This window comes from Orcinus orca, chromosome 12 (assembly GCF_937001465.1).
Source record: "Orcinus orca chromosome 12, mOrcOrc1.1, whole genome shotgun sequence".
Lineage (NCBI taxonomy): Eukaryota > Metazoa > Chordata > Mammalia > Artiodactyla > Delphinidae > Orcinus > Orcinus orca.
The window spans coordinates 69,523-211,875 of NC_064570.1; the positions used below are offsets into that span (position 1 = coordinate 69,523).

General features: G+C 50.9%; 2 protein-coding genes and 1 long non-coding RNA gene across 14 annotated transcripts; 1 reads left to right on the forward strand and 2 right to left on the reverse strand.

Annotated features, from left to right (window-relative positions):
* Positions 1 to 18,202: 18,202 nt before the first annotated feature.
* FAM120B (family with sequence similarity 120B) lies at positions 18,203 to 107,536 on the reverse strand. Of its 12 annotated transcripts, none has more exons than XM_049695120.1 (11): positions 106,903 to 107,215; positions 94,991 to 96,424; positions 89,795 to 89,975; positions 77,567 to 77,668; positions 70,770 to 70,942; positions 67,241 to 67,333; positions 55,263 to 55,469; positions 53,722 to 53,830; positions 50,990 to 51,082; positions 45,276 to 45,327; positions 18,203 to 23,926 (listed from the first exon to the last, which is right to left on the reverse strand). In XM_049695120.1, the coding sequence occupies exons 2-10, from the start codon at positions 96,401 to 96,403 to the stop codon at positions 45,287 to 45,289; spliced, it is 2,412 nt and encodes an 803-aa protein (XP_049551077.1). In that variant the 5' UTR covers positions 96,404 to 96,424; positions 106,903 to 107,215; the 3' UTR covers positions 18,203 to 23,926; positions 45,276 to 45,286. The 12 variants fall into 12 exon arrangements, with proteins under 12 accessions (XP_049551077.1, XP_049551075.1, XP_033259833.1 ...); XM_049695118.1 differs by lacking the exons at positions 18,203 to 23,926; positions 106,903 to 107,215 and adding exons at positions 36,502 to 37,291; positions 107,445 to 107,536; XM_033403942.2 differs by lacking the exon at positions 18,203 to 23,926 and adding an exon at positions 36,502 to 37,612.
* An 11,123-nt stretch (positions 107,537 to 118,659) lies between these two features.
* DLL1 (delta like canonical Notch ligand 1) lies at positions 118,660 to 128,337 on the forward strand. The gene is made up of 12 exons (XM_049695128.1): positions 118,660 to 119,440; positions 120,060 to 120,472; positions 120,661 to 120,957; positions 121,684 to 121,744; positions 121,976 to 122,233; positions 124,029 to 124,089; positions 124,606 to 124,736; positions 124,858 to 125,027; positions 125,143 to 125,359; positions 126,483 to 127,278; positions 127,468 to 127,585; positions 127,683 to 128,337. The coding sequence occupies exons 2-12, from the start codon at positions 120,419 to 120,421 to the stop codon at positions 127,686 to 127,688; spliced, it is 2,169 nt and encodes a 722-aa protein (XP_049551085.1). The 5' UTR covers positions 118,660 to 119,440; positions 120,060 to 120,418; the 3' UTR covers positions 127,689 to 128,337.
* LOC125960601 (uncharacterized) lies at positions 121,412 to 123,578 on the reverse strand. Its single transcript, XR_007470399.1, has 2 exons — positions 123,128 to 123,578; positions 121,412 to 122,806 (listed from the first exon to the last, which is right to left on the reverse strand). It is a non-coding gene; the product is annotated as an uncharacterized LOC125960601 (long non-coding RNA).
* Positions 128,338 to 142,353: the final 14,016 nt, after the last annotated feature.

Below are 142,353 nucleotides of genomic sequence, written 5' to 3' on the forward strand. Positions count from 1 at the left end.
TCTGGGAGAGGGACTCAGGGAACCTACCAGCCAAGGGTCTGTTCCAGCTCAGCTCAGCTCCAGATGGCTCCTCTGGGCACCGGGGCAGAGGGTCTGTGTGACCGGTGCCTCTTCTGCGAGGCCCAGGCTGTCAGGCTCCCTTTTAGACACTTCAGAGTCAAGCTATTCGCAGGCATCCAGCTGCCCTGCCTGCTCCCTGCCTGCCGGGCTCAGATCCCTGATGGCCTTAAAAGGAGAGTCAGAGGGTGGGCTGCACAGGCGCAGCTTCTCTCTGAAAGCGCCCAGGGAACAGTTTGTGGGAGCGAGAGGGTGCCTCCCAGAGCTTGGCCTCAAAATAGCCCGGTCGTCTTGAGCTACCCTTAACAGCCGGCCACGAATCGATCACCCACAGTCTACGTAAAGCCTCTGTAAACCTATTTATATTTGATGTTTGTGCCACTCTGAACGAGCATTGAATCCAAACGATTATTCCTGAGCATATTCTTTCCTCTTTTCCTTAAACTAAAGCTATCTTTAAGTTTCAAAGGTGTCCTCTTGCCTCTATGACCTGGAATTGGGTGGCGTGTGACATGTCACATCCACTTGTGAATGTGCCGTGGCGAGGTCCAGCTGCGTCTATGATGCCAATTCATTGTCACTGTCACTTTCAGATGGAATACTGTTGCCCAAGTGACATCAGTTTCTGGGCGGAAACTAAGTGCCTTGCCTTTTGGAGTAGATTCCATCTCAAGGAATTGTCCGGAAAAGGAGACACTTATTTATCTCAGCTTCCTCCATGACTCCATTCCAAAATCAGCTTCTATAGGGACAGTATTCCTTGCAAGTGTGGCAGATGGTCAGGGCAAGATCACAGCTCTTCTCCTTCCTTTACAGCTGTGACAAGTGTATGTGACAGGAGGTTGAATTAAGGAAAGTTACAGATAGGAAGCAAACCTACGTGGATTCCACCCAGAAAGAGTCAGAGCTGGGCTCATTCAGCAGCCGAGACAGACGTGGATGCCAAGAGGAAGCCAGGGTGTGCCATGAGCCCCAGGGTGTTTACAAGATGCCAGCTTAGAGGGGGCATCCAGGGACAATATTTTGGAAAATCTAACATGAACTGGACATTAATGTGAAATAAGGCCCAAGAAGAGGCTCCGCTTTCTCTGTGTTTGCAGGGTGACTGTGCAGCGGTGCAGTGCATGGCTCTGTGCTCGCGTCTGCACTGCACTCTGCCCACTCCCCGCCGGCACTGGAGCAGCTCTGCAGACCAACGTGGCGCAGCCGAGCCGCACCAGCACCCTCAGGTCCTGGCCTGTCTTCCCACTGTCCCTTTCCAGTGACGACAAGCTGCTTGCTGTGGGCCAAACACACTTGCAGAGTCGGTGGCTGTCAGCCCTGGGGGCCAATTCCTTCACTTCCCAGCCATGCGGCCTCAGACATCCTCACCTGTGAAATGTGTGCAACGTTAGGAGGAGCGGATGAAGTGACGCGTGTGAGTGCTCAGCCCGGACCCCGACGCGCAGCAAGGCCTCAGTGAATTGCAGCTATTTTCTTTAAGCCTCAGGCTGTTCCCGTTCTCTGGAGGGTCCACAACCGAACGCCCTTCTATCTGCCTGGAAACTTTTTTTTTTTTCTTTTTGGCTGCTTTGGGTCTTCGTTGCTGTGCACGGGCTTTCTCTAGTACTCTTCGTTGCGGTGCGCGGGTTTCTCATTGCGGTGGCTTCTCTTGTTGTGGAGCTCGTGCTCTAGGCGCACGGGCTCAGTAGTTGTGGCTCGTGGGCTCAGTAGTCGTGGCGCACGGGCTTAGTTTCTCTGCGGCATGTGGGATCTTCCCGGACCAGGGCTCGAACCCATGTCCCCGGCATTGGCGGATTCTTAACCACTGCGCCACCAGGGAAGCCCTACTTGGAAACTCTTATTTGTCCTTCTTCTCCTTCAAGTCCCGGCTCAGGGGTGCCTCTGGGAAGCTGCCCCTGACCCACCTCTGCCTCCTCTTCCTTCCCTGCCTCGTCCCCGCTCCCCTCTCCTCCTGCACAGACGTCCTGAGGAGGGTAACTCCTCACTGCATGGTGACTTCTGACTCTTACCCTAGAGGGCTCGACATCCATGTCTACCATTACTGATGAATACATATTTGTTAAAATAATTAATTAAACAAACTCGGGGCTTTATTCAATAAAACTTTGGCTGGAAGCTATAAATATCTTTGATTCTTGAAGAATTCATTGTTACTAAATGCAATTTTGTAAGAGAAACCTTCCCGACACAGGGTGGGTCAATGGAGGCGGGGTGGGAAAGATAAAAAGAATTCTTGGTGGTAGGAAGTTTGAGAAACCGCTGCGCTAGCTTCTCCTCCCATCCCAGCGGGAGCCTGATCTCCGAATTAAGCCTTTGTTTCTGAGCTTAGGAGGCAGCAGCTGCCACTGAAGGTAGGATACAGGGCTTTGCCGCTGACTAGTGCCTTTCCTGGGTCACTTCCGCCTTCTGCCTGGCATGTGCCCCTGCTGGCCTTCTGTGGGCTGGCCTCCAGTCCCTGGCCACTCCCTAAGGTCCCTTGGGGTTAGTTTGATGCAAACAGTTGGATGGGACCAGCTCCTCTCACCTCCTGCCATTTTGCAGTTAAAACTCTATGCATGCAAAATTTTGTAAATGACCCAGCATGATACGGTGACTATATTTTCAGACCCCCAAACTGAGTTTGTTAACCAAAGATTGAGTTCAGACTTGTGAACTCTTTTATACGAGAAGTTTTATAAAGTTACAAATATTAAATCATATTTTATGATGTATTCTTTAATAAATTTATTTATTTATTTACTTTTGGCTGCATTGGGTCTTCGTTGCTGCGCGTGAGCTTGCTCTAGTTGCGGCGAGCGGGGCCTACTCTTCGTTGTGGTGCGCGGGCTTCTCATTGCGGTGGATTCTCTCGTCGCGGAGCACGGGCTCTAGGCACACGGGCTTCAGTAGTTGTGGCACGCGGGCTCTAGAGCACTGGCTCAGTAGTTGTGGCGCACGGGCTTAGCTGCTCCGCGGCATGTGGGATCTTCCCGGACCAGGACTCGAACCCGTGTCCCCTGCATTGGCAGGCAGATTCCTAACTACTGTGCCACCAGGGAAGCCCGTGATGTATTACACTATCATTGTACTTCCTCCCAAGTCTATACTCCTATATGCACCCTTCTCTCTTTATTCCATCCAGATACAACTGGAGAAGGTCTTTCCTCCTAACAAAGATCAGTTATTTCACAGGAGTTTCAGACCCCTTTCCCTCTCATTGTGTAGGTCTTCTTTCCTCCTATTACGCCCTCCTCCGTTGTGAATTACTGGTCTTTCTTTAGGACTTGGTCATCCTCACTGGCAAACTGATGTGCTTTAGGGCCTCCCACATAAAGAAACAAGAGAACCCCTCTGGCCTCCTCACCCCCCTCCAGCTACTGTTCCATTACTCTGATTCTCTTTATAGTCAAATTCCTCAAAACACTTTCTGTAAACACCACTCGCCACCCTTCCCTCCACGTGGCCTCCTGCACTCTGACACATCAAAGTGCGCTTGTCAAGGCGCCACGGAGGTACTCGGGCCAAATCTAAAGAGAAACCTCTTGCTTGGCCTCCCTCTGTCTGCCTCGGCTCTGTGGCAGCGCATCTCTGGGGCTTCCTCCTGCTCCATTAGCTGCGCCTCGGACCTCTGTAGCGTTCTCCCTCCTTACCCAAGTTCTGCTGGTGGGTGTTTCTTAGGGCTCTGGAGGCCACTCTTGAAGGAACTTGGATACGCTTGGCTTTTGTTATTTAAAGTTTTGTTAGTATATTATGCTACATGACTATACCTTTTCATTAAAAACCCACAATTACATAAAGAGTCAAAATCCCACTAACCACTCCCACCAGCCCCATTCTCGTCCACAGAACTAACCGCACCCCAGGCCTGGGGCTCTGGAGCCTCGCCAGCCACTTCGGGCCTCCAGGCCACCAGCCACCTCGCCTTCTCCCCTCCCCAGACAGACGTCTTCACGCCGTTAGGAAGGGCTTCCCTGGTGGCACAGTGGTTGAGAATCTGCCTGCTAATGCAGGGGACACGGGTTCGAGCCCTGGTCTGGGAAGATCCCACATGCTGCGGAGCAACTAGGCCCGTGAGCCATGGCTGCTGGGCCTGCGCGTCCGGAGCCTGTGCTTCGCAACAAGAGAGGCCACGACAGTGAGAGGCCCGCGTACCGCAATGAAGAGTGGCCCCTGCTCACTGCAACTAGAGAAAGCCCTCGCACAGAAACGAAGACCCAACACAGCCAAAAAATAAATAAAAATAAATAAATTAAAAGAAGGCTCAACATTAAAAAAAAAAAAAAAAAGAATAAAGCCTCTGCGAGCAGCAACTCTGTGTCTCTCAGCGTTTCAGTCCCAGTGCTTGGAGCAAACAGGGCACAGCAAAGTAGTACAATACACGGATGGCAACTTCAGTGCAGCCTATGTTTGGTGCCCATCTCACATGTACATACCCTGAGACTGCATGTATGTGTACATACGTATAGTCAATCCTCATTACCCATGGATTTCATACTTGTGAATTTGCCTACTTGCTAAAAATTTCCAAGGAAGGAGAAGATCGGAGATGCACAACCTCCCAGAAAGAAAGGCAAGTGAGCAACACAACACAACACAGCACAACAAACACCACACAACAGTCATCAACGTTCGAGACGTCGGAGCACGAGAGCCTTCCTCCCAGATATTAGCTGTGCTCTATTTCCCAGAGTCGAGATGTCGCCCCAAAGCCTTTTCCCAATGAAGAAACCTTCATTTCTTTTAGCCTCAACAGGCCATGTGTCCAGAGTTGTTTGTTGTCTTTCGTACTCTTTAATAGACTTACTTCGTTTAAAGGGGAAAAATTTGCCCAAGAACGTGGCTACTAGAGACCTGATCCAGTGCCCTGTTTCTCTGGCATCTAGATGTTCACAGATGTGGTAATGACAGTGAGGGAAGGCACAGAAAGGCTTGAGGATAAGAGGGGTTACTGCCCTCTCCCCTTCTGGGAGTCCCTGTGCCTGCCCACGGCCGTGGGGAGTGGTGCTGAAACCCGCGCAGCTCTGTCGCCCAGACGCTTCTGCAAGCTGGTACATTCCCGCCCTGTGGCATGGAGGTCAGAGGGCTGCTTCCAGATATTCTCTTTTCTGCAGAGCTTTCTGTCCAGAGCAGCTGCTGGTTTCCCAGCCCCTGCGCCCCATTCTGGGAGGAGCCGCACTCTTTCCCTGCTCTGTTGTAAACAGTAGGTGCTCAGAGAGCCTGGGCCCGAAAGGCAGGGCAGGAGGCCACACGTAAGCTGGCGGGGGAGCAGGGCCCCTGCGAGTGGGCGGGAAGCAGGCACCGCCCGCCCAGCCTGTGGGTCGCCCTGCGCGGGTGGCTTGCTCAGAAGATGGGGTTCCCTCGTCCCTTTCTGGAGCACCACGCCCTCCCCACCTCCGCCATTGTTTCCTGCTGCGGCCCCTTGCGCAGCGTCTGTCGGTTATAACCTTGTCCCCTATCGGCTGCAGCCAGGAGGGCAAAGCTTCACACGTCTTGCTCGCTTGGACGGGTGTCTGGCGCTCAGGGTGCACAGCACCTGGTTGTGGTGAACGGATCCAGCCCCTGCTCGGCTGGTGACCGTCTGTACTGCACAGCCTGTGACACGGGACAGACCACTTCAGGCCTCTGACCCTCCGCTCCTTCGAGAACACGGGTTTTGAGGGGACTCTGTGATTCTATGTCATGAGCGTGAAGCCACACTGGGAACCAGCAGACGCAAGCTGGGGAGTCGCCCTGAACAGAAATGGGTAGGCAGGAGGGCTTCCAGAACCATCAGAAAGCACTCTGTGGGGTAGAGGAAGGAGGGCGGCAACCGAGGGGACAAAGGAAAACTCCTGCCCAAGGGACAGTCCTCAGACTCCGCCCTCACCAGCCCCTCTCAGCCTGGAGGCTCGGCTCTGACCAGGAGGGCCGCGTCATCTGTAACAGAATTCATGCCATTTAAGCCTGACAGTAGGCCTACTTTGTCACACACATGAGGAACCTGGGACTCAGAGAGGTTAAATCCTTCCCCACGGTCACAGCAGCTGGAGAGGCGAGGAGATCGCATCTGACCCCAAAGCCTGAAATGTTACAGATCTCTTAGCTTCTGACAGTTCCCTGAAAACTGCAAAGGACAGCGGTTGTTAGGAGTTCAGGCTCTGAAGTGAGAACGCAGGGTGAGACTCCTGGTGCTGCCCTGTCTGTGCCTCAGTTTCCACATCTGTAAAATAATGGGGATGATGGTAGTATCTGTGCCACAGGGTTCAGTGGCTTAAACTGAAAACACAGCTGACAAGTAATACGTGACCAATAAGCATTAGCTGTTACTATGGTTATTATACTTAAAGAATTACTACAATGAGGAGAAAACCTGCTTTTCCAGGTTTCTCTCCGTTGCTTTTGAATCCCCTCCGACTCTGCTCTAGATGAGAAGCCCGTGAGGAGAAAGTGCTCAGACAGTCCATGCTGGTGGCCCAGACCTGTCTGAGGTCCCCACTTACCAGCCTTCTGGGCAGAGGAGAGGGAGAGCCATCCTCTAGGTGGCGTCCGCCTGGCTGCTTTCGATGGCGCCTCATTTCTTTCAGGTTCTGGGATTAGCTCGTCAAGCTATAGCTTGTGTGGCCACTTTGAAGGAGACGCGATCCTGGGAGAGCCAAGGGCTGGGGATGACAAGGGCTCAGGGTGCGGCCGGGCCCCTCGAAGGCCTGGCTGAAGACAAGACACACCCCCAGACACGGAAGGGCCGATGTGGCCGCGGCTCAGGCCGACCCTCCCACCTGGGCTGCAGGGGCTCATGCAGCCTTCGGATCAGGAGGGGTCAGGAGAGGGAAGGAAGATGGTCGGCCCAGGACACGCAGCCCCTCTTAGGTGGCCCCTGCGCCGACCCCGCTTCTCGTTACCTGCTCTCTGGGTGTCTTCTGGCTTTGGCTTCTGCTGCCTGTCTGTCTCAAGTGCCAGCTCCTGCAGAGAAGCTGGCCGTCCCCTCAGTTTCCCATCAGCCCCCTGGGCCTTCTGCCTCTTGGGCCAAGGGCAGATTCAGACGCTACCCTTGAACTAGGAGTGACTTAAGAAGGGCAGTGAGCACGGCAGGGGCTCCTATGTGCGTCTTCTGGACGCCCAGGGCTCAGCGTTGAGGCCAGGTAGCCAGGGCATGACCGTTAGGGGTGGAAGCAGAGACAGAGACAGAGAAAGACACAGGCAGAGAGAGAGACAGAGAGACAGGGGCAGAGACACACACAAAGAGGAAGGAGAGGCGTCCGGCACCTGCTGGAGGTGAGCACAGCTGCCTCTGGCTCAGCCACACCTCCTGGAAAGGACACCCCCATTTTATGGATGAGGAAATTGAGGCTCAGGGAGATTCAGGGGCACCTGGGTTTTGCTCAGCTTGTCTGAGCCTCCTTACTCCCGGGGAAGCTGTGGAGGAAATTTAAAAGGAAGAGATGGAGAGAGCAAAATTACTATGTTTGCATTGGGCCTGAGGGCAGTTTGCCAAAGGTGGAGGGAAGCCACACCTGTGCAGACCGGAGAGGCTGTGTGTCCCCAAGTCAACTAGAAGTTGCCGGGAAAGGCCACGATGGCAAGCACGACAGCTCCCCTTGGGGAGGAGGGAAGGCAGCTTAGCGTGGGGGGAAGATGGAGGCGTCTGTGTTTATTAAATCACACAGCGGGGTCTGGAGGGGGGCGGTGCCGCGGGACTCATTGGTGTGGAAGAGGTTCCCTGAGTGCATCTCACGGGGGCCTGGCTGGGAACGCAGCCGGCAGAGCTGAGCAAGGGAACAGACGCACAGGACTAGCTGTGGGGCGGCTGGGGAGGAGGGTGGAGATGGCGGCCCAGGAAGGCTTCGAGGGGCTTGCGGATGCCCCTCCGTCTGGGGCCACTGTCCTGGTGGTGCCCTGCCCCACCTGAGGTAGCAGAACCGCACCCGCAGGGTAGGGAGATGCCAGGGAGTTGCCTACAGAGCACAGCGTCTGTGATCAGACCCTTGCACGGTCCTGAGCTGGGTGGAGGGAAGAGAAGAACCGACCGGGGAGAAAGGAATTCCCAGCGAACAGCTGGATCTCAGACACCGGCAGAGACTGTCAGGCGACGGTGTCTCAACGATAGTGCGCGTGTGTGTGTGACACACGAAACCGTCTAATGTCTCGTTTTATTCTCAAAACCATGCTTGGGTGCAGTAACCAGCTATCGCTATGACAACCCTGTGCCCCAAGCCATCACCCCGGTGCTCAGTGGCATTGGGCAGTAGGCTCCCTTTCTCACTCAGCGTCTGTGGGCAGCGGGCCTGGCAGGCCCCCTCCCGGGACGAGGGGGCAGCTCTCCAGGCCTGGCTCTCCCATGAAGGGGTGGGAGGGCTGGAGGTGAGGACTCACTGAGCAATACCTCAGCCGACCGGCTTGTTTTCTAGCTAAGAAAGAACAGGCCCGAGGGTTCATTTGCTCGCCAGCACATTCTTCGCCTCCAGAAGGGGGCAAGCGTAGGCCCAGCTGGGGGCAGATGCAGGATCTGGGGGTCAGAGCATAGCTGCAGACACCTGCATCTATTTGAGCTGGTTCAAGCAGAGGAGGACATAACACAGGGAACAGGCACTTCCGGAGTCTGAAGCCGAGGGCGGGCTCTAGCTTGGACTTCCAGAAACAACCCCTGCCCCACCCTCTCAGGACTAGCCCGGTGAGAGGGCTGGCGCTCCTGCTTCCAGGATTAGAATTCAGGGCGGTCAGATGCCCTGCAGGCACGCAGACCTCAGGAGAGGGTGCTGGTAGCTCCGTGGGCTGCCAGGCCCCACCTGCCTTGTTCTTTAAACAGTAAAGAGTGATCTGTGGGGACTTAGGGCTTCTCTGCTAAACGGCACCGGCAGAGTCTGCAGATGGGACCAGAGACGGAGCTGCTCTTCCCGCAGTCCCAAGCCTGACCCTGGATGCTCTGTGGCCGCAGTGCCTGCGTGAAGGCCCTTGGGCCCGGGCAGCCTTCTGAGCTGCCCTCAGCAGCGTGTGCAGGTGTGTGCACACGTGTGCCTGCGCGTGCGCGTGCCTGCCTACTTGAGTACGGACCTGGGTTTGGATTCTGGTTTGGAACCCTGGGCCCACCACTTGTTAGCTGTATAATCTGGGGCAAAGGCACAGCTTCTCAGACCTCGGTTACTCACCCAGGAAGAGGGCTGCCAGCACCAGGCTGACTGCCCGGGAGCCTGGGAATTTCCCCAGGAGCCGGAGGGTGCTGCTGGGGTCTCCGAAAGGGCCCTGACAAGGCGCCCTCCTCCGCATCTGGGTCTCAAGCAAAATGAGACCCCCCCCGGTCCTGGGTCATCGTGCAGTTCCAGCCGGACCGGCGACTCCCTTCCGCGAGAAGACAAACCGCGTCTTGTCCAGACACCGTGACTGTGCTTTCCAGTCGCAGGCGGTGGCGCTCAGGGCCTCACTGATAAACATTCACTGCCCAGAGCTACTGCAGACAGCGAAGGACGTCATAAAGTCAAATGCCAAATGAACGTGGCTTGTTTAGGACTCACTGGCTTCCCTAGCAGGACTTGGGAGGGTCTTTCATGGGAAAGGAACTGACGGCGGCGCCACGCCAAGCAGGAGTGCAGACGGCCTGTCTCAAGACCACCTCCCTCCTCCACGCCCCACGGCTCGCTGTGGGCCAGGGCCACCTCTTCCAACCGCAGCCCCGGGGACAAACCCCGCCAGGTGGCCCCCGGCGGGGCTCTCGCTCATCCTTTCTTCGGACGCACCACTGACTGTGCTTCGGATCTCAGCTGAAGTTCGGGGCTGACCAGTGAGACCCTGCCTGACAGAAGGGTGGTAGGGGGTGAGTCTGCGATTCCTGACTTTCCTTTTTGGCTGTCTGGAGTCTCCCGGAAGCCCCGCCTTGTCTGGTCACCACACCAGCCTCCCTGAACCTTTCTCAGTGGGACGTGGGACCAGGGGAAACAGTCCCCTTCCCTTTTTGCTGTCCCAGGCAACTGGTCACCGATCAGCAGGATGGCTGCAGCCGGGGCGGGTCTGGCTGGCTGAGGAGGCATGAGAGGGACTGACACACCTCGGAACTGCCCAGATCATTCTGTTACTGAGGATACAGCCTTATTCAGGCGTGGTCACTTGAGAAAAGAAAAACAAAACAAGACAAAACCAATGAGCTAAAACAATTAAAAGGAAAAACACCAAAGTTAATTATCTACTTTTCTTTCTCTTAGGTTGTCAAATGACGCTCATCCCCCACCATGAACCGTAAAAAACCAGGACAGAGAGTTCCTTGAACCATGAGCATTCGTGGCAAGATCCACTTTTAATACGTGAAGTGCCCACGGAATCAGTCGCCACGGTGAGCGCGTCCTTGCAATAAATAACGTTCGCGTCACGTTTAGACTGCGCGAGGACTTTTACGTAACTTTCCACTGGATTCCATGGTAACGTTTGCAGTACAAGTTGTTGAAAGTGTCATTCAGCTTTTTAAAATGAGGAAACTGAGAGGATTCATGGTTTGTCGAGGCCTCTTTAAGGAACTTCAACACATCTGGGGAGACCATGAATTCTTAGTGACAGGGATGTGGTCGGGGGAGGGGAAGGCTGTGAGGAGCCGGTGGCAGCCGCTGCGCTCGCGGGTCTGCGCCCCTGTTCACCGCCCTGACAGGGAGGCACCACATCCCCGCCTTGGAAGAGGACCCCAAGGGTCAGAGAGGCTAAGGCGCTCGTCCAAGGTCACGCAGCTAGTGCCTGCTCGTGCCAAGCCCCAGTGCCTTCCTCCAGCCTCCCCGAACCCCGCCCCCCTGCCCCTGCCCACCTGCCCAGCGCCCCTGCACTGGGAAGGGCCAGAGTGTGAGTGGGCTCGTGAGCCCGGTAAGGTGGTAGAACTCTGGGGCCGAGGGCCTTAGGGGTCATTTAGCCCCTCATCTTAGTCCTTTTCTCCTGGCTGGTGGGCTGGGAAGCGGATCCCTGAACCCCTGTCCGCATCTTGGCCTGAACTGCCAACGTGAGCACTGATGTCCGGTCGGGCGGCTCAGGGCGCCCCCCACTGGCAGGAGGGGACTCAGCACCACGGGCTCTGCTCCTCTGCGTCTGGTCTGAGGTTCTCCTGCCCGGGAGGGAAGGACAGAGGACGCACCTTGAGATTCAAAGTTTCTATTCATAACAAAGTTCTCCCCAGAAGAAGGAAGGGGGAATTGGATAGCTCTGGGAACCAGTAACAGGATAGGGAGTTTTTAACCTGTACAGACCACCTGTTGGAATCTGGCTGGCCGGCCTGACAGCTGCTTGGTGAGGGCTGGTCTCATTTGGGGTGGAGGGGCAGCTGTGCCCGGTCACCACCTACCCTTAGCCAGTACCTCTGCTGACAGAAGCAGTCGAGGACCGGGGTCCAGGGCGGCCACCCTTACGCTCATTAATTCTGTTCCATTGTCACAGGAACAGTCAGTGAGCACCTAGGCGAGCAAAGCTCTGCTTCCTCAGGGGGCAGATGTGAGAGGGTACGGCCTGGGTTTGGGGCTCACCTGGGGCCTGTCCAGAGGGCGTCCCGTCCCCGGGGGTGCAGGCAGGGGTGCCCCGAGTTTGGTGTGTGTTTAGTGAACGGCCCAGATGGACAGCTGCTCCATCCACTGCTAAAGGGGGGCTTATTTAGAACTCTGTCGACTTGACTTTCAAACCACTAAGACCATCTTTGGTGAGCCAAGATCAAGGGTAAATTGTGTAGCCATGAGTCAGGCTTTAGAAAAACTGGCAGAAACAGACAATCTTGTGTAGGTATTTTTTAGGTTGGCAAGTTTTAAATAGAAACTTGTCTATTCTAGGAAGGATTTCTGTTGGCAACTATCTCACTAGTTTATGGTGTATGGCAGCCAAGGACACTTCTTGTAGACAAAAATTAAGTTCTTCCTGAAGTAGTGTTTTCGTAGGATTTGGGCCACAGGGCTCAGGTGAACTACGGTGGCCTGCAGTTTGATTGTTCTGGGAAAACTTCTTGGACAGCTGAAGCCTCCATGCACGTCCGAGCCACGGAGGCAAACCCAGATGCTCAGACAACACTGCTAAACAACAACTGAAATGAGCAGAAAGAACTAACATACATCACTTGAAGAGTTCCGGGCGAATTACTGTTCCGTGACAGAGGCTAACCCTCAGGAAGGTTATATCAAGCATCAAATCGTGTGTCCAACAAACATTCACTGAGCACCGAGGGTGTGCAAGCTACCCTACGAGAGCAGTCCCCCTGCAGGGACGCGCGCCCCCGGCCCCGTGCTCCGGGCACCATTTTAGAGACGTTTTGAGTGAACGTGCTCATGTCACCAGGGCTACAGTGACACACTCAAGTGGCCAGTCCTTGGTTTCCCAGCTGAATCGGGGAAGTTCAGGGAAATCGGTCGTGTTAACGAGTTCAGGTGTATCCACTCCGGCTACTAGATTAAGGTTTTATGCGTCCATTTGGCCGAGGTGTCCACCGCTGTCCCTCCCAATGTGTCCTGTCCTCGCTCTTTGTCCTTCGAGTTCTGGCTCCAAGTCACACCGGGCAGCCCACTGGACTCCAACACAGCTTGCAGCTCTGTGCCTGGCTGGCGAGGGGCACAGTTTGTGGAAAGCAGGACTAGAGGCCTCAAGCCAAGGACCTGTGAAGAGGGTCCGCTGCAATGCAGACCCCACAAAAGCATCTTCTGTGGTGTAGCAAGGTCACCCTTTCATCTTGTTGTCCCTGGAGGGGCTGCCGGAGGGCATCTTTTGAAAGTTCAAACTCATGCACCTTTGCAGGCGATGCCTCCTCACGGGGGGCCAGCCCCAGGCAGGTGTGAATTCCCGTCTGGGGGCCGTTGTGGGACAAGCCGCCTGGCTCCTTTGATCTCAGACACTCTTCAGAGTCATTTGTGCGCGGAGATGGTGCGGCCTCACTTCTCAGCCTACTGTTGATGGCTTAGTTCCCAGAGGCGTGCGGGCAGGCAGCAGCTCTAGGAGCTGCGAGCTGCAGGCCCTGGGGTCGGCTCTCGCAGGGAGAGGAGGGCGAAAGCCAAAGCTTCCATTTGCCTCTTTTATATTCACGGTTGCTTTATGCTTTTAACCTTTCACGGGCTCCAGTGAACAGACTTCAGGGGCTTGTGAGGGAAGGAACCTCAAAAGCTCATTTGATCCAGCCCTCTGCCTCAGGTGGGACCACACCCAGAAGCCCCACGGGGGGACAGATGGCGGCCGCCCACCCGCTGGAGGGGCAGCCCTGCTTGGCCTCCAGCCCCTGCTGGAGGGGGTGTGCTGGGTGGGGGCTCCAGGCTCCTGCTGGCCCCTGTGTGTGCAGACCTGTGCCGGTGACAAACAAGCCCAGACTAGCTGGGCCCTGGTGACAACTCTGGGCCTGTAAGCAAAACCACCAGACACATCTGCTTGCCTCTCACAGGTTTAAAAATAAATTATGCACTGTGGGAAAGGTCCCCTTTCCCTCCTGCCCTGCACCCTTGTCCCAGAGGCCGTGTCGAGCGCCCTCTGATACCACTGCCTGCCCTCATCGCCCCTCTGTGACCACGTTTCCTGCAAAGGCAACCCCCCGGCTGATTCTTTCTTTTTTTAAAATAGAAGTTTTAGCTGTAGAACAATATAATTTGACATCTGTACACACTACAGTGTGATCACGACCACAAGTGTAGTTTCCATCTGACACAATACAGCTGAGTATCTATGAGCTTGTTTTTGTTTTGTTTCTCAGATTCCACAGATGAGTAAAATTGCACAATCCATCTTTCTCCATCTGACTTATGTCACTTAGCAAAATACTTTCAAGGTCCATCCATGTCGCAAGTGGCAGGATTTCATTCTCTGTGATGGCTGAGTAGTATTCCATTGTATATATGTACCACATCTTCTTTATCCATTCGTCTGTCGATGGACGCTTGGGTTGCTTCCACGTCTGGGCTGTAAAGACACTTATAAATAGTGCTGCGATGAACATTGGGGTGCATATAAATTTTTGAATTACTCTTTTTGTTTTCTTCAGACAAAGGCCCAGAACCAGAATTGCTAGATCGTATGGTAGCTCTACTCTTAGTTTTTGAGGAACTTTCACTCTGTTGCCCACAGTGCTGGCACTGACTTATTGTACATCCCTGCCAACAACACACGAGGGTTCCTCTTCCTCCAACATCTGTTATTTCTTGCCTTCTTGATGGTAGCTCCCAGGCTGATTCGTAGCTTGATTCCACTTCTGTAACAACGTGGGGTGCAGGGGAAGTGTTGTTTGACTGACACCTGTGCCAGCCCCCTTTTCCCTGAGCCCTTCTCCCAGTTCGGCTGGGAGGTGGGGGGATGCCAATGCCTGCTCCCCTCCAGGCCACGCTGATCCACCAAGGCTGTCTGTCACTGGGAGCCGAGTTTCTCCTCCAAGCAGAGCAGACCCGTATGCACAAGTGCTGAGGTACCATCCCCATCAGGAGCCAGGGAAAAAGCCACTACGAGCCTAAGTAACATCTTGCAAAGCTGGTCTCCTCCTCCCAGGCCATTCCTTCTCAGCCCTCCTCTCACGATGCCCTGGCCGACAGTGCTGGGGGCCACCTCTGCCTACGGGCCAGATGCCCCGCTTCCTTCGCCGGGCCCTCATGTGATCGACCCCAACACTGCCGCCGGTCTAGGCAGTGGGGGCCTTGGGTTGGCGGTACACAGAGAGAAGGTTCTGCTACCAGGGGTGACCCTCGCACTCGGCGCTGCCTGCAGTGGTGGTGTGGGCCCTGAGCTTCATCCATTGCTGGCCCTTTGGGGGCACCTGTCTCTTTACCTCCCCTCCCCACCCGCCCCAACTCTGTGCACAACACCCGAGCTTGATGCTTAGGAGGTGCTCAACACTAATTCAAAAAGATACACACACCCCAGTGTTCAGTGCAGCACCATGTACGATAGCAAAGCCGTGGAAGCAACCTAAATGCCCGTCGACAGATGAATGGGTGAACATGTGGTGCACATATGCAATGGAATACTACTCAGCCACTAAAAAGGAGTGAAACATGGATGGACTTCTTAGAGATTATTATGCTAAGTGAAAGGAGTCAGACAGAGAAAGACAAAGACGGTATGATATTACTCATATGTGGAATTTAAAAAATACAGCAAACTAGTGAAGAAAACATGAAAGAAACAGACTCACGGATGTAGAACACGAACTAGCGGAGAGGGAAGGGGGGAGGGGCAAGCTAGGGGTTAGGAGGCTAAGAGAAACTGTTCTATATAAAATAAGCTACAGGGCTCATTGTACAGCACAGGGAATATAGCCAATATCTTATAATAACTATAATTGGAGTATAACCTTTAAAAACTGTGAATCACTATATTGTATACCTGAAACGTATAATATTGTACATCAGCTACACTTCAATTTTAAAAAAAAGTCTGCTAGTATTGCTAAACCTGTGAGCATTTTCTGTTTATGTTACTTATTTGACACATAAAACACAGGTCAGGAATATCAATACTTGTCTGCGTTACACAAGCTGTGTGGTGGTGAAAGCCTGGGGATGCCTGACAGGGGCCAGACGTGGAGCTTGCGGAAAAAAGCAGCTGAGGGCCTGAAGAGGGCTCCAGGGTGTCGGATCTCTATTTTATTTGGATTTCTATGTTATTAGGAGCATTTCACACACAGAGAGTGGATGTTGAATTTCATCCGATGTTTATCAGCATCTTTAAAGACAATATTTTTATCTTTTGCTCTACTAAATGGTGGTTTACATCAAAAGACCTAGTACTGACCCATTCCTACTTCACTGGAAAAAAACCACTTTGCCTGGAGAGGCCACGCTGCCCACCCTCTGACACGAGGATGGGGGGCCCTGACTCTGCACCCCCCAGGGGATGGGCTGTGCGCGGGCATGCACGAGCGCGTGTCTCGGGCTGGGGTGCGGGGGTTCTGCAGGGCCGTGACCAGCGTAGGGGTGGTTGGTGTCTTGCCACTTCCTCACCCATGGCGGCACCATTTGTGGCTTCTTGCAGATTTGCTAGTGACTGGCACACAGGTCATTTAAAGTTCCTTATGTTTGTGGGAGGTAGTTTCTTTGCTCATTTATATTTTCCTATGTCTGTATTTCAGTAAAAAGTGTGGTTAGCCTTCTGGGGTGCTGAGACGTACGGTAACAATAGGGTACAACTGGTCACTTTGGGACCGACACGGGGCAGGCGCTGGACAGACGTGAAACCCAGGCTGAACACGGGATGGGGAAGGCCACAGGCTCTGTGGCTTGGCGGCATTGCTGTGAATTTTGGATTTCTTTGATTACGCAATGATAAAAGTTACACCAAAATGCAAATGTTCCATCGCTCATCAAATCCTTCAACAAATATTTATTGCGTCCCTACTGTGTGCTAGGCATTTTGTATGTTATATTATGCATTGTTTTCCTTGGAAAATAATTTAGCATTTCTTAAGCCGCCCCTGGACCTGGCTGTTGAACCCGCAGGCAGGCCCGGATGTCTGCTTTAGATCATTTGGCCAGATCCCCAGAGACCCTCATCTCAGGGGCCTCTGATGTGCGGCCTCCTCCCATTTTGTGGTTACAGCAGCTGGGTGGCAGCCCCTCTGTCTGACAAAGTCACGCAAACTTCGTGGATTAGACTGTGCGGCAACACTGCCAGCTTCTCTTCATCGCCATTTGATGGGAGGGATTTGTAGTATTTAACAGTTTTACATATTTAATAGCTATTTGTCTAAGAAGCTTAACACAATAAACACTGCCAGCCACACGGGCCCCGTGTGCTCGGCGTGAGCAGAGGCTGCCGTTCCCCTTGGATTTACAAGTCCAGGCACCACCCGGGACCACAATCCTCCTCTGGCCTCCGGGTGCCCTCAGGAAGGGGTCGGGAGCCTGGGTCGGGAGCAGCTGGGACTCCTCAGTGCTTCCATGCTAACTCGCTCATTTTTGCGAAAGCAGGAAGAAAAAGAAACTAGCCTCAGCAGTAGACAGCACCAATTTGGATCCGGGCAAAGTGAACGCTTCTCTGGGGCCCTACATCCCATACACAGCAGGGACTGTAAAATGTGACTTTCCCGGGCTCCGGGCATGCCAAGTCCTTGCCACTCAGCTCAGGAAACAGGAGGGGTCTGTGGGAGAGCTTCTCTGTCTGTCTCAGCCTCCAGAGAACCTCACACTCAGGGCTGCTCTCCCTGTCTTCCCCCATCCTACCGTGGGCCAGCAGCCTGGAAAGCCCACCGCTGACGTGGGGACAGCGCCCAGCGCTGAGGCTCCCCCGCCCACCGTGGTCCCGAGCGCAGCAGAGCCTCGGCTCTGGTGGCCCCATGGCTCCCAGCACACAGCAGCCACGAGGGGCAGGCCCAGAAGAGGAGGGAAGGCACGGGACCCCCCCACTGACGGACAGCCCTCCTCAACACACTGGAAACATGGCACCGTGGCCAATCCCCGAGCCTCCAGGAAGGCGGCACGGAGCGGCGTCCTGAGCAGCCTACACAGGACCATCGTGTCTCCCCTGGGTTTCCCAGACGCCTGTGGCACTGTCTCCCTTCTCTTTGGACCACCGCTCACAGCAGCTGCTCTGTCCTGCAGGGTCTGTCTGAGAAAGCATGAGGCCCAGGCGCTAGCGACACCCATGGAGGGAGGCTGCCTCTGTCTCGCAGTGCTGCCCGGTGCACGGGCGTCACCAACCACAGGCAGCTCCACAGAGGGAGCGCCGTGTGCGGGGCACTGTCCCGAGTGCACAGCCGAAATACCCCTCATTCAGAGGACCAGGGCGCGTTCCTGGCATTGGATGTGTTTCTGGGAGCCATTCTGGCCTCGCTGATCTTGGCTGGGCTGGTGATACTCTACAGAGGACACGGGACGAGACGGGCTGGGCTCTGAGACAGCAGACGGCGTGGCCAGACTGTCACTTAGGTGGTCTTCAGATTGCCAGGAACAGGGAGTGGCCTGTCGGACAGGCCTCATGGAGTGACCCCCCCACTCCCCGTCTGGTTCTGAAGAGTTCAGCTACTCATGTGATGGGTCAAGGTCCATGTTCCACTTTTCTTACTTCAGGCAGAGTTCCGAAGTTCACCTCTTTCAGTCTCCGCTTTGCTGCCCGTGAAGCTGGCCTGGTGCGTCCGTCCCGCTGTTTCCTTCTCCTTGGATGGGTCCACATGCTTCTGCAGCTCTGCTGGTCACACACAGAGACTCTGGGTTCTCAGTGGCTGGGAAAAGCTGTCACTTTCCTGCCAAGATTCTTTCATGCTAACTCCCACTAGCTGGACGTTTTCTTTTTTCTTTCTTTCTTTCTTTTTTTTTTTAATAAAAGCGAAAACTACGATTTTGCTGCCCCTGTTATGGGACACCTTGCACACATTATGTTATTTGTTTATTAATTAGGTGGACGTTTTCTCACCCACTCCTTTCCCTCTGGCTTTGTGTAAGCATATCACACTTACGGCTGTGCAGCCACGTTGTGGCCATGAGGAGGCGCTCACCCAGCGGCCTGGTATCAGTGAGCACTGAAATAGCCCTGAGCTCCCCACCTCAAGACTCCCTGTTCTGTGAGAAAAACAGCTTGTTTGCTGAAGACACTGTTATTCCAGGAGTCTGCTACTTGTAGCTGAAAGCATTCCTTTTGACGCGGGGAGGATTTGGACAGACCACTGGGTAGAAAGGGGGCTCCAGGGATGTGCTGGGGGGTCGGCCAGTTGCTGGCCTGCTTCTGAGGACACAGAGGGTGGGCTTTTCTAGAACACTGCTCAGCCAGCCCTCGCAGGGCCAGAGTCACCAGGCAGCGTCAGGGCAGCGGGCGTGGACGTGAGGCCGGGAGCCCTGGCACTCACGGCTAGCGTGGCCCGGCCCATCCGAGGCGCCACGAGTGTGTCCCAGAGGGGTCGGCCCAGGCACGTCAGCCCAGGCTTTCTGATGGTGTGGCCTGGCCTGAGCCTGCCCCAACGCCTGCTCCCTCTGGCTTTACCCCAGGCTGGATGGAGGCTCAGACATGCGGCCCCGTTTGCCTGTCCAGCAGAAGCCACCTCCCTCCCTCTTGTGCCCCTGCCGCTTTCCCCAGGATTTACTGTGTGTCTGCTCCACACCTGTCCCACCGGCTCTCCCCACCCTCATCGAGACAAGGTTTGCTGCCCTGATTGGGGGACCCCGTTTCCCAGAAGTCTGACCGAAGCCTTGGCGCAGGCCTGAGCGTGGCCCGAATCCCACCCACTGCAGCGCTGGCTGCCCCTGGCCCCTCGGGCCCCCGTGCGTCCTCACTTCCGCTTCCTTCGACATGCACGTCTGCTGTTCTCAGTAGGTCATGGGGTGTGCAGGCACCCAGGGGTTGTGGCCGCTCCTGTCTCCTGAGGAGTCGGAGCCCAGGGGGCCTGTGGCTAGGTGCTGGCACAGGGCTTTCCTGGCTCGGATGTGGCCTTCGTCACCCCTGACAGGGAGGGGCTGCGGCGCCGTGGGACAGGAGCAGAGTGCTGGGCCCCCTGGGAGCCAGCAGAACTGGGTCGCGGTGACCTGGGTGGGTGCCTTGTCTCCCAGAGCCTCGATTCCCTGATCTGTCAAGTGGGTTAGAGGCACGCAGCTCCCCGGCCAGCGCCGGGGCCCACCACCCTCCCTCCTGGGCCCCGTGCCGCTGCCTCCGGCCTCCAGGCCGCGGGCTCCGGGTCCTGGGCCCTTCACTGTGGGAACGGAGCGTTTGGGGCCCCGCCTCAGAATCTTCTCAAAAGCAATATTCTGAGCACCCCTGGCGGCGAGGCAGGCCTGAGTGGAAAGCTTCCCTAAGTGACTTTTCTTCCACACCCAGCCTCACCCTGCAGCCAGGACCCTGGAGGGCTGCCCAGGGCCCGGGGCCATGACGGGCAGCAGGAAGCCTGGGGGACGTCGGTCCCCCTGCCAGCAGGTTCGGGCTGCACCCCTCCCTCAGCCTTAACCCCGTCAAGTCCTCGGGGGCCACACGGCTTCATTGCCTTAACTGGCTCAGTAAGCCCGTTGGCTTGTGATCCAAGGGCAAAGGCCGACGTAATCCTGGCTTTGGGGGTTCAGACCCCTCTGTGGAGTTGGAGACCCCGGAACTTGCTCCCCACCAGCTTCCCAGCAGCGGAAGTGTCTGTGCAGCAATTCCCACAGAGAACAACCCAAGCCCGCCCAGGTGGCACCTGGAACCCCAAGCCATTGCTGGGGTTAGGTCTGCGGCCTGGGGGGGCCCACAGCTGACCTTTCTCATCTGCCAGCTGCCCTGTGCTGCCACCCCGCCCCTCCTCTGGGTTATGCAGATCTGTGACTCCCTCGGAGGAGGCCCCGGGCAACCCTGCAACCGGCGGGAAGGTGTGATGCCCGCCAGGCTCCCACCCTCTGCTGGCCGAGGTGCAGGCGTGGCCACTTCAAAGCCCAGGGAGGGCGGTGTCCTGAGCGCCCCCTGCCGGCCCCTCGCAGGTGGGAAGTCCAAGTGTGAAGCGGTTCACGGCGGCACATTCCTCTGCGGCCGAGGCCGCGGTCAGGGGCGTCGCAGCTTGCAGCCCCGACTTCCGATCGCTTCGCTCAGATGGAGGCCCAGGCACGCTCCCCCTGCGCCCATGCCGTCGGCTGGAGGGGCGGGCGTGGTCGTCCAGCTCGTCCTGGAGTCTCCTCAGCTCAGAAACGCTGTGATTTGTGACACTGGTGTGGGGCCAGCACAAGGGCAGGAGGACACCGTCCGCCGGAGAGAGGGGCCTGGCGTGTCCGTGGCGGGTCGGTCGGTGGAAGGGTCGCCTGCCCCATATCCCCAGATAAGAGCCGGAGGTCGGCTCATTCTTCTTTATCACGTGTCACGTCTGCATGGGGGGCTGGGAGGGAAAACTTCAGAGGAGGAAGCCTGGGCCGGGAGAGCAGCGCGGGGGCAGCAGAGGGAACTCTTCTGCCCGAGGCTCTGCGGCGTGAGGGGCGTCGCCCTCGGGCGATTCAGCGGCTGGTCCGGGGCCGGGTGTTGGGTCCCGGCACCCAGGTGGGTAAGCCTGGAGCCTGGGTGGGGCACGACCCGCCGGCCCTCTAACCAGGTCCTCGCCAGCAGGTGACAGCCAGCAGGACAGAGATTTTAAGCCGCTTGGGGTTCCGGCCACCGGGTGGGGCAGGAGTTCCGAGTCCCCCGGAGCAGGCTCCCGTGGGTCAGGCAGAGGCCTCCGGTCGAGAAGGGGGACACATGGACCACAGAGCAGCCGCGGATGTCGGGGCCTGGTCCCCAGCACCGAGAAGCAAGGTGGCCCCTGCGATGTACTGTGCTGTCAACACTGATCACAAGGGGGACCAGGCCTCCTGAACCAGGATCCCCAGGAAATTTACACACAAATTCAGGTTTCAGCAGCATGATGTACCCCTTAACTGGGCCTTCCTGCCTCCTAGGGGCCCTGGGCGCCTCCCGCGAGCCCTGGAGTTGAAGCTGAATGTCAGCAGTGAGGCTGGGTCCCCAAGTCTGCTCCCCGGGCCAGGGGCACCAGCAGCTCCTCAGCAATGTTAGAAACGCAGGTTCCTGTGCCCGCCTGGTCCTGAACTCTGGGCGGTTCTGGCCACAAAGTCTGAGATCCACTCAGTCCGCTACAGGAGCCTGAGGAAATGTGGCCGAAGGGGCTGGGTCAGCGGTCGGCGAGCACCTGACCCAACGTCCGGGTCACACCTAACAGCCACTCCAAGAGCAGGTGCATGCCCGCTCTTGTTTAAAGAAAGCAGATTCCTGTGTCTGCGGGTCAGGGCCAGAGCCCCGCCCCCTCGGGGCTGAGGCAGACCTCTGTTCCGTTCCTCATTTACAAGAGAAGTGGAGGACCCACCCTGGTCCCCAGAGGACCCACGGATGGCCGTGCCGACACTGCCCCAGAGGACACCAGGGCTGGTGGGACGCGCCCCCGGTCGGAGGTGAGGAAGGTGTGCCTGGTCCTTCTCTGTCCTCTCGCACGAGCAGAGCTGGGTGGTGACGAACCAGCCCCACTGCCCTCTCTGCCTGACCCCCACCCAGGGTCGTACGGCTCCCTCTCAGAAGAGGGCAGGGACGCTGCCTCCCCCAAAGTCACGGGGACTCCTACGGCGGGGGGGTCACGGTGGCCCAGAGAGCTCCAACTCCGCCTGAGTTGAGCCGGGGAGGGGCGAGGTGGTGGCCGGCTGAGTAGTGACCCCCCCCCTGCCTGGCAAGCTGCAAGTGGACACTCCACAAACCCCTGCTGCGTCAGGTAAGGCCCCTTCCCCTGGGGGGAAGAGGAGAAAGAAGAGCTGGCTGGCCTTGCGTGGGCGGCAGCTGCCGAGAGATGTAACTCACACACGCGCGCGCGCGCACGCGCACACACACACACACACACTGTAGACCCAGGTGAGGCAACACGGCACCATTCTCGCCAGGAGGGCGAGGCCACTGCGGATCTGCCGGGACAGAGGATTTAGAGGTGCCTGTTGTCAAGGCGATCACCCAAGTATCCCATCCACATACTGTCAGGTTCTGCGATGAAACATGGGCTTTGGACACAAACACAGCAACGGCACTGCCGCCTGGGTCCCAGGCAGATGGGGCTGCACGTCTGTGGCCCCCTGGCCCCACCTCCTCCTGCCCTGCCCCCATCCCCACTGCTGAGGATCCCACGGGGCGGGCGCGGCACATCCGCTGAGAAGCAAGAACCATGGCTCAAGGGTGACTCCCAGTGACATCGAGCTTTGGGCCCACCCCTCGGGGGTCCCACCGGGGGGGGTGGGGGGGAAGGGAGGAAAGCGGCGACTGTTCAGACCTCCCGTGTGCTGGGCACTGCATGCTGGTCCTTACATGATACCCAGTGTTGTCCTGCTTTCCGAGCTGAGGGAACTGAGGCTCAGAGAGGGTAACTTGCTGAAAAGTCACACAGCCAGTCTCCCAACCACCTTGGCCACATGGCCCCGGCCCCTCATGCCGGCCACAGTTTCTTATGAAAGTCAGGGTCAGCTTGTGCCTTGCTGGGGCCCTGGGAGAAAACAGGACTGGCTCAGAGAACCATGTGTGGGGCCGGGGAGTGGGGTCCACCCCCCGTGAGCTGGACGTGCTGCAGGGAGTGTTTGTGATGGGAACCCCAGCCCCTCCCATCTTCTCCACCTCCTCTGCAGTCCACCCGACATGGGGCTGAGGGGGTCTCCTGGCCCCCGGCACAAAAAGCAGCCGACAGGATCACTGGGCGAGTGGCTAAGGCCACTTACAGTCACAGTGCAAGGTCTCTGTGTGCTCAGCAAAGGTGCTTACAGAGAAGCACCTGTCTCATTTAGCCCCGTCATCACTATCACACAGCCAAAACACAACAGCTACCTCTGTGGGCAAAACTAAAACTGAACTGGGCAATCAGACCTGGCTTTGCGGCCCGACTACATGTAGAGGCCGCGGCTGTAGCTTCTATAAGCCAGATGCTGTTCTCCCCACAAGAAACAGGGACAGAGGGGTGTCAACGAGGCTCATTTGGGAGATCGGTTTCCCACCTGTTACAGATACTCCAGAATGAAAAAGCCCCTTCGGCTGCTGTGCAAATCGTAGTTTCTTTTCAGATCCGTGGGAACAGCTGGAAACTGGAGCTGGGCTCCAGGGGGAGATGGTCAGCTCGGCGAGGAGGACAGCGTCTGGACAGTGGGCAGGTGCCGCAGAGCTACAGACCCCGGACAAGGGGACAGCCTCCTGCCAGCCCGGTCGAGCCCCCGAGGGGGGCCCACCTGGTGCCAGCCTGTATCTGGCACAGGACTCGCGTCCCCGGGAGAGGGGCAGGTTCACAGACTTGGAGACCTCAACCTTAAACCCAGGTCCCTAGTTCCACGGCTTTTCAATTCTTGAGTTTATTCCACAACATGCATATGTCCAGCTTCCTCGTCTCTTCCCGGTAAGTTCATCCCATGCGATCACTGCTTCGTCCGTGTGACATGGGTTGTGTTGGGAGAAGGGGTCCGTCCTCGGGGTGGAAAGGCAGGGCTCCCGCCCTCCGTGGGGTCAAAGTCGCTTGGCTCCACTGGCCTCCAGGAGCAAGGATCCTGCTCAGACAGCCCTATGAATTTGAGTAAGTGATCAGAAAAGGCAGTTCCAGCGTTCCTGTGCCTTTTCAATTTGTACATGTTTCTGAATTGCAGTATTTTCTCTGCAAATTAACCCACAGGGAGAAAAGCCTCGCCCAGACACATGCTGAGATGTACATGAGGAGATTTGAACACACCTCGTGGTTTCAGTGAACACCCAGCTGGTGGCTCCTCGGCCCCTGTGGATGGGCCCCCCCAAGCCCAGGCTGCTCCGGGCCCTGGTGAGGTCTCCCACAACAGTGCGGGTACAGGCGTGAGGGGCAGGGTCTCTGGAGGGACGAGGGCCCTCAGGATGGCCTGTGACCTGCAGGGACTTGGGCCCCATGACTCGGGGCTCACAAAGCCACCGAGGGCTCTGGGGGTCACACCTGTCCCAAGCCAGCCCTTCACATCGGGGTCCTAACGGGAAACAACGGTGTCCACGGGTCTGAGTCTCAGGTGAGGATTTTGGTGGCCACAACGCTGGGCTCCGAGCTCCGCTCTGCAGGGCCAGCGCTCAGCGGGCAGGTGACACGCAACAGCATCTGTGGATGAGGGTGGACCCACGGGCAACATGGCCACGAATAACCACACACGTGTCACTGCACACACGTGTGACTGTACCTGTGGAACACATTCATGGAAATAGAGTTCTGATGGACATGCCAAACCTTCTTCGTCCCTTGAGAAGGGAGGGATTTCGTATTGCCTGCTCAGCCTGACCCAAGTGGAACACGGTCGCTCGGGGAGTTTTATGAGAAAAGCTGGGCATCTTTTCGTTTAAGGGCGACTTCTCCTTCCTTCTCGTGAGCTGTGTGTCACGTCCTTTGCCTCCTTTTCCTCATTGACCTATTGGTCTCTTTATTATTGACTTAAATAACAAAGAAACTCCTCTCGGTTTCTGTTACAAACATCTTTTACAGCTTATCTTCATCTTCTGACTGGCTTACGGTGACGGTTTAGTTCCACGCAGAGTATTTTTATTCTTATGTCATCTTTTTGTTCATATCATTATGGCTTCTGGGTTTTGTGCTATATTTAGGCCTTCCATACAACATAAAAACCCTCCTGTGGTTTCTTTCAGTCAGTACACGTCTGTTTCTCTTCTTTAGCATTCAGATCATTGATCTGTCTGGAATTAACTTTGATGAAGTACAGGGCCAGCTTTATAGTTTTCCAAGATGTTTGTCTATGTAGCACCACTACATTCCCCCAACGATTTAAACACTTTTATCATAAATGACTTGTATTTTGGGTCTGTTTCTGGACTTCCTAATTATCCATTTGCCAGTAAAAGAGAGTTTAAAATATAACTTCAAAACGTGTTTTAATATCTGATAGAGCTAATTCCTCTATGATTTTTCTCTTAGATTTGCCCTATTTTTATTTTTTCACACAAATTTAGATTTAACCTGTCTAGTTAAAAAGAGTTAACATTTTAGTTGGGGTTGCACTATGTGTGCAGATTAACTGTGCAGAACAAATTCTTAGAAAGGGGACAAATTCTTAGAAAGGCACAACCTGCCAAGACTGAATCAGGAAGAAATAGAAAATATGAACAGACCAATCACAAGCACTGAAATTGAAACTGTGATTAAAAATCTTCCAACAAGCAAAAGCCCAGGACCAGATGGCTTCACAGGCGAATTCTATCAAACATTTAGAGAAGAGCTATCACCTATCCTTCTCAGACTCTTCCAAAATATAGCAGAGGGAGGAACACTCCCCAACTCATTCTACGAGGCCACCATCACCCTGATACCAAAACCAGACAAGGATGTCACAAAGAAAGAAAACTACAGGCCAATATCACTGATGAACATAGATGCAAAGATCCTCAACAAAATACTAGCAAACAGAATCCAACAGCACATTAAACGGATCATACACCATGATCAAGTGGGGTTTATTCCAGGAATGCAAGGATTCTTCAATATACGCAAATCAATCAACGTGATACACCATATTAACAAATTGAAGGAGAAAAACCATATGATCATCTCAATAGATGCAGAGAAAGCTTTTGACAAAATTCACCACCCATTTATGATAAAAACCCTGCAGAAAGTAGGCATAGAGGGAACTTTCCTCAACATAATAAAGGCCATATATGACAAACCCACAGCCAACATCGTCCTCAATGGTGAAAAACTGAAAGCATTTCCACTAAGATCAGGAACAAGACAAGGTTGCCCACTCTCACCACTCTTATTCAACATAGTTTTGGAAGTTTTAGCCACAGCAATCAGAGAAGAAAAGGAAATAAAAGGAATCCAAATCGGAAAAGAAGAAGTAAAGCTGTCACTGTTTGCAGATGACATGATACTATACATACAGAATCCTAAAGATGCTACCAGAAAACTACTAGAGCTAATCAATGAATTTGGTAAAGTTGCAGGATACAAAATGAACGCACAGAAATCTCTGGCATTCCTATACACTAATGATGAAAAATCTGAAAGTGAAATCAAGAAAACACTCCCATTTACCATTGCAACAAAAAGAATAAAATATCTAGGAATAAACCTACCTAAGGAGACAAAAGACCTGTATGCAGAAAATTATAAGACACTGATGAAAGAAATTAAAAATGATACAAATAGATGGAGAGATACACCATGTTCTTGGATTGGAAGAATCAACATTGTGAAAATGACTCTACTACCCAAAGCAATCTACAGATTCAATGCAATCCCTATGAAACTACCACTGGCATTTTTCACAGAACTAGAACAAAAAAATCTCACAATTTGTATGGAAACACAAAAGACCCCGAATAGCCAAAGCAATCTTGAGAACGAAAAATGGAGCTGGAGGAATCAGGCTTCCTGACTTCAGACTATACTACAAAGCTACAGTAATCAAGACAGTATGGTACTGGCACAAAAACAGAAATATAGCTCAATGGAACAGGATAGAAAGCCCAGAGATAAACCCACGCACATATGGTCACCTTATCTTTGACAAAGGAGGCAGAAATGTACAGTGGAGAAAGGACAGCCTATTCAATAAGTGGTGCTGGGAAAACTGGACAGCTACATGTAAAAGTATGAGATTAGATCACTCCCTAACACCATACACAAAAATAAGCTCAAAATGGATTAAAGACCTAAATGTAAGGCCAGAAACTATCAAACTCTTAGAGGAAAACATAGGCAGAACACTCTATGACATAAATCACAGCAAGATCCTTTTTGACCCACCTCCTAGAGAAATGGAAATAAAAACAAAAGTAAACAAATGGGACCTAATGAAACTTAAAAGCTTTTGCGCAGCAAAGGAAACCATAAAGAAGACCAAAAGACAACCCTCAGAATGGGAGAAAATATTTGCAAATGAAGCAACTGACAAAGGATTAATCTCCAAAATTTATAAGCAGCTCATGCAGCTTAATAACAAAAGAACAAACAACCCAATCCAAAAATGGGCAGAAGACCTAAATAGACATTTCTCCAAAGAAGATATACAGAGTGCCAACAAACACATGAAAGAATGCTCAACATCACTAATCATTAGAGAAATGCAAATCAAAACTACAATGAGATATCATCTCACACCAGTCAGAATGGCCATCATCAAAAAATCTAGAAACAATAAATGCTGGAGAGGGTGTGGAGAAAAGGGAACACTCTTGCACTGTTGGTGGGAATGTAAATTGATACAGCCACTGTGGAGAACAGTATGGAGGTTCCTTAAAAAGCTACAAATAGAACTACCATATGACCCAGCAATCCCACTACTGGGCATATACCCTGAGAAAACCATAACTCAAAGAGTCATGTACCAAAATGTTCATTGCAGCTCTATTTACAATAGCCCAGAGATGGAAACAACCTAAGTGTCCATCATCGGATGAATGGATAAAGAAGATGTGGCACATATATACAATGGAATATTACTCAGCCATAAAAAGAGACGAAATTGAGCTATTTGTAATGAGGTGGATAGACCTAGAGTCTGTCATACAGAGTGAAGTAAGTCAGAAAGAGAGAGACAAATACCGTATGCTAACACATATATATGGAATTTAAGAAAAAAAAATGTCATGAAAAACCTAGGGGTGAAACAGGAATAAAGACACAGACTTACTAGAGAATGGACTTGAGGCTATGGGGAGGGGGAAGGGTAAACGGTGACAAAGCAATAAAGAGGCATGGACATGTATACACTACCAAACGTAAGGTAGATAGCTAGTGGGAAGCAGCCGCATAGCACAGGGAGATCAGCTCGGTGCTTTGTGACCGCCTGGAGGGGTGGGATAGGGAGGGTGGGAGGGAGGGTGACGCAAGCAGGAAGAGATATGGGAACATATGTATATGTATAACTGATTCATTTTGTTGTGAAGCTGAAACTAACATACCATTGTAAAGCAATTATGCTCCAATAAAGATGTTTAAAAAAATAAAAATAAAATAAAAAAAAAAAAGTTAACATTTTAGTTGGGGTTGCACTATGTGTGCAGATTAACTGTGCAGAAACTGGCATCTTCAACCCAAGCGCACGCGTGCTGGTCCCTGTCCCGGTGTGCGTGTTCCCCAGAGGCGCTATACAGTTTTCTTGCTGTAGGACTTTCATATTTCTTCCCAACCACATTGTTATACAGCTTATCTTTTTTTTGATGCTGTGATAAGTGAAGCCTTTTCTTCTGTCGTATCTCCTACTGGTTCTTGTTTCCAGACAGGAAGCCTGCTGATTACTTTGCCAAATTCTCTTATATTTTTGTACATATTTTTCAGCTGCTTCTCTAGGGTTTTCCAGATATACAATGAAATAACCTGTAAGTAGTCATCACTTTATCTCATCCTTTCCCAGTTTTGTACTTTCTTTCTCCTGACTCAACTGCATGGGCCAGAACCACCAAAGCTGTGTGAAGGGGCTGTGGGATCGTGAGGGTCTGTCTTCTTCCCAGCGTCTCCAGGGTTCCCCAGGATGTGAGCTTTCAGGCTGAGACAGCACTGATAATATTAAAGACGTATTCATCAACTACTGTTTTATTAGGAGCATTTTAAAAGCTGAGAGCGGATGTTGAATTTCATCCAATGTTTGTCGGCATCTATAGAGACATTTTAATCTTTTGCTCTACTAGATGGTGGTTTATATCAAAAGACCTAGTATTGACCCATTCTTACTTCACTGGAAAAAACTACTTAGTCCCTTATTAGTGTATAATCTTTTTAACACACTGCTGGATTCTGTTTGCTAATTACTTACTTAGGATTTTCACACTTGCTTATACATTAGATTAGTTGATAGCTTTCGTTTTTGCTGATCTCTTTGGTGTCAATGTTATGTTCGCTTTCTTTCTACATTTGCGATGGCTTAAATAATGTTGGAACAGGCAGGGTAAATGGCACAGAGGGAAATCAGCACTTGCCACCCTTTACCCAAGTAACCTGGAAATGGGCCTTTTATGTGCATCTGTTGGAAATTAAAAGATACTTGAGATATTATGAAGAAATTCCTATTTTAAAAAGCCATCGAGATAAGAAGTCTAACGGGAGTTTTGCTTTCGGTAAAATTCCAAGTTTGACTTGCTCTTAAGGCCATTTGGTGCCCAGCAATGTGTGTTAATTTTATTGAAATATCACTATCTTATGCTCACAAGTGCAGTGGTGAAAGGCCAGGGAAGTGGAACTTAATGAGCAGCCAGGCACCTGCTTTCTCGCTTCCGGGAAGCGAGGACCTGCCTGCGGTCGAGCACCGGGCGGGTGACTGGAGATTGGAGGGAGCCTGGCAGGAGGTGGCCAGGGGCCCGGCTAGGGTGCGGACGCTTAACTAACTCCAGCGGGCAGTGCGGTGCGGAAGGCTGAGGGCCACTGCCGAGCTTGGGGGGCCGTGCTGATGAAGTGACCGTGGGGCACCAAGACCCTCGTGGTGACACCCAGCCCCTGGGTCTGAGGGAAGTCGCGTCCTAGAGCCACAAATGAACCTTTACAGCAGATTTTGTGAAATTCTGGGGGCGCTGCCACCACGGCAGCCGGGGGCTCTGTGCGGGGCGGGCATCTCAGGAGAGGCTTGGGTGGGTGAGTCTGGCCACGAGAGGCTGACTCCTCCCCAGAGGTGGCTTCCTATACCGCACGGAGTCGCTCGGGTCCCTGGCTTCCCACTGACTCCCTGGAGACCATAAGATGCCTCAGGTCTTGCCTGGGCATCCGCTCCTGCCCACGCCCAGGGTCTGGCTGAAAAAGCGCCGAGGGGGCCCCAGAAACCCTGGAGTAGGTCCCGTGCTGCCCTCCTGCCTGGTCCCAGCTCTGGGTGGTCCCATCAACTTGGAGAACACGGAGGGCGGCCTGGCGCCCTTGTTTCTGGGAGGAACTGCCATGCTCTGCCCTCTCCTGATAAACCTGGGCGTGGGCCCTGCATGTGCAGCTCAGCAGCCTGTGAGGCCTCCTCGTGCAGGTCTGTGTGGTGCCCGGTGGAAGTGCCCCGGACACACGCCGTCCTGATGGAGAGAAGCAGCCCAAGGTCACAGCCAGACCTGGGAGCTGGTCTCCCCAAGAACCAGCAGGAGAAACAGAATCTCTGTATCCCTAGGTTCTCAAAAAAGAAAGTAACTGTAAGCAAACAGGGTAGGGGGTCCCTGGAGAAAGAACCAGGCATGGCCTTCCTGACATAAGAAGCCATTTGGGGCCTAAGCCTTTTGTGATCTGAACGTGGACACAGCGCTTGCCCTTGAACAGGTCTCAGCAGTTAATGATCTTAATGGAGGCGGGAAACACAGGAACAAAGGAAGACCAGTCAAGAAGCAACGGAACAGCGATGCAACAGAGTCCCAGCTCCTCCCCAAGGGGCGCACACCACAGTCTGAGTTACTCTGCAGGAACTAAGTCCTCCCCAGGAGGCGAAGAGGGATGCTGACCGTCCCAACTTCAGTCAGCTAAAGCCTGGGCTGTGTCCACCTCTGCCCAATTCTATGTTGAATTCTCTTCTGCTCAAGCCCCCTCATGAAGATGCAGGTACCCTTGGCTTAAAACATCCCCTATTTTGCTGCTCTGGGAAATATCCCCGGTGCTCTCCTTACTTGCTGCAAGTAATCAATCCTTCCTTCTCCCGCACTGGGCTTGGTTGTGTCTTCTGGCTCGACGCTCACCAAGAGGGGAACTCAGTTTGGGGGTAACGTAGCAAAGGTCTGGCTTTGCCCTAGACCCCTCCTAGCCTCCCGCTGAGGGGCTCCAGTCTCACCACCTGACACCTCGGTGGAGAGGAGGCTGCAACCGGCCTGCTCCCTTCAGCAGCTCTCAACCCCAGCTGAAAACACGGACTCTCTAGGAGGCTCCGCAGCTGCGCCCCCTGCAAGGAGCCCCCTGGTGCTGCCGGGAGGGACGTGGATCCCACAACAGGGCCCACGAAACGGTCCTGCTAACAGCTGACGAAAGCCCACCCATCTGTCCCATTAAACCAGCTCCCCAAACTGCGTGGGTGGACAGATGTTCCCTGGCCAAGGGGCCGTGTCCCAGCCCGTTGGAGCTCTCCCGTGCGGGCAGACTCAGCCCGCAGACACCAGCCTGAAATTTGGGGAAGGGTCCATTCCGGAGTCAGGCGCCAGGCGAACAGAAATACATGGCCACCCAGCTCTCAGACTGGCCAGCTCTCCTTCCAACCGTACGTGCTCCGAACTGGGGGGAGAGGGCCAGGCCAGAGGCGGAGGGAGCGCTGAGGGAGGGGCAGCAGGGCCGGGAGGAAGGAAGACCAACCCCTCCCCAGCCCCATTCCAGAGCACAGATAAAAGTGAAACCTGACCGGGGAGTGTTTGTGTTGCCACGGTAACGGGGACACTTCAGCAACTCGGAGCAGATGGTCAGTGAGCAACAGGCAGCATATGCTCCCGTAAGCCCTGCCGTGGGCACAGATGGAGGGTGGGCAGGGCGCTCGCCCTGGTACCCTGACATTTCCTTCCCTGCCCTCCCCTTGGTGCTGCGTCACGGACATTAGCGCCTGTGTGTGCAGCTGGGCTTCAGTTAGCCGAGCGGGACGCTGACGACCAGGGGCCCAGAGCCCAGTGAGCAGCCCTGCCAGCCCTGGGCTGTGCCTGCGGCTTTTACAGAAGCAGCACACTTCCCTGTGGGAAGGAGGAGAATTAAACGTCTCCTTCAGCGTCTTCAGGGACAGGGTGGGGCAAAGACAGGTCCTCGTGGGGACTTCGGGGACTCAAGGGCGGGAAGCATGTGGTCACGCTGCCTGGCCACCAGCCAGGGTGTGACCCTGCGATTCTGCGTCTTGTGCCGTTTGTAAATCTTCACCGCATCTGGTCTGACCCCTTTCGTGGGAGGTTTAAGTATCAGCCTCCAGCCCAGCCGACGGGAGAAGACCCCTGCACACGCCACACCTTCCTCTGTCCCAGCTGCATCTGAACGTGTCCTGTGGCCCGTTAGGTCGGACACTCCCTCTTCCTCAGGCTGCCTGACTCAGAATGAGCCTTGTATGGACAGGACGAGAGTAAATTCCTATCCGGACCCTGGGGACAGAGTCTCCCACACAAATGTCCCGTCAGTACGTCTGCCCACAGAACGGCTGCGTCAACCTACGTGGCTTCTCCGCTGTCCCCAGGCTCCCACACCTCCATCCACGCCTCCTCCAGGCTGTCCTGCGTTAGCTTTTGGCCATTTTGTTTCTGATGCTTTTTTTAATGCATTAAATTCTAACCCGTATCTCTTCCCACTTTCCCTTTCCAGAGGTGCTGAAGTTGTCATTTCAGGGAAAACAACACAAAAAGTTTTGTTGCCAATGAGGAAATCTGAAATTTCAAGCAAAAATTAGAGTTGGGAGCCCTTGTGTGAGCCACAGCCGCTGGTGGGTGTCCTCAGGGAAGAGCTCTCAGACGGAGCTGCGGGTGACAGCAGCGAGTGTGGCTCTCGTATAAGGAAACATGCCAGCGTTTGGAAGACTGCAGAACTCAGAGAGCCAGTATTTTCCACATGACCAAGCAGGGTACACAACTGTGCGCCCAGAGTGCAGGGCAGACCAGTGCCTGTCACACACGCTGGGCCGGAGTTACTGAAGCGGTTTCAGATTCCACTGCAGTTGCCTTCAGAGAACTCCTGCCTGTGGAGTGTGGGATGGTTTCCAGGAAGCCTGTCCATCTCTGAAAAGGCACCAGAGGCCTCCTGCTCTCGAGCCACAGGCCTGGGGCCGGTCCTCCTTTTCTCTCAGACGAATGGCGCACTGCTGCAGACGGTCTGCTGTCTTTCCTAAAACCGGACACTAAGTGGATTTGCAAAAGTGCAAAAGAATGCTGCTCTTCTCACTCATTTTTTTGGAGGAAATATGTTATTTTTAAATGAATTAATAAATACACATTTAAGGTTTTTTACCCTTTTTAATTTTCAGTGCAGTAACCTAGAGTCCTCAATAGTTTCTAGGTATAAAAGGGGTCTAAGACCGGTAAGAACGAGAACTGTTCCTAAGAGGATGAAAAGCACATTTTCTACGACTCTGTGTACTTGCTAGGGGCCACCAAAGCCTGGGAGTCTACTGTAGTGATCTGCTGCTCCTCCGTGAAAGAGAAATCCTTCATATCCAACATAACAAGGCGATTTTCCTGACGTCTGTCCACACAAGCTCAGAAACATTCAGTTTGACAATCAGCTCATTATAATGTGCTGTGAACGTTTCTACGAGGGCCAGGGACTGAACCTCGCTACATACCATCCGGGATTAAAACGATTTTAATCCAGCTTTAAGACGTGGAAAGGTCCAACTGTTAGAAGGAAATATGCTGAAACCCAGAATATCAGAAAAGAGCAAAGGAAGAGGAGGATTTCTAAGGGGGGGAAGAAAAAAGAGCATGACTCTTTGGGAAAACCTTTTCAGAAAGAAAGAAAGTTCCGTAGCCTTAAATTGGCGACTCATGCTGAGTCATACGATCCCTTCAGCCACTGCGGTACTGTCTTCTCAGAACTGCATTGCTCCGAGACCAACGCCAAAGGGATTAGACAATTTCCTCCTTTCGAGCTGACTGCATCCCCCTCGCCCGGCACGGTGACCTGTCACTGCCCTGCTGCCTGGGACAGGAAGGCTGGGGTGACACCAGATGTGTATCAGTGGCTCAGACTATTTCGATATCTCTTCACACGTGACAGGCTTTTATCTTGGTCTGGATCCGAAGTTAAGGGCTGTGGCTTGAACATTTGATTCAATAGACAGGCTGGTGGCTTAATTTAATCGAATTATCTGCTTTTCCTGAATTTTAACAGCTACATGGATCAAGAAAAGGGAGAGTATATCTCACGCCATTTTACACAGACTTATGAGTTAGCTGCTAACGCAAAGGACTGACAGGCTGGAGAGGCCGAATCAAACCACAAGACAGATCTTGGAGTGCTTTACTCTTGGTGCCGGACCTGCCTCAAAAAAAATGGGTTTAGGAGACGACGAAACTGTAGAACAGCCGGCGAGAAACCTGCAGCCCGTGGAGCCTTCTGGAAGAGGCTTCCCCCGGCTGCTCAGCTTTACTAACATTCAGTGGCTCTAGTGCAGACAAGTGTCCAGGCGCGAAGCCGTGACCAGTGGGCCTCGCTCCCTCCTGCCCTCAAGTCACTGCCTGCCAGACCCCCTGCCCTCCAGCTCTGACCTCCGGGCAGAGGTGGGCGCTGACCTGGGTGCCCGCGGGGACCTAGTCGTCGGCACCAGCACACGTTTCCCCCGCAACTCCCTGCGTGTCCTGTGGGCGCTGACCTGGCTCCCCAGGAGAGAGGCTTTCTGGGAAAACCACAGAGACGCGAAGACCAGTCTGGTTTGGAGAGGCTGCTGCTTCTCCTTCTTTTTAGTTCAGACAACTTGCCGAACAGAGAAGGTTGAAGTCAACTTCAGTTTTTACCCAACCTCTAATAAAGCCGGCTTTCGCCATCCACCTCCTCATTCAGAACTATAACCGCCCCGCAGACCCGCACTGCTTCTGCAGAAGGCGGGTTCGGTTGGGCCGGGAACAGTGGGGGAGGCACGAGCCATGGCCTTGGGTGCCACCTGAGACCGTGAGGGAGCAGGTTTTCTAACCACACAGGACCTCGACGTGAGGGGACGTTTGCCAACTGTTGGTTGGCTCACCTCCGTGGATGGGGTCTCACGGTCAGTCTGCAGAGCCAGCTCCAGCCCTTCTTAACGCTTCACAAGGAGCTCCCAGAACATCTGGGAGACGGGAGCCACGGAAGAAGCCACGAGTCAGCTTCTGCTACACTAACAGGGAGGCAGCCGGCTCGGCCGTGGGTCACGTTGGCATCAAACAGGAGGAAGTTATGGGCATCAGGCCCTGCGGGGCCCCCCGAACGCAGCACCTGCAAGCAGCCCGGGTCCCCTCTCCCCACACGGAACTGCGGCTTCCCCAGAGCATGGCGTTCAGCGTCCCTCTTTCCACCAAGGGACGCAGTTCATGGTCCGACAACATCATGGTCCGCAAGCCTGCTCTTCCCCAAAGCCGGCAGGACAGTGGGGTGAGGAATTCACTGGGCACTAAGCCAGGCTGACACTGAAGACCGGTGAAGATGTCCAGTCACCTGTGTGTCACCAGCCGAAGCTTCAATACCACGTATAAAACACAGACCTGCCTCACACATGTGCTTCGTTTCCCTTTAGCAAATTTTTTTTTTCTTTTTTGTGAGTCAGGAAATAGTGGTGCCTGCTTATTTATTTTTCTTCCTAAATTGTGGCAGGTGCCTGAAAGAACTTGAAATTTTAAACAAGAAGCTCAAAGCACGGAAAAAAATGAACATAACCAAATTCTGGGTGTTGAAACCTGAAAAAAAATCAGATTTATAAAATCCAACTAATTAGTACTTTAAAAAAGGACACTTTATCTCAGACGAAAACAGCGTCCCGGCCGTGCTGTGTTCCTCCACGGGATCACACACACATTGCTGCTGCAGAAATTCCCACAGCACAGTTCAGGCAGGAGCCTTCCTGAAACCCAGTCCCCCAGAAGCTCTACCAGTTCAAGGGAGCAGCGAAGTGGGCGACTCCCGGCCTGGTACCAAGGGGCACGAGGCACAAGAAGGACCCACCGCACCACAGCTGCAGGGGTGGGTGGGCGCCCGGGGCAGGGTGCCCCAAGCCTCGTTCCCCCCAAGGCTCTGCTCCCCCTTGTGCCGCCACCGCAGGCCCTGCAAGAGGCTCAGCCGCCACTGTCCCGGCACAGCCCTCCTCCAGCACAGGCTACGGCAGCCCACGGAGAGCTACTGGGGTTGTGATGCTGACACTATTTGCTTCATAATTTAGCTTCCTTTCATCTACATAATGTCTTAGATTGAAAGCTGTATCAAGGAAGAGCTGTGAGCATAAGGAATCTAAGGTGTGTCTGCACGAATTTAAATCACATTAGAAGAACAACAAATCAGCACAGAAATCACTTTTTTCCTTTTAGGGAGTACGTGTGACTCGCATTTGAAGATGAGGACACCGGGGCCACAAAGCAGGAGGAGGCCAGGCAGAGTCAGGACCAGACCCTGCTGTCGCCACGGTAACCTCGTGGGAGTCGTCTGCTACCTAAGAGGCCTGGGTTAGAGCCCCAAGGCCTTTCCAGCTCTAGAACTTTAACTACAGGTCCACATGAAAAACAGAAGCAAAGAAGTCAGTCATGTTTTCTCATTAGTAACAGACTAATCATTTACATTTGGCATAAACCACACACTTGCATCACAGATCACCGTTACGACACGAAGAGAGATGGCAGACCCGACCAGACCATCTGTACAGCTGCAGGCTTCCCTGTGGACCTTGTGGAGAGTGCCGAGGAACAGAGCACGTGGAATGCGGCCCTGGTGCCTGGCTCCTGGACGGGTCACAGCTTTTCCCTGGTTCTTGCATGTGTCTCCTTTAATGATGAGGTCTGGCTAATTCCTAGGAGCAAAATGCTCACCACAAACCAGTCATTTCCACTCACCCGTAGAAAACTCTAACTCCTGACAAAATGGCCTTTCTGACAAATTTAAACAAGGAATCAAAACCTAAAAGCTGTACCATGGACACATCAATGCATTTTACAAGGATCCTTGTATGTCAGAGGCCTGGGCCCACCACTGTGAGAAAGTAACTTTCTGTGAAATCGTGTTTTTAACTCAAGGACAGCTGTATGAAGACACGAGTGTGCACTGGGCTGTGTGAAAATGAAGCAGGAGCTGTAACCACGCGCTCTGGACAGACAGCGAGGCCTCTGCCGTGCGGCCGACCAGAGGCCTCCTGCAGTGTGGCTGAGTTCTCCACTCCCTGTTCTCTCCCACGAGCGTCTCTGCATTTACATTCACTGTTAGGACGATACTTGTATTCGGGGTGAAGCTGCAGTGATGCTTCTGGGCGACACGTCGCAGGTGGTTTTCCGTGAGTGTCTTCAGTTCTGCCTTGTCTTCCTGGCTCCCTTCTCTACCCGCTGCCTGTGAAATGCACAAGGGGAACGGAGTTTAAAACACACACCACGTCCCATGTACGTCTTGGACTGGGTGCCAGTAACGTGTGAAACACAGTGTATTTTATGATGTGTCTTGACTGTAGGTAAGCCAGAGGCACTATGTTCAATGTCCAAGTTTTAAAACAATTCTCTCTCCAATGGTGACACGGTTCTGTCCCACCCAGCAGGCAGGCGTTGGCTGGACTGCCTGGAACACAAGTGGCTGCGTGAGTCTCCGTGGCAACCGCATCTTCTGAGCCAGCCCGCTCTTCCTGCCAGGACAGGACAGCTTCCTAAGCTGGAGGGCCTGGGGTGAGCAGGAAAGGAGGGGTGTGTCAGCTGCAGTTCCCTCCACAGGAAGCATCACACCTGAGGCCGTGTGTGTCTGCATGGGTGCTGTGCTGCCTGGATGTGGAGGAGGGTCTAGGAGAAGCTGAGGGACCCCCTGCCCCTGCGGTGCCCCCTCACTGAGTGTGGCCTTGGAGGCCCACAACGGGTCTCCTGATCTGACGCCACCAACCACGTGCTTCTTCCATGTGACCCCTGCTGTCCTCAGGGCTCAACATCATCCTTTCTTTGTGGGTCGCTCCTGCCTCGGAGATGCTGGAAGGTGCCAGCCCCTCTCCTCTGAGACGCTCCTCCCCGCGACCCAGGGCACCTGCACCCAACCCCTCCTGCACCCTCAGGCAGCTCTCCCTCAACCTCCCCTTCCTCCGTGGTCTGTGGGTGCTGGTGCCCCAGGGGCTATTCCTAGTTCTCTACAGATGTGCTCGCCGTGTGCGCCTGCATCCGTGTGCGTGTGCGGCGTCGGCGTCTCAAGGGCAACACACCCACAGGTTACTGCTGTTCTCCCCATGCTTCCAAGTCAACGCTACTGAGATCTGAACCCAACACAAGGCAGAAACCTGGAGGTTACTCCAAGGCCCCTCACCCTGTTTCCAAAGGTCACGCAGAGCTTCAGATGTTCTCAACTACGTCATCCCTTCTGTGCCTCCAGAAGAAACTGGAGGTCTCTGCTCTAAGGAAACTGACCAACCCGAGGCAACAGAGTGAAGGATTCCAGTGTCAGGGCTTCCACAGGGGTCCCATGACTGAGAAGATGGCGGTAGAAGGCCCGCCAGGCACAGACTTCCAATCCCCTTTCTAATGCCTGACTCTTCAACAAGAGCGGACTCAAGAATCACCTGGCATCTGAGGAAAAAAAAACTAAAGTAAAAACAGAGACCAAAACAAACATACAGAAAAAGAAACTTGGAAGGACAGTCTATGAAGGAAGAGAAACAAAATAAAACGAACTTACGGGTGTAATTAATCTCAGATGTGAGAGAAAACGTGCAGTCTTGACACAAAGAAGAAAATGTGATAAAAATTAAGTATGTTGAGCTCTCAGAATTTAAAAACAGCACAATTAAAAAATTAACAGAAAGGATGGAAAATAAAGTTTAGGAAATTTCCCACAAAGTAGAGTAAAAAGACAAAAAGATATTAGGAGGAAAATGTAAGATAATTATAGGACTCAGAATACAGTGTCTAACCTCTGAGACAAATAATTGAGAGCAGAGAAAATGAAAGGAGGAAATCATCACAGAATCACTTGAGAAAAGTTTCCGAACCTGGAAGATGTGAATTGGCTTCATGTCACCGTCCATTCGGCAGGTGGGCCACGCTGGAGATGGACTGGCTTCCCCCACCGCCCTGAGCAGGGGTTCCTTGGAAGCTCTTGCTGGTGGTCAGGTGTGTGCCAAGAAGCTGGACTGGGTGCTGGACCTCCCTGACTTGGGGCCCATCAGGATGGCCAGGCCTAAGGCCTTTCCTTAGAAGCTCACCCACACCGACCTCCTTAGAGAGTGAAGGACACACCTTCCTCACCACAGGCCAGAGACAGACCCAGTGTGTAGAGGTTGTTAATTAAACAAAGAGGCCATCAGACTGACTTGGCTCCAAGGCCTTAGCAGCCTAAGTAAGCAAACCCTCAAATGCCTTGAAATCAAGGAACCCAACCCTAAGGACAACCCATCACAAGCAGCCAGAGAGGCTACGAGCTTCAGCCGGCCAGCAGCCTCGGGCCTTGCTTCGCCTCCTCCCGGCTCTTACTGGTGACGCCTCCAAACAGATTCTGCTCTGGTGCGGCCCAATTTGAATTGACTTTTTTCCTCAAATAAACTCTTAAAAATTTAATATGCTTTACTTTGTCTTTTAACAAAGTGAAAGAGAGTTAAGTCAGCAAAGAAAAGACATGGAAAGTTGAAGCAAATGCGGCAAAATCTTGATAATGAAGAATCTGGAACGTCCATTCTGAAGCTGAAGCTTCCATTACTGCAGGACGATGGAAGGAACGGCACGTGCTCATCAGAGCATAAAGGTGGATTAGAAGAGGGAGGTGCAGAGGTGAGGGCAGGCTGCGGGCCACGGAGGGAAAGGAGGAGGACGCAACCGAGTCACTCACGAAGGAGGCAAACGCCTTCAGACCCAGCTTCCTTCCTCTGCAAACCTCGGAGATAGAAACAAAACCTCAACGACGTGAGTGGTACTTTAGAAGCTTGACAGCGGCCTCCACAACAAAGCTAAAGGTCAGAGATGAACGGATGCCGTCACACTGCTGTCTGCTGAGGCCAGTTTTAGCTGCCAGACACGTCTCCCTATTTCTTTGTATGCCTTGTGATTTTCTGCTGAAAACTGGACATTTAAAGCGTATACTGTGGTAATCCTGGAGATCTGATCCTCCTCGTCTCCTGGCGTTTGCTGTTTGTTGTTGCCGCCTCTGTGCTGGGGACCAGCCTGAGGGGGACACGTGAGGCCTGCTCATGTCTTTTCTGAGCCTGCACCCTTCCCTGGCCATGTGTGGTGGCTTTCTAAATTCCCCTGTATATATGCTTGCTTTCGAATGTCCTAACCCTTTAATGTCTGGCTTCCAGAAGAGCACAAAGGGAAAAAAGAGGAAACAAAAGCTCCACAGGGGTTGCTCCTCTAAATACTGTGGGGTTGAGACAGTGGCGGCCAGCGCCTGTCCCTCAGCAATCAAGAAGCCTGATGTGTGGCCCAGGACCTCACCGCCCATCCTGGCTCCAGCAAGCTGCACTAGGAACGAGGACACGGCTGTCTGCCGAGGGCTGGAGGATGGGCAGCCAAAGGGGATGGATGGAAATGAATCACAACTAACCAGCCACGCCTTCCCCTGGAAGCTGCAGGCCTTCAGACTCCAGAGTTCCACAACAGCTCCTTCACACAGTTTCTGCCAGTACAACTGCTGTCCAGGCAGATGGGTCCTGGAGCCTCCTACTGCAGCATCGTCCCTGACATCACTCTCCTGCCATGAATTTTTGAATGTAGTATTTTTATTATTATTTCTAAAAGTAATTTTGATTTTGATTTCCTCAGTAAAAGTTCAGAATAGTAGATTAATTTCCAAGTGGGAAGATTTCTGCTTTTTGTCCTTCTGTTGTTGATTTCTTAAGTTATTTTCTTGTGGACAGAAAATATGTCTTATGTGATTTCTGCTTTTCACTAAATTGGTTGAGATTTACTTTGGAACCTGTAATACCCAGTTAGACTTTTTAACTGTCCATTTATTTTTGAAAATAATATAAATAAAGAGGGCATATATTGTTCTGTATATTTCTATTACAGTAAACTTGTTAATGAAGTTATTCAAATGTATATCATACTTTTGTCTACCTGATCTGTATCTCTGAGACAGAGATGTATTAAATATACTCTTATTGGGTCTGTTTCTCCTTGTATGTTGCTTATAATTTTGATTTATGTCAGGTGCAGAAAGGGTATGACAGATTTTCCTCTATCATCTTTCTTCCCCCCTTTCTTTCTTTCCTCTAGAGTGTACCCCTACATTTTACAAACATACGCAAACTTACATTTTTCTAAAAACTGCTAGATTTATTCAAAACCTATTCTCTCTCTAAGCAAGATAAAAAATGTAGTCTGCCTTTACTTTTCACCTTTTTTGTAAAAAAATAAATAAATTTATTTACTTGTTTATTTATTTATTTTTGGCTGTGTTGGGTCTTCGTTGCTGGGCGTGGGCTTTCTCTAGCTGTGGCGAGCAGAGGCTACTCTTCATTGTGGAGCAGGGGCTACTCTTTGTTGCGGAGCGTGGGCTTCTCATTGTAGTGGCTTCTCTTGTTGCGGAGCACGGGCTCTAGGTGCATGGGCTTCAGTAGTTGTGACACACGGGCTCAGTAGTTGTGGCTCCCGGGCTCTAGCGTGTAGGCTCAGTAGTTGTGGCGCACGGGCTCAGCTGTTCCGCGGCATGTGGGAATCTTCCCAGACCAGGGCTTGAACCCATGTCCCCTGTGTTGGCAGGCTGATTCTTAACCACTGCACCACCAGGGAAGTCACTGCTTTTCATCTTATGCCCCAGAAACACTCATAACTTTCCTTATAATACTCTGATATTTTAGTCTCCAATTGTTTTTGCTTATTCATTTTTTACAGTTAATAATTATACAGCAATAACTATATATTTTGCTGATTTCTTTGTTCAACACCTTCCTACATCCCACGCATTCCTGTTAGCTGAAGTGCTCATTTTGCTAGAGCATACCCACTTTCTTCTGGAAAAGATCCGTTGGTCAAAATTTTACAATTCCTAAAAGTGTATTAATGTTTTGCTCTGATGTTACAATGCTAATTTGGCTGACTATAGGAGTCTGGGCTCAAAATTATTTTTCTCCAAAGGAAAGCAAAGAAATGATGTGATTGCTGGAGAGAAAGCAGATTACAAAGGGTTTTTGCAAAATGGGAGGAATAACCAGGGGATGTAGCTGATGCTTCAGGAGCCGGGCGGTGGGGGGAGGCTGTGGTGGAGCAATGCCACTGACCAGGTGATGGGGACTTGAGAGCACAGCTGAAGAGACTCATGGGTAGTTCATCCACAGGAGGAGACGAAAAAGTAGATATTCCCTCTGTTATTCTGGATTTGTCTATTTCTCCTGGCATTTGCTTATACAATTTAGATTTGATAATGCGTTGATGCTTGAAAGAGGGCAAATGTGGCTGTAGGAATGTACAGAAAGCAGCGTTGTCAGCTGGGACTGAGGTTGGGGAGAGTGCTGGAAAACTAAGCAGGGAGGAGAGGTGAAACGTGTGGACGGTGGAACAGAGTGGAGGCTGATTCCCTGAGGTCGGCGAGCTGAGTGCTAAGGTGGGGCTGGTAAGGGTGACTGGGGGTTGTTCTCTAGCCATAATACAAATGCAAAGGATTGGATTTAACCGAAGTTTGCAGCTTTACCACAAAACATAGTAAAATGAGAGAGGCAAAGCAGTCAAGAATAGATACAAGAAAGTCACTTTCATTACTGATCATGGAAGGTAAACAGGGAAGGGATACAGCAGCGAAGGAATGTGAGGACCAATGAAGGGGGCTGGACAAGTGGACTGGGGTCCTGATCTGACCAAAGGATCACCCAGATCTAGAGGCAGGAAGCTGTGTGGCTGGACAGTAGGTGTTTAAAACTGAAGTTATTTTTTTAGTGACCACAGAGGGGACCCAGAGCAGACTTCTCTCCTTCCCTTGAACTCTACGAGGCACTGGAACTTTGTACCACCAGAGGCCTCTTGTGCCTGTCTGCCTCCCCAGAGAGTCCAGATAAATTGGGGAGACTGGTTCAAGATGGCGGAATAGAAGGACGTGCCCTCACTCCCTCTTGCGAGAGCACCGAATCACAACTAACTGCTGAACAATCATCGACAGGAAGACACTGGAATTCACCAAAAAAGATACCCCACATCCAAAGACAAAGGAGAAGCTGCAATGAGACAATAGGAGGGGCGCAATCACAATAAAATCAAATCCCATAACTGCTGGGTGGGTGACAGACACTGGAGAACAATTATACCACAGAAGTCCACCCACTGGAGTGAAGGTTCTGAGCCCCACATCAGGCTCCCCAACCTGGGGGTCCGGCAACGGGAGGAGGAATTCCTAGAAAATCAGACTTTGAAGGCTAGTGGGATTTGACTGCAGGACTTCGACAGGAATGGGGGAAACAGAGACCCCACTCATGGAGGGCACACACAAAGTAGTGTGCACATCAGGACCCAGGGGAAGGAGCAGTGATCCTATAGGAGACTGAACCAGACCTACCTGCTGGTGTTGGAGGGTCTCCTGCAGAGGCGGGGGGTGGCTGTGGCTCACCACGGGAACAAGGACACTGGCAGCAGAAGTTCTGGGAAGTACTCCTTGGCGTGAGCCCTCCCAGAGTCGCCATTAGCCCCACCAAAGAGCCAGGTAGGCTCCAGTGTTGGGTCAGCTCAGGCCAAACAACCAACAGGGAGGGAACCCAGCCCCACACATCAGCAGACAAGCAGATTAAAGTTTTACTGAGCTCTGCCCACCAGAGCTACACCAAGCTCTACCCACGACCAGTCCCTCCCATCAGGAAACATGGAAAAAAAGATCTATTTCCAAAGCTGGGAAATAAGGTTGTAGGTCCTACAAGACTGAATGAAAAGTGACTAGACATGCAGATGTCCTTAAGAAGGACCAGCAGGAAGTGGTGAGGATATTTCAAACGTAAGAGATATACATGTATTAAAATAGCGGGAGACTATATCCCTTTTTGGTAAATACCAGATGGGATTCAAACACAAGACAAAGTCAGGAGCTATGCACACAGAGCTGTCGGTCAGGGTGAAGCATCAGGTGCAAAGTTACAAACTGAACTGTGATTCGTTTAGGGTTTATTTTGTTTTTAATGACGTCAACTGAAGGACACGTCTCATGAGCGCTGGTGAGCATGTCTGAGAGTGCTGGGGTTCTCCCGAGTCGTGGTTGTGGCCCAGAAGGGGACTTGGGAGTCACAGCAGCTCCAGGCCAAAGGGAGACAGCTGCTAATGAAGGGCCTGTCTTCTAACCCCTAATCTAGATTTTCTTCTATTATCAAAACCTCAGGGGTTGAGTTCAGAACAATCTGGGGCTTACTATTTCAATTTTTGGATTATCTGAAAATTCCTCCATGAAAAGAATTTCTCTGAACTTGGATTCATTTAAGATATTTTTTAACAACAAGAGCCCTGCAGGGCTCACAGACAAAGAGCAACAAATGTACCACTCATTAGTGGCATCATAAATTAGGCTTCCTGTCTGATGCCTGATGTCTGCTGAGAACCCGGGTGTGTCTTCACATGCACAGGCTCTGGGCTTGAGCCTAACAAGTGCAAAATGAAAAGGATGACACAACAGAAGCAGAATCACGAGTCTCATGCTGTGTCAAGACTACGCAGTTACCTCTCCCACCAGGAAGGTGAGAAGGAAGCTGGTACCTCTTTCGCTATACAAACACTTCTGAGGACCAACAGAAGATATGGTTGGAAACTTTACTTTAGGTTAGAATTTATAATTAGAAAACAATTCCTGGAAAATGACATAGCTAGTAGACATCATGTCTTCAAAGACAAGATCATTTGGGAAACATCCTCACTATCTAGTGTTAAAGTTAGAAAAAGTGGGATATAATGAGATTCCCACTCATTAAAAGAAACCAACCATACCCACATCACAGATGAAGACGCTGGAATGAAAATGTTAACAATGACCGTCTGGGGCCATGGAATCAGGTACAATGTCTAAAAATAAGCCAACAAAGGTGTTTCTTATATGATACGAGGGAGAAGACTGACAAGGATGTTCGTCCTCTTTACGTGATGCTGGGTCTAGAAGCCACAGGTCAGCCCCTCCTCAGAGAAGACAGGCACTGTCTGATTACTTCACTCTGAAGGAGGGTGCTGGGTTTCATGGCCAGACTCTGCACCTTTTTCTGTGCACACTTTTTCTGAAGGAAGCAAACTCATCTTGAAACCAAGTTAACTTAGCTCCTTGTTGGGAGGTTTTAACATCTGAATTCTTTTAAAGTTTGGCACTTGACATGAAAGATGTATGTTATAAAGACAGATATTGTACTTCAACCTTTGATAAAACTGATTTGTTCTGAAGATGTAAGTGGTGGACTTACCCAGAAGATGATTAATATCTTCTCCATTGGTCAGGGTCATACTGTCTACTTCCTGCACCAAATAAATATGAAAACAAAAATTCAGAATCAAATTTCTCTAAAATTCAAACAGAAAAAATGGCACATTTCTAAGTATGTATAAAAACAACACCTGAGTTATACTTGGGGCCGGAACTTTATTCTCTTTTCCGTTTTGGCCACCATAATTATTCCATTAAAGTAGGAAGCAATTAATTAAGAGGCAGCCCTGTGAGTGCAAGGAAGCAGCGTCAAACCTGCTCCCCTCAACTCCAGTTCCAACCGTCTGCGCTGCGCCTGCGCAGCCGCTGCTGTCAGTGAAGTCTGGAAATGGCCCTTCACGTGGAGACGGCTCACGGCACACTCCGCTGATGCGGAAAAGCGCGAGTGCGGTTCCCTCCGCAGCAGAGCCCAGGGCTTCCTTGCCCCTGCCCATGGGGCTGCTGCCCACCTTCCGCCGTGCTCACGGATGATGGGCAGTCTCGTCACCCACACCCCCAGGAGGGTAGCAGGAGGTCACAGCAGTGGCCAGAATGAGGTTTCCAGGCCCCACCCTTGTTATCACAGATGATCGGAGGCAGCTTTACAACAGCCCAGGCCTCCTACAGAATTACCACAGAGAAGTGAAAATCTGAAGAAATCACAGGCAAATTTGTGGCTACTGACTGTGGAATTTAACACATCATTTCTCACCAACAGCATGCAAGAGGTTAAACCATTCTCACTTTAGCTGCCGGCTAGCATTTTAAAAGTTCCGAAAGCTTTGATGTTCACCCCCTTAGTGAGGGGAGGTTCACACCTCTGCTGGTCCAGGGTCCCCACCCCTAGTTCACTGGATCTCAGCCCAGAAAGGTCTCACAGGCTTGTGATTCTCACCTCTCTCGGCCGGCCAGGCCCAAATGGAACGGCTCGCCTCTCATCAGGCCAGGGGGCGGCCGTGGGAAATCTCCCAACTTCTGGGCAGTAACTGAATACTCTCATTTTGAGGCATTCTTAGTTTTTCACCAATAGGAAGAATTTTGCCTGTTAACTCTGCCCTGGAAATAGTGACAACCTTCTGCTTGGACTACCTTAGTATCTCCAAAAAATACTAAAACAGGAGTTCAAACGTAGACAATACCCAGCAAAAAATGTGCTGGCCAAGTGAAGATGACATAATTCAATCATAGCATAAAACTGAAAAAGTGGATTACCTAACCTGAAAAAACAGATTCCTGTCCCAATAAAAGACTTTATGTATACAAATGTGTGTGTGTACGAAACACATACTATATGAAAACATCTGCAACTAGGAAACATGCGTGCACTGCAGTAACATTTTCTGAGCACTCTCCACGTCAGGCAACATGCGAGTGCTCACGCTCCGGCTGTTCACGTGTGTCCTGTCGGAACTTCCACCACCTACTCCTCGATTCCGAAGTCTGACGCCAACTCAGCGCTCACCACCTCAACTTGCCTCTGATCTGTGGCCTCCCAGAGGAAGTTCTTCAGCCCCAGCCCTCTGGCACTAGCACCCCTTGACTTTGGGGTGGCTACTGTGGCCCCGACAGAGCAGGGGTTTCCTTCAAAGACCCCTTATCAGACGTATGTGCTGGGTCTACAGGGAAAACACCCCGGAGGCACCGGCACCAGCTCGGGAACCACCGACACCTGAAAGAGGAGTCGCAGCTGCACCTCTGGCCTCGTTCCCTGAGTCAATGGTTCCTTAAGTCCACGTATCGACCTGGGTCCTGTGACCTGCACTTGAGGTTTGGTAGTGAGACCTGTGGGGCCCAGAGCTCAGGTCTCTGGCAGAGGAGGAAGAAAGGAAGAGACAGCACGTTTCCCCGGGGGCCTCTGCTCTGCCAACGTGCCCGAAGCCCGAGACCAGGTGGGAAGACTCAGCAGACACGCACAGGCCTTGCTGGCATGCGTCCTCGACCCCTCTCATCAGCCCAAGGTGGTGGCATCACCTGGCCTTGTGCTCCTGCAGGTGACAACCTTTCACCCTCCTTCCCCCAGACCCAACCACTTCCTTGAATCATTCCTCCCAGCACCTTAAAGCCCGCCAGACCAACGAGGAGCCCCTCGTTCTCCAGTCACCAGCTGCCTGCCAGCACTCTGGTCCAGTCCCACTGGGACACTGCCGCCCCCAGCCTCCCAGAGGCCCTCAGCGTCCGGGTGTCCCCGTCCTTCTGCACTGACCTGCTTACTCTCAGGCTTGCGTCCGTCCACTGCTCTCTTCACCAACACCACTCAGCCTGACCTCAACCTCCACAGGGCCCAGTCCACACACGTAGGATACGTGAACGCGGGCAGCACCTGGGCCTCCGCACGACCAGCAGGGCTCCTGCCACTCCCCAGGGGGCCAGCTGTCAAGTCACGTGGGGTCTCAAGAGGAAGATTCCTCCCCAGCAGGGAACCAGGGCTGATGGTGAGCGTCTACGCTTCCGCCCTAAGGAAAGTCACTCTGTTTTTCTAATTTGCACGAGGAGAAATTGCCAGACACTACTCCTGTCTGCCAACAGAATTTGAAGAAACTTCTTTGTTTACTGCAGATCCAAGGAAAACTGTTTCTCCTTCTTCAATGTTAACATGCTCCTGAAATTTTTGCCATCACAAGGAAGTAAGGACGAAGCCAACATTCACGACCTTTTCTCCTTGGCCCTTGGCCGGCAGGTTGGACCAGGTTGAGGGCAATGTCCTGGAGAGGACTTGGTGTTTAAGCAATGGCTTCTGGTCCTGTGGTCAAGTGATGGCTGAACTCATACAGGCCAAGCCTGCACAGTCAAGCTTTGCTTTGTTTCCTTCCTTTATTTTATTTTTGAAAAACAGCTTTAACTGAGGTATAGTTGACTTTGTTTGCTTTTTAATAGAAAAACAACTCTAATAAACTAATAACTCTAATAAAACAGGTCAACGTGAAAATATTAAGGGAAACACTAGAGCTAACAGCAGGAGAGGAACAAGGTCTCAGAAAGGACAGCGTAGGGGCCACCAGAGGCCAGGTCCACGGGTGCCTTCCCTCCAGCCCTCAGCACAGCCTGCAGGAAGAGCCCAGCCCCAGGTCAGACGTCAGGGAACAGCCCCAGGGGATCTGTGATTTGCTCAGGCCAGGCCTCTGGCAGGTGGTGGACCCAGGTTTCGAGACAGCTTCTGCCTGTCTGGACCCAAGTGAAGTAAGAAAAGAAAGTCTGTAGCGTGTACTATTCTACAGGCTTCAAATTCAAGGGCGCACCAGGCCCAACGCCACCCGGCGTGGGGCAACACGAGGCCTGCACCCGATGGTGCGTCCCAAGGACACAGGTCTGCCTCTTAACGCACTCTGCAGGGCCACTGTCCCAGCGTGAAAAAGCAGCAGCAAAGGACCTCGGGGCTCAGAGCCAGAAGGACACTAGGGGTACCTGGGCCGGACACCCAATGATGAGGCCCAGGGGTGGTGCAGGAGCTGTTCGAGGTGACACGCCCTCTAGAGGATGGCCTGGTGCTGGCCAAGTGCTCCCCCGCAGGCGCCCGAGGTCACAGCCTCTCCCACCCGGTGCCCGTCTCAACCTGCAGCCTCCCACCCTGGCTCTCCTGACCCGAGGCCCAGCAGGAGGGAGGGGGCACAGGCCTGAGCCAAAGGGGCGAGGGAAGGTGGCCGTTCACAGAACACCAGGCCCCGATGGGGAGCGCAGGGTGGTGGGGGGAAGGGAGACGGCTGGAGAGACACTGGCAGGGGCCTGTCTCCTGGCTTTGGGAGCGGACTCTGGAGGGAGGGCTGACCCTGGCCATGCCGGGCCAGGCAGCTAAAGATGGTCCCCAGCTTCCCCACCCTCTGTGCTCTGCTGGGGGCCTGACTCCAGGGGGACCAGCATCGCACTCGTATCAGGAGTGGGGGATCCGGGCCCCCACCCAGCTCCAGGCCCACCACACAAGGCCTCGAGGCCCCAGGGCCAGCACCGAGACCCAAACCCAGTCAGAACCGCACGACGTTTCCTCCCGGCTCCACACTGAAGGCCGCGGGCTCTGGGCATGTGGATGACAGTCTGCTGCCTGACGGCCGCCCCTCCTGGCATCGCCCTGCTCAGGACACCAAGGGCGTCTTGTGTGGCCCTCGCGAGGGGAGACCACGGCCGGGTAAGGGCCGCCCCTGCTCCTCCGCGGCTGTGGCCCCCTGGGCACGGCTTTGCCCCTCTCCTTGGACCCCTCGTGTAACCCAGTGGGGGCGGGGGGAGGGGAGCCCCGCCTTTTTCCCTCCAGGCCTCCGCGTATCTGTCCAGGGTCCTCCTTATCTCAGAAACACCTTCCCGCTGGTTCCCCTGAGGAAGGCCCATCGTTCTCAAGAGTCAGAAGCTGAAATTCTGCCTGTTTCCAAGCAGTCCCACTGCCCAGCTAGAGGGGGATGGGGCTGACGGATGAGTGCCATCGGCAGCATGTCCCTGTGCACGACGCAGGTGTGACGGATGGACAGCCCCCCAGCCCAGTGAGGGGCTGCGCCCTCGGCCATGAGTCCACAGCACTGCTATCACCTTCGGATTCCAGAGCGTACACAGACCTGCCTATGGTTTTCCGGGTGGCCTGTCTGCAACTGAGTCAACCTCAGCACCTTCTCGCTGTGAAGTCATGGAAAGGAGGTATTTTCCCTGCTCAGTGACACGGCACTACGTGATCGTTCAGATGACTTAGCTGGCACTGGGCGGAAGTAACCCCGTCCCACCAATGGACCAGGGACTCTAAGAAGATGGAACTTTACTCACTTTGTTCAACCAGCCCACCTGGAAGCTTCAAGTGACAGTGGGTGGCGTCATTTGTGAGGGCAGAGACTGCAGGTGAAGTAAGCTCAAAGGAACAGCTGTAGCAACTGTGAGTCTAACTCTGGGAAGCTTTCCTCTCCCCACAGGGATGGGCATTTCCGGAACAGTCATCATAAACTCTGGCCTCACGGAACCGTACAACAGACTCCTAACATTAGGTAAGTGCAGATTCTACCAAGAACCAGCGGGAAGAACTCAGCCCCCCACAGGCCACCGCGGGACGAGCAGTCCACACACAGCCTGGCTCGGAGTCCACGTGGCCACAACGTACTAAATTCATCTTTATGCGTTCAAACCAGGTATCTGTATTACACACATAAGAAGCAAAGGATTCATCTTACTTCCCAGATCACACTGTTAAGACTCTTACGTATAAAACCAAGTCATAGGGCTTCCCTGGTGGCACAGTGGTTGAGAGTCCGCCTGCCGATGCAGGGGACACGGGTTCGTGCCCCGGTCCGGGAAGATCCCACATGCCACGGAGCGGCTGGGCCCGTGAGCCATGGCCGCTGAGCCTGTGCGTCCGGAGCCTGTGCTCCGCAACGGGAGAGGCCACAGCAGTGAGAGGCCCGCAAAAAAAAAAAAAAAAAAGTCATAGAACAAGTCATAGAACGTAAGAAAATGTGTTTGTGTTCTTATTAGAAGGGTGTATGTATATGTAGCCTTTACAAGAGCCTTCCTTTGAGTAAATTACAAAAAACTGGGTCTTGAACAGATGAATAAATTGACAGAAAATGAATAAAGCGGTGAGCAGAGGCAGGCTAGCACCGAGCACGGCAATTACGTCTCCACTTCACTAGGCAAAGCAATCAGATCTATCAGTACATTTATCTGTTTATTTACTTGTAAACATACAACATATTTCCAAAACAGCTGCGAGGCAGTCTCCGGAACACTGCCGCCATCCCGCCGGCCTCTTACCTGGCCCCTGGTCCCTCCAGTGCTGTCCTTGGCCAGACCGGCTGTACCCAGAGCTCATCCTGTGGTCGCTGGATCCCTGTCGGCCCCTCCGCCCTGTGGGGACACATGATCAGCACGTCAGCAGCTACCAGACGCTGAACTCCAAATGGCAGTCGTGTTTAAGAGTCGAGCAAGGTGACCCTGGGCTGGCAGCTCCCAAACTTCTGACGTCCTTACCACCACAGAGAAAGCCCCTGAAAAATGCAGATGCTGGGGCCATGGCACCGCGGCCAGGTTGGCTCAGGGCTGCACTTAAACCTGTTCCCAGGAGAGTCTGTGGGGGGGACAAGCAGGCTATCCTGTCAGGTCCCTCAAAGCAGGGCAGTAAGTTCTCCTTTCTGCCTCCTCGGGCAGCTGCCCTGGGCAGCGGCCACAGGCCCAGGCCCGCACTGCTGGCCACCAGCACGCGGGGCTCTGGGACATGGTGGGCCTGACCAGGCCACCCTCTCCTCCCAATTCCCCGCAAACTTCATTGGCACGCAATCGGCTCACTCTAAATTCTTCTTCTAAATTCCTAAACCCTGATGCTCTCTTCTGTTTGTCTCTACTAGAATTCAGTACTAGCAAGTCTAAGTACATATTTAAATGGATTCTAAACACTACCTTGGTACCTCACACTATTCCATAAAGAAAGGAGGCCAAGCCTGCCCGGCACCAGCCACAGGGGCGAACCAGCGCTCTGAGGACACGGGCAGGCGGCTCCGCACTGGCTCAGCCCCAGGCCCCTGCCCTCCACGCACACTGTTGCCAGCCGAGGGCGGGGAGCGGCCTGAAAGGCACCGGCAAGTCCCGGGAGGAGGAGACAGCGGCTGCGTGCAGGTGACCGAAGGACGCTGGGCTGGGGCCAAGGGGTTGGGCTCTGCCACTGAGAACCTGTGCGGTGTTGGCGAGCCACCGGCGCCCAGGGGAGTGAACCACAGAATATCAGGCTGTATTTGTGAAGAAAATGATGACATCGAGGACAGAAAAAAGGAGCAGTTTCCAAATCACGTAAATTGACTCATGATTATCTGCTGAAACCGTTTCTTCCATAATCTGGAGTAACTCGACAGGATCACCCAGGTCTGCCATCTTACGGACACTTCACCAGAAAGAGATCACAGAGTTTCCTGTCTGTATTAGGAGTGACCATACTGCAGCATTAAACTCTGTGAAACCACAGGCTGTCTCAGGGCTTTCAAGAAAACTCGTCACATGTACAGTCCTCTGAAGCCTGAGTGTCAGACTCTGAAATGCAGAAAGGGGTTCAGGCATCCAAATCCCAGTGACTGCTGCAGCTGACAAAGCCTGCATCCTGCCATCTGCATGTCTGCAGCCAGCCTGTCACTGCTCTGCTAACAATCTCACTAGTGACAGGAATCCTGGTGCGGTGCTCACAGGGCAGACGGCCTGAGTGACATGCTGCCGACAGATGTGGGGGACAGGGGACACAGAGAGAACGCTGCCTCTTTCTTCTGCAAGGAATAAACTTTTGCTCTGGGGTCTCAAACGCCGCCTATCTCCAGGCAGCTGGAGAAAGGTAAAGGATGGAGAGGGGGCGAGGCCAGGAGGGACTCTGTCACCATTAGGAGTGGGGAGGGGCCGGAAGCCCCTTTACAGTACTGACCGGCAGCAGCTGGACGCGACCTGAGGCCTCACCGACCTCATGGCACAAAGTTTCTCGGAGCGAAACGTGCAGGGCTGGTGTGAGCAGAAGTCAAGACTGTCTGGGGGAGTAGGAATTTGGGGTAATTCTCTATTCCATCAAGAAAAAATGGGGCTGCTACAGTTACAGGTATAGATCCTACCCAAACGAGGACATGAGAACGTGATTAAAATGAACTCAACACAATGAGCTACTGAACAAGGTGTCCGACTTCACTGATAAACAAAGAAGCACCCAATCAAGGAGACAGGCTTTTTCATCTATCAAATCAGTCAGAAAAACAAACTTTTAAGTGGTGTCAAGAACGCATGAAACAGGAACTCTTAATCCCTCTGGTGAAGGTGTGAAGTGACCGTGTGTTTTTAGAAAACAAGTTGGCAACATTTATCTAAAATCCAATTATGTTTGGATCTATAATTCTGTGAACAACGGAACTCTATCCTAAGGAAACAACAAACAGAAAAGCATCAAGTATAACGAGAAAAAACGGAAGCTTGAGGCGGGGGGCTACGACGCAAAGGCAGTGCGTGTGGTGGTGGGGCTTCTGTTTAAGGGGAGCCTGACCACCGTGACCATGATCACGCTGGAAGTCAAGTGCCGAGGAGAACAGAGCACACAAGCATGCAGAGTATAATCATAATGAGACAAAAACACAGGAAAACATCTGTCATCATCTGTTACCTTCAGGAGACAGAATTAAAGGTTATTTGGGTTTCATTTTTAATTATTTTCTTTATATTCTAAGTGTTTTCTCATGTACTTTTATCATGAGAAAAAATAAGTCCAAACCTCTGTCAAATAAAGGCCCACCAGCCCAGCGGCGTGTGTACTTCAGGGCCTCCTGGAAAGGAGGCTGAGCCCCAGAGGAGGGTCCTTAACTCTCAGCACATGAACCCTTTAAAAACTCCCTCCTAAGGGGACCAGAACTTAAACCGCTCAGCAGCACACTATCATCTTAATTTTGTTTCTTCTTCTAATTTTATCAGCCTCTCCTTGCAGCTGCACGTGGCAGTGGGGCCCCTCCCGGGACCGAGAGGCTGGGACCCACCTGAGTGGTGTGAACGCCAGTGCCGCCTGCTGACGATGGGTCTGTTCTCCTTCATGCAGGCCTTGCACACGACTGACTTCAGGGCATGGAATCTGGTGAGCCAGGACCTCTGCAAACACACCAGATGGGGCGGAGCAGTGTCAGACACAGGCAGGCACTCGGGAGACGCAACTACGTGAGTGCAACTATACAGTACACTGTGCCCAAGGACACTGCAGTGGTGTGGGCGAGCGTGGCTGCAGTTTCCCTTCCACACTGCAACTCAGCAAGATGTTCTTAGAAACTGATCTTCTCCTGCATGCCCTGGAATGGCGACAGTGGCAGCTACACCTTCTCTGTCCCCTGTAGGTTATACAAGCATTTCCAAAAGGGCCTTCAAGTTCTACTGTGACATCTATGGCCCTAACACACAATCATACCTAAAACATCCATGCCGGTAATGTGTTATCACCTCAGTTCCTCTTGGTTGTAAGACAGTAAGTGGAAAGAGCAAGGCCACAGACAACAAATTAACATGCGACCTTCCCTTCCAGCCTCATCTGTACTATTGAATATTCGATCCTATCTGCCCTAACTTGTTTTAAAGCAGTGAGTGTGAACCTGTAATCATTTTGTACTTGGTCAAGACATTAGGAAGGAAAGGAGGGAGGGGTCCGTGATGGGTGATGTGCAGGCCATGAGCCCGGCCTACTGTTACCTTTCACTGATTCGGTACTAAGGCCACACTTACAGGACATTTTTGTCAGTACTCTGCTTTTGTTGACTACATAACTGTGGCTGCTTCTAAATTCTGAACACTTACATTCCTATGACGCCCTGGACTGTGTCTGTGTGTGAAGCAGCACTACCGGCACATCAGTCAGTACTGTTTTCCATCTGATGTGAAGGCGTGGAGCGCTGACCTGTCATAGACAGTCAGCTCTCGCTGATCACAGGGTCCTGTGGGTATTAACACACGTTCCAAATGAGCTTGGCCGGGGCCCGACTTGGAAATCTTCCAGGAACCGTGTAGCAATTGTACTTACAAAGCCAGAACAGCAGCCAATGACCCCAACTAAACTGTCAGCCTTCAGGGAATATTTTCAAGTAACAAATCATCACCGCTCCTATTGAATTAGTCTGATGTCTGCAGAGGCAGCTCTGCAGGGAACGTGCATTCTTAACTCAAAAAGGGGAAAAGCAGCGAAAGCACTCGAAAATTCAAAATGTGTGAGACTGGGCAGGACGCTGCTCGCCCGCCTCCTCACAGGTTCTGGCAGAAGCTTCAGCAACGCTGACCCTGAGGCCTGAGGCACAACCACAGCGGAGGAGACCACCGGCACCAGCAGCCTCACGGACTTCTGGGTCAATTTCAAAGCCTGGGATCTGCGGCTCCTCAGAGCGGACTTCTGGGGTCTGTTCCTAAAGTAAAATGACCGTGAGGACAGAAAGTGCTGCGGACCCTTTTGACCTCCAGCCGAGGACTCTGAGTTTTCGTGATGCATTTGAGCAACTGATTTCAAACCTACTTTTTCTAAGCGTAAAGAAAACTGTGAACTCACGTGTTGTTCCACAAGCGCCTCTGCTGTGTACCCTTTCTCAGACTGCAGGTACTTCTGATGAAACAGCTTCCCGTCAAACAAATTCCAGGGCATGAAGTCCGACGTTTTCCAGGGGAAGCCGCAGGCACTGTTAACCAGCACCAGGGTGGTGAGGCCGCGGACCAGGAGGGTACCCAGCTGCACGGCCCTGGGGTCGACGTGGTCGAGCTGTGGAGACAAGACGCACAGAGAAGGTGAGGAGGCAGCCGCCACTCGGGCAGAGAACCAGAGGCGCTGCGCCCTCGGGGTGCGACGTGCTCCGCACACAGAGACACCCTTGGAGCTGCAAAGGCCAAAGCTCTGACCTGCCAGGAAGGTGACAGGATTGCAGCCTCGGGCCTACTGGGAAACTTTCTTTAAAAGCAAAGGCAAAGAAAGAGAAGCCAAGACAGGGTCATTTTAGACACTGATGAGTCACCGCATTTTTAAAAATCACACTGAGTTCTGTGAACATTATTAGATATGTTTTACACGAATGTCTATCATTTAAGAATAAAATGGCTTATTACTGCATAGGGTTGATGGTCTGTTACTTCTTACAAATTAAGGTCACACCCATACAAAATATTTATTCTGCTGTCAAACCTCCTTCCTGTTCTTGGACACAGCAGGGGCTCCGTTTGGTGAGAACCTGCAGAGACGCCCTTCGCCTTCAATCGCTCGTGTTTCTGGAATTTGTGGCCTGTGCTGACCACACACAGTGAACTGACAGGCAGCAACTGTCCACGGGGTTTTGTTAACAAGGCAAGTTCAACTCAGTCTGTCGGCATCGGGTGGATCTGTGTTGCTCAAAGTAAACAGCAGCGATTTTAAATGTCATTATGTATCTCACATAGTTTACAAAATTGAAGTAAACCAGGAAAAGTGACAGATGTTCATGCCCTTTTTAAGTCAGGTCTCACCTCCCTTATTGAGAGAAGCGTGGTCGTGACCCTCAGGTCTCTCTGCCCGCGCCCTCACCAGGCTATCTGCCCCTCGCTGTCATCAGCACCTTCCACCGTCTCCCTGATTTCAGTCGTCGAGCCCTCACCCTGTGCACCCACGCACACGGGGTACTGTCTGTCTAGAGCCGCACTGTCCACACCAGCAGCTGGGGCCCTGGGTGAGGTTTGAATTTAAGTGCAGTAAGATCAAATGCTCCATTTCTCAGAGGCACCACCCCACTCGGGGGCCTGAGTGGCAGTGTCAGTCGGCACCTTCCCGCCTGCCCACCGCTGGACCTTCTCCACCTCCCGCATTCCCCTTTGCAAAGCGCCCAGCCCCGAGGCTGCACTGCAGGCCGCACGGGTCGGGGCAGGTCTCAGCCCCAGGTCAGGGCACCCACCATGGCTGCTCAAGGTCAGGTGAACTGACGCAGAGGCTGCGTATTTTCTGAGTATTGGGGGCAGTTCTCTCACGAAGCACATTTTCCAGTAATGGAGTCAGTTTCTGCTCATCTCTTCGACACCTGTCTGTCTGTCTTAAAGTTTAAATGAAGTATACCACTCCGCAAAGCACAGATCCTATGTGCGCCACTTGAATTCTCAAACAAACCAGGCAACCAACACCTGGGCCACAAAGCAAATGCCACCAGGACCACAGAAGCCCCTCTGCCCCTCCCTGTCACACCCACTGTCCCCAGAGGTAGCGCTAACCGACTCCTCAAAGCAGGAACGGGCTTGCTCGCCAGTGAGCTGACGGAACCGGCTCCGGAAGTGAAGTGCACACACGGGCTCCGGCTTCCCCGGGCTGACGCTGCTGGGGTCTCCCCAGGCCATTCACCCCTCCGGGCTGTCACACGCCACTGCCTGCGGGGCTGACTGGGGATGCTGAGCCTATGAACCACGCTGAGGACAACGGGCATCTTTAAACAGTGAGCCTGTCTCCAGCCCAGGAGCACATCCTGTCAGCAATGCTTTATGGTTGCCAGTGTGGAGACCTGGCCCAGCTGTTGATTTTCCCTAAGTACTTCATATTTTTCTTTGATGTTAGTGTAAACACAAAAAATGCGGGGGCTATTTTTACTTGTTATTGTTTCTGTAGAATATACCTGGATTGTGTATGTTGACTCTGCACCAGCCCCTGTTAAATTTGCTTAGTAATTCTAATGGTTGCCCTGTAGATCTGGATTTTCCATATACACAATCACGCCACCTGTCAATAATGACAGTTTTATTCTTTTCTTCCAGTGTAAGGGAAGTGGTGAAAGAAGGCACCCCTGACTCACTCCTACCAGAGTGGAAAAACTTCCACTGTTTTACCATCAGGTCTGATTTCTGTTGTAGATACTCTTTGTTGGATTAAGGAAATTCCCTTCCAGTCCTGGTCTGCCGAGACTTTTTACGACAAACAGGTACTGAATTCAACCGAATACTTTCTCTGCAACATGCGTGGTACTAACGAAGTGAATCACACCAGTTTTCAAATGTTAAACCAAGTCTGTATTCCAAAAAATAAACAGCTGGTTGTGTTGAAAGAGCCGAAGATTTTCACAGGTTGCAGAATCAAAATCTGAGGGTATCTTCCAGCAACAGAGAAAGTCACATAGCAACTCTTCTTCTTCCCCAAAGAACTGGAATTTAGGGAACAAGTCAGTGTGGCAGAAGGCTGACCCTGAATCCAGACTCGGAGTCGCTGGTGAGCACGGACTAATTCCATGTGGCTAAGGTATGGCCTTACCAATAAAAGTCATAAATAAAAGCCGCCGTATTTTGGAAACAGGATTCAAGGTGCTTTGGAATGAAGACAAGGAGGAGCCGAGCCCTGAGCGCTTCCTGCTGAGGTGATGGAGCATCTAATGCGGACACAGAAACCAGAAAGACCAGTTCTAACGCTGCAAAGCCTCACAGTCAATATTTTAACAGTAAACAGCTCAACTGTGTGGTGTTTATACGCTAAGGTATTAGCAGTTATGTATACATGGAGGCCAAAACCCCCTAGTCAGCCGATGCTCCGTTTCAGGCATTGCTTCACCAGAGCGACTGTCCTAAAACCAGGTGGAAAGCCAGACACGGCAAGGAGAGCACTGCAGACTCGTTACCACTCACCAGAAAACAAAGCAAAGGCAAACTCTGAGCTCCTCTGGTCTGAAAGGCCGGTTGGACTCAGGAGGTTCTGCACCTAAGTTCTCTGTGGCTACAGGCAGGCACAACTGTACAACACAAGCCCAAGGAGGCCGCCTGAACCTTGCGGGGCAGGCGCACGAGGGGCTGGTCCGGCTTTTCCTAACAGCCGGCTGCTCCTCAGCCCTCCTGAGTCACACAGGGGTCCCGCGGCTTCCAGGAGAGCTTGTTAAAGATGGCTCCTGAGGGCAGAGACCACCGAAAATGGGGCCGTCTGCTGAGACCCTCCCCTGGAGGCTTCTCATGTTGCGCTGAGTAACTTACCTGTGACCCCCAGACTCTCCGCGTCCAACAGGGGTGGCACAGGGCTCGAATCCAATACTAACAGTCCCCCAGAGCCCCTAGCAGCTTCCCAACTTTACCTTCCAACCCTCCCATCTCTGTCCAGCACTCCCTCCTGCCGTGAATCAAGACATGATGCTGCTCAGGGGCAGGAGGCCGCCTGAGGCAGCGGGGCCGGTGGCTGGCACCTACACATCACCCACACAACCACGGGCCAGGTACCAGAGTCAGCTCCAACCCCCAGGACGGGGAGAGACGCGAGCCAATAGGCAGGAGACAGGGAGTCAAGCACGTGACTCGTGATGAGTGTGTCGGGGGAGAAGACGGGAACCACAGGAGCAGGGCTCTGCGTCTGTACGGAGGATGCCGACACTACCTGGTAGGCCCTGGAGAGCCACTCATCTGTAAGTGGAGGATAACACGAGTGCATCTGTCTGACACACAGATAAGCCTGTGAGAACACAGCAGGGGTAAGCGTGTCAGGTGGGTCACTGCAGGAGGGCTGTCCACACAGTGGGTACTTTAAAAACAGCTGCTGGATTTACATGTAAATAAGTGACATGTGAAGGCTGTGTGGGGAAGCCTACCACCTTCTGATCCTACCTTAGAGGGAAAAAGAAATCAGAGGCAGGGCACCGTTTAACGAGGCACCAGCAGTAGTGCACCCAGAAAGCTCTTCTTTCTCGCGAACACAGGGTCACCACGAGACGACAGGTGCTGCCCCGAGGGTAACATTGAGGCCTGCGTGGGCAGTCGTTACACGGCTCCTGCCCTCAGCAAGCGAGATGAAAATTCCATTTCTCCTGTACACGTTCTTATCCAATGTCGTTTTTACGCCACATCTTTAATCCAGGCAAAAGTAATCTGTGTTGAGATGCACTCCTAGAATTTAAATGGACACTTGCAAGGAACAAAAGCGGAAGAGAGTAAAATGAAATAAGTGAGAAACTGTCAAGGGCCGCCTGTCATAGGATTGGGCCAGCTGCAGCACCCTGTAACATCACTAAAATACCCACAATACCCTGTGGAACAACTGCAGGTTTTCTGAACTCACCACACATAGAAACAAAATCTCCACCTGGCCAAAGTCAGTGGCTTTCTCGGGCGTGCTGGGTCCGGCAGGACTGACAGGCCTGCCAACCATAACCTTCTGATCTGCAGCCCCCGCAGGTGCAGGGCATGAGGAGACAGCCTCTGAACACACTCCTAACTTCCAACTCCATCCTGACCTACACCTAAGGTTCAGAATGGATGACCACAGGTAACAAACAGGAAAAACAATTCCTACTAGAGTGCTTTGTGGCTCACAGAAAGGACCCAAGAACAGAGGAAAGAAGAGAACATGCAGCTTGGTCTGAAGTCAAGTTTTCCTTCACGAAAAACTATGTGACAGAGGAAATACCTATGGGAGCAGCACAGCCCACGTACGGCTGGCAGGATGAAGCCTGCTATTCCCACAGTGTTACCACCCGCAATGTCCACTCCAGACCGCCTCCTTGGTCCTGACCCCTCTCCAGACTCAGAGCCACCTGAACACATGCAGACGTCCTATGGCTTCGAAGCTGCACTCATCTCCCCCGCCCCGTCACCTCATCTCAGGCAGCTCTTGCAGCCTCGAGTGATCCAGTCAGAAGGAAGGTGGCTCCAGGGTCCACGACCACCATGAGGTCTGCCATTATGTTTACAAGTACAAAACTGCAGAAAGGGACTGAAAGAATGGTAAAAGGCTAATCTTTACCAAAAAATGTAGTAAGGTAATTGTAACCATAACTCCACCCTTCTTCCCGTTCTTCCTTAAGGCCTTCAGTCACCTAAGCCTCTGTGCCATCAATACATGGGGACAGGAAAGGGCAAAACTGCCAAGTTCCGACCTCTCACTTTCAAAAGCCTCACCCCCGGAGAACCTGAAAGACCTCCAATGTGCCCCACGTGTGAAGAGTGAGCAAGAGGAAGGGGCAGGCGTGGGGCAGGAAGGGGAGGCGCCTCGGGCGAGTGGAGCTCAGAGCCCGCAGGGGGACTGCCAGGCAGCCAGCGAGCTCCGCCTCTGGCAGGTGGGGTCTGGGGAAGAAACTCTGTGCAAGGTGTCAGAGCTTTGCTGCCCGGCTGATGTGGGAGGTGAGCAGGCACGGGGGCAGCGGGGCGGGGGAGCCCGGCCCCCACTGGTAGAGCGAGTTGGCACAGTGTCTCGGGGGGTGCCCACCCGCTCAACCCCGGAATATATACCGCAACCAATGGGATGGGGTTTGTAAAAGAAATCACATTGCTGTAGAAAAAGAAAGGTGAAACTGAAATTACGTCTGAGGTCCGTTTCTGCTGTAGAAGAACACATTTTATGTGAAAGGCTCTTATTCATGAAGATAAAAAGGACATCTACCAACATCACAGCGGTTTATACAAACATTAAGCAAACTGACAATTATTTGAGTACATACGACACACAAGGGGGCTCCATGGAAGTTATAAACACTCGGCCCGCCCCCTACTCTTCCCCAGGAAGGATGTATCTCAATTCATTTGAACAAATACTAGCTGAGTACCTGCTAAGTTACTCAGAAGCATAGGTACCAGAGAATACACAAAGATGAATAAAGCGGAGTCCCCACTCTTGAAGAAGCCACAAGCCAAGGAGTTTAAGAACAGTCTGAACGACATGAGAAAGGGGATACGTATCCAAGAGCAGCGTTACAGTAAGAGACCCACGCTGAGAAAAGGAAGAACACGGTTCTGAAGCAGATCCTGCAACACTGGAAGAGGGATCACACATCACCTGTGTAATTGCCAAAAACAGGTAACCAGGAGTAACTACAGGTATTTATGTGTTATCAGCAAGTACAGGTAACCAGGAGTAACTACAGGTATTTGCAGAAGGAAAGAAGTCACCTTGGTGGTGAGCGCTGGGTCTTGGTGGGCATGGAAAGCAGCCCCCTGCTTCACGGGGGCTGGACTGCAAGACAGGCACCAGGGCAGACAGAATCAGAGGGCCTGGAAGGCCAGCCTACTTGGAAAAGTGCAGATTCTGAGCGTCAAAATCTTTAATCTACCCTGGGGTGTGAGTGGCCTGGAAAGGGGAGAACAGAGGCTAGAGACAGTTTCAAAGCCAGAGTGCTGAAGTCTTAATACCTGAATGTTTGTAGTAAGAAGCAGTAAGAAGTTGTAACATCTGCTTATGATTCAAGACAAAAACAGGAGAGGGACGAAAACCCAAATGTGAATAGCTCAGATTCTAAAGCTGGGCAGCTGTGAACTATGCCAGGCATGTACACACGGACCCCTCCTCTGACCCTGAGCGTCCGTGCCCACCAACCAGCTCTCAGGTTCACGCCCAGGGCTGCTGGCCAGCTGTCTGGGAAGGGCAGAGAGCATCTATCACAACCACCCGGTTTTGTGGCTGGGATGTGAACGCGTCCACAGACAATGTGTGAGCGACTGAGCGTGGCTGTGTCGGGGGCGGGCGCGGGCTGGGTTTGGCCCTCCCTCGCTCTCTCCTGTCCGAGCGCACACCCCGGGTGTCTGGTGGGGGAGAGATCGACCCTTCTGAACCGTTACGGGCCTGGGAGGGCGGGCCGAGATCTCTCCCGACTCTCAAGGAGGCGTCCCGCCGGCTCCGTCGCTGCCCTCACACCCACACGCCTTCACTTAACAAGGGCCCCCAGCCCCCTCCCAGGGGCACAGCCATTCTCCCCGGGCTCCTCTCGCCCGGAGAACCTGTCTGAGCACTGCAGATGGACTCAGGGAGGAGGCGTGACCAGCCCTCACGGCCAGTTCCCTCAAGGGCTCGTCAGCCGTGTTCCCCACTGTGCACCTTACGGTCTCTTCACAACGCTCGTGCTCACCCGGAGAGACCGCATCTTCTGGACCGAGTACCAGGACCTGTACTGTGATACAAACCACGCGAAACTGGGACTGCTGCCACCGCTGGGCACCAGGCCTTCTGGACTCTGGGCTCCAGGCACCCTGAGCCCTCTCACTACCTCTCTTCCCTCCCAAAGTCACTCAACGATATCCTGCCTGGGACAAGCATTTGAAAGTCGTAAGCATGCCAGAGAGAATTAAAATGAGGAAAATATGGAAACCAGGTTTCCTACCCATTCATCTCATTTAATCTGTCTGGAGCACTCATCTCCTATGTTTACAAAACAACTTTAAAAAGTCTACTAAAACTTTCAATAGATTCTATTTCTACTATTCACTCATTCATCCAATTTTGAGCTGCCTATAATGAAAGCATTTTTCTAAATCTGAGTGTACTTTTACACAATCCTGTGTTTCTGTGGCTGTTCCAGTGAGTTACTCAGCAAAGCACGCTATTTTGATGCGCTCTAAGAATGTGATCTCAATACGTCCTCAAAGCATTTTGATTTTTGCCTATGGGACTTAGAGTGATTTAGAAAGTGAGGATTTACCAGCCAAGGCAATATTACGTAGAGATCTCTCGATGAAGACGTCTACACCTGCTTTTCACACACGCTGCGTTTGCTCCCCACCTGAGAGGTGCATGGCTGCTGGGGGGATGACACGACACTGGGGAACCCATGTGGAAAAGGAGCTGTGGCTTCTTAATGTGGCTCCAACACACTCTGGAGTCTAAGCCCAAGACACAGGGCTCTGACTGAACTGCCTGTGGTCCCGTGCACTCAGCGCCAAGGCACAGCACTGCCTTCAATACGAAATGTGCTGAGCACTGGGCCTTCGACCGGCACCCAATAGGCGGCAGAAAGGGTCCAGCCGTGGAGCAGCCCCAATCGTCACGTGTCCAGTAAATCTTGAAACATCCTCACCGGGGCGATGAGATGCTATGCTCACAGCAGACCCCTTGCTAATGTGGTACAGCTCGAATTTCAGAACAGAATTTTCCTTTCCATTAACTCCTATTTCTTTTCCTTTTAATTTCCCAATCAAAAATGACCAAGAGGGCTTCCCTGGTGGCGCAGTGGTTGGGAGTCCGCCTGCCGATGCAGGGGATGCGGGTTCGTGCCCCGGTCCGGGAGGATCCCATGTGCCGCGGGGCGGCTGGGCCCGTGAGCCGTGGTTGCTGGGCCTGCGCGTCCGGAGCCTGTGCTCCACAACGGAAGAGGCCACAACAGTGAGAGGCCCGCGTACCGCAAGGGAAAAAAAAAAAAAAAAAAGACCAAGAACTTTCCAAGGAGCCCTGGTAGTGCCAGGAAAGATGCCAGCCACCTCCTGTAAGCTAGGCTTCGGGGTGGCTCAGATAGGTCTCCCCGAGCGCCGGGGGTGGGAGAGGTGAGCCTGGAATGTTCCAGCAGTTGGGGGCCTCCCCCTGAAAGCAGATGGTTTATCGTTTTGTTGGTTTCAGGGACCCAATGCAGCAGAGAGGAACTGACAGGCAAACAAAGCCCCAGTGTCTCTTTGGCTCATTCCAAAAGGAAAGAGTGAAAGCAAATTTAAACCACGGAGCACCCTGGGGCGGAGCAAAGAGGCTCTGAGAGCATGCAGTCTGGCTGGGACGCCAGGCCTGGGCTCCGCTAGGCTCAGTGACAGTAAGCTTCATAGAGGACTTTACACAACACTCTGGGCACGTGCCCAAGTCTGACGAAACCCTGGGGGTGAGCAAGGCAGCTACGTGCACCCCTTTTACATTCCTGGACAGGCACACAGGGCACCCAAGTTAGAGGTACTGCTCACAGGACACAGCAGGAGCCAGGGTTCCTGAGGCCCAGGGCTCCTCCCACCACCGCCCGATGGGCAGGAACCAGGAAAGGACGGGGGCAAGTGACCACAGGAACTCACACATCATGACATGTGATACCTTACCCGTGATTATTCTCTGGCTGAGGTATCCCTGTCTTAAATGATACAGATAGAAGAATCTAAGAATCCACCCTCCCCCTTTCAAGTCGCTTAAGACGGGGGACTTATTTGCTATACAATTCAGAATACTACTTAACTGACTTTCCCTGCTAGCCATGCACCTGCATCTCTATCTATACGCATGCACGTGTGTTCCTATGGGCTGTACAAACCAAGTATGAAAGGACCACGTGAGCAGACCCTGTCCTCTAGAGCTGTAGGCGGAACGCACACATGGACAGGTACGACGCTGACAGGAAAACTAGCAAGTACATACCCAGCATTCAGAGAGGACAGAGTAGCGACTGGAGACTGACTGACAGATGGACGGCCTGGCCCCACTGTGCTCTCAGCACCCAGGAGACCAGTGTCCTTGGTCACTGCCTTCCCTGCTTTATAAAAAAGCCTGTCTTTTTTTTTTTTAGTGCCAAATAATACTGTTTTTCTTCTTTCTTTTTTTATATTCCTGCAGATTAAGAGTTCCTGTATTCTTTGATTTCATATATAGCAGACTTCTACGTCTGTAAATGAATGTGTGTACAGTATATATATATAAAATGTGCTATAATCTTTACAAATATAATCTAATCACCTGGATTTTTTTTTTTTTTTTGCGGTACGCGGGCCTCTCACTGTTGTGGCCTCTCCCGTTGCGGAGCACAGGCTCCGGACATGCAGGCTCAGCGGCCATGGCTCACGGGCCCAGCCGCTCTGTGGTATGTGGGATCTTCCCGGACCGGGGCACGAACCCGTGGTCCCCTGCATCGGCAGGCGGACTCTCAACCACTGCGCCACCAGGGAAGCCCCATCACCTGGATTTTTAATAAACGTGTAAATACACATATCATTTAAAAGGACCTTTCCACAAATGGAAAGATATACCATGCTCATGGATTGGAAGAATGAATATTGTTAAAATGACCATACTACCCAAGGCAATCTACAGATTCCATGCAATCCAATCAAAATACCAATGGCATTTTTCACAGAAATAGGACACTCCTAAAATTTGTATGGAACAAAAGACCCCAAATAGCCAAAGCCATCTTGAGAAAAAAGAACAAAGCTGGAGGCATAACACTCCCTGACTTCCGACTGTATCTCAAAGCTACAGTAAACAAAACAGTTAGTACTGTCACAAAAACAGACACAAAGATCAACAGAACAGAATAGACAGCCCAGAAAAAAATCCATGCATAAGTGGTCAACAAAGGAGCCAAGGATATACCATGGGGAAAGGACAGTCTCTACAAGTGATATTGGGAAAACTGGACAGTCATATACAAAACAATGAAACTGTATCTACACCATACACAAAGATCAACTCAAAATGGATTAAAGACTTGAACATAAGAGCAGAAAAAATAAAACTACTAGAAAAAAACACAGGCAGTAAGCTCCTTGACATCAGTCTTGGCAATGACTTTTTTGGATTTGACACCCAAAGCACAGGCAGCAAAGGCAAAAATAAACAAGTGAGAATACAGCAAACTAAAATGCTTCTGCAGATTAAAAGATATAAACTACTATGTATAAAAAAAATAAGCTACACAGATATATTGTACAACACAGGGAATAAAGCCAATATTTTATAACTATAAAAACTATAAATGGAATATAACCTTTAAAACTGTGAATCATTGTGCTGTATACCTGTAACATATACTATTGTACATCAACCATACCGAAAAAAAAGGAAAAAAATCTTCTGCACGGAAAAGGAAACCATCAACAAAATGAAAAGGTAACCTACTGAATGGGAGAAATCATTTGCAAATCATGTATCTGACAAGGGGTTAATATTCAAAATATATAAATAACTCATACAACTCAATAGCAAAAAAACAAAACAATCTGATTAAAAAATGGGCAGAAGATCTGAATAGACATTTTTCCAAAGAACACATACAGATGGCCAACAGGGACATGAAAAGGTACTCAACATCACTAATCATCAGGGAAATGCAAACCAAAACCACAATGAGATATCACCTCATAACTGTTAGAATGGCCATCATCAAAAAGCAAGAAATAACAAATGTTGGAGAGGGTGTGGAGAAAAGGGAACCTTTATGCACCATTGGTGGGAACGTAAATTGGTGCAGCCACTCTGAAAAACAGCATGGAGGCTCTTAAAAGTTAAAAATAGAACTACTATATGATCCAGCAATTCCACTTCTGGGTATTTATCAGAAAAAAATAAAAATACTATCTCGAGGAGATCTGCACTCCTATGTTCACGGCAGCACTATTTACAACAGCCAAGACACGCAAACAACCTAAGTGTAAGTGTCCACCGATGAGTGCAATGGATAAAGAAACTGTTACACACACACACATACATACACACACACAATGGAATATTATTCAGCCGTAAAAAAAGAATGAAATCTCGTCATTTGTGACAACATGGATTGAGGGCATGACGCTAAGTGAAATAAATCAGAGGAAGACAAATGACATACGATTTCACTTCTATGTGGAATCTTAAAACAAAACAAAACAAAACAAAAACAAAAACAAAAACAAAAACAAACTGATAGACACAGAGAACAGATTAGTGGTTGCCAGAGGCGGGGTAGGAGGTGGGCCAAATGGGTCAAGGGGTTCAAAAGGTAAAAATTTCCAGTTACAAAATAAATAAGTCATGGGGAATGTTCCTGTAAAACAACCAAATGTAAAGAAGGCTGGCAAGTGTGCCACCCCTTTCATCAGGCGGGCCATCCTTAGAGGTGTGACAGTCAGTACCTGCAAGTCTGCAAGCTCCATGGTGGTCTTTCCTTCGAGGCACAGGGCCTGTGCAATAAAGGCATGTAGATCCTCCAGACAGAGGGTGTCCACCTGCGTGGGAGAGAGAGCCAGCGTCAGCCCCAGGAAAACCAGCTCGGACCAAATATAGGCAGGGGACACATGCATGTGCGTGCACACACACACACACACACACACACACACACACACACACACACACACACAGAGGCAGCACAAGAGACGCCAGTGGAGGTGAGCAGGGTCTTTTCTCCCACCACCCACAGTCCCTGGTGTGAAAATCTCCACGACACCTAGGGCCAAGCTGGACTGGGGAGCCTGTTACTCATTAGCAAGGCAGAACGCTCCAGAGCGCCTGGGGAAAGCCTGAGCTATGACCAAGTCTAAGTCTTGGAGCAACACAGGTCATCAAGTTTTGACACATATTTCCAGAACTGACAATTCAGGGGTTTGCAGACGGAGAGCACCCACAGCTGGCCTGAGCCAGAGTGATCAGAGCTGGGATAAACACCCACCCTTGCCAGCCCCAGACATCAACTGTGTCCTCAGATCCCAGTTTAAAGGAAACCAGGATTCCCCAGATATGAGTCCCCTCCCATCCTTTGTGGAATCAAAGAGTCTAACCAAAGTGTGAGTGAGAAGCAAGGAGAGACAGAGATATGGAGAAAGAGATGGACCCTGGAAAGGAGGAGGGGATGGAGATCAAAGACGGCGCCAGGCCCGGCCATCGGCAACACCTCTGCACCCTCCTCACAGGGTCACAAGGCTCAGCCACCAAATGCCACCCTGGTCCCGTCACTGTCCATTTCCATGTTTACTCCAAAATAGTTGCTGCCTTTGTATAAATGACAGCTGTAATTATTTCAGGGGAAAACCAAGAAATCTACAAACGTGCAGCACTCGTGACCAAGGAAAAAGATCCCCATCCACAGAAGCAAGGCCAAGCAGGAAGTATTTTTTTTAAACCCATAAACCCTCACCTCTCTCTGCTTAGACAGGTTTGTCAGCAGTTAGTTCTACTTCTTGCCATTAGCAACTTCTGCAGAAGGCTGATTTTAAAAGACACTACCTATGAGAAAGGAATAACTCTTTCATGTCCTATTTTTTTCAGTTAACCTATTTCATACTCTGCCACCACCTTTGTAATTAACAAATCTATAACATATCAGAGGAGGCAAGTCTTAGTAATACCAATTTTTTAGAATTTTGTATAATGGATATTATTATTATAAAGTATTTGCTCCAGTATAGATTATAAAAAATATGTAAACTTTCTATGATGCAAACTTACACTCCCAGGAAAGCTTCTCAGATAAGCCTCTGATAAAAAATGCTGCTGACTTGGAGGTACGAATCCAAGTGAACAAAAGAGAGGGTTTTGTTTCTCTACAGGTTCTGTGCACTGAACAGTATGTAGTTAACCCGTATAGCACATCAAAACATCTAATATAACCTTAACTATATAAAAGTACAGTATCTTTTAAAAATTACCTTTTTAGTCTTATTAATCCTGAGAGAAGTTATCCCCGTGAATAACAGCACAGTACAGTACCTTTTGATCTGAGGGACAACGCTGATGTGTCGATTTGTTTTCTAGTTTTAAAAAGTTCCAATTTGAATGTGTCCTTGCAAGTCAAGCCAACACTGAGTCTATCTCATGCTGACTTACTTACACTAAAGAGATGTTCACTGAAAAGGCAGTTACTAGTGTAAAGAAGGTAAAAGTAGAAGTTTTCCTGATGCTTGTCTTGCTTCAGGGTTATATAAATATGAGATGTAAAGTGACTGTTCTGTGATTTGGCATTTTTTTCCTGTTGGAAGTGGATTTTCATAACTAACGATCACTTGCACAGCTGACAAGAAAGCAGCGCTGTATCGGGTGACTGTGAATGGGTTCAAGGACTATCTCTACTGCTGGAAAAAAATAATGCAAAGCGTAGTCCTAGGAGCGCTGACACATGGCATCACTATCCGTATGTTCACAAGGAGTACTGAGAAGAAAACCACTGATCCTTCTGGAGGAGAAAACTCAGTTATTGGTCATCTACCACTTCCCAATTCCCTCTATGGGTCCACCTCAGCCACCTGTAGATTCATAAACAATTGACAGAAAATATTAACTGACAATACATGCATGTACATTTAGTAAAAATGTAAAAAGAAATATATTTTTACATTTAAATACTAAATAACCCTGCCATCATTTATTGATTTACACTTTGCTGAGTCTGGTGCAAATAAAGGAAAATTCTACGCAAAACTAAAGTTGATACAGGTGCATGTGAAACCAATAAAGAAGCAATAAAATCTCTAAGGGTGATTTAACTATATATACCACGTTTGTACAAAATGCAAAATACAGGACTAGCTATAAAATGACAGAGGACTTTTAGAAAGGAAAAATCAGTATATGATTCCCCTGAAATGTAATTCTACCATAAGTTTCTTAAAGACAATGAATTCAGGTTTGAAAAACAGAAACATAATTTTCTATTCCAGACAAATGAAAACTTGATAGTTACGGCAAAGCAGATGCAGACCTATCACCTACGGAGACCAGAGGAGGGGACAGCTACTGGGGATCAGGAAAGCTGGTAAGAAGGTCTACATGGCTAAAGAAACAGACACTTGATGGCAAAGGACCTGTACAAACAGTTCAGCTGGGGAAGGGAAGCAGGAGATGGAAGGTATTTAAGCCCTTCTTTTGTTGAGGCGTCCCAACGTTATCATGCACGTGGAAACTAATAAGAGGCGAATGTTTTCAGTGGCCCTTGTAAGCTCCCTGCATAAACTAACAAACCGCACGAACGAGGAGCTGGCGGCACCTCCCCACGCGTGGCTGTGGCCTTCTCCACCCCGTGCGTGGCCCAGCTCCGCGGGTGGGGGTGGCTGACAGCGGCAACCACCCTGGTGGGCTTTTCTCTGGGCACCTGTGCAGGACACTTCTCGCCTTCTACAGAATGCCTGGCCAGTAGCCTCAGGAAGAAGGTGTGATCCCGTTCGCAGGTGGAAAAGCGAACGTTTGTTAGATGACTTAGGAAAGTTGAAGTAGTCTCCCTTGGTAGCTCTGTGCTTCTGAGAAGAGCTGTGACTCTAGCCAGGTCAGCCGGACTGCAGCGCTGGACCTTCTCACCATTACGTGAAACCCCACCAACAGGAACCACCACCCACATAGGGACACAGGAACAGTCCAGAGCCCAAAAAGCTCAGCAAGCGTGAGCAAAGTGCAACAGGGCTCCTGCATGGGTCAGACGCCTCAAGTCTCCATCACACTTAGGTGCAGCGCCCACCTCTAAGTCCGGCAGCAGACGGGGCTTCTCAAATGTACGCCCACACGGAACCCTCACTTGAGTCCGAGCATTTGGAAGGACTGGAGTTTATAGAACAGACACTGGGCAGAGATGGTGCAGGGGACCAACCCACGGCTACATCCCAGAGCACCACATCCCACCAAAGGCGAGGGCCAGGAGTGAGGGGTGACAGCAGCAGCTTCGACAGGAAAGGAGGTTACCTGCACAAAGAGGTAGATCAGGAGGCAGCACAACGCTTGAAAGGGGCTCTCGACCACCTGCAGCTCTTCTCGCGAGGAGGAAAGGTCAAAACAGGCCAGGAGTGTGTCCAAGCGCTGGGCCTGTAGTCCTGCCTCTTGGCTCAGCCACAGCAGCTTCAAACTAGGCGTTCCCCCTAGTTAGAGGAAAGTCCATTTACCGTTATTCTTTGCACTAGCAGGTTATAACACGCGTCTGCAGAAATACGATAAAAGGAATAAAGGGCACTAACCTCTTCCCTTCCCGATATCCGTGGGCTTTAAAGTGTAAAGCAACTGGAAATAAACATGAACAGAACTTCCTGGTTTAAACAAGCAGAAACCCTAAAAGGTCAGCATATATGTATTTCACTGAAACCAGTCTTCTTTTTTTAAATGGCTACATTGTGGGGGAAGAGGGCTTTTTCCTACCCGTGTTGCTCGCTGTACTGTCTTAGGGCGTGAGACACAGCACAGCTGCGATGGGGTGCTTGGTGGAAACACCACCTATTTGCTGTTAGTTTGCTGTTATTTCCCCAGACTAGTGGTTTTCAAACTTCACTGTGCAGAAGAACCAGCTGCCAAAATTGTAAAAAATACATTTCCTGGGGTCTGTATGCAGAAATTCTGCTTTGCTAGGTAAAGTACCTAGGAGTCTGCACTGAACAAACTAGAGACTGGGATAAGCAGGGCACCTGTGAGCCCCATGCTTTGGAAAGCACATCCCTAGAACTATTAAACAGAAATTCCTAAAATATTAAAATTCTACTAAATTTGTGTTTTATTCCTACATTTCATATATATGTTTAAATTATTAAAATCAAAGAAAAGAAAAACTTCTCACTCATTTACCCAAGTCACCATCAATGGCAGCACGAGTCTGGAGGAAGACACAGCAGCCCTGCTCCTTCTGCCCAGAGGGGCCAGGCCTGGGCTGGGCCAGGTCCTGCCAAGAGCAGCAGCTGTGACTTTCTGTAGGTCCTGTGGCTGTAAGGCATCCTCAAGTGCAAGGACGGCTGGACCTAACCATCCCACAGCTTCACTAAGAAAACAAAACTCACTAACCAAATGGTATCAGAATTAAGTGACTCAAAAAAGTAAGTTCTTCCCCTTTTCTGTTTATGCTTCTCACAATGTCCTTCAATATTCTCAGGTGTGTATTTCCCACCATCAGAAGTGAAAACAGCCCAGCAAAAGCCACTTGCATTTCTGATATGGCTGAAGTGTTCCTTCCTCCCCAAAATACTTTTTCATTAGTTATTAAATCACCTTTTCCCTTGGAAGAAAGAAAATGAAGGTAATTTTGTTTTGGCAAAAACAAAAAAAACCAACGGCACTAGTCTTTAAGATAGAAATATTATTCCAAGAGAATCACAGGGTCAGCTATTCCTTCTCAGAAACACGCTTTTCCGGAAAACAATCATCTTGCAGGGGTCTGCAAATAGCAGCCTGTGGGCAAAATCCAGCTCATTGTCTGTTTTTGTACAGCCCATAAACTATTAATGACTTTCACATTTTTTAAATAGTTGAAAATAGCAAAGTAAAAAGATCTCACCATATGAGAAAATCGTGTAACTCTGCCAGAAAAGATCAAGGGTAGCCCTTACACTTTACCCAGAGTTCCATGGGCAGCTGGGATGTTCCAAAGAACAGTCCAGAGATCTCAGCAGGTGACCTGGTCTGTAGGTCACCAACTACAATACACTGCCTCTGAAACACATCAGTTTCAAAAACCAAATTCTGTCACTTGGCAAAGGTTTTTGCCTGAATCCGTGGACAGACAGGAAAGTCTCAAGGCTTTTCGGAGCAACCGAGCCCTGGAGGGGCACGCAGAAGGACAAGGGAAGTGGTCATTTCTGTGAATGACAACTTGGAAGACTGTCTGAGATGCCTGGGAGGACCCACCCCAGGGTGGAGGCTGCTGGATGCCTCACTAGTAACAAAGCAATGGTCCGGAGTGTGCTTTTACAGCTATAAGTGCACGAGTGAATGAACACACTCCTCCACTCTAAGCCATGGCATTTCTGTGTGCTTTCTACATGGAAATAATGTAATCGCTGGGTTTTAGAGTTATCCTATGATTATTCTCCTTGCATGTTCCTAGGGTAAGAAACCATAAAACTGGTCTGTGTGCACTCTGAGAACGAGAGAGGTGACACTTCCAGAGATTAACCTGCATACACTGTGTGTCTCAAGTTTACTTATGAAGGTTTTAATTCATAAGTCTGATTTAAATGAATATTTATTTAGCATTCTGTTTGAAAGAGCACCCCTGGCCAAAAAAAGACAAAATAAAAAACGCTGACTACTCACATGCAAACTGAATCTTTATTCTGGTTGGATAAACTTCAGTAGCTTATTTACAATAAGTAAAAAAATTCATTCAGATATAAACGGACTAGAATGAGTTGACATCTCAATATATTAAACTCTAAACTTCCATGGGTGAGCTAATTTCATGCTTGCAAAATGACAGTGTTATACTGCTTCTACCTAATACATTCAAGATATAGTGAATCAGGCATAAAAAGCAGTCAGTGCAAAGTCCAACCACTGGCTTGTGGCTCATACGCGTATTTGTAACGTTTAGTTGACACAGCTTCCAATTATCTTCACAAATGGAAGAAAAACACGACTGAGGTTTTAAATCCACTTATTCTAATCCACAACATCAGGGAGGTGACTTCAGAGGCTGGGGCCCTGACAGCATCTCCTCACGAGGAGCACACGCTCTCACCCACAGAGCAGGTTGGTGACCTCCAGTTACCACCCACAGAAACCTCCAAGATGTGACAACACTTTTTTCACCTGTATTAACAAGTGTCAAGATGGAAACCTTCAACAGTACATGTTAAGAGGAGCTGAAACAAGAAAACTTCACTATAGCTGTTTACCAAATGATGGAAGGAGTCAAATATAGCCCCTTCTTATCATAAAATACACCACTCCACCTCATTTCATTTTATAAAATAGTCTTCTAAGATGATCTGCAAGATTCTAGTGAGTCAAACATCTTTACATAGCCAAGAAATACTAAGTTTACTCACTGATTCTTGAACAACACTTTAAAAAAATCATTCTATTGGGTTGGCCAAAAAGTGCCCTCAGTTTTTAAGTAAAAATGAAAGACGCATTATTCATTTTCACCAAGAACTTTATTCAACAATGTATTCACCCTTTTGTTCCACTACCTTCTGCCATCTTTCAGGCAACTTCATAATTCCATCTTCCCCAAATTTTTATCTTTTTGAGCAAAGAACTGTTCCAGGTGCCTTTTACAGTCTTCCAGGGAATGGAAATTTTTTCCATTAAGAGAATTTTGTAAAGACCAAAATAAATGGAAATCCAAAGGTGCAATGTCTGGTGAATACAGAGGATGAATCAGAACTTCCCAGCCAAGCTGTAAACAGTTTTTGCCTGGTCATCAAAGAAACACGCGGCCTTGCGTTATCCTGATGAAAGATTATGCATTTTCTGTTGACTAATTCTGGATGCTTTTCGTCGAGTGCTGCTTTCAGTTGGTTTAATTGGGAACAGTACCGGTTGGAATTAATCGTTTGGTTTTCCGGAAGGAGCTCATAATAAAGGACTTCCTTCCAATCCCACCATATACACAACATCACCTTCTTTGGCTGAAGACTGGCATTTGGTATGGTTGGTGGTGGTTCATTTTGCTTGCCCCACGATCTCTTCCGTTCCACATTATTGTACAGTAACCACTTTTCATCACCTGTCACAATTTGTTCTAAAAACGGAATGTTTTCATTACATTTCAGTAGAGAATTACATGTGGAAATACGGTCAAGAAGGTTTTTTTCGCTTAACTTATGTGGAACCCAAACATCCACATAACCAGCTGGTGCAAATCATTTTCAGCTCTTGACTTGGATATTTTGAGCATGTCGGCTGTCTCCTGCATGGAATAACGTTGATTGTTCTCAGTTAATGTCTCGATTTTATCACTACCAACTTCAACTGGTTTACCCGACCGTGGAGCATCATCCAGTGAGAAATCTCCAGCATGGAACTTCGCAAACCACTTTTGACACATTCGATCAGTCACAGCACCTTTTCCATACACTGCACAAATCTTTTTTTGCATTTCGGTTACATTTTTACCTATCTTGAAATAATAAAGCAAAATATGCCAAAAATGTTGCTTTTTTTCTTCCATCTTCAATGTTAAAATGGCTACACAAAAATTCACCAATTTTGGTAAGTCTTTTATTAAACGCATGCTGATATGACAGCTGTCACATACAATCTAACAGAACTGTTTTGAATGAAGTTAAAGATAACTAAGTGCTACTAGAGCCACCTTACGGAAAAAACGAATGAACTTTTGGCCACCCCAACAGACACACAAATTACCAATTAGATACGTGCAATCAGCTTTCCTAGGTTTGTAAAATAAGGATATGCTTATTATGACTAAAAAATGGCTCTGTGAAGAAAAAAGAAATCATCTACACTTTGTCTAAAGAAGAATCTCCAGTTCTAGAGCTAGAAAGCTATTTCAAATGCTTCCCTGTTATGTGGTCCAAGACACCACAAAATGCAGAACATCCGTAAGTGAAGTGTGATGAATGAACAAACACACATGGACGCAAGGATCCTGTAAGGGTCGTCTGGGGAAAGGAAGCGAAATTTCAAGGTACACCCTTCTTGTGTTACCAGGAACATCATCTTTCATGACATATTGTAATATCTATACAATTATAAACGTAATATAGCTAGTACATCTGGATGTGTGTATATGTACACACACATTAAGATGGGGATGTGGATGGAATATATGCATGTAAATGAGCTCCATGAATAAAATATACTAGTAATGAAATTAATTTTTCTGCTCCCTGGCTGGTCATTTATAATTCTTTCCCCCTTTTAACTCTTACCTAATTTTTAGGTAATCTTTATAATTTTTCTGCTCCCCTTCTGTCTCCTTTCCACTTTGTTAAAAAACATCTGATTTATTTTTTATTTCCACCATTTAAGAAAGCAAGTGTTAAATCACGTGTGCTGTTAGAGGAAAAAGTCTTTTTTTCTACATTGGCCACTACATGGGGAGACTCACTGAAAATGTAACATCCATGATACCAACCTAATGGCACCATCTCAGGAGAACAAGAAGGATCAGACACGGTCTCCCCTAGAGCAACAGCTCTAGCAGCGCCGCTGGCCTGGCTGGAAAGGATGGCTTTAATCAGGCAGCAAGGACACCTTGCACCTGTGCACAAGGGGCCTGCCAAGGTGAGGATCAAGCAGCAGGAGTCCACTGGTTTTACTCCCACATGTCAGGGTGAGGTTGGAAAACACCCGAGACGGGAATTAGCTAGTCCATTTTCCAATTTAGTCTAAAACCACTTGGCATTTTTCCTCATGGATATAGAAAGCTATTTACATAAAAATCTTGTCATCTTGTATCACTACTAACATAAGCATGAACAGAGTAATTCATCTCAACCACCTGCAACAAAAGTTCAAGATCCCATTTCCAGTTTCCTAGTGATGGCAGACGTGCCGTCCCCAGCTCCTTCTGGAAGCAGAGTCCCAACTGCAGTCTGGGTGTGCCACACGCACAAACCTGTGGTTCACAAGACCCAGAAGCAGCCTCTCTGATAAATGAATGACTTCTAGAGCTTATTAAAGCCTTATATGGAGTGGTTTCTAAAATTAACTCATAATAATGAATAACCAAATATTCTCCATAATTCAAATGAGGAAAAGAACTATCACAATCACTTTCCACATTATTTTTGGAAAGATCCTATAAAATGAAAATTACATACATAGCAGAACATTTCTGGGAAACGGTTTTGGCTATCCTTTAAAAATACTTCTTGCTGTAAAACCAAATGTCAATTCATCTTAATTTGTTTTTGTGATAAGCACCTTTTTAGGTCTGAGTATATCACTCACCAACTGAGAGAGTAAGGAAATATTCCTTCAACTTCTCTCCCTATACAATTCCACTTATAAGAAAAATGTTTTGCAGTGTTCAATCCTTATTTGGTAAATTATAGGCTTGAGTGATAGAAAATAATAGTGACTTAAGAGAATTTAATACATACAAAAACGGAATATAAAAGTTTTAGAAAAGTATTTGTTTTCCAAAACATAACGAGGGCCACTAAAATAAACCCTAAAGCCCTCTTCTTCAGCTGTCTGTACGTAAAACACTATCTGCTACAAGCATGCTTGACCTTTTTCAGATACTAAGAACTCACAGGAAGGAAGGATTTACTTCAACTAATTTTTAGGAGAACTTTGTTTTTTCCTCCCCTCCCATTATGTGTTTTAAGATACCTCCCTTGAAAAAACCTTTTTTCCAGTTAAAATAACTTTTCTTCGCCTCCCCTTCCCAGTTCCTCAAGCCCACTTTCAGTGGTGGGAACAAGACGAGAACTGACTCAAACAGAGTAGCAAGAACCCAGCCTTGTTAGTTGGGTGGGTTTCACTGAGTGACGGCCAGGCGTCAGGTCCTGGGGCCCGACCCATGATGACCTTTCTTCCCCCCCCACCCCCCGCCCCGCATGCACCTTGAGCAGTGGGAGGGGAACGAGGCAGGACGATTCGGCAGACTGGCCCCGGGAAAATCGGTATAACGCCCTTTCCTCAGGTGTTTTAGAACTTTATTAGATACATTGCTCTGGGACCCACGGTAGAAATGAAAATTAGTACGTGTACAGTTCTGGAAAAGTATGTTTCCACAGAGATCAGTACTGGACTTGCATCACATCAACAAATCAATGATTTATTTCAATCAGGGCTGTCTGTACCTGGAATGCTCATCTGCAGAGGCCTGACGAGGTCCGGCTGCCTCAGTGGGTTCCCAGAGTACACAAACCACTCCTTGACAGTGGGGCAGGTGCTGGTACCACCTGAGTAAAGACAGCTGCATCAGTGGACATGCGTGAGTGCCAATTCATCACCAGGCTAACACTGCACCAGACCCACATTGGCCAGGACCAACTCCACGCTGGTGAGCACAGTGAGTTCTCACATCCAAGGTCACTGAGAGGCCTTGGGCTTCCAGCAGTGGGCCCCCTACCCTCTGATCTGACGGCCATCCGTTCATTCCAACAAGAATGACAACCTTGTGGGGGGGATGGCAGGATCACCCGGGTAAGTGATTACCAGGCAGAGAGGCAGCCACGGAGATGACTCCTGCAGCATTCTGCCTTCCTTCCTTCCCACCCTCCCACCATTCCAGAAAACATTTACAGAGAACTGGAGAAATAGGACAGTCCTTTCTGTTCTTAAATTCACTACTTTACACAACTATCAAGACTACTGTTATGTCAGACAATTCAGAAAGCTGATAGAAATAATCTAGAATTAAAGGCCTTTCTGTCTGTTGCTGGATTATTAATTGCTACAGAAGTTCAGCTGGCTTCCATTCTTGTACCAGCCTCAGCAAAGCGGAGGTGGCGGAAGCCTGTCCTACTCAGCGTTCTCACTCAGCCTCTCCAAGCCATCAGCGTCTGGCTCCCCTGCGGCCTCCAGACCCTGTCCCCCCCAGGGCCCTCACCACACCAGCCCTGGCCTGGGGCCCACAAGGGGAACTCTTGGCCTTCCCCCTTCACGCTGGCACTGCCCTGGTGAAAGCAGGCTCCTCTTCAGTCTCATCCCCTTTCAAGCCATTCTCCATGTCAATGGGGCTTTTGGGGTTTTGCTTTTTTAAAAATGAAAATCTGACCAGGTCGGTCACTCTTTCTAATTAAGATTCCCCAACAGCTGCCCAGGGACCAGAAGCAAGTGCGGATCTCGGAGCCCAGCAACCGCCCAGGGCCCCTGAGTTGCTCTGGGGGTGGTGACCGGTTCCCGGGCGGCTGACACTGCTGGTCTGGGGACCCTGGAGAACCACAGCTCCGGCTCACGTGCCGTGCTCCACTCAGCGGCAGCCCCCCAGATCCCCAGGCTCACCTTGTCTTTTCTTACCTCTGCATTTGGTCTGCACTCTCTTCTCTGCCCGCCCCCCCCACTCCCCGCAGAGGCCCACTTCCCTTGATGGGCACTTGGTGAACTCCCCCTTTCCCTTTCCCTCACTCTCAGTTAGGCATCAGTCCCTCTAGTGTGGGGCCAGCGCCTCCCCCTGCACCCCCCAGCACCCCATGCCTCCCTCCCCTAGTTCTCTGGCCAGAGTCCCGCATATGCCTGCAATTTTCCCGTGGCTGCCCACCCTAACTGTGAGTTCCCCAGAGCAAGAACTGTGTCTTCTTCATATAAAACAAAGCCCAGAGCAAATATTCATTAACTGTTAAGTTTAATGAGCAAATTCATCTCAGTCTAAATTTCACGCATACCAAAAAATTTTTAAAAAGAAAGAAAATATGAGAAGTATTCTTGATGTTGTTAAAAACAAAACAATCCACTTTCTATATAATCCTCTTGGCCTAGGTTTCCATTACATTAAAAAACAGCCAGGGGGCTTTCCTGGTGGCGCAGTGGTTGAGAGTCCGCCTGCTGATGCAGGCGACACGGGTTCGTACCCCGGTCCGGGAGGATCCCACATGCCGCGGAGCGGCTGGGCCCGTGAGCCATGGCCACTGGGCCTGCGCGTCCGGAGCCTGTGCTCCGCAACGGGAGAGGCCACAACAGTGAGGGGCCTGCGTACCGGAAAAAAAAAAAAACAGCCAGGGCTTCCCTGGTGGTGCAGTGGTTGAGAGCCCGCCCGCCGATGCAGGGGACACGGGTTTGTGCCCCGGTCTGGGAGGATCCCACATGCCGCAGAGCGGCTGGACCCGTGAGCCATGGCCACTGAGCCTGCGCGTCCGGAGCCTGTGCTCCGCAACGGGAGAGGCCACAGCAGTGAGAGGCCCGCGTACCGCAAAAAAAAAACAAAAAACAGCCAACCGAGTGAATACTGTCCTACTCATGCCAAGAGACAAACTTTAGGAGGTTTAGTAACTCACACTCAACCGCTGCCATTGATGAACCTAGCCTGCCAATTGACTCCTTGGGAATCACTAAAACATTCACAAAACCGCACTTCACACCGCGTGCAAGTGACCATCTTTCATCCAAAACTGTTCACAGCACAGAGGTTCAGAGTTGACACCTCAAAGTTTTAATTCTAAATAACACACAAAGAAAGTAAAGATAGGTTCACATTGGGCACTGGTATCCTTTATTTAAAACCACCTGATAGGGGCTTCCCTGTGGTGCAGTGGTTAAGACTCCGCCTGCCAATGCTAGGGGACACGGGTTGGAGCCCTGGTCCAGGAAGATCCCACATGTCGTGGAGCAACTAAGCCCGTGCGCCACAACTACTGAGCCCGCGTGCCACAACTACTGAAGCCCGTGCGCCTAGAGCCCATGTTCTGCAACAAGAGAAGCCACCACAATGAGAAGCCTGCGCACTGCAATGAAGAGCAGGCCCCCGCTCGCCGCAACTAGAGAAAGCCCGTGCGCAGCAACGAAGGCCCAATGCAGCCAAAAAATAAATAAATGAATAAAAATTAAAGAAATAAAAAAAAATAAAAACACCGGACAGACCTTCTGTTATTTCCTTTCTTGTTAAGACCCAGGGAAGTCATCTTTTGGACAAATATTCCAAGAGAAATGCCACACAGCATCAGTCGTTCAGCTGCAATCCAGGAGGAAACAGCTGCCCATCGAGAGAGCCCAATAGGAGCTGTGAGCTCACCTCTGCGTCAGGCCCGGCAGAGAAACAGGCCCAAGGCCAGCACCAACAGCAAGATCTCTCTTTGCTCAAAATTTAGACCACCACTGATGCCCAATCCCCTCTTTCCTCATTATTTAGACCAGCACTGACACCAAATTCCCTCTTTTCTCCATAATTTAGACCATTGAGGGTTAAGTGAATATTAATTACAAAGTATTTCTTAATTAACAAAAGAAGGGAAGCTTTTGCTTTTACAATAAAATGGTTAACTGACATCTGATGAGTTTAACTGACTAGGTCTCAGCACAACAAACTATGTTGCTTAAAATGCAGTACTTACAGCTATCTACTTACAGAGCCTTGAATAGGAAACTCTTAATTTTCAAATAAAATTAACTAGCCAGAGGATAAAAGTTCAATCAGAACTGCTGATCTGAAGTTTCATTCCCTAAACAACATTTGATAAATTGCGGGGAAGGATACAGGAAAAGAGGGATAAAAACAAGCATCTTCTCTGAAGTGGAGGGCAGGTGTCTGCAGGTTCTTCTGCGTCCTGCCCTCACCCGGTGAGTTGCCCGGTGACAGAGACCCTCGATATGCCTTTGTTTCCTCCTTCTGCCAGAAGAGGGTAAAAAGGCAGTGCAGAGCAGCTAGAAAATGCTATCAACATGGCAGAGTAAGTCTGTAGTCTGGATAAGGTCTCTGTCCAGACCTAAACATTCATTTGGAAGCATTTTCACTGTTAATTCAGACTATGCCTACCACAGACACAGTTACAGCTCCCCACTCCTAAAAGCCACAGCCGGATGCAAAGTGTTACCTGAAATCTTCTTAAAATAAAAATAAATGCATTTTGCTTGAAAATGCTATAGTTTAGCACATTCTCTGGGGTACCACATAATTTCAGAGGTTTTAATCTGGTATGCACTTTGAAACAACAGCAGAAATGTTTGCAATAATTTGGTTTGTCTGAATTAAAATAATCTTCTTAAATACCTACACATCAAGAAAAAGAGAAGAGGAAATTGAGTTTGGTAATTCCTAAAAGAAAAGGTTGATTTTCTCATTTGAACTTTCAATTTGCTAGGCTCTGAGTTCAAAAGAGCAAAGTAAAAACTCAAGTAAAATTTCTTTGCTAGTTTTACTCTCTATTCACGCTATAACATTTTATACGGAAAACAGAAAAGTAGCATAATCAAACTTGTTCTTCTGCTATTCCCAAAGGACAGACACATTATACTGCTTTTTAAAAGCTTCTAGTATAACTAAGACATTTTCCCCTGGGAGCAAAACTGTGGAACTGTCTACATGCCCAACCGCTCTCCCATAAAAACTCTTGATTATGCCAACACACACTCCCAGCAGTGCCCACTCCTCTCACACAACCTGGAGGGTCTGTGAGCACTGGGAGGGGAAAGAGAACGAGCAGAAGCAACGTCAACTTTAACCGCTCAAGTACTGTACTTTCAAGTTTGATAACAATCCTCCAGGCTTTAAAAAGTATACATATGTCCTCATGATCCTGTAATATTTTTTATATTGCTGGTTTAATCTGTAATTATGTGTGGCTTTAGTCCTTAAAAATACAGAAAAACTCCCCATTCTTTTTTGTATACATTTGAAAAAAAAAGTCACCTTTTAGGTCAACCTCTAGGACTTGGATGAGCTGATGGCCTGTAGGCGCTTTGTAAAGGTGCCACACGGATGACATGACTCCCTAACCGCCCATCACAAGACTATCATTCTCCTGCAACTCCCATGGATTCCCAGAATGTCTGCTAAGTGAAAACGAGGAGAGAATGACAAGGAAAAAGGACAGTTAACCTTAATTGTTAAAGACTGCCATAGGCGTGGGCTCTTCTCCAGAGCTGCAAACCAGTGAGACAAGAGGAGGAGAGCAGAACAGAATCTGCCTTCTTGCATCTTTCTGAGTTCCTTCTATTTCCTAAAATATATCAAGTTTTATGGTGATTTAACCTAATCTTATCATTAGGGAGACTAAAAAACGGAGACAGAGTTAAAATCAGCGGTAAGAATGGGTATGAAGCCAAGGATGGGCTGAGGTCTGAGTTGATTTCAGGGTTTCTCCCTACTTTTGGCCATGATGCCATTGAGCTGTCTAAATACCATATATTCAACTATATAGAATACATGTAAGAGTGACAGCGACCAACCACTCCCTAAAGAGGCACCCTGCAACATTCCAGATGAACTGGAGTATCCAACAGATCCATTACCCAAATCTTGCCCATAATTAGGAACTCTGAAGTATGAAGCCATCAATTCGGTGCTGTGCTTTGGCTCAGACCTCCAGCGTCCACAGCTGTGCACCTGCAGGAGCCCTAGCGCTGAGAGTCGATGACCGTGGAGTTAAAGGCAACTTTGATTCTGAACTCCAAACGAGTGGGCTCCTGCCTGCCAGTCAGACAGGGCTTAGAGACAGCTGCTTACCTAGTGGGATTTGAGAGACCTTCGCTCTCCCTCCCATGTCTGAAATTCAACCATTAGGGTAATCCTTTTCTAAGGAATGCCTTGCTAAATGCAAGTACTCCTGAAAAGGTAACTTTTTTTTTTTTTTTTTTTTGCGGTACGCGGGCCTCTCACTGCTGTGGCCTCTCCCATTGCGGAGCACAGGCTCCGGACGCGCAGGCTCAGCGGCCACGGCTCACGGGCCCAGCCGCTCCACGGCATGTGGGATCCTCCCGGACTGGGGCACAAACCCGCGTCCCCTGCATCAGCCGGCGGACTCTCAACCACTGCACCACCAGGGAAGCCCAAAGGTAACATTTTAAACACACACTCAACACACATAATATCGGTCACCTAACTCACCTGAGAAATCTGCCAGGTGTGGCAAAATGCCCCCTGAACAGTCCCTGCTCTCTCAGCCTAGTGGGGAGGAGGGCCACCGGACAACACCCATGTGAACAGGGTGCAAGTACGAACTGTAATAAGCTTAAGAATGAAAAGCACAAAGCTTCTTCAGAGGAAATCAATTTTGATGATGGCATAAGGGAGGAATCTGGGGGAGTTGGTTTTCAAGGGCATGAGGGACAAAGAGAACTGGTCAGAAGGATGGGTCATTTGTAAACATGTGGATGGACCTAGAGTCTGTCATACAGAGTGAGGTAAGTCAGAAAGAGAAAAATACCGTAGATTAACGCATGTATGTGGAATCTAGAAAAATGGTACAGATGAACGTATTTCCAGGGCAGGAATAGAGATGGAGACGTAGAGAATGGACATGTGCACACAGGGGTGGAAGGGGAGGGTGGGACGAATTGGGAGATTAGGACTGACATATATGCACTACCATGTGTAAAAGAGATAGCTAGTGGGAACCTGCTGTATAGCACAGGGAGCTCAGCTCAGTGTTCTGTGATGACCTAGATGGGTGGGATGGGGGGTGGGAGGGAGGTCCAAGAGGGAGGGGATACATGTATATGTATAGCTCATTCACTTCGTTGTACAGCAGAAACCAACACAACACTGTAAAGCAATTACACTCCAATAAAAAATAAAAAAAAAAGGATGGTCTGAGCCAGAAAAATAAATTTTGTATTTTTCAACATGGATTTGGTTTTTAAAGCAATGCAAGTGAATGAAATCACCTGTGGATAAAGGGGGCAAACCCAGCTTTGATGGCCTCCCACCAACAGAGCCACTGAGAACAGGAGCCAGGCCAGCAACCTGAGGCTTCCAGCAGGAATTCGACGGTCCAGGAGGAGCTTCAGGACGGAGAAGAGAAAGGCCCTGATGGAGAGAGGAAGGAGAGAGGGACACTTCTCCAAAAAAGCTGAGGTTGGAGTGGTGAAATGTTACCCAAATGCAGCAAAAACAAACCAGGAAGTAGAAGATGAAGAAACAGAACATCAGACCAGGAAGTGCAACATCTCTTAGCAGTTCCAATAAAGGAAAACGGACATATGGATGGGAGAAAAATGTATAAACATGCAGGATAAAACTCTCCAAGGGGAAAACAGTCACAAAAAAGGAACAAGAACCACACTAGCACTCAACGCCGTCAGCACCCGGAACACTAGAGGAGGGTGGGGTTGGCTGAGACAGGGCGGTCGTGCTGACGACTCTTCCCTCTCCAACAACTCTAGAAGCCACCGCCTTCTCGAGCGGACACTTTTTACCCTGAGGCACCGTGCAGACAGCAAGCTAGGGCGGAAGAGCCTGGCAGAACAAGCCACTCTCTGAGAGGACGAGGCTGTCGTGACAGCAGGGGCTGCAGGCAGAACCAGGAGCTGGTGCCGTGCAGAGACGGCTCCAGAAGTCTGCAGAGGAGCGCGCTCGAGGTCCTGGTGGGTCCAGGGCAAAGCTCAGTGAGGCCAGACAAGACAGCCATGGGGCACCCTGCTGCCCGACCCGGGGGCCCCTGCGGCCAGTGTGCAGAGACGCTGTCAAACACCGGCACTAGGGTGACAGCCCAGGAAGGCCCAGCCTCAGGAGCAGGGCCACTCTACCTCCTGAAATTCCCTATAAGGCAAGCCCTGAAAGGATTAGGTAAATGAACTGCCCGACAGGACAGAAATCAAGACCCTTCACAGATCCAAAATCTTCTAGAATACAATAAAAAATACTGGACATCAGAATAAGCAGAAATATGTGGACCCATTATAAGGAGGAAAAGTCAATAAACAGACACGGGCCCAGCAATGACAGGGATGACGGAATTAGTAGACAAGGACTTGAAAACAGCTACTGTGAACAAGTTTAAGGATTTAAAGGAAAACATGAAGACAGGGAAGAAAGAAATGGAAGATTGTTTTAAAAAACTGAAAAACACAATATCTGAAATGACAATTTCACCGGATGGGTTACCAGCAGATTAGACACTGCAGAGGAAAGACACTAGAAATGCGAAAATGACAACAAGAGTGACCCGAATTGAATCACAGAGAGAAGAGGCATAAAAACAAGCCTTGGTGCCTGAGGGACACTGTGAGGTGTGAACCAGGCACGTAACTGAAGGCCCAGAGTGATAGGTGAGAGAGATAGAAAAAGTTGAGCACCGTTTCATGAAATGTTGTTTTCTAAGTCAATAGGGAATAGAAATGGACCCAAAGAGCTCAAGAGTTGCAAGCAGAATAAACAGAGAGGAAACGACTCCAAAGCTCAGCCTGAACAGTGGCTGAAAACCAGCAATCAAGAAGAAACCCTAAGGACAGCCAGAGAAACACACACTTGCAATCCGTGGACACAACAGTCAGAAGGACAATCGTCAACTCATGAGAAACACAAGCCAGAGACAACAGAATGACACTCTGAAAGTGCCCAACAAAAACACCTAAAATTCTACATCCAGCAGAATTATATTTCTGAAATAAAGAGCAGCAGAGGGCTTCCCTGGTGGCGCCGTGGTTGAGAGTCCGCCTGCCGATGCAGGGGACACGGGTTCGTGCCCCGGTCCGGGAGGATCCCACATGCCACAGAGCGGCTGGGCCCGTGAGCCATGGCCGCTGAGCCTGCGCGTCCAGAGCCTGTGCTCCGCAACGGGAGAGGCCACAACAGTGAGAAGCCTGCGTACCAAAAAAAAAAAAAGAGCAGCAGAAATGGTGCACACAGAAGACCTCATCTCACCTATTAACTCCTTTAAAAGACAAATGACTGGGACTTCCCTGGTGGCACAGCGGATAAGAATCTGCCTGCCAATGCAGGGGACACAGGTTCAATCCCTGGTCTGGGAAGATCCCACATGCCGAGGAGCAACTAAGCCTGTGCGCCACGACTACTGAGCCTGAGCTCTAGAGCCTGCGAGCCACAACTACTGAGCTTGTAAGCCACAACTACTGAGCCCATGTGCCACAACTGCTGAAACCCGCAAGGCCTAGAGCCCGTGCTCCACAACAAAAGAAGCCACCGCGATGCAAGAAGAAGCCCGCACACTGCAACAAAGAGTAGCCCCAGCTCGCCACAACTACAGAAAGCCTGCATGCAGCAACAAAGACGAACACAGCCAAAAAAATAAATTATTCTTAAAAAAAAAAACAAAAAAACAACTGACTGTTCAAAGGAAGGGTTGGAAAACTTGGCTCATAGGCCAAATCTGGCTTGCTTGCTTTTATACAGTCTGAAAGCTAATAATGCTTTTCATATTGTTTTAAATGCCTGGAAAATTATCAAAAGAAGAATTTTCTGTGACACAGACCGATGACATAAAATTCAAATTTTGTGACATGGGAAAACTAGACAAAGCTTCACTGGCACAGCCACACCCTTCTGGATGTAGGTCCATGGCACTTGGCTCAGCAGGGCTCAGCAGTTGTTACAGACTGTGGGGCCCTCAAAGCCTAAAATATTTATTATCATCTGGTCCTTCACAAAAAAGTTTGCCAACCCATGGTTTAAAATAAAAATAAGAATTGTGTGTTATGGGATTTAAAACATATACATAATCTCAAAAGGTTACCTACTATGTTTCCACTTATGTGACATTCTCAAAATGACCAAAATGTTGAGTTGGAGGACAGACTAGTGGTCACCAGGGGACAGGGACAGAGGGCAGGGTACAAAGGGGCAGCATGAGAGAGTTCCCCTGTGGTGATGGACCATTCCTGTACCTTGACATGGGATAAAACTGCATAGAACTATACACATACCAAATGAATGGGTGGACAAAATGCTGAAAAGTGAATAATGTCTATGATCTAGTTAATAGTACTGTACCAATGTCAAATTCCTGGCTTTGATATTGTACTTTATTTTATAAGATGTCATCTTTGGGGAAGCTGGGTCAAGGGTACATGAAACCCTATGTGCTATTTTTTGCAACTCCCTTGAGTATATAATCATTTTAGAAGTTTTAAAAATATACAGAATAGCAGGGAGAATGCAAGTACACTGTTGTAAGGTTTTTACAATACACATTACGTGATATGATACGGAAGTCAAATTGTGACACGTTAAAGACATATATTATAAACCTTATAAAAACTGCTAAAAAAACAAGCAAACAAAAACAGGTAAATCTAATAATCCAAGTCCAATAATAAGCCAATACAAAACAAAATACTAAAACTTACTCAATTGATCCAAAAGAAGTCAGAAAAGGAGAAAATAAGGGAAAAAAGAACAGAGCAAAGAGCAAAATGAAGACTTAAACCCATGAAGACATTACATGTACTGTCAATAAGTACATTAAGTGTAAATGGCCTAAACAGTCCAATTAAAAGACAGAGATTGAAAGACTGTATATGCTGCTTAAAAGAGACATACTTTCAATATAAAGAAATAGTTTAAAAGTAAAAGGACAGAAAGAAGATACACCATAATCATAAGAAAAGTGGGGTGTGTATACTAGTATCAGACAAAGCCAGCTTCAACATACGGAATATGATCAGATTTTCTAAAAAAGGGAAATCTCATAATGTTAAAGGAGCCAATTCATTAAGAAACATACAATCCTCTATGTACATTCACTAATAACAGAACCTCAAAAACATCTGAAGTAAAAACTAACAGAATGAAGGGAATAAATAAAAACATCCACAACAGTATCTGGAGATTTCAACACTCTTTTCTTAAAAACTATGAACAAGCTGACAGAAAGTCGGTGGAAGACTCTCATAGCCCTCTTCGCAATACTGGCATTTTATAGAACACCACGCTCCACTGCAGAAAAGACATCTCTTTTAGGTGCGTGTGCAATAGTAAGCCAAGCCAAGCAAACAGCATAGAATACGCTTTATTATATTCATCATAAATAAACCTGCAACAGCAGCTTTTTATGTTACATCCTAACAATGCAGACTTCATGTAGAAAGCCAAAAAGTTGAGAAAGAAAAAAGGAGAGTGAAGGTCAGTTGTGAAGATAAGTTCAATCTGAGTAATTTTCCTGTTATTGTGGTTATCTAATAAAGTGATTTCTATGGCTGTCAATAAATTGCATTAACAAAGTAGGAAATTTAAGTTATGAAGTTTATATATTTTAACCTCATTTAACAAAATACTCTAAAAATAATTCTAGGCAAATATTATTCTATAACATGAAATTTTTTCATGATGAAGATATCTTTTCTTTAATCATTGGAGTCAATGTGCCATCATTCATGTTAAGAAAGAGTATATGGGCAGAGAACCACATAAGAAAAATAGAAAAATTATTTCAATAATATTTGGTTTCAAAGTTTACATAGGTTCTTCTGTTTCTGTCTTCAAATCAGCTTAAACATCTTTCTCATGTCCTCCTTAGGCCACATGAGTGTCTGAACTCTCACAGCACCTATGGGAGAAGGCAGCACATGATGGGTGGTGCTGGGAATCTAATAAAATCTGGGTACAAAGGACCTGCCACTCCCTCTGCCCCAAAAAAGAATAATCACAACACTTCAATCTGATGATTCTATCACCACCTTTAGATTATGTAAATGTTTCCTTTCTGGAATAATATTAATAGTAATGTTGGTAGGTTTGGAGATAATGGAGTTTAGGCAAATGGGCCACAGACATCCTTTCACCAGGACTTTTCTGCTTCAATCCTTGCCCTGACAGTAGTGTGCCAGACTCTGTTTCTCATCCCAGCACCATCCGATCAGACCATGATGTTCCAGCAGCCTGCCTCAGGTCAGCAAGGCCTTGCACGGAGGTAACTGCATGCATTAAGCATCACTAGTCTGTGCTACAGAGCGCTCTCCGACACTCCCAATTTCCCCAGACTGTTCCTAACAGAGGGTTACAGGGTCTGATTAATTTTATTCCTGGTGTTAAAGGTCCTCTCAATTTTACTGGCCTAGCCAGGGACAGTCCTCTCCTTATCCTCTTGTTCCTACTGTGAAATTGAAATACAGATGGAAAAACATAAACTTAATTACAAAAACTCCAAAGGAAAATTTTGTTTATATTTTAAAATATGATGATTATATACAATCATTTTACGAAACTCACATTTTGAGGGAGAGTAACTAGACGCTGTCTTCTAATAATAAACACACCCTACACTCCTACAGGAGGAAAGGGTTTTCACATTTTTTAAAAAGGACGAATCCTTTTAAGGCATAAAAATACAACATTTTAGAGACTTCCCTGGTGGTCCAGTGGCTAAGACTCTGTACTTCCAATGCAGGGGGCGTGGGTTCGATCGCTGGTTGGGGAAATAAGATCCCATATGCTGTGCGGCGGAAAAAAAAAAAACCTCGACATTTTACAGAAACAATGCACTTCTCTTTTAATGAATACTGGTCAAATGCTTGCTAATTAGATATAGACGTCCCAAGGCACTTACCCTTTATTCTGCACAGATGCGAGTGGCATTCTACATTACAGATTTCACAGAGAAATAAACCCCAAGTCCTGAAAGAATGCACTCTACTTTGTCTGGCCAGTTCTCAGAATTCAGGTTCACGAGCACAGTCACTGCGAGACCATGACTCACCTTCGCCATCCCCCAGCAAGAGGGAGTACACCCGCTGCCGCACTGGGCGGTAGACGAAGGCCTGGCTGGGCAGAGCTTGGTCCATCGCATCCTCCAGACTGTTGCTGCATTCGACCTCCCCGCTGCTCATGACGTTGTACACCAGGTAGCTCTCTGCCTGGACGTGATGTGCTCTGGCGACCTGCCGGAAATTTAAATGCAACTGGTTTCTCGCTGAAAACAAAACAGTGACCTTTAATAGGAAATCCAACGTCTCTGAGGGCTCAGAAATAGAGTAACTGTCACTCGAACTCATGACGTCAAGCTGGCCTCTGTGCCTCCTTTCCTTTGGGCTTCTGGCTCAAAGCTTTCTATTACTCCTCTTGCTCCTCCTCCAATTTCCAATCACCTACCAGACTTGTCGTACTTCCTCCTGCCGTCATTCATCATCCTGTCCACCTGACGGAGAGATGCTACCCAGGGCTCCAGCCGCCCCCACCAGTCTCTCCTCTCTCCAAGCCACCCTTCATCCCAGCGATACTCTGCCTTCCTGGAAACAGAGGCCCAGTCAATGCCTCCTCAAAGCATCTGGCTGGCTACCACAGATTCTTCAGCCTGAGACTCAAGGGAGGCCCCGCGGAGGCCTCCATCTCCTTTCCCACGTACACCATTGCCCTTCGTGGACTCTCTGGGGCCCAACCTCCAAAGTTCTGCAAGAACCCTCCCTGTGCTCCGGAAAACTGACCTCTTTCAGCCCTTCCCAACCAGCCACTTCCCAGTCTCTGCTCCTTTAAGGGTCCCCTACAGCGTCATCTCTCCATAACCCTGTCATCCTCTTTGAGCAGGAACTCACCTACCCCTGGCCTGATGGGCTCAAACTCACGTTTACCCTACACTGGTTACCTGGCCTTACCTCTCCTATTAAACCATAAACTCCCTGGGATTAGAAACTGCATCATGTTCATTCAACTGTTCAGGGATTTTTTATTGAGCAGAAACTATGCACTGGGCACTCATTTCTTTCTACTTCGAATGCAGCACAGTGGCAGCACATGGTAGGTGACGAGATGGATGATTTAAATGGATACCACTTTCTCATTCAATGAGTAGTTAAGATCAGACGGCCTATAATATCCTCCATACAGGTTTCATGTTCCTGCAAAAACATTCTTATTACTGCAGGAATAAATTCATCTAGATTACTCTTCAGAATTTAAATCCAGCCTACCACTAATGGCCCTTAAAATGTGTCGCCAATAACCTGGAACATCAAAACCTCTGTGTGTCAGTGTCCCGTTGTTACTCATACACGTGAAGCAGCTCAGTCACGCCCATTCATTATTGTAGACTTGAGTCCTAATCCCTTTAACTCCTCACTTCCTTCATATGTAAAACAGGTTTAACAAAGGTGCTGACCTCACAGAACTATCGTGAGGATTAAATGTGTTAATATACGAGGCTGGCACATAGTGCATGGCCAGTAGGTGGTAAGTACTGGTCTCAGGCTGGACATACTCGAGTGTCTATCTCATGGCTAAAATTTCTTTAAATCAGGATGGCAGACAAGCTAGCAACTTTAAGGTCAGCAAGGATTCCAAAAGAGTTATTACTTGATGCTCTAACCAATCAAAGATCATTAGAAGTAACCTATTTCTCTATAACACCCCCTTTGATACAGAATCTATCAGAAACAATATGGTTAGATATTTCATGATCCTTTTAAGGCAGAATACCTTCTAATTTATTCTCCTATTCCCTCTTCCATTTCTTACTCTTTTTTTATTTCAGAAGAGTTAGTATTTTGACAAATTTATGTATATAGCTATAATAAATTATATTCACTCTACTAAGAAATCTTCAATTTCGGCAACTCTACAGAATTTGAGATGTAACATTCTTTTCTGGGTATACACAGGGTTTTCAGAGAAGTTCTCTACAAGCATAATATTAATTCATTAATTAGCTCATCACCTCAGTATCTTTTTATCTCTGCCCTTAACTGTAGATATTATATAGCATTCCACACTTGGAAAAACTTTAACATATGCACCTAACCTGAATATTCTAAAGCAAGAATTCAGTTTATCCAACAGTGTGTAACTCTGGAGGAAACAGCAGTGGTTGTGGGTATGTACTCAGGTAATTGCTGCATTCAGCAACTTTGCACCTAAGGATTTCCAGGGTGACTATGTGTGGTCAAAATGCACACGTTTGAATTTTGGTTACCTATTGACAGGGCTGGAAGACTCCATTGCAAAAAAATTTTTAAGAAAAAATTAAGGGAAACTTAAGAAACTTCAAAATTGTTTTCAAAGGTATCACTAAGCTCAGTAAATGCGAGTGTCACGGGAACAGCACACTATCTGCCCTTACCCTCCCCCCGCAACCAGCAGACAGGCCTACCAGATTCTGCCGGCCTCTTCCCATCCCAGGCTCTTTCTGCCAAACTTCCTGAAAGAGCAACCCCATCCCCAGCTCCTGCCTTTTTTGCCTCCAAATTGCTCCCCAAATCCCTGTAATCTGAACTCCCCCAGGCCCCTGGGAGACCGCAGCTCTCTGAGGCCACCCAACCCTCCTATGTGCCAATAGCCATTCTCTGCAGTATACCCAATGTTTCAAAAAACAAAGATCTGATCTCACCACACCTCTGCTTGATAGCCAATGCCTCCTTAAAGAGTGTAAGAACTAAGTCCTGAACTCTTTCAGCACACACGTGCTACCCTTGGCAGTCAGACCCAACCTGTCCGCACTCCCCTTGCAGGAGACTGGGTGAGACGGCCAGGACGCCCATGAGCACAGCGGAAGCCCAGGTGGGTATGGGGTGGGTGTGGCGGATGAGCCAGGGGGCGTGACGAGGAGCCCAGACGGGACAGGTGCAAGGTGTACACAGACGGGAGACCAGAGCGGAAGTCGGGGACTGGCAGGGGCCAGAGCAAAGGAGAGTGAGCAGAGAGGGCCTGGAATGGCACTGTGGATGTGGCAGGTGATCGCTCAGTCAGAGTCCTGGGCTGGCTGAGACGCAGACACCGCCGCCTCTCGAATGAAGACTCAGAGCAGGGGGATTCCCTTACACACTCCTCCACTCTCCTGCTTCTACACTACCGACCACGACTGTGTCACCTCTCTAAGCGCCAATGAACTTCTAGACCAGCAGGGAAGGCAGCGGTGATCTTGGAAAGCGTCAAAGGCTTGGGTTCAACGCCAGGGTCTGCCAAGCGCTAGTCGTGTGACTACTGCAGACCATGTCACTTTCACACCTATGTCCTCACCCACGCGTCTAGCGACAGAGCTGTGCGATGACCGAAGGAGACTCAGTGAGGAACGCCTTCTGGGAACCATGAACAACTACAAAGAGATGTGTCATTGGAGAGCCACCTGCGCGACCAAACTGAACACATGCAAGTCGAGCCCAGGTTTAGTTCTCTGTTCTTCCTCCATGCTCTTCTTCTTCCTCATCAGACGACTCCTCATTCTCTGCTGAGGCCCACCTGTCCCCGTGCTGTCATGTTCTACTCATGTCCCACTGCCTGGCAGCACCTCCACGTGGAGGTCCACTTCTAACCTTCCTCCAACGTCCACCCCACATTCTTTTTCCTCTAAAAAGCAGTTAAGAGTGCTTCCCAGTAGAATAAATTTCTTAACTTCCTAATACTTTTTCACCTGCAACTCTCTTAAAACATGTATCACCTTCTACCTCTTAGCTCCTCTGCTACAATATATGTAACAGAGAAAGAGGGGAAAGACCTTTCGGACAGGAGAACCCCTGCAGTTGTACAGGAGGGAGGGAAGAAGTCACCAGAGAAAACCTAAAGATACAAGAGACAGAGAACATCCCCTCTGAGACTGAACTAGCAGCCCCTACCAGACAGACAGCAGGACAGGACAAGGGGCTTGGCAATGACAAGAACAAACAAGGTCCTGCCCTCACAGAACCGCCCCATCTAGCAGGAAAGACAGGAACCAAACACGACATTCCAGGGGCATGCGCTGCAAACGTCAGGCACACACACACAGGGTGGGCAGCCAGGGGGCTTCTCTGCGTGTGTGCTGGAAAAGCCGAGCAGGCATCGACTAGCAGAAGGGGGCAGGAGAGCCGTCCCGGAGGGCGAAGAGCACATGCGAGGCTGCAAGCAGCCGAGGGGCAGACAAAGGTGGAGCTGCAGGCAGTGCCTGGGTGATGGCTGCTAGCCTTGTTCCCGTTACTGTTTCCCTCCTAAGAGCTACGGAATGCAAATAAGGGTTTTATTTCTGTGTGCAGCATGACAAGTGGACTGGAAGGGGCAGAAGTCTGTTTAGGAAGAGCGCTCAGAGATGACTGCAGTCATTCACACAAGCGATATTTTGGCCTAGGGTGGTAGGATCCACCGAGCAGATCAAAGTACCAAGACTTGGGAGAGACTGGTTACGAAAATTGGGAGAGATGGTTCCCAGGTTTTTAACTTGTGCAAGATGGTGACAGTCAATGCCAGAACAATGAAAGGTTGTGGTCATGTTTGGTTCTGCACTTGCTGAGATGCCTCAGGGCATTCATGTGGACATGCACCTTCTCTGTAACCCAAGGAGAACGAGAGGATTCAATGAGCTAAAATACACGCGCTGCACGTAGACAGATCCTCCATGCAGCAAGCAGTTAATAAACAGTGGCTCTCCTTCAAAAACCATCAAGGCTCTATATTACCTTCAGGACTACGTCCAAATTCCCAGCATGGCATGTACCAAAATCCACAATCTGGTCGCAGTCTATCTTTTGCAACTGTTTTCTCCTTACTTAGCCCTTCAAACCGCATGCCTCTGCTACCTGTCCCAGAACTGTGCCTGAGGGGAGAGTCTACAGGCCACCCCTCCAGCGCTCCCGCAGACCCCATCTTCACCTGTTCACAACAAATCTCAGCCCCATGAAGGCCTGGCTTCAGTTATCCCTCCTCTGGGAGCTTCTCTCTGTACTTAACCCACAGTGATTACTCTCTTTCAAATTTCGAGCACTCTCTCTGTAACAGTGATGTAACAACGTGAGACAGAGTTTATAATGTGGGTTTTCACATGTATTGTATCTTACTTCCTAGCTAAACTCCAAGGGTTCTGTCCTGTGCCTGCCACCCCCACCCCCCGCCCCAGTGTCTTAACCACTGCAGGCAGTCAATAAATACTCACTGTCAAATCTATCAATGGGTACACTTTCCATCATGACGTTAGATCTGGGTGGACACATCTACATACCTTCAAGATCTCAGGATCCGAAACCATAGTTATTTGTGGCTTGACTTCAGGCCCCATATTTACAAGATCTTCTTGTTTAATTTCAGGGTTTGTACACAGGGGTGCTTCTAGGTTAAATTCAGGGTCCGTATCTACAGGTAATTTCCGCTTGGATTCAGGATGTGTGCATAAGAGAACTTCTTGCCTGGATTCAGGGTGTGTACATAAGGGAAATTCTTGCTTGGGTTCAGGGTCTGTACACATGGGAACTTCTTGTTTGGATTCAGGGTCTGTGTACACGGGAACCTCTTGTTTGGATTCAGGGTGTGTATACAAAAGGACTTCTTGCTTGGATTCAGGGTCTGTACACATGGGAACTTCCTGCTTGGATTCAGGGTCTGTACACACGGGAACTTCTTGCTTGGATTTAGGATCTGAACTCATGGACAGTACCTGCTTGTCCAAAGTTACTACGCCTTTAGGTTTTTGGAAAAACCATGGAGACTTCTGTCCTGGCAAAAGATATGATGCCACTCCTTTATAAAAAAGAGCTTTGTTTGGCCCCAAAGGTAACATCTCTTCCAGCTTCTTCTCACCTTGATGCAACCGAAGAACTTTAGATATGTGGTCCGCTACAGCTAAGATAATGTTACCTTTTTTGTCAAAGTTCTCTTTCACAGAGGTATAAGAAGACAAGCACTTGTAACGAAAGCTTTCGAACATGCCTTCTGGGATGATGTCGTTGCCAAGCAGGCAGGCCAGAAGAGGAAGGTCAGACAGGCTGAGACCCAGGCTCTGACAGAGCTTCTCTCGGCACAGCATGATGGTGTCCAGACTGTCCAGGGAGAGCTCACTGATGGAAAAGTAGGGACAGGTGTCATAAATTAAATAGTCAGTGTCTTCTCCAAGAATCCCAAGACAGTTGTTCTGGAGGCCATAGGAAGCCACCTCATAGTCGGCCTCCTGTAACGAACACAGAGTTTCCTGACCCAGGGCCTTCAAAGCAAACTGAGTAAATATGGCCAGCCCTGAGGGGATGAAGAACATGTTTCTGCCAGGCTGCTCCCTGTGGGACTTGATATAATGGAAGATCTTGGCTATCTCCCTGTTGTTCTTGAGTCTTCGTTTCACCCACTCGTCTCTCTTGGACTGCTCCACCATGCCATCAAAGAAGAATACCAACTTGATGCCAACAGCTGTAAAAGTTTTCACAAATTCTCGCAAAGAAGAAAAGTATTCCCGCCACTGGCCACCACAGATCCAAGAGTCCGGCGTGTACCAGTATCTGAGGCAACACATGGCATCGACCACAATGGTAGGAGTCCCTCCAGGATGTCTGCTTCGGTGGTGCTCTGCCAGCTCTTTGAAATTTACTACCATACATATATGTGGGCAGCTACTTCTCACAAATCCCTGTAAGCCTCTCACACCCATAACTGACCTCCTGGAAAGGATCTGGAAAGGAAAAGAAATGAGTACTTATGGCGTTATCACCAGACATATGGCGCCTTTCAGAGCAAACACAGACAAAATTTAACATTCACTCTCTGTCTCCAGCACGACACAGAGCACGTCACGCTGGTCAGGAGCCTGAAGAGGCTTCCCCGGACACACCCGTGGGGCTGCGCCTGCGAGTAAGGTGCTGAGTCGGACTTCCACCAGGACAGCACAGGGCAGCACTCTTTTAAGATTGTCACTAAGACTATTACTCAAGAGATTTCTCAACAAAGTTCGAAAACAGGTTAACAATTTCAAAGAAGTAATACTGCCCATCTAGGAGCTCAAACAGAAGTTAATTTTGAAAACATAAAATGTAAAATTGATACGTGCAACACTGATGTTTCTCAAAGTAATTCTGCTGAGTGAAAGCTGGACCAAGGAGCGCACACTGCACGGTCCCACTTATGTAAAAGCCCAGCCCACTGAGAGCTGAGCTGCCCGCAGTGGCAAGAGCCCTGTGGTCGTCTGCAGTGGGGCAGGAGACAGGGTGATGGACACATTCACCACCTTGGCTGTGGGGATGGTGTCACGGGTGAACGCACGCTCAACCTCTCGAATCATACGCTTTACATATGTGCAGTTTCCTGTGCATCAAGTGCATCTCAATAAAGGTGTTAAAAAGGAAACTACATGAATATTCACTAGGCCAAATGCAGCAACATTTGAGGTGGTGACTGACTGACTTTGGATGGAAAACTGCCCATTCTAAAATGTAAAAACACACAAAATAGTTCAAAGGATCAGAATTCACAATCTGGAAAAAATCTAAGCAGAGTCCTTTACGTAATAAGTATGATGTCCTTACGCATAACAAAAGATGTAATATAGCCAGTAACATACATCAGTGGTCAGACATCTTTTATCTTAATGGCCTATTCTTTTCATCAGGGCTTCCGGTCCTCTGATAAAACAAAACAAAAATATCCTTACTATGCAAACAGCAGCACAAGAGCAAATGGTGCCTCTCCCAGGCTGGGGACTGAGGGCAGCAGCCCCAAGCTGCCCACGCACGGCAGTAACAGCTCCTGTCTGTGCCCACTTCCTGCCAGACAGCGCTGGGCACTCAAAGCACACGTCTCCACTCTTCAAAACAACCCTGGCGGGTAAAAATCTGTAAGCCCTATTTCAGTAAATAAATTACTAGGCTGGGAAAAGGCCCCCTCGTGGATTATCTTTTAAGAATTTGCTGCCTGTTAATGGACCCTTGCCCCTAAGAGAATTTGGAGTTATCTGTTTAATAGCCATTAATAATAAAGAATATCTAAAAACTGAGTGGACACAAATAGCACACATTTAAGTTGAAATTGAGTGAGGCCTTGCTCATTAAGTTGTTACACATAATGGATCCATATACCCCAAACCACTGGAGACCTATTACTAGCAGTGGGTTCATCTTGGAAGGTGTGTTTCTGAAGCAGGAGATGGACTTCATAACATGATTATCTCAGCCATAATGCAGTTCTCCAGTCGGGCCCTCCGGGCCTGATGTGGAAAGGAGATATGTTTCAGAACACAATGTCAGACTGTACAAGATACCGAAATGGATTTAAAAAAAAAAAAGGCAAGGTCTGTGGACGACGAGTGGATCCAAGGTAGATCTTACCCAGCGGGAGGCGGACTCTTTCTATACTGCGAGAGGAGACCTGCTTCTTTCCCCGAGCTCTCGTGCGGGTGCTGAGGACCCTCCCACCAAGCCCACGTGGAGATGGAGCCAGGAGGGCAAAGCACCGGCACCGCCTTCACTCCCACCCCTCACAGACGTGGGCCCATTTGTGCAGCAGCTCTGCCACATTTGCGTTGGCTGCCTTCCCTCACCGATAAAAAGACATTTTTGTTTCAAGCATTTTTCTACTAAAACTGCAAGTGACAACACTGAGTTTCTTGAAACACTCTCCTCTTTATTTTGCAAGAAGTCGGGCTCAGCCTCTGCTTTGATTTTATTCAAATGTTTTTCCTCCTTGCTTACCCCAGTAGTGAAAAGCTCACTATTTTTTAAACATGTACTGGTTTTTCCTGTCTTTCACACTGCCAATTTCTCACAGTTTGAATCACAAATTACCTCAGGAATGTTATGTTACAATGTGCTCTTCTATGGCATTCACAAAGACAATTTTGGATAGGCAAAGGTTTGGGGACTTGGGCATTAGAGGATGCCTTCCGGCACTGTGGCTCTTCAAAGCATTAATGCAGTGTTAGCCCACCATCAATGCAGTCAGTGTGGTGTGAAAGGAGATGCTTAAAAAGAGAAATCTGGATATTACCTTTTTAAACAACTTTCTTCTGTTTTTTTACGCCTTTTATTGCTAACAACATATACTCTAAAGGTAGTTTTTAAGATGACTGCAAATACATATAATATGATTATACAATATATATATTGTAAAATTATACGTATATATACACACATGTATATAAAATTTCATTTATTCTACCTGCAAATCATACAGGAAATTGTCATTATCTAGATAACTGTTGCCTGGAAAACAAAAGTTATGTCTCACTAGGTAGGAGTCCCACTGCCCAAAATACAGTCTGGGAGTCACGTGCATTAACGTGGGCCTCAGGGCAGAAGATGTCACCCTGTCAGATGCCTAACACCCAGCACAGTATCAGGCACATGAGGGCCTGGCAAGCACTTGTGAACGAATAAATAGATAAAGGCATCAAAGGGCAAGTGTATAAAGAGAAATCAGGAATCAACAAGTTTATAGACTCCAACTGTGGGCAAAGAGTACAGAGTAGAGTCTGCCCTTGAGTAGCTGACAAACTGGTCTGGGAAACAAAGCATCAGTGCAGGAGATTTTAGGAAAGAGCAGCAGGTGCACAAGTACAGCTAGAGTGTGTGACACGGGAGGAGGCCTCGCTCCTAGCAATGGCTCTGTTCTCCTTACATCCAGACCAATCCCAATGTACTGGGTTACCAGTAAATGAGGCCTGCAGAGAAGAGGAAGGAGAAGCCCAGAAGCTCCTTTATTCACAGTCTTTCAACTGACAAACACTTGGAGAAATGAAGAGAGAGGCAGCAAAACACGTATGCACCCTATCTGCCACTGAGAGAACGGGGTCAAAAGCTACACATGGAGAGTCACTCTGGACACAGCAACAGTGGACCCATGGACAGCCCAGGGCACACACCCTGCCCCCCATGGAGCAGTGTTTGTAGGCAACCAGTACCAGCAGTTGTGGCCACCTTGAGCCACATCCAGCATCCCAAAGGTGTCAAGGCATAATGTTCAAAGGTGAAAAGACATAACCCATGCAAATATAAATTAATGAAAGAAACCGTAAGACAGGAAGCCAGTTCCGAGTGCATCTGAAGAGCTGGCCGACCAAAGTGAGCTTTTTAAAGTTGGAGAGGAATTGGGTTAATGTCCTCCAGAAATAGAACCATAACCTTTGGATAGATCTTTATCAGACAGAAATAATGTCTCTACAAGACAAAAATCTACAAGTTAACGTGTAACATCACAGTGTTTGAGCTCTCATGAAGAGTAAACAGCAAAGTAAAACAGAGAGGGGCCTTCTGTTAGAAAACTGAATATTGGAAGAATCTCTTGGACAATGTCCCAGGATTCAGTGAAGAACATACAGTCCTCTTTTTCCATGCTCCGTGTCTGACTCTTGGACCATTGTTCTCCCAGTGGTAACCTGCTGCCCGGGGCCTGGGCCCTCTCATGAGGCCCCTCACACCTTTAAGTGGAGGATCTGAAGTCTGCTCTCTCCTCTCCTCCCCATTAGCCTCAGCTAAAAAGAGGAATTTACAGGGACCCTTTCAACACAGCAGGGTAAGAACAGGGACTGAAAATTCAGGGATGAACATGTGTCCCAGGCCAGCACACGAGACACGGCAACTGCCCAGCGCTCACTGGAATTCACAGCCAGGGCTGCGGTTCACCGCAGGTGGTCCGGGCGGCTGCACCAGGCTGCTCTCCCTGCTGTCAGAGGCCTCCACACGGGACAAGCGGAACTACTGGCCGACACGCTCTCCCTGACCAAACTCAGGCTCCTGGGCCCTCTTCTCGACAGGCCTCCACCTTGAGCTGCAAGTTCATCCTTACCAAGTTTAGCCAGATTCCTGCTGAGTCAGCTTGAGTAACCCCACCCTTGACACGTGACCCGCCTCAAGATCTGATCTAACTGCTCCCCCACCCTCCAGTCGCAGCGACCCTCCCTCTGCTGCAGGCTCTCAATCCCCCGGTGTCTGTGCTGTGTTCGAACTTGAGCCCACCTCTCTCACCACTCAAGTCTTGAAGAGAGTACTTCTCACTGTCTTAACAAGTGTCAGAGGGATATTTTAACACTAACTTCAACCTCAATAAAGTTTATTCAAAGTGGAAATGGAAAGCCTACAGCCGTCATGACTCCAGACTCAGGGTGCCCTCCCTGGAGGGCCTTCCGGACCACAGTCTGGCCATGACCACTGACGCCAACATTCAGAAAACCGTGCGTGGCAGATGCACCGAGTTGGGAGCTCGACCCCTCTTGGCTGCGTCCTAGGGAAAAAGACAGAACGCTGGGCAGCACAGCACTGCTGACAGAAGGGAAGGCTCTACAACAAAACTGAGCTGAGTTGAAATTCTAACCTCCACTTACTAGCAGTGAATCTTGGAGCAAGTTACTTCATTCTTCTTATATGCAAAATGAGGTTTATAAGACTCAATTGCTGTGATGCAATTTTATTTATATTATAAATTTGGTCATCATTTTTCATTAGTTGCTACAGTTCAGTGAAATAAGCCCAGCACAAGTCAAAATTATTAAATTATCTCAAAATTTAAAACAAAGCCATATAAATTTTAGTCAGGCTTTACTGTATTTATGATTTTTACAACCTATATTACTTTTTAATATCAGGAACGTACTTATTTATAAAAATTTTTTTCTGATTAAAAAAGTAGCCATGTTCTTTGCAGAAAATTCAGGGCAGCACAAAAAGAAAAAAACTACTCATAATCTCACCTTCCAAGGGTGACTACAACAAACATCTGAGTACATATTTCTAGTTTTTTTAGTTATTCATTGTTACTAAAAATTGGGATCATGCTTTTCTATAATCTACTTCTGTGTCTTAGTTTATTATGAATATGTTCCCAAGTCATAATGTTAACCTCCTGCAGTGTCACTTTTAATGGCTGCACCATGTAGACATAATAGGAGTTATCTAACCCTACTGCTGAACATTCATTTCCAATGCCGTATGCCATAAATAAGAATGTCAGTCACATCCGTGAATACACATCTCTGAACACACCATCTCTGATCATTTCCTTGGGATTAATCTTAGGTGTGAAACTGCTGAGTCAACGCAAAAGCACATATTGGTCATTTGTGCCTAACTGTAGTTGTAACTCATTCACACTTACTTCTCCTCAATGACACCAGGTAACTTTATTTAGACATAAGTCAGGTTTACTCATTCAGCAGCTACCTGTGTCATCGCTACAGCAGCCGTGGAGCCATGACTAAGACAGACAGGGTCCCTGCCTTCTGGCAGCTTATGCTCCAGCAGGAAAGCCTCCAACAAGCAATGATCACTTGGGCATTACTGTAGGGCAGAGAAAAGCAGAGGGCGTGCAGAATATTCAGCAGGAAGACCCAACCCAGACCTGGGATCCACGACGGCCATCCTGAGGAAGGGCATTCCAAGCGGCCCTGACATGAGGCAGAAGAGCCGGCAGGCACAGCCAGAGGGAGAGGGGAGAGTAGGCGGATGGGGGGGCGTAAGCAAGAGGAATAAGGGATGAATCTTTTTTAAGTCCATAAGGTGTCTTTTTAATTATTAAATCAGTGTTTCTAAGGTGCTTAAAATATCTGTTCTATTAGGTAGTTTAACCTGTACTTTATTTACTGTATTATAAATGTGTTCTTCAACGTGGAAAATGGGGGAAAAAAACAAAAACAAAACCCCTCAGTCTGGCCAGAACCTCTGTAGTAAGGGAAGAAGAGTCTAGAGAGACGAAGAGGCGCAGCGACCAGAGTTTGCACAGCCACACACACGTGCACACTTCATCCTAAGGGAAAGCAGGTGCTGCTCAGGGCTCTTAAGCAAGCGCATTTTAGAAGCACTGCCCTGCCTGTGCTGTGGAGGAGGGAGAGAGGCAGGCCCGACTGGGGAAAACCAGCTACCCCCCCGCAAAGCCCAGCACCCTCCCTCATGTGGATGTGGAAGAACCCCAACGCTGCAGGGAGGCAGAGCCCTGTTTCCTGCTGCAAAAGACAAAGGAGGGTACAGAGAGGCTCTTCTGCTCCCCCACCCTCCCCGATATACCAGAGATCTAGCAGCTGTAGGCACAGCAACCAGCAAGACGAAGTCCCTAAGACATGCACCTTGAAAGAAGGAGCAAAGGCTCAGGGTCCGTCAGGAAAGAAGCCTGCGGGTGTGCAAACACATGTCAAAACGCACCAAGCCGTACACTTTAAATATGTGCAGCTTATTCTACGAGCCCCACGGCAGACACCCCTCTCGTCCCACTGGCACGCTATCAAGTTTTGCTCAGACTCCACTGTGGGGCACGCCTGCCAGCGACGAAGGCAGGAACGAACGGCTGCTGGGCGGCAGCCAGCAGTGTGAGCTGCTCAGTCACCTGCCTGAGGTCACAGACGGCAACGGCAAAGCCGGGATTTGAATCCACCTGCCTCCGAAACCGGTTCCTCTCACTAGGGGAGCCCCCACCCCAACACTGCACTTGCTGCCGGCACGCGCGGAACACCAACTCGCGTGGCAGAGTCAGCCTGCGGGGCACGCGCTTAGCCCAGAGCGCTCCTTTCTGAAGGTCCTCCCAGTCCCAGGGGCCCAACAGAAAGGCTGGACTGAAGGAGCAACCCAGAAGGCTGGACCTTGGGCCTTTCCGCACCCGACTGCAGCGCTACAAAACCCCTTCAAGTCAATGAACATAGAAAAGGAAAATGTCTGCCACCTACAAAAACTTATGCCTCATGTATCCAGAATTCAGGATAAGACTCCAACATAAATTTTAAAATTCACAAGTAAAACTGAAACAATTTATTCATAAACAACTTCTCAGGCTCTGATTTATCATCTATAAATTCTTCTTCTACATAGTTCTAACAATTAGCTCCTACGTCCACAGTGAAGAAAAGTATGGAAAGAGCATTTGAGGTAGGCACGTACACACTGACAAGGGTCAGAACCTCTAACAGCTGACCTGGGGAAAGCAAAGGGATGAAAACACTGAAAGAGGCCGAAAGACACAAAAACTCCAAACAAATAACAGGGAAAACAGTTGTATGTGCCTCAACGAGCCCTAACACAGTTTGCATCACAAATTTTATGTTTAAAATGTTTACTTGAGATCATATCACAGGGATTAGGGAAAGTTCATATCACATTTAGCACACTCTATTAAGAAAGTAGGGAATGGCTCCAGTGGTTAGGACTCCGCGCTTCCACTGCATGGGGCCTGGGGTAAGATCCCGCAAGCTATTGTGGTGTGGCCAAAAAATAAAAAAAATATATTTTTTTTCATTTAAAAGTAATTTTTTTTTTTAATTTAAAAAATGTTTTTAGGGCTTCCCTGGTGGCGCAGTGGTTGAGAGTCCGCCTGCCGATGCAGGGGATACGGGTTCGTGCCCCGGTCCGGGAGGATCCCACATGCCGCGGAGCGGCTGGGCCCCTGAGCCATGGCTGCTGAGCCTGCGCGTCCGGAGCCTGTGCTCCGCAACGGGAGAGGCCACGGCAGTGAGAGGCCCGCGTACCGCAAAAAAAAAAAAAAAAAAAAAAAGTTTTTAAAATTAAAAAAAAAAGATTTAAAAAGAAAGCAGGGAAATACTCTATTTTAGAAAGATTTCCACCCGAAATGTGAAATTTTGATGCTTAATGGGCAAAAATCCAAAACCCAACTACCCAGCAAACTCTGCTCAAAGTGTTACTGTCCCCTTGTCCTGGTTGCAGACCGCTTTATTATAAATGACTTACAGCAACTTACACGAATCTGTACTGACTTAATTCTTCGGGCTCAAGGACTGATGGGGAAAGCATCCATCTCTGCTGTGTACTTTCTACAGCCTAGCATGCACACGGGCGTGCAGCTGGACAGGTATGTGGAAGTATAAACTCGGTGCGTGCTATAGTAAGCACTCGACAACAAGAGCTGACTTAAATGGACTCCTCCTTCTCTGAACCACACTTGTTTATAAGGAAACGGGTGCTTAGGACCTGGCTTTTTTAGCTGGCAATGGTCCTGATTTACTGGCTGACTGAAGACAAATCACTGACTCTCTTTGTACATCACTGATTTCCTTATTTGTAAAAATAAGATAATGATTTACCTCTCAATTTGGCAAATTTTAAACTACTACTATAAAATCCTTTAGAAATATCTTATTATATTTATATAAATAATTTAAACCTTAAATAACATGTTTTAACTCTGAAGACTTTTCCAACAGAACACCTTATAAAGAAACAGAAATTTCCTTCTAAAAGCAAATGAAAATGTAAAAGTTATTCACACTTATTATAAAGCTCTATAAAAGTAACTGATAGCATAAGGGTTGCCTCAGTTTCAAACTAATAAAATAAGGATGCAATTAATTCCTCTGAATGAATTTCCAGTGTATGATTCTAGTTTCCATAGAGATAAGAGCTGCTTCTATGATCTCAATTAAGTGAACTTCCCTTCTTACTTTCAACCTTTTCTTGAAGGACATGGCAACCCAGCAGACAAGCAAATCAAATACATGCACTGCTGTAAAGATTCTGCCCACTGTGCTAAGTTGCCAATCTCTGACACCTCTCTTCCTGACCCAAGAGCAAACCAAAGCCAGGTTACAGCAGGAGTTTGACCAGCTCCATTCATTCATATTTTCTCTCTAAGCCTCAATAAGAGGCACACACAAGGAGGAGTAGGAGGTGGGGAGGGGAAAGTCTGAAGGACAAGAACACAAAAACCAAGACAGCAGGATATGACTAATGGCCAGTTTAGTAGGGATCCAAGTACTGTAGGGCCTGAAACTTATATAATTTGAGGTCCCTCTTCTAAAAAAGAATACACTATAATGGGACTTCCCTGGTGGCGCAGTGGTTAAGAATTTGCCTGCCAATGCAGGGGACACGGGTTTGATCCCTGGTCCTGGAAGATCCCACATGCTGCAGAGCAACAAAGCCCATGAGCCACAACTATTGAGCCTGCTCTGTAGAGCCCGCGAGCCACAACTACTGAAGCCCGCGCACCTAGAGCCCATGCTCTGCAACAAGAGAAGCCACTGCAGTGAGAAACCCGCGCACCGCAACGAAGAGTAGCCCCCGCTCACTGCAACTAGAGAAAGCCCGCGTGCAGCAACGAAGACCCAACGCGCCCAAAAATAAATAAATTTTTTAAAATAAATAAATAAAAATAAAAGACACACAATTATAAACACAAGACCACTGAGGTCCTTCCCAGTGCCTTGAAAGGGGCCCGTGAAAGCGAGGCCCCTGAAGCCTGAACTTCATTAGCTTTACAGTAAACCTGCCCCATAAATGACACTGATTCAGGCTCAGGGAGTAGGGAGAACCTCAGAATAGTAAAAACTGTAAGTGACCTCAACCAACACCTACTGCGGTCTTCTCAGTTCACAGACGAGAAAACAGAGGGCCAGAAGTGATTAGAGATTTCCATGTCTGGAAAACAGACATGTCTGTTCGAAATTACACAAAGACAACTGGGAGGTAAGGTGGTCAGGAAACGGTATGCATGGAGATGAGTAGTGTGCGACCTGACACAGCCAAGGTGTTCTCACTGCTTTCCTTGAACACAACCTATAAGGAATGCACCACTGCAGTCCTGTGACAGAGGAATGGCAAGGTTGGGGGAAAACCCCTACGGCAGAGCTTAGAGATGGCAGAGATGGGGTGATGGGGAAATCGACACATGGAGAATGTGTGAAGGCTGTGGTGGTGCAGGAGTGGTAGCTCCTCACAGAAAGGTCCAAACGTGGGCAGGCCAAAGAGCACATGAAGATGCGAGGCCACGATTCAGAAATGACAGAGATGCAGGACAAAACAGGAGGAGGACACCAGACATGGAGGAACCAGAGCGTAATACATTTGGGAGGCGACAGGTGAGGAACCGGATGCTGCAGACCTGTCCCCATTCTGTTCTCATTCTCTGCATTACCTACTCAAGCGCTCAAGCCAAAAATGTGGAAGTCACTGGAAATACCACGAGCTCACTTTTTCCCCATCAAACTCACCTCCAAGTTCTCCCCACTATCATTTCCAGATTTTCAGTCCTAAAACTTCTTCCCTAAACGGCTGCAAAAGCCCTCTTATCACATGCAGTCACCCAGCACCACCATCCCTACGCCTGCCAGATGACTCTTAACACTCCGATCCGATCACATCACTTCCCTGTTCCCAATTCCCCCGAGTTTCCTGCCATCCCCAGCTCTAGCGCTCTGTCTCTCCCAGAATATGTCAGGCAGTCTCAAACCTGCAGGTCTTGAACATTCTGTTCCCTCTGAAGGAATGAATGGCCTCTTGCCCCTCGGCACCTCCCAACTCCCACTTATTCGAAACTCAGCTGGAATCCTCCCCTTCTGTATAGAAACTTCTGGCCCCTCCTTGGCCGACATGGACAAATCATCTTCTCAGCCACCTAGGCGTCATCCCGCCGGCCTTTATTCCCCAGAGGGCATGGTGCTTGCTGGGTGCTGGGGCCCCGGCTCAGGACAGCCGGGTCAATGCGGAAGGCGCCCAAGTTCGGAGACGCCAAGTGCAAAGGTCAGAGGACGCCTCCCTGGGGTACGGCCGACAGGGACCACACGGCGACCCGGAACTGCACACCTCTTTCCGGGGAGGGGTCGGGCCAAGGCGGCACCTGGAAGAGCAGGCAGGGCGCACGGCTGTGGGGACATGCGGTGAGGGAGACGCGGCCCAGGGACCGCGACGGCGCAGAACCACGAGCGCAGCCGCCGCGCCGAGGCGACGACCGAGAGCGGCCCAGACGCGCTGGCCCCACAGGCCCAGCCCTACCTAGAGATGCGCCAGCACAGCCGGAGACGCGCCCACGCAGCCCTCGGCCCGCCGCAGCCGCCGAGCACTTCCGCTTCCGCTCGGGCGTTTCCGCTCGAGAAACCGCCCCGCCCACTCGGTGGGCGGGGTCTGCGCGGCCGGGCCCCAGAGGCGCCGGGAAGCGCGATGCGCCGGCGCAGCGCCCGTTGCCTCGGAAACCGCGCGGTGCGTGGAGGTCGGGGTCACGCCTCGCTCGGCTCCCGCTGGCTCACCCGCTGGCGCTATGGGCCACTGGTGGTGCGGACACGCGAGCCCGGGCCCTGATGCCGCAGTTTGGCGGAAAAGCGCAGGGAGGGCGGTGTGGGCTGTTAGGAGACGGCAGGCTGGCCCTGAGCCCGGGCCCCGCAGGAGGCAGGCGGCGGGGGGTCCAGAGCGGGTGGATTTTCCAGCCAAGGGACCTTGGCGCGCTGTCCACCTCGACCATGGGCCTCGGTGTCTGTCCTGTCTGGAGGAGGGCGGTGCTTCCCAGCCTGGGCTGACCAAGGACACAGCAGAGCACAGCAAGCGCTAGGTAGAGAGGAGCCTTGTTAGCATTGCTGTGACGGCGGCGGCCACCCTAACTATTCTGGAGCCCACAGTTTTAGTGGGCAGGCTTGCGGTCTGGAACGGGGCATGAGAGCTCCGGGGCGGGCAGCCACGGCAGTGGAGGAGGGGAGGAAGCGAGGACGCGCTTGCCTGGTCGTGCGGTGTCTGCGTCTCACGTTAAGGAGTTTGGACTCTGGTAGCCACCGCTTCGACTTTGTTTCTGCAGCTGCTTTAAGGCCAGCAAGGTTCCCATTAAGGACATGCTCCCCTGGGCTGGGAGATAGGCAGGCTTCAGATTATACACAATTCCCATTCCTCTGGTCACAACACCACCCTTTTCTCTACAACCAAGGGAACATTTTGGTAGCCAAGTGTTATGACAGAAGAATAACTTTGAAACCAATCTAACTTATTTTTTAAGTAAATACTTGACAAACTTCAATTAATAATATCAAGTTATTTAAGATGCATCTCAAAACCTATCTTTACATATGACCTATCTCAGGAGGGCTGCTGCAAGCCCCAGGGAGCTGGAGGCTTCCATCAGGGAAATAAGATGGTCAAATATTGTTCCTGCAGGGTCTCTTGAAGATCAAGCACTCAAAAAGTATTACCACATTGATGGGAATTCCCTGGTGGTCCAGTGGTTAGGACTCACCTTCCACTTCAGGGGGCATGGGTTCGATCCCTGGTCAGGGAACTAAGAATCTACCCGCCCCCCCCCACCAAAAAAAAAAAAAAGCATTACCAAATTGAAGTGACACCATATGTATGTATTAAATAATTTGGGAAGCAATCTCTTCATTCGGCCTACAAGGCTTTCATTTCCTGTTGATATTTTTTTCTAAAATCAGAAAAGAGTGCTCAGCACCTAATACTTGTTGGGTGCCATAGGGTCGCACCAACAGTATGTGAAATGGTCTCAAGCCTTGAGTGCACGGGTGGTTGGGGAGACAAACACACACTTCAGGTATCAGGGAACAAGTGACACATAAAGTCTTAGAACACATGGATGAAGAAGGCAGCAAGGAGACAATGTGCGAGCTGAGCCTGGAAGGGCGGGTTGGGCCTGAGGCAGGATTAGAAGAAGAAGGACTTGTAGGCAGAAGGGGCAAACGGAGGAAAGCGATGGAGGTAGGGATTCAGGCGGTGTGAGGGAGAAGCCACGCATCCCGGACTGTAGGAGCAGGAGCCTCACACTGACAGACAGTGCAGACCCCCGGAGCCAGACGGTGGAGGCAGAGGAGGCAGGCCGACCACAGCCCCATTCACCGCCCTGTGTGAGCCCTGCCACTCGGCGGCACTTGGCTCTGCCCCTCCTGAATATGCACAGATGACCAAGGCCAACAGACGTTTGAGGAAGACAGCAAAAAAGGGAACAAACAGAAACTAGGGAGAGAGAAAATATTATAAAAAACTTCATGGTCTGCAGTCTCTGGATCATATACCAGGGAAAGGAAAAAAAGTATATAAAAGAACATTCAGAAAATGTGCTCTTGAAAATTTAAGAAGCAGTAATTTAAACTTAAAAACTGATAGAAGATAAATTTGATATCTCTCAGATAACAGAACAAAGAGAAAAAGATGGAGAAAGAGAAAGACATAAGAAAATTAGAAAATTAAGAAGTTTGACATCTGAAAAATAGGAGTTACATGAAAGAGGACAGAAAAATGAAGTAGAGGACATTATTCAAGCAATAATTCAAGAACAGTTCCCGGATCTAAAAGACATGCTCTCCTGTGGAAAGGACCCACCAAACGCCCAGCACAAGAAGCCTATGAAGACCCACGTGAAAGCACATCATCACAAAATGTCAGGACACCAGGGGCAGCGGAAGGACCTTAAAGATCTTCCATAAGGAAAAACAGAAAGGTCGCATTTAGGGAGTGGAAACCAGCATGGCATGGAAAGTCTCAGTAGAGTTACAGGAAACTGAAATTCGGTGGAGCGCTAAATTTCAAAATTCTGAAGAAAATAACTCTAACGTGGAATTCTACTCAAAATCAAAATATTAGTTATAATTGTGAGGGTGGAATATTTTCAGATATGCAGCTCAAAAATATTTTCTACCAAATACCTTATCTCAGATACCTGCTGGAGGATATTCTCCAAAACTAAGAGGCCAAGAAAAAGGAATATTTAGGACCCGGACAGTAGGGAATCCAAGTGAAGAGAGAGGTGGGAAATCCCAGGAGAAAGCTAGAGACACATCTCCAGGAAAAAGCCAGTCCGTGGAATGCCTGAGATGTTTGAGTGTCATTTCGTTTGTTTGTTTGAATTTATTTTATTTATTTATTTATTTTTGGCTGCATTGGGTCTTCGTTGCTGCGCGCGGGCTTTCTCTAGTTGTGGCGAGCGGGGGCTACTCTTCATTGCGGTGCGCGGGCTTCTCATTGTGGTGGCTTCTCTTGTTGCGGAGCATGGGCTCTAGGCGCATGGGCTTCAGTAGTTGTGGCTCACAGACTCAGTAGTTGTGGCTCGCGGGCTCTAGAGCGCAGGCTCAGTAGTTGTGGTGCACGGGCTTAGTTGCTCCGCGGCATGTGGGATCTTCCCGGACCAGGGCTCGAACCCATGTCTCCTGCATTGGCAGGTGGATTCTTAACCACTGCGCCACCAGGGAAGCCCTGCTTGAGTGTTTTAAAAGGAGATATTCAGAGTTTGGTGACAGTATGTAATAGGTACATAGAAAGGTCAATAAGCAAATAAATTTGGCAATTGTTGAATCCAGTAAAGACAAAATTGTACAAAAAAGAAAACGTAATCATGGCATATGCCTCAGCTGTGAATAATGATTCCATAATTTTAATGAGGTAAATGCTGAATGGTAATTTAATCAAAAGGATGCTATAATTATTTTTGAAAAAATGGGAGGTGATCTTCTATGCGTTCATAAATATGCGTGTGTCTAGGAAATCAGGTGGAAGTGTTAAACCTTCATCTTCTAGAGTTAGGAAGTCTGTAGACAATGTACACAACTGAAGAAGACATAGCATTAGAAAGTTTTTTAAAAATACGAGTAAATTTCAAAAGAAGTAGCTACGAGTTAGAAAGGAAAGAATTGGGAGTGGGAATGCATGGTGTAGGAAATTGCTATTTTTTTGTAAATCTAGAAGTACTATTTGAATTTTAAAATCTGTAAGTATATTACTTTGATAAAAGGAAACTATTATAAGTTTTAAGAAGTGATTAAGTAACTAGTACAATGGTAGTAAGTGGCACAATTATTACTCAAACTCGAATCTTTCTAAATTCTAATGGCTTCTTAACATTTTTTACGACTACATACACTACGGTGAAGGAAAGGAAGAGCCAGCGATTACTCCCAGGTCTCTTTCCTAGGATCTAAAAGGAAAGTTGTACATAGAAATCAGTGTAAAAGGAGCACAAAGACTTACATGAGACTCTTCACATCCTTTTCCCCACCTTCTGATTCATACCACCTGTAGACACTTTCCTGTGCCCTACTGTACACGTCAGATTTATCAGTTTGGGGATGAAGGATTTACATAAGAGAGAAAAACAGGGACAAAAAGAAAGGAAGAGAAAAAGAAAACTGTAGGTTGAAAGTAGGGAGAAGTTGGGAATTAAGAGACAGTAAAATGTTTCCCAAAAACTGGGAAAGAAGAAAAGCTACAACTGGTAAAACATACTGACTTCTACATGGCTGATCCACAGTAAATATTACAGAATTGTTTTGTCACTGAACAAAGAGCATCATACAGAAAGAAATTGTCCTCTTCCTCTACTGGCCGTCCTTGTGTCTATTGGTGACTTCTTGGGTCCCTGCAGGCTTCATGCAATCACAGGAGACAGCTAACCCATGTTGGAAGCCAGCAAGGCAGGAAAGGTGGGGCAGAAAGATGGAGGGCACATTGTGCCTTGACGACATGGTTGAGCCAGAAGTTAACTAAAACCACTCTACCTCCTCATTCTATGAGACGGTGTCTTTTTCTTAAAGTTAAGAATATTAAATTAGGGTTTTCTGCTATTTGCACCCAGAAGTATCGTAACTGTTTCAGCTTCTGCCCATGAAGGAATAATTCCTACAGAACTTGTCCTTCCACTGTAAACAACTAGATAAAATTTATGAAATTACTAGTTTTAGACATTAGGCAACAGGAAGTGAAGGATGGAGGTTCTGAAAGAAGACTGTTCTTTGATAAGATCAATTAAGCTGATAAACCCATAGCTGTATTGATCACGATAGAAGGATAGGAGGCACAGATTACCCGTAATAAGCATGAAGGATGGTATCACAGATTTTACTAACACCAAAGGGTAAAAAGGAGACTATCTGAGCATCTTTAGATGAGATGAAGAAATTCCTTGAACCATATGAATTACCAAACCTGACCAAAGAAAAAATAGAAAATCTGAGTAACCCTATATTTCTTAAACCCCATATTAAGTTGAATTTGTAAGTAAAAATCTTCCAAAAAGGAAAATTCCAGACCCAGGTGGTCTCACTGGTGAGTTCTATTCAAACATTGAAGGAAGACATATTAATCCTACAAAAACTCTCTCCAAAAACAAAAGACCAAGCGACACTTCTCTACTTCTACCACTCATCTAGTGGCAGGAAGCAGGTCTGATTTCACTCTGGACCTCCAGCCCCTTGAGCAGTGAGTGGATGAGTGAATAAACGACTAAACGAATTGGCCTTCTCATTGCCATGTGCTCTGGGCCTGACAGTAGCCCCAGCTGTGAACTGTGATTGACATAAGCCAGTCGTGGTTCTCCCATTTCCCTCGACTGCGTTTGGATCGGTGGTGGCCTGTGACTTTGTTCTAGCCCCTGAGAAACGCAGGTGGTGGTGGTGGGTCATTCCCTAATGTACTCAAGCTGGACCCTTGACCTGAAAACAGCTATGTGTCTTGCTTCAGTTAACCTACCTATGTTAATCAGAACAGTTCCAACTACCACGAAAACAATTCATAGTTCACGATTGTTCCTTAAATGTCCAGACTCACCAACCCTGCCCCTACTTACCTAGCAACACATCCAGGCATCCATTTTGAGAGCAGTTTGCAATCCTTAGTTATTAGCAATGATGACTGATAAACAGCCCCGTGCCCCATTCTACTTTCCGGAGACAAAGCAGCATTTGGAAACAGATCTCAATGGTGAGCCAGTGCTGTCCCCACTCTGCGTCTCCTAGGAGGTGTGGGGGGTCAGGGGGGAGTAAGAATTACAGTGACAAGAAGGAGGGAAACTGCTGGAAAGTATGTCTTAGTTTTGAGATTAGGAAAGGTGTTGATGCGAAGGTGGAAAAACATTTGCCTAAACTTGTCCCCCTTTTTTCTCCAATACTTAGGCTGTTTATTGGGGTCCCTTTCTCTCCAGCCCATTTACTGGAGTAGGGCTTTGCAAAGCCGTCTCCTAGCAGCCGAATGCAGAAGGCCCATTCATAGTACAATGGACGGAAAGGAAAGAAAGAGCTCGGTTTGTTTAAACTGCCTCTGTCTTCATTCACAGCCCGATGTCCGTCTGCATTGTGACACCCACAATGGCACTAAGGGACTCATTGTGACCGAAAACAAACCAAAACAGAATACGGGATGCTCAGATAAAAGAGTCACGCAACAAAATCGCTTAAAAAAATCTAAGTCGCACATCTGAGATTTATGTTACCTTTTGGCTGTGTGGCCTATTGACCAGTGTTTATAATGACCATCAGAGTTTAATAAACAAAAAGATAAATGGGAACTTGTACATTTTCAAGGCGCTTCCACGGAGAGGATGGGTATGCTGGGCTGCTTTGGAAGCTGTTTAGTAATCAGCGTTCTTTGTTTGCACGGCATTCGGCAGCCACCCTCGCACGTTGCGCTTATTTTCCTTCTGGTACACAGGCCCTGGCGGTGCCCGTGTGGCCAGGCAGCATCCCCCGCACAGCCGCCCCCGCCCGCCCCCAATCCCACCTCCACCCCCTGCCCCGACCGACATCAGATGCTGCAGGAACCCACGCCCAGTTCAGCAGGCAACAGGTGGAAGGTTGAATAGCTTCACACGTTTTTCGGGAGGGGGTGGGGAGAAAGAGGAAAAAAAGGAGGGCGGGAGGGCAGGCTTTTGGGAGCCGATTTAAGGATTAGATCAGATGTTATTGCTAGTGAAAAATTAAACAGCCCGGTGCTCTGGGGAGTGCAGATTAATATATTTAGTGACTGTGCGCACAAAGGCCGCTCATTGTAGCCACGTCTGAATGCCTGTGAATAGGATGGAACATATGCGGCCTGTCACCGCAGGTGCCCACATCTGTTCCTCTGCGGGCAGATGCTCGCAGAAAGGAGGTGGGAGGCGGGGAAGGACGGCGCAGTCGCGCAGGGCAGCTCGGGTCCGGCTGGGACAAGCGGGCGGGGCGGCCTCCTCGCGGTTCCGGCCCGGCCCGCGCCCCGCCCCGCGGGCCGGGTGATTGACGGGCGCCGGGACCGGCGACAGGTGCCCGCGACCTCCGGATGGGGCGCGTCCCGGAGCGAGGCCTCGGGAGGGCCCGGGTCGCTCGCGCCGCCCTTTCTTTCCCATCCTCATTGTCTGACACGGTCACGGGCCGGCGACCCCCAGGTGGGGCCGCGCCTCGGTGCAGGTGACCGGGTAGGCCCCCCCCACACCGCCGCACGCCCGGCGGCCGGGGGTGACCCGCTGACCTGGCCCTCCCAACCCGGCGCTCATGCCCCTGCGGCGAGTGCCTGGCCCGCCGCCGCCACCCCCTCCAGGCAGCCCTCCGGAGCGCCCACTGGCGCCGCACCCCCTCCAGGCAGCCCTCCAGAGCGCCCGGCCCGGCGCGTTCAGTCGGGGGCCGCTCGGGCGGGTGAGCGGAGCAGCTGCGCGGTCATCCGATCGGGACAAAGGCGCCCGGAGCCGCGCCAGGTAAACAGCGCTTTGTCATGGAGATGAGCGCGGACCGCCGGGCAGATGATCCCGGGGTCGGAGGAGCGGACTCCGCGCCGCCAGCTGAGCCACGCGACCGCCTTTCTCATGCAAACCAGCGCATGCCTCCGCAACCCCGGCCCGCGCTGCGCCCCAGGGCGCGGGGTCCCCGCTCCGGACCACGTGGCCGGGCCGTCCTTCCTCCCTACCGCGGGTGTCTGCGCTTGGCGGGTGGAAGGGAGGGCGGAGGGGAGGCGTCAAGCCCACTGGGTCTTCCCTGGGCTCTGTCCTCCGGTACCGGCGCCCTCCGCCTCGCGCCAACCTGCCGCCCACCAGGAGTGGTCCTGGGCGTCTGCAGGCCGCCCCTCCCCCGAGGGAAACGTCCCAGGGAGGGCAGGGGAGGCCGAGCTGTGGGGCCTTCCTTGGTGTGCCGCGTAGCGTTTATCCTTAGCGAGAGGGAAGCCCCGGAGCCTGAATATAAAAGCTAGATCTGCCCCTCTTTCCCGCCGTGGACAAACGGATGGCTTGGGTTAGGATGTATCTTCAACAGAGTGATCCGGAAGGAACTTGATCAGGTGCAAACACACCGTGTATACATTCGGGTCAGTGCGTCCTGTAAATGTTCACGTGTCTCTGGGGTTCTGTCCTTAAGAAGAAGTAAGGGACCATCCATCACAGCCACCCCGCGCGGGTGAGGTTGTACCCACAGATGTCTGTGGAGCTTCCTGTGTGCGAAGCAAGCAGGCCAGTTCCTCTGCTCTTTCACCCGCTGAAGGATTCCAGACCTGTGACTGATGGGGAATGGGCAGAAGGGTGTGCTGGTGGGAGATGTGATGCTAATGCCAATGAATAAATTGCTTTAGGTTCCCTTCATCATCTTCTTCTTTTTCAAGTAAGCTGGCATGTTTGATCAACACCAGATTTGCTGCCTGGAAGTTTTTCATTTTCTTGTTCTGAACAAGGACCCTAATTCTCCTTAGGAATAAGAGAACCTCTCTGTTGGGTATACAGTATTCAGTTGGTCTAAGAAAACACAAACCCCACTCAAGTCTCCAGACTTGTTTACACAGAAAACTGAACCTGGGGCTGGCCTGGAGTCTGGGTCCTGTTCTGGGCATTGTTTACTGCAATCTGCCCAAGCCCTCCTCCCCCGCCACACACATACCTCAGGGATAGAACCTTTCTTTGGGCAAACGGGGATGGAAACAGGATGGGGCTGACCACAGTGTGAGTCACACTCACTGCTGAGGACGGGCATATTTAATCTGATAAAATGATGGTCATGAGCTTTTATTCCCAAGTGGCCTAATAAAATGATGGGGAAAATGATCAGGGTCGCCAACAAGCAGAGAACTCAGCTGTAGTTGGTGCGGCTGTGGTTCTGATTATACAGCTGAGCCTACCCTGGTCATTGGGGTCACTCGGGCTATAAGCTCTGAATGCCCGGCAAAAATAAAACACCAACACCAGGTGGTAAATCCCTCTCCCCACTCCTGTGTCTGATGTATTGGGTGCCTTCGAAGCCCTAATGAGCCTCACTTTGTACAGTAAATTTGCTGAGACATCAAAAAGTATTTAAAAGAAAGTTTCCTGCTTTTTCCTAATGAGCAAGGTGAGGATTTATGGTGTGTGTGGGAGGAGGGAATCTGGCTGCTAAAGCCAGCACGGGGGCAACTCTGTTTAACATAGTCGAGCTTAAGCTCCCTCCTGCATTTAGGGGGTTCAGAGCGATTAGTCGCAGGAGTATACAGACATGCAGTTAGGGAGTGAAAAAACGCCATTTGGTTTGGAGCAGATGGCTGGCTAGGGGGCTGATGGCGTCTAAAGGCGTGTCATCCCCCTTCAGCCTGAATCCCTAAGGGCTCCCCTTGTCTTCCCAATCAATGAAAATTAAAGTGCAAAGAAAGGATGAATAGTTGGACCTCGAGTCTCTCCTTTGTTCATCTCAGCTACTGGTGTGCAGGAGTTAAACTACAACAGACTCCTATAGAAACACTGAAGTTAAACAGTCTCCCGTTAGCTCAGCTTTGAAAGGGAGAGGGGGAGAGGGCCCAACGTGGGGTGGGGGGAAAGAGAGAGAGAGAGAAGGAGAAGAAGATGGAGAGAGAAGAGGAGGAAGAAAGTAGAGGAAAGAAGAGCCGGAGGAGGAGGAAGGGCAAGAAAAGGGCTTTCTGCTTGATTTCCCCAATACAGAATTGCGTGGCATAAATTAAGTTGGAAAAGAATGAACGCTTTGGGCAGGATTCTGATGGATTTTACGATGCCTTTCAGTTCCGCTTTGCCGCTGTAATCGAGAAATCTGTGCCATGTCAATTTAACAAATACTTGATACTGAGGCGGGTTTGTTAAAGATTTGGGGCAAGTCGTTCCCCCCCCCCCAAGGTTTAAGCCCTTGGGCGTGGAACTTTTTATTTCCAGTTTTCTAAACAGGCATTCAGATGAGCCTGTTTCCCACTTGCATTTTCTAATTAAAAGGTTCCCTATATTTCATTTCTTACCGAAATCTACTCTCAGTCTGGAAGCACAGAGGATTTAGAGTTCACATGCCTTTCTTCTTTTGGCCTCTCCTGCTCCTGGAACCCTCTTACCTCTCTCCCCACCACTGTCTCTCTCTCTCTCTCTCTCTCTCTCTCTCTCACACACACACACACACACACACACACACACACACCAGCTTCCATGCAGTAGGGAGCAGAGTTCTCAGAAATTAGCTTTCAGAGGAAACATGGATGTAGTGAAAAAAGGATGCTGACACTAGGTGGCAAGATTAAATTAGGATTCGCACTGGCCCAGCCCTGTGGTGATGCAGCGAGTCCTCGAAAAGTCCACAGAGGGCGGCCACGCTGGGACTGCCACCGTCCTGGGGGCACAGGAGGTTTTGAAGTCTCCCTTTGTTGTGAACCAAACCGTAGGGGGTTCTGGTGGGGTCCAAGCCTGCCTTTCTCACCTCAGCCTTAAACATTACATGCACATTACTTTCGATTAATTCTTTGCTTCTCTGGCATCAGTGGAAAACCTACAATCTGTCCTGAAGGTATTTGGGAGCCTGTTGCCTAACAGCTGGAGGGATGGCCATGAATGACTTCAACTGATTACTTTGGTATTTGAGAATTTTCCCTCTTCCCGTGCATTACATGGTACACTGTGATCTCAACATCTGCCTCAATGAAAGTCACACTTTGCCAGGACAGTGCACGTTCCCACTAACAAGGCAGCCGTAGCACACCTAGAGCAAGGCCCTTGTGGCCAGGCGCCCTGGGGCTGTGCTGCCATCCAAGTGACATGTACTCCAACGCTCACACTGCTCGTCCTGGATGAAGCTGCCCTAGGTGTTGGGGGGAGGGGGGAATAAAGGAGGAGCAGAAGCGGGTGGGAGAGAGACCTCGAAGTGCGCCCAGCAAGAAGCTGGATGCCGGAGTAGGAGTCCAGGCCCCACCTTAACTCTGCATTGCGCCCGCAACCATGAGAGCAATTTAGATAGCTCATTGTGTGATAACGTGTGTTCTCGGCCCTCCCAATAAACTCATTTCCCTTAAAAAAAAAAGAAAACAAAAGTTCTAGTGTCTGATGGACGTGTAAACCCTAATAAGGTGATGGTTGTGCGAAGGTTGCGGGTTGAGTCGGCCAGGCTAGAGGGTCTTTAGAACATGTGCCGGACATTGTTGCAGAGGCCGCGGCGCGCGCGGAGGGGAGCTCTTTCTCTCCGCATTGTGCGGGGAGCAGGTGCGGTCTGCATTACCATACAGCTGAGCGCACAAAGAGCCACTGATTCAGCCTCGCACAATAACAGACTGCCTTAATGACAGCCACGCGAACGACACACACCAAACTCACTTTTTACCAAGCAGAGGGAGGCCGAGGGGGGAAGACACAGGAGAAAGGGGCCGGAGACCCAGGAAAGGTGTCAGAGGCCGAGAATAGCGCCCGGAAGGGTGCGTGTGTGTTTTTGGGGCGGAGGGGGGGCGGTGGTTTAAGGCGTCAGGATCCCGGGCGCTAGCCGGACCCCGCCCCCCAGCGGCCGCCGACCAGCGCGGGGACACCCCGAGCTCGCGGCAATAGGGTCCCCGGGGGCGCCGCGCTCGCCCCTGTGTTCCCAGACGCAGAGTCGCCGTCCTTGCCCGGAGACGTCTGGGTGTCAGACCTTCCCAAACTTCCCGAAACTGCCGCTGCCCTCTCGCCACCCTCTGCCCGCCGCTCAAGCCTGCCCCCTCCCTCTCGTGCCCGGTCCCCCGCCCCGGAGACTCCTCCTTAGGAAGAGGCTGCCCGGGAGAAGGGGCGGCCCACCGGGAACTGGGCCTCCGACTTCGCCCCCGCCGCCAGACCCCGGCCGCGGCGCGCAACAGGGACGAAGGCGGGCGCCGCGGCGACCGGAGAGTTCCCGAGGCCGGACGCGGCCTCACCCGCCGGGTGGCTCACGGCAGGGCAGGGGCGCAGCGCCACCCCCGCGGGTCCCGGGGCCTCTGCGAGCCTGTGGCCGGGAGGGCAGCGCCGAGGAGCCCGGGCGGCGGCACCAGCCTCGGGCGCAGAGGGGATTCTTGCGGTGAACGTTTTACAGGAATGTAAATGAGTGCGTTTCGTGCGGTGGGGGGCTGGGGGCGGGGGCAGGGGAGGGCCGGGGGCGGGGAGGGTGGGGGCGGGGAGGAGGGTTGCACATTTTACAGCTCACTGACCATTTGGCGATCCATTGAGAGGAGGGTTTGGAAAAGTGGCTCCTTTGTGACAGCTCTCGCCAGATTGGGGGGCTGCTCATTTGCATCTCATTAGCCATGCGGGCGGCCGGCGGGATATAAGGCGGCGGCGCGGGGCGAGCCCGAGCCCTTGCGCGCCCGCGGAGCCCCGGCCGGCGCCGCACCAGACGCACAGCCTGGCGCGCAGCCTCCGCCGGGACCCGGTCCGGGACCCCGGGTGTTGACCTGGATGGCACTGGCTGGGTCCCTGGGAAAAACTCGGGTCCAGGGCGCTCCCCGGACCGCGGCCGCCGAGTGAGCTGGCCGGGCCGCACCCGCGGGCGCTCCGCCGGCGCCGGATTACCGCCTCGCGCGTGGGATTTCCAGACCCCGGCTCGCTAATCGGACTCGCGGGGAGCCCTGCAGCTCGTCGGGAATTGGGCTGAATATCTGGACGCTTTCTCTCCTCTCTTTTTTTTCTTTCTTTCTTTCTTCCTTTTTTTTTTTTTTTCTGCGAAGAATCTTGAGACAAAACCAGGAAGCAGACGACCCCTACCTACTCGTGGATTGGAAGAAAGAGGGGAAAACCGAAAGTTGCCGCGCCAGAAGCAATCTCTCCGGGGAGCCTTTTTTTTTTTCCCCCCTCGTGCATCCCCGGAGCCGCAGTCGCCTCCGCAGGGAGGATCTAAGGAAACTCGGCCTCCGAAAGAGCCGGAGACGGACCCTTGAGGAAAGAAGTCCGGATAATCCCAGCCCGAGGCAAAGCGGCAGCGCTTTCCTGCCCGCGCTCCTGGAGACACCTTCCTCCCCGAGCATTCCCTGGCGATTTCAGAAGAGAAGGGGGACGCGAGGAGAGCGAGCGCGGCCGGCGGTGCACCATGGGCCGGCGGTGCGCCCTGGCCCTCGCCGTGCTCTCGGCCCTGCTGTGCCAGGTAAGTTGCCAGGCGGGGTCCTAAGGGCCGCGCCGTCAGGTAGGCTGTCAGCGGGGCTCTCCGGCTCCCTGTGGCGTCAGGTGGGGGGGGACCCGGGGCGCGGGCCGCGCGGGGGGCAGGGCCCGGGGCAGGACGCGGCCGGGCGGGCTCCCCGCGCCTGGAGCCCCACGCCCTAGCCTCGCCCGCAGGTCTGGAGCTCCGGGGTGTTCGAGCTGAAGCTGCAGGAGTTCGTCAACAAGAAGGGGCTGCTGGGGAACCGCAACTGCTGCCGCGGGGGCGCGGGGCCGCCGCCGTGCGCCTGCAGGACTTTCTTCCGCGTGTGCCTCAAGCACTACCAGGCCAGCGTGTCCCCCGAGCCTCCCTGCACCTACGGCAGCACCGTCACGCCGGTGCTGGGCGTCGACTCCTTCAGCCTCCCGGACGGCGCGGGCGCGGACACCGCCTTCAGCAACCCCATCCGCTTCCCCTTTGGCTTCACCTGGCCGGTGAGCGCCGCACCTGCGGGCGCGGGGCGGGCGGGGCGGGCGGCAGGTGGGCAGGGAGGCGGCCGCCAGCCCTGCTCCGGGGCGCGGCGGGGGCGCGCGGCTGGGCCTGGGCAGGTGGGCGCCGCGGTCCGCGGGGGCCTGGGGCATTGACTCCACGCCCGGGTGATCAGCAGGCGGCGGCGGCGGCGGCAGCGGAGGGGAGTGTGGGAGGTGACAGCCGGGATAGAGTGAGGCAGAGACGCTGAGGACCCGGGACATTTCCGTATCCGGTCTCTGCGCCTAGCCCCCAAGTTGAACGGGCCCCTTCACTTGGGAAAGTTCTAGTTCCCCAGCTCGTGAACTGGCTAGTTGTTCAGTCGCCCTCGCAGCCTGACAGCCCCCAGGCCCTCTGCTTGGCGCCTTCCCCAGGAGACTGCAGACAAGCCCCTCCAGCCCCGCCTGCTGCGCGCAATCGTTTTTCCTTTTCTTTTTCTTCTTCTTCTTTTTTTTTTTTTTTTTACTGCGATATCCTGTATTAACAGGCTGAAAAAACACGTCAGGAAACCACTCTTTAAAAAGTCCTTCCATTTCCTTAAGGAAAGTGAAATCAGACAAGAGATGTACAGAGACCCTCCCCACCCCCACGACACACTGCACACAGACCTGCGACGACTTGGTCGTCCCGAAAGCTTTGATTCTTTTTTAAACATTTCTGGTTTATCTTCTGTCTCCTCCCCCTTCCTCCAGGGAACCTTCTCTCTGATCATTGAAGCTCTCCACTCTGATTCTCCTGATGACCTCGCAACAGGTAAAAACAAACCAAAACGCTCCCAAACTGTGCAAACTGCGTCTCCAGTTATTATGTATTTGAGTTCAGATCTCCCCAGAAACAAACGTCTGCATCTTTCATTCTGCAAGTTACTCCGGAAGGTTGAGGAGAAGAGCCTTCAGCCTCCTTGCCCAGCATCCTTTCCACCTCCCTCACTCCCCGAGCCTCTGGGTTCCCAGTCAGAACCAACAGAGCATCCTCTTCCTGCAGAGAACCCGGAAAGGCTCATCAGCCGCCTGGCCACGCAGAGGCACCTGACGGTGGGCGAGGAGTGGTCCCAGGACCTGCACAGCAGCGGTCGCACAGACCTCAAGTACTCCTACCGATTCGTGTGTGACGAACACTACTACGGGGAAGGCTGCTCCGTCTTCTGCCGCCCCCGCGACGACGCCTTCGGCCACTTCACCTGCGGGGAGCGAGGGGAAAAAGTCTGCAACCCTGGCTGGAAAGGCCAGTACTGCACTGAGCGTGAGTCCCTGCGGGAGGCCGCCGCTCCCTCAGTTTACCCCTCCCCAGGCCTGCTCCCCCACCCCCACCCCCGGCAGTGGGGACATATTCTCTGAGCTGCTGGCATCTTGGGGTTTTAGCCCCGGAGAGATGTTCTGGTGGGGAAACCGGGGCCAGGGAGCCAGAGAGATTTGCTGAGACCTCACAGTTAGCCAGTGGCAGGTTGGGGTCAACTTAGACGTTTCAACTTCCGCTATGGGAAGCTGCCTTTCTTAATCAGGGAGGATTTTGGACACAGGGCCAGGGGTCAGGAAGTAAGCCTGAGGGAAGGGAGGGAGGAAGGAAGGGAGGAACAGAGAGGAGGCTGTGTGCAGGGCGTGCTTTTACCAAAGGAGTTCTCTTTGCCCAGACAGCTTCTCATTGAAAAGTGCTTCATTTTCTCTCCGGAGTTGGTGTGCTTGGCCCGTTTAAAAACACTCCACTGTTCACGACACTTTCACTCGCGGGGTCTATGGACGTGGGTGGGTGTGTTTCGAGGCCTGGGCCTGCCAGCCCTGCTTGTCCTGCTTGCGGGATGCTCACGTAGTACCCTGCCTGGGAGGGGGGACATACCTTTACAGAAGTGACTTAGGCCCTGCCTGCCGTAGTTCTGTATTCTCCAGGCAGGCAGGGTAGCTGCACAGGTGCAGGGGGCATAGGAGGGTTGTGAGGACCGGCTGGCTCCTGGGCCTGGTTCAGCTGGACCCCACTTGCCTCACTGCCACCTCGCACTCTAGGTGTCAGGTGGGGTGGGTCCTAGGGCTTCCCCAGAAACCCCAGGGAACCTTGCTTCCGCCCCCGAGCCTGGGAACCTTCTCTGGCAGGACAGAACCTCTCGCCGGGAGGCGCAGCTTCTCAGTTTGGATTTGCGCGTACCTGCAGTGTCATTGTCGCTCAGCCCGCACAGCTTTCCACAGCTCCTCTGAGGTCGCCTTGGCCTGAGCTGGCTCTGTTGTCTTAAAAACTTGTGGAGCGGCTTGTTAATGAGTTTCATAACCAGGAGAAGGGAGCCAGCTGAAACCTCAGCCTCCAGCCTCCCCACCCCCTCCGGGACCTCTGGCCGGCCTGCCGCCTCCCTCCTGGCTACCCTCCCTCTCCCTCACCGTGGGGTTGCCATAAACTTAAACTTTTTTTCTTCTTATTCAAACACTGGAGTCTGTCCCCGCCCCCAGCTCGCGCGTGCCATCGATTAGATCTCTCCGGGGATAGGCGGCTGGGACGCACGCCTGTTCCCATTGGTGGAAAGGGTGCACGTGTGTGTGTGTGTGTGTGTGTGTGTGTGTGTGTGTGTGTGTGTGTGGTGTACACGCTGGGGTGTGTGTGAGGGGTGGGGGCATGGGGGGCGAGGGGGAGGCCGGTATTGTTGCACTGGGGCAGCTGCTGGGAGAGAACAGACAATAGAGCAGCTGTCTTGCCCTGGTACTCTGCATACCAGCTGTCCACCCTTATCTACACACACACTTTCTGGGTATTAAGAGGTGGAGCTTTGTGCATAGAATTGGGAAGTGGGGGAGGAGGAGGGGGAAGGACTTCTGACCCTCTCTTAGAAGAAAAGGGGCCGGGTGTGGGGGGGGGCTTCCGCGCTCTTTTGTCCTGGAGCGGCTGTGTTAAGAAGAATGCTCCTCCTGGGCTGAGTAAAGTCCGCGGTGGTTACCGGGCAGGACGGTCGATGCCCGGGGCTCGGCGAGGCTCTGTGGCGGAGCTGGGCACGGTCTGTAGCCCTGTTGTGCTGGGGGCCACTCTGGTGGGCTTGACGCTGTGCCTTTTCTTCTCGCAGCCATCTGCTTGCCGGGGTGCGATGAGCAACATGGGTTTTGCGACAAGCCAGGGGAATGCAAGTAAGTTTGCAAGAGCTGCTTTTTTCTTTTTCTTGTTGTCCTTTTACACCTAGTGTATTAGTAAAGCATCTCTAGATGTGCTTTTGAAAACCGCAGGTAAGATTAGCTGGTTGGAGGGAGCTGTTTTTCTGTGTTTCTACTAAATAAATACATGGACGGGCATAGGGTCAAGGGCTGTCATCCATCTAAGCTCCTCAGTGGTGTGGAACTTACAGATGGAGATTTAAAAAGAATTGGCACAGAAGAAGAGAGAGTTTAGTTGGTTCTCAAACTTCGCAGCACATTAGAATTACCTAGAGATGCTGCCCCGGTTGGCCCTTGGACCCAGAGTCAGACCCTCTGACGTGGGACGAAGGCATCCACGTGGTTTAAAGCTCCTGAGGACGGTCCAGTGTCCTGCCTCATTTGAGAACCAGCGGTGTTGATGCTGTTGGAAGACAGTCTCTCGTGATTGGGAAAGGTGTTGCTAGGAAGCCGGTAGCGTCAGCGTCCACTGACTCTGTCCTCTCCTCCAAGGTGCAGAGTGGGCTGGCAGGGCCGGTACTGTGACCAGTGCATTCGGTACCCCGGCTGTCTCCACGGCACCTGCCAGCAGCCCTGGCAATGCAACTGCCAGGAAGGCTGGGGGGGCCTTTTCTGCAACCAGGGTAAGCCTCCTGTCCCCCGCCAGGCAGCCTGGCTTCCCGGGCTCTGTCTCAGGGAAGTACGGTCTCCCGAATTTAACCCTGGGCCTCCCTTCTCCTCCTCTTCCCGTCTCCACCCTCACAGACCTGAACTACTGCACACACCACAAGCCCTGCAAGAATGGGGCCACCTGCACCAACACGGGCCAGGGAAGCTACACTTGCTCTTGCCGGCCTGGGTACACGGGGGCCAACTGCGAGACGGAGGTGGACGAGTGCAGTGCCAGCCCCTGCAGGAATGGAGGGAGCTGCACGGTGAGTCTGGCCACCGTGGGCTCTCCTGCCGAACCGGGAACCCTGGTTTGAGACAGACCGTGTGGGTCCCTCAGAACGACGTAGGAAAGCTTTCTTCATCTTCTCCATTACTCAGGACCTCGAGAACAGCTACTCCTGCACCTGCCCGCCTGGCTTCTACGGCAGGATCTGCGAGCTGAGTGCCATGGTGTGTGCCGACGGCCCCTGCTTCAACGGGGGACGGTGCTCGGACAACCCCAAGGGAGGGTACACCTGCCGCTGCCCTGGGGGCTTCTCTGGCTTTAACTGTGAGAAGAAAATGGATTCCTGCAGTTCCTCACCCTGTTCCAATGGTAAGGGGGCCGCCTGACCCATCCGAGACGTTGCCCCGTGGTCCACACTGGTGAGAACACGCCAGAAGCGCAGAGTTTAGCTTCAGGCTGAGTTCATCACTTTGTGAGTTGCCTTGCGTTTCAGAAGCCCTTCCGTCTGAACAGTGAGAAACTGTTCATAGAAATCTCATCCCCGAGTCTGGAAGCACCCAGGGGCTAGGAAGGCAGGCAGGGGCGTTCCTTGTCCGCAGGGCCCGGCGCAGGTGGAGACGCAATGACCTGCGCGCCGTCCTGCGGCACCTCGGGTGCCCGAGACTCCGAACATCAGCGGGTCAGCCCCAGCGCCAGCCCAGCCACCGCGCTTTTGGAGGGAAGCCCAGCTCTGCTCTGTCACCAAGCAGAGCCGTCTGCTGCGAGGATGTATGGTCTCCACGAGCGGGGGGCGCCCTAAGCAAGCTCGCAGAGGGGGAAGCTGGGCCCCAGGCAGGCGGGACCATTCTGGAAGCGTCTGGAGCTTCTGCGTGGGCTGTGATAATCGATGGAGAGGAATCAGCTCGCTTTGCTCTCCATGTTCTGCACAGAAGGTGTGGCGTCCTGGGGTCAGGCTCTCTCTCCTGTTGGTTTCCAGCCGCTGAACCAATAGAGCAGTGGGTGCTTCATGTCTAGAGAGGAAGAATAGGGAGGTTTAGCAGGCTTGGCTCTGGAAAGACAAAGACCAAACCCCAGCCTCCTCCCTCCCTTCCTTTCTTCGTTTCTCTTTCTTTCTGTTTCAAGTCTTACTTGTCACTAACTGTGTAACTGTGGGCAAGCACGTCATCCTCTTTAAGCCTTGGTTTCCTCATCTGTAAACTGGGTCCTTCGTTGGCTTGCTGTGAAGGCGAATGCAGCGCTGTAGGCAAAGCGTTTTGCACGGTGCATGTCAGGAGGTATTAGCCTGTATTTTTTAGGTGATTTATGGAGCTTGACCAGAAACCCCACCCCGGCCCTCGCCGTGGGCCTGTGTTTGATGTATGTTGTCTTAAGCGGTGGCCTCTGTCCGGTCTGCCCCTGTGTCTCTGCTTTGGTGTGTGACGCAGCGGCCGGGGCAGCACGTGCTTCAGGGCATTTTCTGGGTGACAAGCCGCTGCCCTTGTCCGTGTCCCAGGTGCACAGTGCGTAGACCTTGGCGATGCTTACGTGTGCCGCTGCCAAGCCGGCTTCTCTGGGAGGCACTGTGATGACAGCGTGGACGACTGTGCCTCTTCCCCGTGTGCCAACGGCGGCACGTGCCGGGACGGCGTGAATGAGTATTCCTGCACCTGCCCCCCCGGGTACACGGGCACAAACTGCAGTGCCCCCGTCAGCAGGTGTGAGCACGCACCCTGCCACAACGGGGCCACCTGCCACGAGCGGGCCCTCCGCTACCTGTGCGAGTGCGCCCGGGGCTACGGGGGCCCCAACTGCCAGTTCCTGCTTCCCGAGCTGCCCCCGGGCCCCGTGGTGGTGGACCTCACCGAGAAGTACGTGGAGGGCCAAGCCGGTGCGTTCCCCTGGGTGGCCGTCGGCGCGGGCGCGGTCCTCGTCCTCACGCTGCTGCTGGGCTGCGCTGCCGCCGTGGTCTGCGTTCGGCTGAGGCTGCAGAAGCGCCGGCCCCCCGCCGACCCCTGCCCGGGGGAGGCGGAGACCATGAACAACCTGGCCAACCGCCGGCGGGAGAAGGACATCTCTGTCAGCGTCATCGGGGCCACGCAGATCAAGAACACCAACAAGAAGGTGGACCTGCACACGGAGCCCGGCACCGAGAAGAACAGCCTCAAGGCTTGCGACCCCGCCGTGGGCTATAACCTGCTGCAGGACCTCAAGGGTGCCGCTGCCAGCGGGGAGCCCCACAGCAAGCGTGATGCCAAGAGCCAGCCCCAGGGCTCTGCGGGGGAGGAGAAGAGTGCCCCGACCCTCAGGGGGTGCGTGCTACGGGCCAGAGGGGACAGGCGGGAAGGCCAGCAGGGGGGAGGGTGCCCGACCCTCGCGGGGTGCCTCGGGCCAGGCCGGGCAGGGGGACCAGCTGGCTGTGTTCCTCCAAGCTCTGGTCATTGTACTGTTCAAAAATGTTTTCACGTGTTGACTATGGATGTCTTTCATTTCCCTTCTAGTGGAGAAGCAGCTGAAAGAAAAAGGCCGGACTCTGTGTACTCCACTTCGAAAGACACAAAGTACCAGTCGGTGTACGTCATATCCGAGGAGAAGGACGAGTGCGTCATCGCAACTGAGGTCAGCGCACGGCTGCCCGACCCACCCTCGGCCCGGCCGGGTCGGAACCGGGCCTATGACTTGCGCTAACCTCCCCTCTGTCTCTTGGCCCCCCTAGGTGTAAAGTGGAGGTGATGTGGCGAATTCCCGTTTCTCTTAGAATAAGTGAACTTCCAAGGATATCTGCCCCGACGATGCTGCTGAGAGGAGCGGAGGTGCTCGTGACTGCTGCTGGGAAGCCAGGTCCTCTTCCTGCCGAGGGGGCGGCCGGCAGGCGTTCCAGGCGCCTGTCGCACTGCCTTTTAGGACGTTTCCATTGCACTATGGACAGTTGCTTTTAAAGAATATATATTTAAATGAATGGACTTGATCACTACGTGAGAAGCTCGCACTGCTTGGAGTGTATATGTTGGATTCTTATGAGCCAGTCTTTTCTTGAATTAGAATCACAAACACTGCCTTTATTGTCCTTTTTGATACTAAAATGTGTTTTTTCTAGGTGGAAAAAAATGTGCGTTATTTTTTGGATTTGTAAAAATATTTTTCATGATATCTGTAAAGCTTGAGTATTTTGTGATGTTCATTTTTATAATTTAAATTTTTGGTAAATATGTACAAAGGCACTTCGGGTCTATGTGATTATATTTTTTTGTATATAAATGTATTTATGGAATATTGTGCAAATGTTATTTGAGGTTTTTTTTTTTTACTGTTTTGTTAATGAAGAAATTCCTTTTTAAAATATTTTTCCAAAATAAATATTATGAACGACATCCAGAGGTGTACTTACTCACCCCGCGTCAGAGCACTTTCACTCATACTCGTCCGAAGCAGTGAGGACAGAAACGGCCTCTGCTTTTCTGTTTCCCAGGTCTTTGCATAGTTTCATTGGATTGATGAAAAGCAACTTTCCTCGCTCCTCTGCCCACCTCAGAGAACCCTCCAAGGTCACTGTCAGGAGAAGGAAGGGGCGGGCGCGGTGCTGCTGGTCGCCTGATTCCCTGAGCATCCCCTGAACTGCACGGAAACCTGAGGGCTCTTCACGTCCGGTCAGTGCTGAGAAGCCTCGGAGCTGGTCACCTTCCATCAGAGCCTTATTTTTTCCATCAGAGCCTTATTTGGATTAAATACCCACAGAGCACTTTAATGTCGTCATGACAAAGGCTTTCGGTCCTCGAGTAATACTTATTCATTGATTTGTGGGTTTATCTCTAGCTAATTGAAAAGAGTTAGTTGCCTCCTAATTCAACCACGGTTGCCATGGGACAGACAACAGCAATGATAAAAACACTCTTCTTGGGTGGTTACTACCTCCATGTGAATTATCTCATTAATCCTCCGAGATAGTAGCTTCCTTACTCCCATTTTATAGCTGAGGAGACTGAGGCTTGGGGAGGTGAAGGTACTTGCTCGGGGTTGGTATAGTGGCAAAGTCAGCATTCAAGTCTGGGCAGTCTGGCTCCAGACCCTGGTTTGATCATTATCTGTCAGAACTCAGCTTCTTATTGAGAACGACAGGGATTTAACAGACCGCATCACTGGTGCCATTCAGTGGTCAGCTCTCGAGGACAAGTTAGTGTTGGGGAAAAGTGCTTTACTCCCGGGGTCAGAGGGGAACAGGCAGAGGGCTTAACTAATGAGAGGGAAGAGGTTGCCTTTGTCTCAGTGACTGTGATGAATTTATTCCATCGGTCGTTATTGCACAGTCAGAAATTCTGGACTCTTCCTGCGGAGGAAACACAAAGCGTGTTGTGTGTTAACCAGTCCTGATGCCCATCCTCGTGTGTGTAAAGGATGGAGAAGCACGTGCAGTGGACTGGAGACCAAGATAACAACATTGGGGCCAGACGGCACCCAGGAGCCACCCGGCTGGGGCTTCTGCCTCTGAAACACAACCCCATCCATTCCCCACCCCTCTGGCTTGTTATTTTGGAATAACTGCTCACGGGCAGAAACTCCAGTGGAGAGATTGCATCCACGGAAAGAAGTCAGCGTCAGGGCCAAGTGCGGCTGAGGGAGATTTAGGCTTCTGTCCCCTGCTGACTTTAAGAGTTAGCAGCATATTCTAGAATAACTGAGGGGGTCACCAGGTTTCTTTCAAGAGGCTACAGGATCTGGTGAAAGAGTGGGGTGAACTCAATCCCGTTTACGCTTGTTAACCTGGAGTCATCCATAGCTCCCTCTCACTTTCAGCAGTGACCTGACTCGGATAACAAATGGCTTATCTAGTTTCAAGATTATGGAATATTCTGGGATTCTCGCAAAGCCCATTCTATGAAAGGACCTCAATGCACTTAAAGATAATGCCACTTTCATCTTTCCCAGCCTTCTAGTAAAATCAGGGAAGAAATTCATCTTTCATCTAGGTAAGCAAGTAACACGGCAAACTGAGACCGAAAGGTACAGCTTTGGAATTGCCAGCCAGTTGAAAATTGGTGCACGTGGTTCCCTGGGTCCCTCCTGAGACTTACGTTTTAATTGGACATTGAACCAGATGGTCCCTCAGCTTTCAGGGTTTACGTCATTTGCAGGGGGAAGTTCAGGTACATTGACCAAAACATCCACATGAACACGTGGGTATTTACAGACAAGTGTCCACGATTCACTGCCCAAGCGACGCCGGCATGACTAGCCTTGCTAGGAACCAGGCAGGAAGGAGCATCTGTGACAAGAACAAGGAGGTGAAAAGGCAGGTCCCTTCAGCAGGGGTGAAGCTGGCGCTGGACCTGTGCTCCCAAGTTCTGAGGAGCACGGAGCGTGGGTGACGCCTGCCCGAGGGCCCGGCCTGCAGCCTCAGGCCTGCAGCCCACGCTCCAGGCACCGCCTTCCGGGACTTTGGTGAGACAGAAAGGAAGGTGGGGCGCACATACTTTTCCTTAGGCCTTTTTCCTTTAACTTTTCATAGGGACGTAATTTTGGACTTCCAGAAATTCTGCAAAGAGTTCTCGTTATGACGAGGGCTGTCACGCCCGTCCTCCTTCCATCCTGACTGGTTGGCCCTCTGCAGTCAGGACGAGCGGTCCTTTCTTGTCCACAGCAGTGTAGATGTTCCTCAGTGGCTCACAGACTGCTGCTGCCCCAGGGTGGGCGGTCCCCACCCTCCCGGGTGTGTCTTACCTTCAGGCTCACAAGCCCTCCTGGCCCAGCTCTGGAACTGGCCCCTCTCAGTAACCCTGCTTCCATCAGTGGAGGAGGGAGACAACCGTGTTTCTCATCTTGTGCCTTTGTGAGCCTGACAGCAGCCGGCAGTTACCGAGACGTAAATTGTGAGACCCGGGTGCCAGCCCCAAGCAGGCCCTTGAGCGAGCGTGACTCGGGTGCACACTCTGCGTCGTTGAGTAGACGGCCAGCAACACAGTGGAGGAAGTATTTTTGCCAAGAAAACTGAACTTGAATCTGGTCAGACGCCTTGATCCCGTTGCAGGAGTCCAGAGCGCTGAGGACACAGTGTGGACACCAGTAGGATCTGCTTGGCCGAGTCCAGGGCAGAAGGAGAGGGATGAGGGGACCCGCAGATTAGAAGCGACTTAGTCAGAAAACAGTTTAAAAATTCATGAGCTGACTGGAGAGACATAAAGCCCGACTGGATGTTTAATGGTGTTAAGCAGTACTTGTACATTTTTTAGATGTGAGAGGTTATTACTGTTAAGTCGAACACAAAAAGAGTACTTAGGTTTTAGAGAAAAATTCTGAAATATTATGGATGAAACAATATTATGTCTGGGATTTGCTTAAAGGTAACGAGACGGGGTGCTGGCAGCGGGCGGGGTGCAGGTGAAACGCGAGGGCTGCTGGCGGACAGCGGGCGGGGTGCAGGTGAAACGCGTGGGCTGCTGGCGGACAGTGGGCGGGGTGCAGGTGAAACGCGAGGGCTGCTGGCGGCCAGTCGCGGGGCTGGCTGTGGGTGGGGCTGGCTGCACCCTTCTCGCCCCTTGTGTGTGTGTTGGAAACTTGCCATAACTAAAGGCATTAAGATGACTTACACAGTGAGTGCACGCACCCAGGTGACACAGTCACTGGTGCGCGTGTAACGCTGTGTCTCGTAGATGTGCGAGCACAGTGGGTTTTAGGGAGGTTCCCGGTCTTTGCACGTTCAGATGAGGAATCTTGCGAGACCAAACCAAGGCCATCCTACGGCTCGAGACGCAGAGGGGTTTGCTCAGGGCTGTGGTGCCAGATCCTGGCCCTGCCCCCTGGCTGGGCTCAGTGACTGTCAACTCCGCTGAAACATGATGGTCTTTCCTGAGCAGCTTTGCAAGGACCCCGTTCTCCACGTGACTCCAGAGGCTCCCAGAGCACAAACCCGAGAGTGTCGTTCCTGAAAACCAGCTAACATCTGCTTTTAGCATAAAGTTCAAAATCCTCACCTTGGTCTGTCAGGCCTTGGTGTAATCCGGCTCCTGACAGTCTTTCTGCCTCAGTCTGTGTCACTCTCCCCACTGTCCCTTCAGCGCTCAGCTCCAGCCACACTGGCCATCGGCATGCGGCTCTGTACCCCTCCCCGGTTCCGAAACTTGGCTGTCACCTCCCACCTGCTGGGCCGTGCTGCGCGGCTCCTCCCCGAGCACCTGCCGACAGGGAAGACCCCTCTGGGCCTCCAGCTGGGGTACCTGGCCTGTCGCAGCACTGTCCTCTGGCCGGCCTGTGGCTGAGTGTGTGCAGCGACGGTGGAAGGCCTGTGTGTCCCGGGGGCGGGCAGGGCTCTCACCACCTCCAGGCCCAGCTTGGAGCTTGAGCGAGAGCTGTGGTCTGTGCACGCTCACCACCCAGGAGGGAAATGCGTACAAGTGTGTGAGGATTTGGTCACGACAGAAGTTTTATTCCTCCCAATGTGACTGGTACTTTGGGATCATACCATGAAGCCAAACATAGATATGATCTGAGTGGGAGACCACATGACTTTGTTTTTATTCTAATAAGTAAAAGGTCACCTAGACACAGAGTGTGCTGTGAGGATGCTTGCTTGGTACCCAGCCAACGGGGCCATATGCAGTTAGTAATTTCTTAGGCTGTGAATTTTGTAGAAAAACTGTAGGGAAGTTAAACGACTTTCCTAAAGGGCAGCTGCTGGATGTCTGTAGAAACACTGAAAAGAAGAGCGGGACTTGGAACTTGGGCTGAGCTGGGCCCCGAACGTGTGGGTATGCGTCTGTGGGACGTCAAGCCTCACGCGACAGGCGTGCGCACCACGGTACGCTCGACCGTGCCAGGCAGTTGTCATCTGGAAGTAATTCGGAGAAAAACTTTTTAAAGATGATGCGTGTCCATGCAGAATATCAGCATTTCCCCCCAGAACAACCTTGAATTACATTCATTTGCTCAAATAAACCAATATTTCCATTTTGGAGAAACCTATCTCACCTGCGTCACCCTGGGAGGTGGGGCGGTGTCGTCCTTGCCTTTTCTTGCTGGCAAGACTTGAAAAACAACCACACTCTCTTTCTCACCTTTCTTGTTTCTTAAGAAAACATCCACTGCTCCACATCTGGCATTTGCTGACTCCGCATTATGGAGATTATAATCTTAAAAGAAATGGGGGTGGTGTCCCTGAAGGTGCCAGCATGAAGCAGCATTTTAAAAGGTACGACGCAGCCTCGGGATCGCTTCCTTTTCTGAAGCTCACGGATGAACACGATGATGCCACGAGCGGCACTCCTAAAGGGCACCGGCTTCAGGGTAAGAGCAGAGAGTCCAAAACAGCAGGGACAGGATGCACAGGGACCAAGGCGCCGCCCGCAGCCTCGGAAGGCTGGCCGGGCTGGTGGGGGGCTGCCGTGGTGGCTGAGTGTCCTTGTGATGTGACCTCTGAAGACCACGTGAACGTGCAGCGGGAACAAGCGTGGAGACCTAGAAAGCTGCGGGCCTGCTCAGGTTCGAATTCTCCGCCACCAATTTCTGCTGTCTACGTCTGTGCTACACACGCACTGGCTTCTACCTCTCATGTGCTCAAATCCATATTAACAAAAAGTTAATAAATCTTTAAGTTAACTTGAACTTTAAAATGACTGGACCAGAAGGGAGAGTGTCAGTCCTGGGCACTTGACCAGAACCTTCGTGGCTTGTGAGCTCGCATCTTCGGAGACAGAATTGGAAGCTGAGACTTTCTGCCGTTTTCGGGGCCCAGCGGTGCCACGCAGGGCTTTTACGGGAGTGACCTGCGATGCGCTTCCGTAGCACCAGTGATGTTTCCACGGGGCCCTCGGGCTGCGCTCGCTGCTGCTCTGGAGGCAGGGACGGCGCCCACGACCTCCTCCAGAGTTAGAGTGGCTTCCCGGGACTTTGTGAATTTCAGCCCTTTCTGAGAAGCTTGGAAACCACTTGGGAATAAAAAGTCAAGTTAAATGCAGCATTAAAAAGGGCGTGTTCATAAGGGGAAAACGTCCTAAATTTAGGAGGAGTTTAAGATGGAAGAGCCAGGCGTGCTCCCTTTCTGCTCCTTTTGACCCAGGAGAGGGAAGGAGGCTGGTCACCGCCAGCAGAGCAAAAGGCCCCGCATGCGTGGTCCTGACCCAGCAGGACCGCGGGCGCTGGGCTGCTGGCAATGGTCTGACCAGCACGCACGAGGGAGAGGGGCAGGGTCACCGAGGCTCCAGAGGCAGGCGCGAGTCCGTCTTGGCCAGCGCCCCCTTCCAGGAGGAGGCGCTGCCCTTGGTCCCCGTTCTCAGGCCTCTCTGCTGACCCCACCCTATTCCAATGGCATAAACTCGCCTCTTATTCCCAAGAGGGCCCTACAGAAAGTAGGACTCTTCCACGCCACTGAGGAAGGGAGGTGGCCTCGGTCCCCCACGGCTCGCGGTGGGGACTACCTTGTGAGGCCGTCCTGGTGGCCAGGTGTTCCCCTGGATGCATTTGGCGTGTCCCCCAGCAGACACACTGATGTTAACAAACTGGCCCAAACAGAACTTGGAGGGTGACCGCTTTGCAGTTCCCCTTCCTCCCTTCCTGCAGCGCAGCTCATTCCAAAGCCAAGGATGCTAGTTTTATTTATCTGCTATTTTGAGTGATCTTCGGGTGGATCGCTTTGACAGCCCAGGAGGTGCCCCTTCGGCTGTGAGGCAGCCCGGACCCTCCTGGGCTCCGAGGGCCCCCGCCGTCCTCAGCATGGGGTGAGCCTGGCCTGAGGCAGCAGAATTCTCAGTTGGAGGAGGAATGCTCTACCCTGCAGCTGTGCCCTAATATATTTGATCTTCTCTGTTTGTAGACATTTGGATGGTTGTCAGTCTAAGTAATGTTTCGTTGAACAACTTTGTACATAAATCATTGTGATTATGTCTCATTTTTTCATTATGATAAATTTCTAGTAGTGGAATTAGTTTGTCAAAGGGAATAGACATTATAAAGGCGCTTACGATCTTTAAATTCCCACTAGAAGATTTGTACCAATTTGTAATCCTGCCCGTTGTTCACCAACAAAATGAATCATGATTAAGAAGTTCATTTTCCAATTTGGTTAGTGAAAATAGTGATCAGAATTATTCAATTTTAACCTGTTAGGTGGCGGCTTGAGTCCTGGAGGCCTTACTCTTCCCACGGCACCTGCTGTCCACCAGTGCGGACCTACTGTGTGTTAGGCATTTCATAGACATTTTTAAGGTAAGTTCATAACACACCTGGGTGGAGATGATTATTTCCTTTTCCTGCGGCACAGAAAGGTCACAGGTTCAGTGAAGGGCCCAGCAGGCCAGCCTCTGACTGGTGAGGGCTGGCATCCCTGGGAGAACATCACAGACCCCCTAAGTGTGTTTGCAGCCAGCACTCTGCGTGCCTTGGGTTTTCTTCATGGGTGGGTGTGCTTTTTGTGTTAATTTTTCTCAACAACTATATTTGCAGTATAATTCACACATGGTAAGATGCACATATATTAAACCCACAGTGGGATGAATGTTGAGAAACATGTACACTCATGAGATCAGCTCCACAATCAAGATGGAGGACTCCCACCCCCATCGCTCCAAAAGCCCTATGCACAATCCCTGCCACGGGTCAGATGACTCCGGTAATGGAGGTGCTGGGAGCTCGCGCACGTGGACCCTTCTCACCCCGCCGGCCCTGTCTCTGCTCACATGTATCACACGTCTCTTTTCATTGCTTCGGAATTTTGTAAGAACTGTTCCACCCAAGCCCCCTGCCTGAGGGAGGTAAAGGGACCCCCACCTTACCTCTGCCCATGGGGAAATTGGCCGCTGCACAGTCTGTCCTCTGCTGACCTCGTCACTGATTCAGTCTTGGCTCAGAGAACCCACCCCCAGCATGGAAGCTGGTCCCCAGCATGGAAGCTGGTCCCCGGCATGGAAACTGATCCCCGACATGGAAGCTGATCCCCGACATGGAGTCTGGTCCCCGGCACGGAAGCTGATCCCCGACATGGAAGCTGGTCCCCGACATGGAAGCCGATCCCCGACATGGAGGCTGATCCCCGACACGGAGGCCGATCCCCGACATGGATGCTGGTCCCCGACATGGAAGCTGATCCCCGACATGGAGGCTGATCCCCGGCATGGAGGCCGATCCCCGACATGGAGGCTGATCCCCGGCATGGAAGCTGATCCCCGACATGGAGGCTGATCCCCGGCATGGAGGCTGATCCCCGACATGGAAGCTGGTCCCCGACATGGAAGCTGGTCCCCGACATGGAAGCTGATCCCCGACATGGAGGCTGATCCCCGACATGGATGCTGGTCCCCGGCATGGAGGCTGATCCCCGACATGGAAGCTGATCCCTGCTCTAGATGCTGGTGGCCTTTTTCAGCTTTCCTTTTCCCGTGGCTGCCTACCCCCTGGAGCCTCCCTGGGGCTGCCGTCAGTGCCTCGCCTACTGCGCCCCTTCTGCTTCTGGAGACTGCTCCCTCTCTCTGTTGAGGGCCAGGCCTCTGGTGGACGTGGAGTTCCGGTGCGGCTGGGAGAACAGGATGGGAGCGGCGGAGCAGGCGGCGTCTCCCAAGCGGCTTCACAGAGGGATTAGGAAGCAGCCCAGGTGTCCCCGCTCTTCCTCGGGCTGCTCCTCGTGGTGTCTGCGTAAACTTTCGTCAGTCGCCACCAAGACCAGCGTCATGGGGTGACTGGTTAGGACCAGGTGGGGAGGCAGGATGGGGGCTCAGGCTGAGGGGTCAGGGGCAGCGAGAGGCCCAGAGGGCAGCTTTGTTTGACTGGAATAAATGAAATTCTACAAATCAGCAGCAGGGATACAAAGGACCGTGCCCCTCCTTACCTGCTTCCACCCACCCCCCTCCCGGCTGTTGGCAGAGAAAATATAAAGCCACCCGCTGCAGCACAAACCAGCGGGAGTTCTGGGTAACGCGTCTATCGTGTCTCTCCCGACGCTGCTGCCTCACCCTTCTGGGCCTTGCTCCATGCCCCTCATACCTGCCGTAACTTAAGTTCTTGAGACCTAAAGACACCTTTTTAGACAGACCACCTGGTGAAAGCAAGGAGTTCTGCCTTGGTTCATTTCACCTGAATTCAGTTTACATCGGAGCACTTGGGTGCCACTGCTCCGCCCTCTGGGGCCTGAAGCTCCGAACACCTCACCGTGAGCATCGCAGGTCGGCCAGGTGGCTGCCTCTGGGGTTTGCTGACACCGTGGGAAGCCCAGAGGACAAGCCCCATGACACCGTGGCTGCGTTCGTTAAAGCTCCCAGCCTGCGGCTTCGTCAGCTGACATCGGGGACACAGCGCTGGGTCTTCTCTGCTGGAGGGTCAGCCGCAGGAGAGCTTGGGAACACTCGCTGGACAGAGAAACAAGTGGGGTTTGCTGGCCTGTCGTCCTGCCTGAGCCCAGACGGCAGAGTCAGGTGGCAGTTTTGTCTTCTGGTCGCAGCTGGAGACAAGCTGAAGGCCAGAAGTCCTGCCCCTGCGGCGCCGGCCACCCGGTTACTTTTTCTGCAGCCCTCGCGCTCCGGGGGGGAAGGGAGGCACTGTCCCTGCAGCCAGGGCACGGGCCGGGCACCAAGCCCACAGCCTGAGGGGCCCAGGGGAGTGGTTGGGCGGGAGCTTGGGCCCACGTCGGCCACGGGTGTCGGCTCCAAGCGAGGTGGGATCTCTGTGTTGCCACCCTGCAGGTGGGGACACAGGTCACTGTCACAGGAGGCCGGCTCGAGTTCCTGTATGCTGAACACCTGCCCCCAGGCTCTTGGCATCTGACACAGTGAGACGGCGTTGGAGCAATTCTCCACTCAACATTAGGGTTCAAGTGATCTGATCACACTGATTAAATTAGGCTGTCATCACGAAGCACCTTCTGACGCTGCGCTGAGGAGTCTGGCGTCAGTACAGCGTTACTCTGCAAAAACAGAAGATTCAGGAGCGAGACACTGAAAATTGCACGGTACTCAATTGTGAGTTGACTGGTGTCCGGGGCCAGAGGGAAACAGTTTCAGGACGACAGTGACTGCCGGCGTGTGGTCCCGCCAGGACCGGAAGTGAAAACGGCAGACGTCAGTGCTGCAGAGGCGGCTTCCGTGCCCGCCGTGCCAGCCGCTTGGATGGCCGCGCAGAGGGTGGTACCAGAGGGGCCCTGCCTGGGCCCAGATGCCGGCCAGAGGCCAGGCCTCCCTCCTGCCCTTTAGGGTCAAGCCTCCAATCCGCTCCTCAAACGTCCACCCAGAACTGGGGTCCCTGCTCTGCACCAAGTGCATTTCATTTAATTCTTATTTTCAGATGTGGAGGTCGAAGCCCAAGGTCACAGCACCAACAGAGAGAGCAAATCCCAGAGGTTTCTGAGCTTCCCCCATCGCACGGCTTCCCGGTGGCCAGTGGCAACATTTAAACACCTTTTGGAAAGGATTTTTAACATGCTGTCACAGTTCTCGGATTCTAAGTGAGAGACACAATTTCTATCCTATCAGCAGGGAAACGGAGGCTGGGGCTGCCTGTCTCCGGTCCACAGGGCCTCTCCCTGGGTCCCCGTATGTCCCCACTCATCTGCAGACCCACCCCTTCTGGGGGGGAGGCGCCGTGCTCTGCACCATGGCCCAGGAGGCCTGTTCCTTTACGTCTCATAAAGCTGGCATCCCCTCCCTATGCCTGGCCTCTCTGGGGATAAGCACTCTCTGGTTGCTTTTGTATCTCTGGTGCCCATCATCTCCGAGGTCCCAGTAATCATGGAAGAGAGGAAGGAGAAGCCTGGGAACACGGCCAAGATACGGGGCCGATGGGGAACTTCTTTTCTCTCCTTGCGACACCGGGCCTCTGTGTGGCTTTATCAGTAGCGAGGAGTCACTGCTGGTCCTCTGCCCACCCACCCATTAGGTGTGCTGAGCTCAGTGCCACCAGCTCCGAACACTTACAGACTAATCTTCTCAGCAAGGTCTTCCTTCCGGTATCAAAGTCCCTCAGGTCCTGGGACTAGCCTCCTGGAAATGACCAGAATTTACCTGGGATATTAACAGCCCTCACCCAGAGCTCGCTGAGTTAAGGGCCTGGGTTAAGGGCTTTAGAGATGGAAAAATGGAGGCAAATAGATGTTCAGCCACTAGGCCCCACAGCTCGCAAGGCGTCAGGTGGCCGTGAGACCCGGGCCGCCCCAGCTTGACTCAGAACGACAGACGCGGATGCTGAGACACTGTGACGATCCCAGTTTTCCTGGGTCGCCGGCTCTACTCAGTGCTGACAGCCTGCCGTCTCCGCAGGAAATCTAACGACCTCTAGAAATTTGGGAAGTTCTAGCAAGTAGGTCTTGACCTCTTGCTACACTTTCACTTTCTTGCTCTGGTCTACTGAGGAACTGAAAATTCCAAATTAGCATGTGACACTCACTCAGATCAATGGGATTTGTGTTGTTTGTGCATTTTCCCACAAAACTGGCAAGAAAGCACAACCCGAGGGAGCCTTTTTTGATCCAGCCTTGCTTCTGGAGGAAGGACATGACCACTGGGAAGCTCTGTCCCTGCGGCTGGACTCTACACAGCACGTGGGTCTCCTGATGACCACTCAGGACTGTGTCCTGCCCACCTGTGGCCTCCTCATGGCCCTGGTCACCCTGAGCCCAGCGTCTTCCATGGTAGGTGCTCATCAACACCTGTTGAACAAATTATTGGCAGAAAGATGTAGGTGGAAGAATCCCTTCTCAGCTGTCCTTTCTACATCCCAGCGTCCTAGAAATAGAACCCAGTGAATGGCTGGGTGAAGGGCGTCAGTGGCGTGGATGACAGAAACTGATTCAATTCAAAGAGGTCGTTAAAAAATTACATGGATCAAGGATGTGGTGGACAGAAGAAGGCCCAGAGTTGTCTACCTCCTGGGCCCCCAAACCAGTGAATATGTTGCTTCATGTGGCAACAGGACCTGCCTTTGGGATCAGTTAAGGACGTGGGGATGGGAGGTTATGCTGGGTTACTGGGTGGCCTGACGTAGTCAAAGGGCCCTCGTACAGGGAAGGGGCGGCAGGAGGGTCAGGCAGGAAGGAGAGGTGATGGTGGAAGCAGAGGTTAGGACGAGAGAGATGGGAAGATGGAGGATGGGGCCAGGGGCCAAGCAATGTGGTGTCCTCGAGGAGCTGGACGAGGCAGGGAACAAATTCCTCCTGGAGCCCCCAGAAGGACCAGCCCTGCTGACACTTGTACTTCGCCCAGTGGGACCTGTCTCAGACTTCTGCCCTTCAAAACTGGAAGATGATACACTGGTATTGTTCCGAGCCACCAAGTCTGTGGCCATTTGTTACCGCAGCAAGAGGAAGCGAGTATGCGTTTAGCTCCTCAGGGGGCCTGCGGACTGACGCAGGGAGAAGTGAACCTGGCTCCAGTAGCGGCCAGTGTCTGAGGGATCCTTAGAGCGTCTCCAGGGCCCTGAAGACCCTCCCTCCAGATATTTATTCTATGAGAGTGAAAACTACAGATAGGCGACACCTTAGTCCTTGCAGAAACGGGCCCAGGGCGGGCAGGGAAGCAGGGGAGGGGGCCGGGAGGGGTGGGATGGCCCACGGCCTCCCCTTGTGTGGCCTGGGGGAGGCTGCTTCTGCCGGCCGTGAACCTCATGGGCCCTCTGTCCCCGCAGCAGTTGGGTGCAGTCAACTGTGATCCAGAACCCAGGGTATTTCTTCAGGGAAAACGCTCAGTTCTTTCCAAAATGCCATGAGAACAGTAATGATGGGAATACATAACAGGTGCTGGGGCAGCTGCTACGGTCCCCGCGCTGCTTCTTTGAATCTGTTTTCTGTGGGGACCCAAGGGCTTGCAGAAGCATTTTGCTCTGAAATATTCCAGGAATGTTTCTTGCTCTTTCTTATTACAGCAATAGCTTTAGTATTTATAAGCTGATTCCTGAGACCTGCAGCAGAGCTGGAGGAGTGGCAGGCTGGGGAGAATCTAAACTGCAGCCCCTGCAGTTGCTTTGAGACGGCATTTGGTTCTTCGTGGCATCTTTCTGAGATGACTGTTGTCTCCTAGGCTGAAACCGCCCCGCAGAGCTGTGTAGACGGTACGGGCATCACGCACAGGCGTGCTGGGTGAGGCTCGTGGGTGGTGTGTCTGCTCCCTGGGCTGCCCCCTCCAGCTCCCACATTCCTGGTGGGGTCTGTCCTGAAGGTGGGTGGGTCGCAGACAGCACCCTCTCCCTCACCACCGGCGGCACCATTTTGTGCTGGGCCCAGATGAGCAGAGCAGACGGGATTCTGGCGCTCCTGGCAGAGCGTTTATGGCCATGAGACAGCTGTGAAGTGTCCTGCGTTCCGTGCACAAAAGACAAAACAGGTCCCAGCGTTTGCTGAGCTGGGTCTCTGTTATTAGCTGGGTTCTGTGTTCTTAGACTCTGAGACACCAAATGCCAAGAATTTCTGCGTGATTTTCTCACTCGCTTTTTGTGTGCCTCCTGAAAACGCGATTAAGTCACTTTAGCTATTTCTTTGGTTTGATGACTGCGAACTCCCCTCCTGACGCCTCGGCCTGGACACCGGCTGCGTTCAGGGTGAGGGCCGCAAACACTCTTCCTGCCGAGTTCTAGGGCTGCTCTCCAGCGTTTGCAATAACAGGGCTGCCTGTTTACCACGGGTTCTAACCTGTTCAGTGCCATGGGGCTGAATGTTTGAGACCGAGAGCCAGGAGCGTGCTCACCCTGTCAGAGTTCAAGTGCCAGGCGCCCCCGGGCATCACATTCAGGGCAGGACTTGGGCTCCGTGCTGTGTTGTGTGGATAATAACAAGCTGCCACGTCCTTGACTTTGAGTTAAAATCTCTGGGCTTCTTTGGTGTGGGAGAGTGAGAGTCTGGTCTTTTGCCTTTTTCTGCTGTTTATCAACTCAAAATGAGATGGGAAACTAGCCAATCAGCTCAAGCCACAAACTCCGAGGCTTCTACTGAGGACATGTCCCTCTGGGGTCCTGGGCAGTCCCGTGGCCTCCCCCCTCACTGAGCCTGCTGGGCGTGGTGCCCAGTTCACCCCCCAGGGCAGCCCCCCAGGGGTGCACCATCCTGCAGCGGTTCCCGGGGGGCGGGGGGTGACCTGAGGGCCATTCTGGATGCGACTCTGAATCACTGGTGGGTTTGCAGGCTCTTGCCTTGGGGGCAGCGGCTTCCCTTAGAACCAGCTGTAACTTGCTATGCTTCCTGGGTACTGGGTTAGTTCCTGGGGCTGCCATAACACGGTACCTCCAGCCGGGTGGGCTTAACCGACAGCAATGTGGACTCCCACCGTTCTGCGGCCAGAATCTGATGTCGGTGGGGCAGGTCCCCTCTGGAGGCTCCGGGGGGCGGTGAGCACCCTGGCGCTCTTGGCTTGGGCGGCGTCCATCTTCTCAGGCCCTTCCCTGTGCGTCTCTCCGCCTCTTATAAGGACACTAGTCACTGGATCTAGGGCCGC

Bases quoted from the DNA above. Each gene is read 5' to 3' on its own strand.
- DLL1 (XM_049695128.1), top strand. From the start codon at position 120,419: ATGGGCCGGCGGTGCGCCCTGGCCCTCGCCGTGCTCTCGGCCCTGCTG. The intron at 120,958-121,683 runs GTGAGCGCCGCA...CCCTTCCTCCAG, and splicing joins CCTTTGGCTTCACCTGGCCG to GGAACCTTCTCTCTGATCAT. The intron at 127,279-127,467 runs GTGCGTGCTACG...TTTCCCTTCTAG, and splicing joins AGTGCCCCGACCCTCAGGGG to TGGAGAAGCAGCTGAAAGAA.
- FAM120B (XM_049695120.1), bottom strand. From the start codon at position 96,403: ATGGGTGTGAGAGGCTTACAGGGATTTGTGAGAAGTAGCTGCCCACAT. The intron at 51,083-53,721 runs GTGGGTCCCAGC...GTGTCCCCACAG, and splicing joins CTGGCGTTCACACCACTCAG to GGCGGAGGGGCCGACAGGGA. The intron at 45,328-50,989 runs GTAAGAGGCCGG...TATTTGGTGCAG, and splicing joins CTGGAGGGACCAGGGGCCAG to GAAGTAGACAGTATGACCCT.